A 140,690-nucleotide genomic window follows, 5' to 3' on the forward strand; every position below is an offset into this window, starting at 1 on the left:
ACGGCTGCTGCTTTTGCGGGCGGCGTTCCGCCACCTTGTCGGACGCTGTCCTGCGGTTCTTTCAGGCGGCTGTCCACTATTTGTTTAGGCCGCGATTTGCCGTTCCCGAGCGGCGTTCGGCTGCTTCCTCAGCTCGGATTGTTCGCCTGCCTTAAGGGCTGAGCCGCCTCCGATGTTCCGTTACCAATAAATGTCTAGTTTCGTTCTTTACAACTCTATGTACTTTCGTTCTTTACAACTCTATGTACTGTCCATTAATACTCACGTATTTTGTGTTAAGACTTATAAAAGAAAATGATTTGTTTATTTTGTTTCCTTGTTTTGTGAATATTATTTTTGTGTTATGAGGGTTTGACTGATTTTATTCTCACCACCAGGGTTTTGTATTGTGTTTTTTTTTGGCAATGTGTTAATCTTTTCTTTCTCCTTCTTGACAGGTGCTGTGGGCTCCGGCAGCAGTACACTCCCCAGGTGGTGGGCTTTCTTCGCACTTATTTGTTTGGTTTGCAGTGTCACAGGTGATTTTAGTGGTGGACCCCTTCCCCTGTTTTGTTTCCTGCTGCTGTGGTAAGCCTCAGCCCTGTCTGTATTCCCTTTTTAGTTAGGTTAGTTTTGTATAAGCTCTGGTGGTTGCTATTTTACTGTTGTGCATTTTCGTGTATTTTGCTTTAAATAAATTTGCCAAACCAACACGTTCTCTAGCCAGTGGAATTTTCTTGAACCTGTGTTTTTGAGATTTGTATACAACTTTAATCAAACTAATTTCCTGGGGGCGAAATTCCCCTGGGTGGTGTTGTCACAACCAATCCTCTCACCGCTCTGCCACAGATACATTTAGAATAAGTATATATTTGGAGTTATTTTGGTGAAAGTAACTTAAAAGTAATGCAGTAGTAGTGAAATGCTTTACAATTCAGAGACAGTAATATTATAATGTAACAAATTATTTAGAAATGACAGTAACAAGTAATACATAATGTATTACATTTTTAAAGTAACTTGCCCAACACTGTCTGGCAGTGAAGTGCAGACCGTTTAAACTGGTTAGAGAACTCAGCTCTGTTATGATCGTAGCAGCCTACATACCACCATGAGCTAATGCTAAGTTAGCGCTGGAGGAGCTGTACTGCCTGATTAGCAGCCAAATGAACGCTAATCCAGAGGTGGCTGTGATTGTGGCTGGGGACTTTAACCATGTGGAATTAAAATCTGTTCTCCCCAAATTCCACAAATTCGTAAACTTTCCGACCAGAGAGAACAACATACTAGACCAGGTTTACTGCAACATCCCAGGAGCATACAAGGCTGCAGCAGCTCCTCACTTTTGTCAGATCACATCTCTGTGGAACTGATCCCTGCATACAGACCTCTGATCTGCAGGACCAAACCCACCATCAGAACCATCCAGGTTTGGACTGGGGAGGCTTCCTCAGCCTTACAGGACTGCTTTGAGCACACAGACTGGGGAGTGTAGACGCCAATCTAGAGGAATACACGTCATCTGTGCTGTCCTATATTCATTTCTGTACTGATGCTGTCCTACCCACAAAGACAATCATGGTCTTTCCTAACCAGAAGCCATGGGTGGACGGCACAGTGAGGCCCCTGCTAAAAGCCCGGGATGCAGCCTATAGATCAGGATACAGGCTGGCTTACAGCAGCGCCTGGAAAGAACCGAAAAAGGGCATCCAGCTGGCAAAACACCGGTACAAGCAGCGCATTGAGGGGTACTTCAACGACAACAACCCACGTAATATGTGGAAAGGCATCAGGACCATCACCAACTACAAGTGCAGCGACCAGCAGGTTAGCCATGATCCCACTCTGCCTGACACCTTAAACAGCTTCTTCGCACGCTTCGACTCTCCGAGCAGCAGAAGGACTGTACACCTTCCTGAGCCAGAGGAGCAACATCAGCCTCTTGTCCTGCAGCGGCACCAAGTGACCTCCACTTTGAGGAGGATCAACACCAACAAGGCTGCAGGTCCAGATAAGGTGTCGGGTCGGACCCTGAAATCATGTGCTGACCACCTGGCAGAAGTTTTTCTGGACAACTTCAACCTGTCCATGCAGCTTTCCTTGGTCCCTGTCTGCCTGAAGTCCTCCATCATTGTGCCTGTGCCATAAAATACCACCACCACCTGCCTCAATGACTACCGTCCCGTCGCTCTGACCCCAAACATCATGAAGTGCTTCGAGAGGATCCTCCTAAAGTACATCAAGGACGCCATCCTTGCCGGCCTGGACAGCCTTTAGTTCGCCTACAGGGAGAACAGTTCTACGGAGGATGCTGTCTCGCTAGGCTAGCAATTCACACGGCCCTGACTCACCTGCAGCATCCTAACGCCTATGTCAGGATGCTATTTGTGGACTTCAGTTCAGCCTTCAACACTGTGGACGTGTTGGCCCTGAAGCTCCACAATCTGGGTTTGTCAGCATCGCTTTGCTCCTGGATCAGGGATTTCCTCAATGATGTCGAGCGCCTGAAAGAGTGGCAGCAGGTCACAGTAGCTCCATGATTCTTACAATTTTTGTGTGTTCCTTCGATCTTTTTTTTCTAACTTATTCTTGAATCCTATGCCAAAAAACAATCACCATGTTTTTTGGCCGCTTTTGTCTTTTTAAGCTGCTTTTTTTCGTTTTTTCTGGACTTTCAGTGTTGAGCTGTAGCGCTTAGCAGAGTGGCCGTCCTTTCGTATATACACGAGAGCAACTGCTAGCGCTGTCCATACCCCCTACGCTGTCCGGAGTGAGGCCTGAGATTCCCGAGGAACTTAGGAAGAAGCGCCGGAGATGCCGTGCTGGAGCGAAAGTGAAAGAGCGGAGACGGAAATTCAAACCAGCGGTACCATCTATCCTTATGGGGAACGTGAGGTCTCTGGTTAATAAGATGGACGAACTGTGTGCGCTTGTTAGGACCCAGAGGGAGTACGCCGTGAGCAGTATTTTGTGTTTTATGGAGACCTGGCTGCACTCGAACTTCCCGGACCACAGTGCGTCTATACCCGGCTTCAAGACTCTACGGGCGGATAGAGACACGGTTCTGAGCGGTAAGAAGAACGGCGGCGGGATTGCTGTTTTTGCGAATGAGAGATGGTACAACCCCGCTCATTTGACTGTGAAGGAGCGTGTCTGTACACCTGACATTGAACTTTTAGCTGTGGGAATGCGTCCATATTATTTACCGAGGGAATTCACGTCTGTCATCTTTGTGGGAGTTTACATCCCTCCCTCAGCAGACAAGGCAGCAGCGAGTGACACCATCCATGCCACTGTTGCCAGGCAACAGTCCAAACACCTGGAGGCTCTCGTTGTCATTTCTGGGGATTTTAACCACATCACCTTGGACACTGTTTTACCCACTTTCCACCAGTTTGTTCATTGTGCAACCCGGGAAAATAGAACTCTGGACCTACTGTATGCTAATTCAAAGGATGCATACAGTGCCACTGCCCTTCCCCCACTGGGACGGTCTGATCACAACTTGGTGTTGTTAACACCTGAGTATGTCCCTGCAGCGAAGAGACAGCCTGTCTCCACGAGGACAGTTAGGAGGTGGAGTGAGGAGGCTAGCGATGCTCTGCAGGACTGCTTTGATACCACCAACTGGGACGTGCTCTGCCAGCCCCATGGGAATGACATTGACAGCATGACAGACTGCATCACGAACTATATAAACTTCTGTGAGGATACAGTAATCCCTACAAGGACTGTCCGCTGTTATCCAAACAACAAGCCCTGGATCACCAGCCAGCTGAAGGATCTGCTGAACAAGAAGAGGCAGGCCTTCAGATCTGGAGATAAGGACGAGTTGAAGAAGATACAGTGGCAACTCAAGGTCCAGCTGAAGGAGTGTAAGGACGCCTACAGGAGGAAGTTGGAGGCCAAGCTCCAGCAGAACAACACCCGGGACGTGTGGAGGGGCATGAAGCTGATCACTGGCTTCAACATCAAAGCCAAACAACAGGACGGTGGCCCAGACAGAGCCAACGAGCTCAATGTCTTCTTCAATAGATTCACCACTGGACCCCCTGCTGGCCCTCCAACCCCCACCACTCCAGTCTTTACACCCCCCCAGACGGCCAATCAACAACTGACCGCTGATCCCTTCCTGCCTATCACCTCTGCTCTCCCCCCTACTCCCACCCCCACTGAGAAGACCAGCCCTATGACTGTGACGCCTGGCCAGGTGAGAAGACAGCTGGAGAGAGTCAAACAAGGCAAGACAGCAGGCCCCGATCGTGTCAACCCCCGGGTCCTGAGGACTTGCGCTTCACAGCTGTCTGGCATCCTGCACTTCATCTTCAACCTGAGTCTGAAGCTGGAAAGGATACCGGTGCTATGGAAAACATCCTGTGTAGTGCCGGTGCCCAAGAAGCCCATCCCATCTGGCCTCAACAACTTCAGACCGGTTGCACTGACGTCACGTCATGAAGGTCCTGGAGAGACTCGTCCTGGCTCAGCTGAGACCCCTGGTGACCCCTGTCTTGGACCCTCTTCAGTTTGCGTATCAGCCTCATGTTGGTGTGGATGATGCTGTCATCTACCTGCTGAATCGTGCTCACTCTCACCTGGATGTTGGGAAGGGCTCTGTGAGGATCATGTTCTTTGATTTCTCCAGTGCTTTTAACACCATTCAGCCCTTTCTGATGAGTGAGAAGCTGCTCAGGATGGGTGTCAGCTCTTCCATTGTCTCCTGGATTATTGATTACTTGTCTGACAGGCCCCAGTTTGTGCGGCTGGGGGGCTCCCTGTCTGATACTGTTGTCAGTAATGTGGGGGCACCACAGGGGACTGTCCTTTCTCCATTTCTGTTCACTCTCTACACCTCTGATTTCCAGTACAGCTCTGGGTCCTGCCACCTGCAGAAGTTCTCTGATGACTCTGCAGTGGTTGGGTGTATTAGAGATGGACGGGAGGTGGAGTACAGGACACTGATCGCGGCCTTTGTGGAGTGGTCCCAGACAAACCACCTACTCCTGAATGTGGACAAGACCAAGGAGCTGGTCATTGACTTCAGGAAGAAGAGGACACCAGTGGAGCCCATCACCATCCAGGGTCTGGAGGTGGAAGTTGTGGACCATTATAAGTACCTGGGAGTCCACATGAACAGCAGACTGGACTGGAGGGACAACAGTGAGGCTGTGTACAAGAAGGGACTGAGTAGACTCTACTTCCTGAGGAAGCTCAGGTCTTTTAACGTATGCAGCAAGTTGCTGGAGATTTTCTACCAGTCTGTTGTTGCAAGTGCCCTGTACTTTGCTGTGGTTTGTTGGGGGAGCAGCACCAGCAAAAAGGACATAAGTAGGATCGACAAATTGATCCGAAAGGCTGGTCATGTGATTGGCAGTAAGTTGGAGACGTTTGTCTCAGTGAGGGACAGAAGGACACTGGACAAACTGCTCTCCATCATGGACAATCCGTCACATCCACTACACCAGACTATAGAGGGGCAGCGGAGCTCATTCTCCAACAGGCTGATCCAGCTCCGCTTCCACACTGAACGCTTCAGGACTACTTTCATACCATTCTCTGTCCAGCTGTACAACAACTCACCTTTCTGTGACAGATAACTCAATGCTATTAATGTTAATGGACACTATTGCACCTTACACCTTACCCTGTATATATAATTTATATTCTTATCCTTCTCTGTTTCTTGTACATTTGTTCATTCCTTCTGTTTCTTGTACATTTGTTCATATGCTAATATGATAATTTGTACATTTTGGCCTATACTATTTCTATTTTATCTTACTAGATTTTATTCTACTTATTTTTTATTTCTATTTTATTTAATTTAATCTTTTCTTTTTACCTGAGGTTCTTAAGAGTGTGTTTTTTATGTACAACTAAGCTACTGTAACCAAGCAATTTCCCTTGTGGATCAATAAAGTTTATCTAAGTCTAAGTCTAAGTTCCTCACCAACAGACCCCAAGTGGTGAGGATGGGGGAGTCCACATCTGCCTCACTGATCCTCAACACAGGCACGCCACAAGGTTGTGTGCTCAGCCCTGCCCTCTTCACCCACCCAACAAATATGGTTGTGAAGTTTGCGGATGACACCACCGTGGTGGGTCTCATATCCAACAATGATTAGACCCACTACAGAGGAGAGGTCCAGAATCTGACTCAGTGGTGCTCCAGGAATAATCTCATCCTGAACATCAGCAAGGAGGTCATAGTGGACTACAGGAGGACCAGAAAGACTGAACACGCTCCTCTCTGCTTACATGGGGAGGCAGTGGAGCTTGTGGACAGCATCAAGTTCCTGGGCATCCACATTTCCTCCGACGTCTCCTGGACCATGAACACTTCACAGCTGGTGAAGAATGCTCAGCAACGGCTCTTCTTTCTCAGGAAGTTGAAGCAGAGTGGACGCTCTTCACAGCTGCTCATTAACTTCTACAGAGCAACCATCGAAAGCATCCTGTGCCTCAGTGTGAGAGTGTGGTATGGCAGCTGCACAGCACAGAACAGGAAGGACCTAGCTCGGGTGGTGAGAACAGCATAGGAGATTGTGTGCTGTCGTCTACCAGATCTGGAGTCTGTGTATGCTGCCCGAGTCCAGAAGAGGGCCAGACCCATCACAACAGACCCCATCCACCTGGGCCATGGACTGTTTGTACCTCTTCCTTCCAGTGTTAATTTCGTTGACGGAAATTTTTTGTCATAGTTTTAGTCAACAACCTTTTTTTCTCTGACGAAAACAAGACGATAACTAAATAAATAAATATGGTCAAAGACTAAAACTATGACGAAAGTTATTGACATTTTCGTCAACGAATAAAAACGAGACTAAAATATTTGACAAGGACAAAATCCAATCAGAACGACTTTAGATGGTGAAGCTGGACGACTTGGAAAGACAACCAATCAGAACAAACTCCAGAGACCGGTAAGACGGTGATTGATGGTCGGTAGACCATGCTACAAGGGTCATCTATGCATGCACTCGCAGTTTTACATGAACACTGCGACATGTCACAGCCGGGAAGAAAACGGAGGCAAGATATATGGACACATTTCCAGTTTACCATTACTGAAAACAAGACGCTTTGCAAACCGTGTGGAGCTACTATCGCCGGTAAAAACACAACAAACATGAAGCGACACTTGCAAGCGAGTCATCCTGAAATCCATGCAAAGATAAGCTAGTTAGCTCGTTAAACTAAAATTAGCAATCTGATTGACAGACATTATGAAGGTGAAATACAAAAATTCAGGAAGACAGTGGCTGCTGCCCGGAAGGTATCTATTGGCATTGACTTGTGGACAAAAAAAGGATTGACTGCTTCTTTCCTAGCTATAAGTGCATGTTACTTTTGTGTTGAACAAACTAAACCAAAACACATATTAGGGATGTGCGATATTTCATCGTTTACGATATATCGTCAAAAACATTCCCCATGGTAAGAATATGTCATCCCGCGATAAAAACGATAAATTCCCATAGATGACGTATATATGTGCGCGACACACTCGCAGCCCAACACGTATGGAATATTGACAAATTGACAATGGCAGAAGGCGGAGCAGATACGCCGGGCAGCGAGGAGCTCGTTCCTAAACGAGGCTCCACCTCCATTATCTGGTTTGGTTTTAACCCCTTAACACCTGAATTGATTTTTCAATTATATAAAGAAATGAAATATTTGTATTTTTGCTTACCACTCCGGCCGGTCCTACGAGAAACTAGTGCAAACCGACATTGGAGTAATGCGTTATTTCGGCTGCAGTCTGAACGGAAACAGTGCATCACGCATTCGCGACACTAGGCATGAAGGGGTTAAAAAGTCTGATGCGGAGCAGCAAATTTTAATTTTTAGTCCATATCCCCCATCCCTAACACATATTGTTGGCCCTATAACAAGTAGCCCACCCACACACTGCACAGTCAATTGAAGCTTGTGTGGATACATGCATGCAAGACTGAGGCATACCAAAGGAGAAGATAATGACAGTAATAACTGACAACGGGAGTAACATGGTGGCAGCATTCAAAACCTCCACGCCAGAAGGAGAGGACACCATCTCTGAAGATTCAGAGGACTTCCCTATGATTGAAAGTGACTCTGAGGGAGGAAGTCTGGGGGTTGATTAAAGAAGAGATTGACCTGCAGCCTAACAAAGAAACAAGAGATCAAGAACCACCAAAAAAGAAGATGAACCTCTTGTTCGTTGCATCAGATTCAGAAGATGAAGTGGAGGCAGCAGATAATGCTTGTGTAGATCGGTACAGAGCAGAGCCCTGCACCTCTATGGAAACCTGTCCATTGAAATGGTGGTCTGAACATGCAGGGGCCTACAAAAGCTTGGCACCTCTCGCACAGAAGTACTCGGCTACACCTGCAACGACAGTACCATGCGAAAGACTATTCTCACTGTCTGGTCACATTGTGCAAAAGAAAAGAGCAGCACTGTCCACTGAAAATGTTACCAGACTGGTCTGCCTTAGCGATTGGCTTAATAAATAGTAGAAAAGTTAGCGCTAAGAGTTCAGAGTTCTGAATCTGATGTGTCTAATGACTGCAGTTTTTCATTCATTTAACTGTCATTAGGCCCTGTTCTGTTTGTCGTTTGTTACTACCTCTTCAGTTTTCAGATCACATTGTTTTTATGTGCTGTGTTTTTGATATAGACACGTCAAGTGGGTCTACAATGCACTTTTTTATTTGAAAGAAGAAATAAAAGATAAAAGACATTTTTTCTTTGTGTTTATTTGATTCTAACAATATATTTTTAATATAGAGATTAATCGCAAGTTAACTATCGAAAAAATGCGATTAATCACGATTAAAAAAAATTAATCGTTTGACAGCCCTACTCTGAACCTGAAAGGTGGTCTGATTGCTCTACCAGCCAAGATCCTCCTCGGAGTAGACCTGGGGCTGAGAGGCACAGCAGGAGTCACAGTGACAGGGGCACTAGGAGGAACTGAGGCCTGGCCCATGTCACAAGAAGAGTTCACTCTTAAGTCGCGAGTCTCTACTGCTGTAGATGGCACCAGTGACCCTGCTACCACCTGAATGTGTCTCCTGTTTCTCCAGGCAAGCAAGCCCTGTTCTGTCTGCACATAATAAGACCTGGGCTCTGGTGCCTTAGCAATGACCTTTGCAGGAGTTTTCCAGCCTTTTTTTCCATCAGGCTTGATGTTGACACTCTGACCTGGCTGTAGTGCAGGTAATGGTTGTGTAGAGTGTGCATCTAGTATAGAAGAAGTGATATGCAGCTTTAGTCTGCTGGGGCCTCATGTACATAGACTTGCGTGGATTTCCTTCTAAAACGTGGCGCACGCTCAGATCCAGAAGCACATTTCCTTTGTACATCCCAATTGAGTGCATATGTTGTACCCAACCCCTCCCTGTCCAAGCCCCCTTTTAAATCTGCAAATTGTATTTAAATTGGCCCTGCACTTGAGATTCTCCTCTCTGCACAATCAGAAAATGAAAACATAAGAATGAGTAAGACGGGAAAAAGAAAGAACTTCACAGAAAGCGAACTGGAGACGCTACTCACTGGAGTGGAGGTGCGCAAAAATTTACTCTTTGGCATGCTGTCCTCCACGCGCCACAATGTTGGTTAATTGCATTTGCACATCACATATGGTCTGTACATTGATTGAATGAAAATGTTAACATCTACAAATTCATCATGTGATGGCGCTTTTACAGCAATGTGTGTGGGGTCGGGAATTTGATATACCTGGCTGACATACGGATGATTCTGTCCCACACGGCTGGCATGGCTCTGCTCAGGGTCGACCGGTACAGTCCCGATCGGTGGGACTAATATTTTTCACATTTATGACAGTTTCTCAGCATCACCTCTAAGTGTCACTAAAAGATCAACATCTGTAGAAGCCAGCGTACGCCAGCCATGGCATTGCAGAAGGCACGTACTAGTTCGCGGACATTTCACTCTTGATACATCTGAACTTTTCCGTGAGCGAGAAACCCCCCCACCCCACGGACTTACACCTCATCTGAGAGACCAATACTGTATTATACTGTATTGATCAGTCCATTCCTTTTGCACCTGCCCAACTCAGGGGTTGCACCAGCCACTTTATGACTTATGTCATTAGCCTTAGATTGTAGTTTGCAGCTATTCATTCATTCATCTTCTATACCCGTTTAGTCCTGTTAAGGGTCACGGGGGTCTGCTGGAGCCTATCCCTAGTTTGCAGCTATTCTATTTTTATTCTATTTTTTGCTGATACCCACTTTAGGTATGCATGCGTGTAGTATATGTGTATATGTATATGGGTGTGTATATGTATGTGTTGCACATGTCAGAATTGACAATAAAGCTGACTTTGACTTTGACTTTGATTGATGTTAGGTTAATCTAGCCAGCAGTATTTGGTTAGCTTATATTTCACAAGGTTTGGATTTATCCTTTGCTGCCCTGTGGGCCTACAAGCCAGCAGCATTTACTCAGTTCATTTAGGTTTTAGGTTAATCTGTCCAGCAGTATTTAGTTAGCTTATATTTCACAAGGTTTGAAGTATCCTCTGCTGCTCTGTGGGCCTACAAGCCAGCAGCACTTAGTTCATGTAGATTGTAGGTTAATCGTCATATCACATGACTGAAGGTTTGTTAGAGTTTCTCAGTTGGACAGGGCCTCTAATTGTGTTTTGCCTGGGATCTTGGCATAAGGGATTGTAACATCTAATCCTGTGTATTAATGAATGCCAAATTGAAAGGCCTCTGCCAATGACCTATGCCTCTGTGTCAGGGATCTGTTGGGGCCAAGGGGCGGGGGATTTTTCTCCTCCTCTCTCTGGTTCTGTAGTTATGCATTTTCTTTTCCATGATTCTTCATATCAAGTTTGTTACCACTGTATCTTACATCCTTTTCACAAATAGTACTTGCTGTCGCTTCATTTTCGGCCTGCAAAGATAACCAAACAGTGCTACTTTTTATCTCTGCCATTCTCCAGCTCTGTCTCTGTGCTGTGTGTAATGCACTGCCTACCAGGCCTGGCTGGTAGAGGTGAGCGGTGCTTGGTTGCCTGGCGCCGCTGAGTCACATGACAGTACAACAAATACACGAGAGGGAGAGGAGGAGCAAAGTGAGCCTGCTCTGCTCTGTGACATCTGCAGCGTTTGACAAACACAGTCAGGTCGTCTCTTTAATGAAACCACTGCAGTTGTACAAGAGAGAGACACTGAATCTTAAATATTGATCTCATTACATTGGTAACAACATTGATACCAACGTTGGTACCGATATTTGATCAGTTCGCCCACCACTACTGTCTACTGCTATCAGAATCGCTAAGCCAACCAACTCGCTGATGGGGCATAGTACGGCTAGATGACGGCGACCAAAGATATAATGACTGTAGCATTTTCTCTCTATATATGCTAATGTTTGTCATTTTTGTTGTATTGTTGATAAGAGCAGAACTCCATCTATCAAATGCTGTTTACTTGATTGAGTTCTTTATTTCCCCAGAAATAAACCATGAGCAGAACCCAGCTATTGTGAAGGGACACATCTGCCCAAGGCCAGATGGGTAGCGGCAGAAATTTTCATTTTGGAGACTGTAGTACTACTGAATTATCTTGTATTGGACTAATACATCGTTCTATTATTATTATTTTAATTCAACCCTGTCTTACAGCACCATATACTGCATCCTGTAGGGTATTCTACACTTTTTAAATGTCTCGTTAGGGCATCACCTCCTTTTATCGTAGGAAGAACACGGTTTAAATCAATTCATGTCTGTCCAGCATCTGGACATGGCACATTTATGGCTACGGTATAAAAGGTTGATCAGTTAGAAGAGTTCTTCTTCAAAACAACTCCGTAAATTTAAATTCCAGAGAGGGGGAGAATAGAGAGGATGACAGGATCCCCTACAATCCTCCAAAATGATCATACAATTGAATAACCACCTTTGTTTTGATGTATCGACAAGAACTGAAAATTCTAACAGTGATGAAGGGGGATTTAGTGCAAGACTGCATTCATTTTCATTAGTGTTTGGAAAGTAAGCATATGTCATGTGAGGAACTAAACTTTTCAATTCAATTCAATTTTATTTATATAGCATCAATAACAATACAAATCGTCTCAAGATGCTTTACAAAAACCCGGCCTGAAACCCCCAGAGCAAGGCTGAAGGCAACGGTGGCAAGGAAAAACTCCCTTTTAACAGGAAGAAACCTTGAGCAGAACCCAGCTCATATGGAGGGACCCATCTGCCTAAGGCCAGCCGGGTACAGACAGAAGAAAGAGAGAAGAGAACAGCACTAAATGTTTCAATCTCACCTGAAGTGGAAGTGTTGCATGAAAACTGTAAAACCACTCCAAGAACTGAGCAGTATAACAAGAGACATGAAAAAATGTCAAGAGCAATAATAATGTCAGTTTGACCTGGTGAGTTGTTATTTGAGTGTTTGCAACAACATACACACCTTAGAATACCTTAACATGCTTTACATGCAATGATTTTTGTTTTTCACAAGTGTAAATGACAGTGTAATGACACTGTTTTTTTTTTCTACTAGTGTAAAGTTGCCTTATGAAAACAGGCTAAAACAGGCCCTCTAATGTAAGAGAAATATAAATGGAGTCATGCCAGCTGAACACAGATAGGCATGGTCCATTGCTGAGAGCAGGCCAAATGCTCCAGGGAAACTGCTAAAAATGCCTCCTTTGCTGTTGGCTTGGTGTGTGACTAAACATGACCACAATCAGCACTAAACTCAATCAACAAGAGTTTAGTGGTTGGAGCTCTTTTTTATTTTGTTAACCAACTAAATAATCCCTTCTTCAGTTCTTTTGTTCCTGTGTTGGCTGCAACCACAAAGTTTTAGCTCTTTGTTGATGTCCAGCTGCTTTTTTGTCCCAGTTGGCAACTACTGTATCTGCCACTCATGGAGAAGAATAGACACTATGGCTACTGCAGTAAACAAGCTTTAAGTAGCTCTGTGTACAATCTTACACACATACAGTGCAGAGAATAGACAGTATAGGGAAACACTGCAGATGTATGTTTTTTTTCTCCACATATAAGGTAAGAAATGAAATAAAAGTTTTCTTTTATGTTGGATGTTATTTGAAATATAATAATTTGTGATGTTTTTGTTTTCCTGCCTTCAATGACAACTGAATAAATTCAGCTTGGAGTCATTTCCACTGTATTTGTACTACCAGACACCAGAGATTAGAGCTTCTGTTGATGCCAGTGACCCTGGAGCCAATAGATAAAATGTTCTTTGAAAAGGCCAAGCTACAACACCCCCGTCGCCCCTATGAATTCTTTCTGCGCAGTCGACCCTACAGGGGAGAACCGCCAACAGTGGCAGGTAAAACTTTGCTTCTTCTTTGTCCCAGCATGGCAATGTTTTCATTCTCAACTTCAATAACCTAATTATTCTTCATGAGATTTTGTGGTTGAAATACACAGTGGAAAAGTAATCCTTGTAGTGTTTGAATTCTGATGTTTTGGTCACATGCTCAGTGATCAGAAAAAATCAACCACAACAATCATAAGACTGAGTAAATATGGGATTAAGTAAAAACAACAAAAACATAAAATTATCATCATTATTTCTGAGCTCAAACTTGTCTGAACTCTGACTCAGGACATTTTTAATGTATACACAAATATATCCATTTTTTTAATCACAACAAATCTGTGGGAATAATTGAGCATCACTGTTATTACAGCTGTATTCAAAGTAAATGAGCCATACTGAGCTGTAACATAATTTACAGGTCCAATTCTCATGATTTATATAAAGTTAGCCTGTATGTTTCAGAGCCTGTCAGCTCAACAACACAATGAAAATTGGAAAGGTTTCAGCAAATGCTAAGTGAGGATTAGTTCAAAGAAACGATTATGAAAACAACAATTAAACCTCTGGAAAAGGGCTCATTTAAAACCACACAGTCTTTTGATTACATAGTACCACGGACGTAATATTTTTTTTTCAAAAGGCCGTTTTGGTCCCCTGCACTTTTTACGGCCGCTCAAGGTGAAGCCTGTTTCTTTTAGTTTAGACCCGCCCACAAGCTCCTCGATTGGCTCTGCCGTTTCTTGTGTGATTGGCCGTCCCCGCTGTCACTCCACCTTGCTGTCACACAGACATACATGTATATATGTCTATGGTCACACCGGTCTGCTAGTCTGCGGTCAGGAGTCCTTGTTAATCTGCTACTGTAAATTGTTCGTTTGTTCTGCCTGGGTCACGTCAGCTAGAAGGATTGAAGTATCAGAGGTTTCATTTACATTAACGTTTGAATCGGTGTCCATGTGCGTATGTGCGTGCCGACATTTTATTCAATTTCTCTCCACCTGTGATGCCAGTTTGCCCTGCCCACCACTGGGTGGTGCTATGTAAATGAGGTCTGTTTACCATATATTCCATAAATAAGTGTAAAATTGGTGGTACTGAGTTGGAGTGAAGTTGACTAACAAGGTCAAACACAGAATTGGGTGATAATGTTTTGCTACATGCTTTACAACCAGTCAAACCAAAAAAGGGAACATTAAACTTAAAAGTAGCAATAGAAAACTAGAACTACTAGAAAACACAGAGAACTGAAAGATTCCCCCCCACTTCTGAAATCAAAATTTCGTCCTTGCATCGTACAGATACAAAAAAATGTATCCTATAATGAAACACGTTTTACCATCTCTGGTACTTCTTCAGGATTACTCCTATATCCAGACACTCCTGCCAGGATGGAGACCACATCACGGGAGGCTTTCTGCTTCAGGCCAGTCACACAACAACACAGAGGCAAAGGTCTTATGTTATATTTCAACACAGACAGTAAACTCATCATATCCATTTTAAGTTACACTGTGAGCTATATTTGTAAGGACGTTGGGGTTAACAGCAAAGATATGTATTACTTTTTTCTTTAATTTAAAGATTTAATCAATCACACTACAATATACAGCACTTACACTGCCATTATGCTGAAACAATAATAATGCAGTAATTACCAATCCAAATTGTAATTGTGAAAATACTGCAACTGCAACATTTTCGAGAAAGTACTTAGGAGAGTGTAGCCTTTAGTCTTAATATAATAAAAAAGTCTGAAAGTGCTTTTAATACGTAAAATTATTCATTACAATTAAAAGTTTATATATGATTAAAAGGAGTATTAGAATTTAGTATATAGATAGAATTGAAAAATGATTATCTGAATGATACTGAGAGGATAATTCTCTCCAGGCTTTATTATACAGTTAAGTTGCATGAAATAATTAGTACATGCTTTTAGCATTGAAAAATAATTTAGTCCAAAGTCCAAACATTTGATTAAGAAAAAGAGGTGGAAATGTCAAGTTTGTTTTCCGTCATCCTTCCTCGATTGACATAAAATGTATTCTTTATGTATTTTTTGTTAATGTGCATAAGTTGAAAACCTTAACAAAGTTGTGATAACCCTTCAGGCGACCGTGTTTCTCAGAACACACATCTGGAGTCCAACCATCCCACACGAACAGGAACAGGAAATGGCCACAAAGACGGGGAACTGGGAGAGGATGAGCAAGAGCATAACCAAGATCACACAAAGCCAGCGGCAGTGAAAAATTATGTAACAGGGATGCAGTCTCAATATCAGAAAGATTTCCCTCCTCTAACCTTCTGCCACAGGAGGCGAACGCCTGCTCTCCCACAACCTGACAACATTGCCATCAACCCTGCCTTCAGGTGAGGGCAAGTTTGTCAAAATGTCCTACAGCCTTCATGTAGAGATTATCTAACCCGTATCTTTCATGTTTCGATACACAGGTTCGAGTTCAGCACAGTCCAAAGAGAGACTTACTCCGGCTGGCCCATCATGAGTCCCAGCAGGCAGGCAGGCACAACCAAACATGACATCTGAGTGGTCTGTTTACCTACAGTACACAAGAAACAAGCCTAAATCATGTTTTTTTGACAAGACAGCTGCTCCATTTCACATCAGACTCTCATGTCACATTACTCTGGATATTACTGTCATTTACTAGGGCAGACTTCCATCATATTGCTTTTTGTACAGCTTGTTCTTGTGGTTATATAATAATCGTTCCAACAATAAAAAATATTTTATAAACCAGTGAAAAATATACCCATTTTATGGGCTGTGTGCAGGTTTGTATATATTTTATTGTTTCATGAATCAGACTATAGTCCATGGTCTATAACTCTAAATTAAGTCTTTGCTACTTAGAATATGTGCTAAAGTGACATCTTGATCATTACTAATTCACTAATAGTTGAATACTTATTAACCAACACATGTTCCCTAATCTAAAGTTGCCTCCTTTTCACACTTAGTTAATATATTATAGCATGTAACTACTGCAATGAACAAATGATGGGTTACACCTTTGAAAAAAATGGATCAATCTATAGGTTCCCTCTCATTCAGTGGTAGAATAACAAAGACAGCACAAGAACAAATACCTCATTTATTAAACCACTGGTTCAGGTTTTCCCAAGGCTGACAACAAACCTGTGGAACTTGCTGTGTAGTTTAACTTACAGGTAATGGGATCTGCCTGAAAATTCAAACACTGACAAATATCGGTGTATATAAACATGTCATACAATATGGTATCAAATGTATAAGCAGGTCATACTGTATGATAATACAGGTACTCTTGTTGAAAATCTGTTGGATCCTTTAACCAAAATCTGCCTGCTTAAAAAGAAAAAAAAAAAACAGGAAAATATAAAATACTGCACAATATTAAGTACAAAAATACAAAATATTGCACAATCTAAAAAATATAAGAAGACTTAATTTAGAGTTATTTGGATTTATTGCTTACTACTAATAAACAATAATTCTGAGGTTATTGAGGGAAAACTCTTAGTTAATGGCTTACTGGTTGTATAATAAGGCCATGCAGAATAAGGCATTAATAAGTTTTTAATAATGACTATTTAAGAGCCAATATGTTACTAATTTGCATGCTAATAAGCAACTAGTTAATGGTGAATAGGTGTTCCCTAATATGAAGTGTTACCTCAACAAAATATTGAAAAGTAACATTTTACTTAGGGTTATGTTTATTTGTCCAATTACTTTTGAGCCCCTGAAATGAGGAGCGTTTGTATAAAAATAGCTACAATTCCTACATGTTTAATCATATATTTTTGTTCAACCCCTTGAATTAAACCTTAAAGTCTGCACTTCAATTCCGTTGTAGTTGTTTCATTTCAAACCCAATGTGGTGGCATGCAGAGCCCAAATCATGAAGATTGTGTCACTGTCCAAATATTTCTGGGCCTAACTGTAGCTGATGATGTTACATGGCAGATCCAATGCTGCACAAACTTTCATGAGTAACTTTTCACCAGGTATGATGTATGGTAGATTTAGGGATGCAAAGTTACCCAGAGAATATCTTGAAGTGAACTTCATGTGTGTGGACATGTTCTGAAACCACGACTTTCTGAGAATCGTTTTAAGTGTCTCAGAAGTGTTAAGATATCTGGCTTGATCTCTGGTAAAGAAGACAATGTGTCGCATTGATAATATCACTGTTTATGTCAATATACATCGATAGGGACTATATATGTGGCATAAACCATTCGTTACAATAAATTGATTTCACAACCCTCTGCAATGTCTGTAACTTTCACTGACAGAAGCCTCAAAAATATTCCTTAAAAAATAAAATAAAAGAAGGAAACCAAATCAATCTGATCTGCTTTAAAGGTGACTTGAAAATAAGGTCCATTACTTCTTCCATTTAGCTTTAGCTTCACTTGAGCAACATCAGGAGAGTAAGAAACGAGTCTGTTTTTTTTAATCTGGTGGATTATAATAGTCACTTCTCAGTCTTAATAACTGCTCAGTTCAAACCACAGGCACGGATTAAAAGTGACATTTCCCCGAGAGATAATGAGATGGCTTAGTATGAACTGAAAAAAGGCAACTAAAGGCTGACATCCCATTACCACAATTTCAAGTACATAAACCAATGGTCCAGAAATCGAATATTATTAAAATGATCAGTGAATCAAATGATGGTTATTTCCACAGTCTGCTCCAATAGGTGCACATCAGGAACAGTGACAGTCCCACTGTCTGTCCACTTTGCTAACATTTTTTCATTTGATGAACACATCTGGACTGTTCAAACATCTGTCACAAACATTGACTGGTTCGGTGATTCATCTTCTTTCCCGGTGTCTGCTCTTGTCTCCGTGTCTGCGGTCACCCCTGTCTCTGCCACGGTCTCGATAATCTCTCCTCTCTCTGCTGCCCCACTCGGTCTCGCTGTGTCGATCCCGATCCTCCCTGTCTCTCAACCCTGACCTGTCTCTGTCCCACTCCCTCCCTCCACGTTCCTGCACCGGGCCGATTCCAACGTTAATGGGTTTACGGAAAGGCCGGTCCCTGCCTCCGAACCGCAGCTGTCCGGACTCCTTTTTCCCTCCCTGTCCGCCACCGAGTCGCCGTGGCACCCAACCTGTAAGAGTCCTCTCCTGCTCAAAGTCCACGAAGACTTCGTGTTGGTCCACCACCAGTTTGCTGGCGTCCCGACGAGCCCGAACAATGGACCGCTCTTCTTTGTATTCAATGAACGCGTATCCTTTGGAGAATCCCGTGACGATGTCCCGGACTAGCCGGAGCCGCTGGATGTCTCCATACTGAGAGAATATTTGGCGCAGTTTATTCTCGGTTGTATGAGGGTTCAAGCGGGCTACAAACAGTGTGAGCAAGGGGTCTCCAACGACGCCTTTGTTGGGTTTGTAGCGGGCACACATAGCCCTCCACACTGCCCGATCATGGGGCTCCACATCCGTGCCGTCGATGCTTCCTGCTTTCAGCGGGTCATACACCTTCGCTATCGGACTCCAGTCAGCCATTTTAGCCTGAACTTCAGACCCTGAAGTCACAGGATGGGTTTTTAGTAATAAGTTTCAATGCTGCAATTTCCCTGAATTAAAAAAGTTGCTTTGAGATCATTGAGATCTTCTTCTTCTTCTTCTTCTTCTTCTTCTGTTTCTTGGCAGATGACTATTTTGTAGTATACCGCCACCAACTGTACAGGAGTGTGTAATACCATGAACGTCATGGAGTCTAGGCTTATACTAAATCAAAACAAACCAAAAAATAAATAAATAAATAAGTAAAATTATATTATTTTCATTAAACCAGTATTATTAAGGTAAATAAATAAAGCTTTCAGTCTCTCACTTGTCATGCCCTTTTCTTCCAGAATTTCATTAATTGAATTCTCCCCTTCCATTTCTTGCCAGATTAATCTATTATTTATCATTATACTTCTCACACTTAAAAAGTACATGATCAACATCTTCTCTGACTTGGCACACTATGCATAAACCATTACCCTTTCCTACTATATGTAAGGTAGAGTTTAGTCCTGTATGCCCTACTCTCAGTCTAGTATAGACCACTTCTTCTCTTCTGCTTAGACTCAGCGAATTAACCCTTTTCCCTGTCACACACCAGTCTGTGCAATATGTCTATTATCTGTTCTATCTCTGTCATGTCTGTATGCTGTTGCAAACTGCAATTTCCCCATTGTGGGACAAATAAAGGTTTTCTTATTCTTATTATATCGGTCTCAGGATCAATAAAAAAAAAATAATATAAAGGTTAGTGGAATGAAAAACTATACAATATGATACAGATCATTATATAATTTCATTCAACCACCCCAACTTAAGGCTCACAGAAACCACGGTCCTCATCAACAGATGGACTTTACTCAGCTTTCATGGAGTTCAGTGGGTGTTTCAGGCTCACACATAGGACTTTTTGAACCTCTGGTCCATACTGGATTCAAAGTTAGGCATAAAAAAAATTGATCTTGACATTGGAAAAAGCAGTTGATCATCGAGATACCTACCAAGGTGTACGGCATTGGTGTACTCAGGGTGAAAGCAATCTATCTACAACAAAATCAAGAATACTATTGTAATTATGTAATTGTGATATATTTGATTGCTATGCATGCTCACTCACTGACATCATCAATCTGGAGTCATTCTGGAGACTTTCCTGGCCATGAGTCCAAGTCAAATACTCACTGTATAGCCTTAACCATTTCCTGGGGGAAACACTTTTAGAATCTAAAGTGTGGCATTTAGCATCTAAACTTTAGATGCTAAATGCCCCACTATGCTCAATAACAATGAAGGCACACCAGTGAATCTGCACACTACTGTTTATTTAGTACGCTTCAGCTCAGTAATATGCCATTAATATCTGAATGTCAAACCCTATTCCTGCCAATCTGAAATACCACTGAAGAACACCAACATTCTTGACACAAAATTATACAAAATAGTTTTTTTTTTTAATGAAACAGTGAAAACAAACCACATATGTTTGTCTCCACATTGAACAATTTCTTACAAAATCCTTAAGCTTCACGACTTCACTGCTATGTACAGTTACATCTGATATCTGTTCTACAGTACCAAACTGTTCTGGAAAGTTTTATCATTCATTCAGTTAATTTTTAAAATATAAGTGATATGTCTAACCTGAAGTTGGCTTAACAGTTTAGAAATTCTAGGTAACTAGTCATGCTCTTTAGCTCTGCTCCTGATTCATTAATTACATGTCCTCCACACTCCATTTATAAGCTGCCTCCTGGCTGGCTTTCTTATCTGCAATTCGACTGTAGCGTTTCTGTTCAAAACCATTTGACCTGTGGAACAGACAAATAAAATATTGTTATTCATTTTGCAATCAACCCCATTTTAACCGCAGCAAAAATAAAGCATTTAATAAAAAGACAAATGATTGTACACATAAGCTGGTTACCTGTCAACTCCATCCCAGCGATAACCTGGTTGAATGTTGAAGCGGTTTGGAGGTGGTGCAGGGCCTTTATATTGAGGTTTTTCTACAGTTAAAGACAAAGGCAGGTGCTTTACAATGTATACTGTATGCACCAAACATTATTTCACTGAAATCATGGACAAAGTATGAATCTTACAATATTGCCATTCTGGCCTTTTCTCTATTGAGAGTTTGTCAATCTCAAAAGGTTGAATAAAATAAAATAAAAATGTAATGTTTAAAACCTTGTGTTTTTGTACTGCGGTCCTTTTTCCGCCTTAGCATTGCAGCCATAGGATCCCCTTCTCTTTCCTGCTCTCTCAACATGCGGTCAAGATCCTCGTCATCACGATGACGTGCCAGTGGCTTGTGGGCTTCACGCACTGCATCTTCAATTCTCTGCTGTTGCATCTGGCTCTGGGCCAACCTAAACACACATTTTGGCTTTAGTTGTGAAAGAATGTAAGTCACGGGGTGTATGTAGATAACTACTACATTCTGTAAAATGATCATGCAGATTTACCCTTTTCCCCACTGAACATATTTCTCATCCTTTGCTGCTTTTTCTACAGCTTTCTTCTTCCGTTCCTCTCTCTCTGAATCCAAGTCCCTCCTTTTACCACTTTTGTCTCGGAATACCGTCTGTGCATTACGGGATTCATCTAGTCAAGCAGATAAATGGACATACATGTAATCTAAGCAGAGACAACATTTCATGACTATACAAGAACTAATCAAGACATGGCAAAAGAAATCTGCTATGTAAATCATGCATTAGTCGTACACAGTGCATCCACAGCATTTCACTTTTTACACATTTTGTTATGTTACAGCCTTATTCCAAAATGGATTAAACACCCCATGACAATGTGAAACAAAAAAATAGATTTTTGAGAAATGTATTAAAAATAAAAAACTAAGATATCACATGTACATAAGTATTCGCAGCCTTTGCCACGAAGCTCAAAATTGAGATCAGGTGTATCCTGTTTCCACGGATCATCCTTGAGATGTTGCTACTGCTTAATTGGAGTCCACCTGTGGTAAATTCAGTTGATTGTACATTTGGAAAGGCACACACCTGTCTATATAAGGTCCCACAGTTGACAGTACATGTCAGAGCACAAACCAAGCATGAAGTCAAAGGAATTGTCTGTCGACCTCTGACACATGATTGTCTTGAGGCACAAATATGGGGAAGGGTACAGAAAGATTTCTGCTTATTTTAAAGGTCCCACTGAGCACAGTGGCCTCTATCATCTGTAAATAGAACAAGTTTGGAAACACCTTTTTTTTTTTTTTTTGAGATTTTTGCAAATTCAATAAAAATCAAAACTAAGAAATCACATGTACATAAGTGGTCACAGCATAACATCCTTTGCTCACTACTTTGTTGATGCAACTTTGGCAGAAATTACAGCCTCAACTGTTTTAGAATATAATGCCACAAACTTGGCAGACCTCTCTTTGGGCAGTTTTGTCCATTCCTCTTAGCAGCACCTCTCAAGCCCTTTAAGGTTGAATGGGAAGCATCAGTGCACAACAATTTTTAGCTCCCTCCAGAGATGTTCAATCGGATTCAAGTATGTGCTCTGGCTGGGCCACTCAAGGACATTTATAGAGTTGTCCTGAAGCCATTCCTTTGATATCTTCGCTGTGTGCTTAGGGTCATTGTCCTATTGAAAGATTAACATTCGCCCCAGTCTGAGGTCAAGAGTGCCCTGGAACAGGTTTTCATCAAGGATGTCTCTGTACATTGCTGCACTCATCTTTCCCTCTATCCTGACTTGTCTCCCAGTTCCATTCTCCCCCGACGGCCGGCCAGCCAGCTCTAGGGAGAGTCCTGGTGTTTCCGAACTTCTTCCATTTATGGATGCCACTGTGCTCATTGGGACCTTTAAAATAAGCAGAAATCTTTCTGTACCCTTCCCCATATTTGTGCCTCAAGACAATCATGTGTCAGAGGTCTACAGACAATTCCTTTGACTTCATGCTTGGTTTGTGCTCTGACATGTACTGTCAACTGTGGGACATTATATAGACAGGTGTGTGCCTTTCCAAATCATGTACAATCACTGAATTTACCACAGGTGGACTCAAACTAAGCTGTAGAAACATCTCAAGGATGATCAGTGGAAACAGGATGCACATGATCTCAATTTTGAGCTTCATGTCAAAGGCTGCGAATACTTATGTACATGTGTCTGTGAAGGTTCTCAGTCATCCAGGTCATGGTATATCCAAAAAAGGTTCAAAAAAGGCAACTGGACTTGTAGATTTTTTTAGAGAAGACGTTTCACCACTCATCCGAGTAGCTTCTTCAGTTCTAGGGGACTGGTGGAAAGTCTGAGGGTTATGTACATGTGATATCTTAGTTTTTTATTTTTAATAAAGATTTTTTTTCTCATTGTCATTATGGGGTGTTGTGTGTAGATTTTTGGGAAAAAAACAAAACAATTTAATCCATTTTGGGATAAGGCTGTAACATAACAAAATGTGGAAAAAGTGAAGCGCTGTAAATACTTTCCAGATGCACTGTAGATGATGTGAAATGCAATATCCTTGAAAGCTGAGCCAACCTTCTAGAGGTTGATTGTTTATTTCTCTGACTCGGTTTTCCTCCTGCTCTTCCCTTAAAACTTCTACAGAAACCAGACCTGCCTTGCCACCAGAAAGCATCCTCGGTCCCTGGAGAAAAATAAGAAATCGAGAAATATATAGCAATTTAAGGCAAATGAGATTTCATCTTTGAACGAACAACAGTTTCCCCACCTGGGATTGGCCAGGTCTACGAGGAGGAGACAGATCTCCATCTGCGTCTTTTACACTCTGTGGCCGCCTCCTGGGTGGAGACTGGTCAGAATCAGAGCCTTGTCTTGTTTTCAAGTGCCTCTTTGGAGGAGATAGGTCGGACTTAGAAGCTTCTCCCTTCAGTGGCTTTTTCCGTGGGGGTGACTGATTAGAGTCGGAGTCACGCCTATTTTGGGCCCTACTCGGCGGTGGAGATGACCGTTGAGGATCAGGTGAACGTTTTTTATTTGATAATGAAGAGCTGGGTTTTCTTCTGGTGGGGGATGAATCTGATGAAAACATAGTAAAGCAAAGTAACAGTGATGTAAAGTGTTTGTTAAACTACTCTCTTAAAACAAATAGACTTTGTGACACTAAGCTAGTAGGATGTGAGATCATTGCAGTAGCATGTAGTTTTTATACAGAAAATCATGACATCATGACATATTATTATCATGACCCCTTCCAAGATGACATTTGAAAAAATATGGCAAAACATAGATGTTTAAATTTGACATTTCATTATCCTATCAAGGCAATTGTCATAGACTTCCATTAACAGACAGTGATGTATGTTGGAAGGTCTTCTGACAGATGTGGTCTTTTTAGCTTCTGTTTACATTTTCAGTACATTATTTACATTCCCATTTGCACATCGATATTTGCGCTAGTTATCTTATATTTTTGCATTATATGTAACTTTTATATTCTATTTCTAAGATTTTTTTATATTAGGCATCTGGGTGGACAGCAAAAGAAGAATTTCATTGTACAGGAAAACATGTTTCTACACTGTGTACATGACAATAAACTCTTTGAATTTTTAAATCTTGAATCTTTTCAGTTTTGTTCACGCGACTTAGTCCTATGTAGAAAAAGAGATAATAGATGACATCTTCAATGTCATCTATTATTTTCATCACTCACTTTTACTTTGCATTTTCCCCGACTTCCTTGAATGTTGCCTCGGGGGTGACAAGTCTGGAGAGTCACGGCTGCCTCTCCTCGGAGGAGATATGTCTGGAGAGTCGTGACGACTCTTCCTAGGAGGAGATATGTCTGGAGAATCATGTCTCCTCCTCTCCGACAACAGCTCTGGTGAGTCATGACAGCTTTTGCTTGAAGCCACGGGGTCTGTATGTTCAGGCCGTCTTCCGTTGCCCTCCTCTGTGTTTTCATCTTCATCAGCTATCAGGAGAGGACAGTTAGTAGTAGTCATAGCAAATAATGTTGTTTTAAACAGGCACAAATGCTCCCTGCTTCTTTGACATTTACCTCCAATTACTTTCCATCTGTTGCTGGTTCTGAAGGCTTCCAATCGTTTAACCTGCTCTGGGCGATCATCAATCACCTCTGCAATCTGAGCAGACAGCAAAAGATGAAGTGTTAAACCAGGGTCAAGTAATATAACAAAATTAATTTGGCATTCATTAAGGCTTATGCCACACTATTGACTTTAATTTATTTTCCTGTCCTTTGTCTAAATGTACTTGCTCTTTACCAAAGCTGTTCATTTTTTAAATTATCAAAGTTTCCACCACAAACTGCTCGTTTTTAAAGTGTACATGGTGAAGCTTTAAGTACCTAGGGGTTCACATCACTGAAGACCCCACCTAGACACTAAACACCACACAGCTGGTCAAGAAGGCTCAACAGCGGCTGTACTTCCTGTGGAGGTAGCTCCCTGTGCAACTTCTACAGCTACACCATTCAGAGCATCTTGAGCAACTGCATCACTGTGTGGTACAACAGCACTACAGCTATGGACCGAAAATGCCTGCAGAGAGTGGGGAAGACTGTTCATTGGATTACCAGGACTTCACTGCCATCTCTGCAGAGCATCTACATGCATTGAGTCCACAGGAGAGCTGCCTCCATCACCAAGGACCTCACCCTCCCCCAACACACTGTTCACACTCCTACCCTCAGGCCAGAGGTACAGAAGTGTGAAATGCAGGACCTTGAGACTGAAGAAGTCCTTTTTCCCCACTGCCATCAGACTCATTAACAGCTGACGGGAGTCTAGATTTAATTAAATTCAATTTTATTTATATAAGGTCAATAACAACACAAATTGTCTCAAGACGCTTTACAAAATCCGGTCTGACACATGGACTAAAGTTTAGTCCATGTGTAGTCGATGGTTTAGTCACTAAACCATCGACTACTCATGCTATACAATGCACTGTTCACTTTTCCGGTTTCCGTTTAAATTTCAGTTCATTGTTTATATTAATACCATTTGCACATTGATATGTGCACTAGATATTTTATATTACATGTATGTTTTTATATTCTATTTCTAAGATTTTCTATATTGTTAGCATTCGGGTGGACGGCAAAAGAAGAATTTCATTGTACAGAGAAATATGTTTCTACACTGTGCATGTGACAATAAACTCTTTGAATATTGCATCTTGAAGAAGAAAGGGGACTCTTAAAGTGATTTAATTGAAACAGGCTAGCTAGTGTTAGCTAAGGGCTTACCACTGGAGCTTCTTCTTCATCCTCTTCGATTTCTGTCTGCTCTTTGACCATCTGTTTCCATCCTATATCATCGTCTACTATTTTAAGTCTTAAACAAGAGAAACAAAGGTTAGTTATTTAGGTAATAATCGTTTCGCTTACGAGGAGATTAAAACAGTGCGCAGCGCTGAACGGCAACAGAGATGTAATTAGCTTAACGGCTAGCACATAATGCCTTGCCAGGAAACATCTTGACTAGTCTACTCACCCCTTCTCGGGGACCTTACGTCGTTTCTTTTTTATTTTTCCTTTTGATTTCTTGGGATCTTCTTCGGCTGATAGATAACGTTTTAGGTACTCGGCTTTGGAAAGCTCTGGTCCCTTGCTTGTACCAGTGGAAGCAGCCATCTTTGTATTTTCGGGAACTACGGAAGTCGCTGAGGGTCAAGAATGTCAACTTGGCCAAATCTAGGATCAAATCTCTAACAGTGACTCTAAACAGAAAACAAAGCTGGGGGTAGGTTAATGACAAAATAGCTTGCTTAAGAATAAATTATAGGTGTCGCGTTTGAGTGGGACTGTGAACAAGAAATGTACTGTATGTGCAAGGAGAGTTTATAGATTTTTATTAAATCTAAGGTTTTATTTTTATTTTGAGTTTTCATTTTTGTGTTCCCTTCAGTTTAGTTTGTTAGTTTCCAGAATATATTTCACAATATATTGTTTCCATTTAGTATTTATCAGTTTGGGTATTTTTAATTTAATTTATGCTTTTTATAAACAATTAATATGAAGAGTATTATGCATGCTCAATATTTAATAAGCTCAGAATAGGTATTACAATAGAAACACAAAATAGACATGTAGACATCCCAGTGTTAATAAACATAACCACCAATGTATCTTCATGCTTGTTGTGTTTTTGATCAAATGGCAAAATATATATAGGTTTTATGTTTTGTTACATCTACTATCATAAACATGTGCATCCTGAGCCTACACAGAGAAACCGAGTGTGATTTATGAGCCGAACAGTAAGAGGTGTCAATCATCACTTTGGGGCTCCTTAAAATCAAACATTAACCGCACAATCTAATTAGATGACAGTTTATTAATAGTAAGATCTCTTAAGTGCAGTTGTAATTAACAAGAATTGAATCTGTACGCCCCCACCTCCCAGCCCGATGACAGCTGGGACAGGCTCCAGCAGACCCCCACGACCCATAACAGGAATAAGCGGGTACAGAAGATGAATGAATGAATGAATCTGTACGTATTGTTGAAGAAAAAAACAATACAAGTCTAGTTCCAAGTTTGCTAAAGTGGTCCAAGTTTATTGGAGTTCCAGGTCATGGTGAGCCTACCGACACAGAGCGGGTCCGAGACCGGAGACTGACCCTGAATGCAGGGCCAGAGCACACATATACCCTGTCCCCAGGTGTGGTTGGAGACAGTTCCTGAATAGATCGTATAGTGGTCAGTCGAGGGCAACTTTACACAGGAGGGTGAACTCAGTAGGGGGGCAGAGGTGGCTCCCAGATGTGGAGGAGCCACGGAGTGACACTCAGGTAGTATGATCAGGAAACTCTGATCGGCAGGGGAGCAGAGACAGGAGGGTTGTATATTATTTGCAGAACATACACAAAGACAAAGCTATAAAAAAATGGATAGAACCCATCAGTTCCTTAGGCACACATTAGTGTCAGATTTTAATAGCATCCCTTTATTGAAAACAACTGCTGCATCTTTCAAAGTAATAATTGCATGTTTACTACAGCATGTGCAGCTCAGCAGCAAAAAAGTACATCTCTAAAGCTTTCTGTTGCATCATCTTCATAAATAAACACACTGTTAATATGGCTTCAGCACTTCTGGGTGGGCAACAAAAGAAAGCCACATGTGATGTTATTGTGGGGATGTTTGTGGATATTGACAGTAGAGGAGGTGTGGTTAGATGCATAGCACAAGCCTGTCTGCATGTTTTATTTATTTTAGCTGAGTATATGACAGACGTAGAGCAGCAGACAAACCATCCAGGACCAGGAGTTCTTCAGAAACATGCTTCTAGCTGAACATGGGACGAGTTGATCTGCAGAGGAAGAAAAGTGCAAACAGTTTACAAAAATATTTTGATTTTGTGTCCTTCTCACTTACTCATGTGCTTCCTCACATTCTCCCAGGTAAACACACATCACTTACCTTTCTCCACAGTAATACTGGCAGACGACCCAGATATTTTACACATGTAGGTGGTGTTGTGTGGGAGGTTGTGCCTGAAGTCGGTAACGGTCATTCTGTAGCCGTGAGGTTCCAGCTCCTCCACTGTGCTTTTGTCTTTGAACTGCACCTCTGCTGAAGAACCAGACACATTGGTGTTAATGAGTAACTCCTTGGTCCCATAGGACCAGGAGAACTCATAGCTGTTGATTTGGCTGGGCTTGGGATCGATCCGACAGTCTACTCGCAGGTCATCATCATCCTCAACACACACGGAGATTGGTTCACATTTGACTGAGATCAGCAGAACTGGGGCAAACACAAAAGAACATATGAGATGAAAGCATAGGCAGAGATATATTTAATTTTAACCCTAATAATATGCTTTTTAAAATTACGTCTATGAAGTATTTCTTAAAATGATTCTCACCTGTCAACAATTCAAATGCAAATAGAGACTTGAGCATGATGGAAAAGCACCTATCCAACTCTGCAACAAAAAGAAAGAAAGAGGGGAAGCAAATCCAATTTGAAAGAGCATCATATAAAATGTAAACAGGGGAGTGATACACCAAATTGAATAAAGCGGGTTGAGCTCTCCAGGCAGTTGTAAGGTCATTTTGGGAGAGGTCATAATATTATGCTAGTACAGAGATGGAAAAAAGGTATGTCAACTAAAATGACAACATCATTATTTTGGTACAGCACACATGACGCTGTTATTTGGATAACAAGTCGAAAAAAATGCAGATGTTCTCATCTAAATGGATGTTAATCACCTCCACCAAACCTAATGACAGGACAGAAGGTGACACAGTTGTTTTTTTTCTTTTCTATTTGTCGTAACATTCCTCTCAGTTTCCACTGACACAACCTCTCTTTATTAGTATCCCATGCCAAATATTGTACTTTTTAATGTTAAGTTGTACTTATGTTTGCCTATCTCTGCTCATACATATTTCCTGATTTCATGCACTGCTCCTTGTTCTAGCATATTCCATGTCATCTCGATATGATCTTAGTCATCATATCTTGTCCAGGGCTGCAGCAGAACATTGCTAAAGAGTCTTACCCCGTCTTGACTGAATGATGAAGCAAGCTCCTTCCTGCGTGCTCTGGTATCTTTGGGGAGTTGAACAGCTGGTTGGAGTCGCCTCAGCGTGCACCACTGCGGATCACTTCTGAGACAATGTGGGGACAATACAATGAGGTGGAGAGAGAGAGTGGGAGGGATGAGGGTGGACCAGAGAGTGCTGATTCGTCTTTCTCCTCTGCAGTGCCTGACGGATCAGCTGGGCAGGCAACGCTTTTGACAGCAGAGTGTGTCGATCTTGTCCAGTTTTGTTTTTAGACCTCGGTAATGTCTCAGTTGCTGATTCTGATAACTGATTTTATTTGCTCTCACCTATATATTAGAAATGACTTCAAAATACATAAGAGTTATCCTTCTAATGTGTTCTACATAACTAGCAGATAACGGCACCATCTGCCCAGTAAAATGACAACACAAAATTGTGAGAATAAATGTAGACATCATTAGTGACATCATGTTTGCACAGTATGAATGCATACCACCACAGTGTGGAAATAAATGTGGCCTCCTAGAAATTTCTAGCGCCATCATACCAAATGACCCAGTTACAGTGGCTCAGTGTCTCCACCCTGAGGTCATTAAAAAAATGTTTTACCAAGGAAGCTGGATGATTTAGTCTGCATGGCAAGGTGTCAGTTTGGCTGTGTGAAGTTTAATGGTCTGTGGATCAATATGACCTAAATTACTGAAATTCACAACATCCTCTTTCAACTCTGTGATCTCAGTTTAGCTTCATAAGCTGTTTCGCCATTACAAAAATATATAATATTTTACTATATATACTTAATATATTAATATAATGTGCAGGGGCGGACTGGGAAAAAAAAAATCAGTCCTGGCATTTTGGACCAGACCAGCCGACCACATTCAATAGCACACTTGAGTGTCTCTTGTCTCTTGAATGTGTGCACCTACTGTGCAACTCTTTAAAACCTTAAGCCATGCAGTGAGTTAATGGGAATCAGTGAGAGCGGACACATTAAATACTTCCAAAAAGTGTCATTTATTAACACTACAAAAATATATACTCCACCACTCCATCACAGTAATGACTCTTGCAGCATTCATCCATTTTTACTGGTCAGTAACATTTCCACTACTGGCAGAGGTGGGAAGTAACAAAGTACAAATACTTCATTACTGTACTTACTGTAAGTAGATTTTTCAGGTATCTGTACTTTACTTGAGTATTTCTTTTTTTGACGACTTTTTTTCTTTTAATCCCTACATTTGTACACAAATATCTGTACTTTCTACTCCTTACGTTGGAAAAACAGGCTCGTTATTTTTTTAACCTCCACGGATGACAAGACGTAAAAGATGTGACCTTATCAGACCGGACATGACTAGAGCGTCGGACTACAGTTGTTTTGATAAAAATGCTATCAATGTCAATATCCTCCCTACTCCTTTAACAGACCACAAAGCAATCTCGATACAAATCTCTGAATCCTAATATTCATCATAGAAGCTCCTACTGGAAACTGAACAGCTCCATTCTTAAACATGAAACGGTGTCTAAAACTGTCCAGTCATTAATTGAATGTTACTGACAAAAATCCTTATCAGAAAATAAGTTTTGCAATAACTGGGAACTTTTAAAATTTGAGTTATAAATATTCTTGAGAACATACTGTAGTTCAATTGTCAAGGCAAAAAAAGCTGAAGAAGAAAACCTTATCTCAGAAATAACATCTTTAACACAAAAAGCTCAAGGAAACTTCAATTAATCAACTTACAAAACAAATTAGATGACATTTATAGGTTGAAGGCTGAGGGGACCTTTGTAAGAAGTATAAGGAGATGGCTAGAGGAAGGAGAGCAGAATACTGCCTATTTTTTTCGACATGAAAAATTGCAGGCTAAAAATAATACCATACAAAAATTAAATATTGATGGTAATATTACAAATGACCCTCGAAAAATAGCTAAATATTGTTCAGATTTTTATACTAAACTATATGATTCAAAATACTGTGAAGAATTTACCTGTCAATTTATGGGTTCTCTCAGAAATAAAATCAATTGACAGTGATTTAAAAGAATCTTGTGATTAACCACTAACACTACAGGAAGTTATATCTGCTATTGAACACCTCAAGCTCAATAAATCTCCAGGTAATGACGGTATTACCTCCGAATTTTACAAAACCTTTTCCAAACAGCTAGCACCCTTCCTCCTTGGTCTTTTTTCAGAATGCATAAACAACGAATCCCTTCCTCCTACTCTAACCCAAGGCCTTATAACTCTAATACCCAAACCAAAGAAGGATTTACTCCTTATCGACAACTGGCGCCCAATTTCTTTACTTAATAATGACTACAAAATTTTTGTATAATGTATAAAAACAGAAATTCCTCAATCAAATTGCATGCTAGTACTTCTAATCGTTTTTTCCTTGGCTGATGGCCAACTGGCTGATGATAAAACTTTGTTTCTAAAAGATAGCTCTCAGGTACCTTTAGCTATTAACGTGATAAATACTTTGTCCCTTGCATCTGGACTTTGCTTGAACATTAAGAAATGTGAATTGCTTGCTCTTAAATCTTGCAATATCCCTTCTATATGTAGTATGCCTATAAAAGACTCTGTTACTTACCTAGGAATAGTCATTAATAAAGATAGGGAAGCCAGATGCAGTTTGAATTTTAACTTAATTATTGATAAAACCCAGAAAAAAACTGAATCAATGGCTTCAGAGAGATTTATCGTTGAGAGGCAGAATCTTATTAACCAAAGCCGAGGGAATATCCCGCCTCCAATATACTGCTTTATCTCTTGACATTAATAAAAAGGTTTTAAAAGCTATCGACAAAATGCTATTTAACTTTGTATGGAAAAACAAAACTCATTACATTAAAAAATCAGTAATAATGAACAAATATGATAAGGGCGGCCTTAACTTTTTAGACTTTCACACCTTAAATAATACTTTCAAAATCAACTGGCTTAAACAATTTATCAAGAACCCATCTTCACTTTAGAATTTCATACCAAACTTTATTTTTTCTAAAGTAGGAGGCTTAAATTTCCTTTTATTTTGTATACAGTATTGAAAAAGTCCCATTAAAATTATCCTATTTTCATAGATGCTTCTCTCCTGGTCATTAATTTATAAACACAACTTTTCCCCGCATAGATATTACATATGGAATAATAAAGACATCATACATCCTTATTTTACGCTTTCTGGTTTATTCACAATATATTTCTGGTCCATCAGTTATTTAACTCCAATGATTCACTACTTACATATCAAGAATTCACTTTAAAATATAATTAGTGAATTTAATGTTGTTATAAATGCAATCCCTGCTGGTGTCTCTATGTTATTTAAAAGCACAATAGGACAGAGCCCAACATTATTGGCTATAAATCCTACCAAACTTGCAACTGGCCAGATTTGTTTCTCATCAACACACAACAGTCACCGGTCTACACGTGCTTTATTTCAGACCGAAGCTGTATCAATTCCATATGTAATCACTTATTGGAATAACTTAATAAACAACCTTGACTGGTAAAAGATCTGGAACTTACCTGCTAGATACATGATAAATAATAAAGTAAAAGAAGTATCCTTCAAAATAATCCACAGAATTTACCCTTCTAAAAGTCTTTTTTTCACAATGTATTAAAAATGTCTTGCCCTTTTTCCACCCGTTTCTGGGTAGATGTCTGTAATTTGATTTCCCTTTCTATTGACCAAGATTTTTCCCTTTGTTTTGAAAATGTACTGTTTGGCTTCACTGTCTTTCCATTTACCAAAATTTGACAATATTACATCATTAATTTTATTATCCTTGTAGCCAAATGACATATTCATAAATGTCGATACAAATCAAAACCCTTTTTTTCTTACATTTAAGAATGAAGTCAAACAGTATATTAAATTTTATAATGCAATCTGTTAAAAATGCCTTTAAGTATGTAACCCCCTGGCGGTAGTCTTTGTGGCTGTTTCGAAATGTATTGTTTTGCACAATTATTAATAAAGTTTTGTTCAAAAAAAAAAAAAAAAAAAGAGCGTCGGACTCACTCTGGAGAAGGAAAGTCCATAGACATATATACATAGACGCCTCATTGAGCGCTGCCGCCTAGTGGAGCGGCGTGCCTACAGGGAGGCCATCTTGGAACAGGGCCACTCGCTCCTACAGTGCATTACATCTATGGAGGAATGTCTCTACACAATAAAAGTGATCATAAATCGCTCAGTTGAAGTCCGGCATCTTTTCTTACAATCTTCTGTCAGAAGCTAGTCTGCTGATAACATTAAGTAGAATATGTATTTGGGTAGTAAAACCATATTTTTTATCATAGCCACATGTGTGACGAGGAAACTTTTTATTTTTTTGCTGAATGCATTATGCAGGCAGGACTAAAGCGAAATTAGTTGGTGTTTTACAATGTGATTGGGCAAGCCCAGTGTCAACCAGGCCGCTGATCTACTGGTTTTATGGGGCGGTCAGTCCAATATATATATTAAAAAAAAAAGTGTCGGGACTGTCAGCCCAAATAGCAAGTCGGCCCACCGGGAAAATGCCCGGTATGCCAGATGGCCAGTTCGTCCCTGATACTGTGGATGCCATCCAGTTCATAAAAACAAACTGAAAATGCCAAGAAGGTACAAAGCAAAATTAATAACATGTAAAGAGGCACATGTGCAAATGTTTAAAATAACAATTTGAAGGATAGTCCCTACAGGTTGTTTTTGAATCTGACCCTACCATAATGTTAATTGGTTGTGCTGTTAAATTCATCCTAAAGTTTTCTTTGTAATTACCAAACACTCATACTGGAAAAGAAGCCTACCTTGTGTGAATGTAACCATTGTAACAAGTTTTTGTTGGTGTTGAACAGCAAAGGGATATACCTGCCCAGGTCTAATCCCTCTCTCGGGTCTTGGCAGTTGCTTAAGTTGAAGCTTTCTGAAACATAACTTCATCCTCCTTCTCTGCATTTATCCCATCTCATTCCTCCATCCGTTTCAGCAAAATTCCTGACTTTAAAACGGGATTCAAATAACAAGATAGCGACAAGTCAAATCACCACAACCTGCAGTGAAAACTGCATAGTCTGTCCAAAGACCAAACCAGATGCACCCATGTTGCCAAAACTGATGGATTAAATTTTACAGCTGCCCATGCCTTGAAAACAGGTCAATTTGACACCTGAAGTGAACCTTCTACCTCGTCAAAACTTCCACCTGCTACAGAGTCCTCACAGCAGCCTGCATCTGAAGAACCCAACTGCTGTGTGCCAACAAAGCACAGAAACTTCAGGCTTCTGTAGAGACAACAGTGTAGGGAAAACAGCAGTGGTGGAACTGGTAACCACCTTCATCAAACCCACTGTGGGCTCAGATCTCTGAGCTGGAAGACATCTGCACTGAAGCAAGAAAAATCTGCTCTACCGTATGAGGAAAATGTGGGTAGCTACAGTGTACATGGAAATAATTTAGGCAGCAGACATCCGATTTCCACTATACTTTCCCTATTAGGATTTCCAGGCCATCTAAGCTTCATTAAACTTCATAGTCAAAAAGACTGATAGTGGGATCACCTGTGGGCATCACCTGTGGGCATGTAAAATGTCAAAATACTGTTTTACAACATACATTTGAGCAAAAAATCATGTAGATGAAAATTTGTCCTTCTTTCAGAGCAAAATTACAACATTGTGAAGACGACGTTGAGAACACACAACAGACATGACCTAACAGAGTATGGAATTCTTTCACACCATCGCTAGAAGAAAATCTATTTTTAAATCCAACCGCAATTATCGTGTGCAGGAATGTTTATACTGTGCAGCAGATTGATTGATTGATGAGACTGGAGGAGGCGAGATAGATTTTAGACAGTAGCTCAGGGTGTGTGTACAAGACATAGATTGTACGTGTAACTTTTTTTCCTTCCGATTGTTCGCGGCAACCTGCTCTCGCTTTGCTCAGCTCAGCCCTCACACAATGACAGATATCAGTCAGTCAGGACCGGGGGCAGGCTATCTCGGAAATAATCTGCCCACGCGTTAAGCTGCTTTATCCCCGCCAAGCCTTAGCCGAATAGAGACTGTTGCAACTCTGCTATCAGTCACGGGAGGGGGACACAAAATATGACTCAAGACTCAACTTTGAGAGGATCTTTGCCGGTTGACATTTTGTGAAGAAGGGGGTGCGCTCGGTGAGGAGAGAGGCAGTAAAACAAATTCACTCTGGGAATTTAACCACAGCGAGAAGCTGGCAGCGCTGGTTTGGATATGGAAAAGACTGGACTTTGGATATTCCTGATAACAACTTGTGTTGTTCCAGGTAAGCTGGCTTGCTTTTATCAGCGATGGTGTGAAACTAGAGCTTATGAATCCAGGTGAATAGACGTGACGGACTTTTCAGTATCAAATTTTCAGAAATTAATTATATCAGGTACTCACTGTTCGTATCTCTGTATTCCCTGTTGCTAAAAGCATCTCAGTTTAAACAGTTACACTATTATTTATTGAAAGACATTTGACTATAATCGTGTTTATATTTAGTGTTACATATCTTATAAAAGACTCCTCATCCTCATTGTAGCACCATAACTTTGTAATTTCTTACAGGTCAAACCATTAGTAATGTTTTATGTGTTCTTGCGCTTGTATATGTACTTTATCTCTTTGTGATAAATAACTTATGTAGCCTACTGTTGTTTTATTTATCTGCTATAAACTATTAATGAGGACAGGTTGTGAAAAATCATTTTGGATTATAAAATTCTTCTGGGCGACTATCAAAGAGCTTTTATTAATGGCCAGGGTCTGTAAAGCATGATTATTATTAAAAAGAGAACTTATACAGTTTTAAAGATTAGGATGTTTAGGTTTACCAAACAATGTTATGGTTCATTTAATTTCTGTAAAACTTGTACTTTTTCACTTTTGTAGTTTTGCTTTAATATATACATTACGACAAAAGTGATTGTGGCAGCATACGGATGTGCTGAGCTGTTGTGACATCTGCTGTGATTGCTTTTTTCACTCAGTCAGTGACAAGCAGTGCGAGTCGTTAAGTAATTTGCTGTTGAGTACATATGAGTGCATGTGTTATTGGTGAGTGTGAAACCATGTGTGTAGGGCTGTTGAAGGACAGAGCAGTGGATTAGAACTGCACAGGGAGCATTAGGGTGTAACTGCCAAGTCGCAGCCTACTGACTGTTTGCTGCGGTGTATCTGTCTTCTCCTCGCATAATGCCTCCACAGCTCCTGTTGGGTGTCAATAGGCTGATGTGATGGCTGTCACAAGCTGTTACAGATTTGTTTTCCCCATATAAATTTGAAATCCTCCTCCGCAGCGAGACACAGAAAAGGCTGACTAAAACCGAGAGACACGAATTTTAGCATAATCCACTGTCCACAGCTGGAACACACAGACACTACCCGACGGACATAATCCAGCACAAACATACAGGCCTTCTGTTCTCTCCAGCTTTTGTTTGCCTCTTTCTACAGCATCTGGAAATCGGAAGCCTTTTCATTTTCATTGTCTCTCAATCAGTTGATCTTCCTTCACTATATTTCTCTTCTTTCTCCCTCTTGGCTTTTTTGTATTTTGTCTCAAACAGAGATATGGCCATAATCATAATCCTGTGAGCTGCCTGCTGAACACTGGCCAAGTGCACACTCCACGTTCCTGCAGTGCCACAGAGATTACACGGCCACATGCATGTTTGTATTCTGTACGTGCACGCAGATCTCAATCAGAAACAATGGGAGATTATAATAAATTTAGGTGAAAGACAGTTGCATCCGGAAATAACAGCCCAATCACAGGTAGTTCCATACAGTAGTCAAATGACCAGCTGTGCATCTGTCACTTTCAAACTACCAGTAGCTTGGCACAGGGAAGGTTTCAGTTTTAGTGTTGGGTGTGTGTGTGTGTTTGTGCATGGTCAGTTTTCACTTCAGGTTTTCCTGCATTCTAAGTCACAAGGTTTCGACGCACGGACTGGAGTATGTTTGCTTCTCAGGCCACCTGTGGCTCACACTTGGACATTGACAACTATGCCGCCTCTGTTATGGACTACATCACCTCCATCATCGATGACGTCACGACAGAGAAGCAGATCATCACGTACCCCAACCAGAAGCCATGGATGAACAAGGAGGTGCGGCTCCTGCTGAAGGCCCGTAACACTGCCTTCAGATCAGGGGATACACAGGCCTACAGCACATTCAGGGAAAACCTGAGGAGGGGCATCAAAAAGGCCAAGCAATGCTACAAGCTGAGGATAGAGGGTCACTTCTCCAACTCCGACCCTAGACGCATGTGGCAAGGCATACAGGCCATCACTGACTAAAATCCCAGCAACCCCACCCCCTCAGCCACGGACATCTCCTTCCTGAACGAGCTCAACAACTTCTACGCTCGCTTTGAGAGGAACAACGAAGACACCGCTCCCTGCAGACCACCAGCTCCTCACACTCTCTTCCACTGATGTCCACGCGGCACTGAGCAGCTCACTGGGATCTTCACGGACATTTTCAACCTGTCCCTCGCCAACATGTTTCAAAGCGACATCCGTCGTGCCAGTGCCAAAACACTTCAACCCGACGTGCCTCAACAACTACTGCCCCGTAGCACTCACACCCATCATCATGAAGTCCCTTGATCGACTGGTCCTGGCACACCTGAAGGACTCCCTCCCTTCCACACTGGACCCACACCAGTTCATCTACCGCAGCAACAGGAGCATAGACGATGCAGTCTTCATAGCACTGCACTCTGTGCTCTCACACCTGGACAGCAATTACACCTATGCACGATTGCTGTTGGCTGACTTCAGCTCAGCATTCAACACTGTCACCCCCTCCAAGTTAATCACCAAACTTGGAGCAACTTGGAACACCTCCCTCTGCAACTGGATCATGGACTTTCTGACCAACAGACCACAACACGTGAGATCAGGCCACATCTGCTCCACCACTGTCACACTCAACACCAGTGTGCCACAAGGCTGTGTGCTGAGCCCCTTTCTGTACTCCCTCTTCACCCACGACTGCAGACCTGTGCATGGATCCAACTCCATCATCAAGTTCGCAGACGACACCACTGTGATTGGTCTCATCACCAACAACGATGAGACAGCCTACAGGGAAGAGGTACAGCACCTGGCCACATGGTGCGCCGACAATAACCTGCTCCTTAACACCAGTAAGACCAAGGAGCTCATTGTGGATTTCAGGAAGGAGAGAAGAAGCACGCATGATCCTATTTACATCAACAGAATGACCGTCGATCGTGTCTCCAGCTTCAAGTTCCTGGGGGCCCACATCTCGGAGGACCTGTCCTGGACCATTAACACCTCCAGCCTGGTCAAGAAAGCTCACCAGCACCTCTTCTTCCTGAGGACACTGAAGAAGAACCATCTGTCTTCAGCCATCCTGAATATTGCACTAGTTTAGTAATGTTAGGTAGCTACTGCTTATTGTTTATGCACTGTAAATTGCTCACTTTATCGGTTTTTGTATCGCCTATTTTATCATCTGCCCATCTCCTTTATTGTAAATTATGTTATAGTTCCTGTTTATAGTCTACCCACATTTAACGAACAAATCCATCTGTATAATATGTTCATAGTACTTCATTCAATCATTATGTATATCCTGCTCATTCACCTGTATATATGGTCTCACCTGTACATAGGTTTGATCTGTAAATATTGTCAATATGCTGTAAAAGAACCTGTACAATACTACTTATATACCATAATATTTATGCCACGTGCACTTACTGCGTATTGCACTTCTGTTTCGATGCTAAACTGCATTTTGTTGCTCTGTACTTGTACATGTGTAATGACAATAAAGTTGAATTTAATCTAATCTAAAACAAGGCCAAAGACAAAAACAGGGTGTGTTCCCAGATCAGTCACAGATTGATGGCCTAAAGATTAAACTGTTAATCTGTCCTCTTCATTTTCTCTTTTTTCTCTGTTTTTCCTTTTCTCATCTGTTGTCAGTCATTTCTTTTTTTTTCCTGGTGGCAGAGTGAGTGAAGCTGGAGGAAGATGTACTGTAGACAGATTTCAGCCCTACATGGAAACTGCGGTCTTTATCAGCGGCACCTCTGCAGAGAGTGACATCAGTCTGATATTTTTAATGTTAGACACATACTGTACTTGTAAATACTTAAAATAACATTTATGGCAGAACATTCAGCTCTTTTTGCATATTGTACGTGCATTAGTCCAAGACAGCAGCTCAAGAATTCACTGTAGATTTCCTCTATTTGTGTTTATTGACCCTTTATAGGGAACTTATTGAAATACTTGGAAATTCAAAATTTCAACCTTATAGTGTTACTGGAGGGGATACCAAGACTTTCTTACTTTTGTGACGTTTTTCAGAAGTTTTCATGTAGAAAATCAAGGTCAATGAAGTTACTATATATGGTTCCTTGCCCTTAAGTGGTAAAAAGTGTAAACAGGTATTTCAGACCATTAGAACATAAGTGCTGATTCAGTTGTTTTAATAAGAGATGCAATGATTATGGTTGTTAGTTGTGACAAAATGGCACAGTTACGGTTCCCTCATAGTTCACTGTCTTATTTGACAGTAAACCAAATATCTTTGGCCTTTTAGCTGTTAGACAAAGAAGACATTCTATTAGATTTCTGGAATCTGTGAAAGGCAATTCCCAATACTATCTGAAATTGTGTGCTAAACCAGTGGTTCCCAAACTTTCTCTGGTGGGCTCCCCTTTGGGGGACTCCCGAGGGAATACCGTGTCCCGAAAAAATTGTCACCCTCTAATTCCATCCGCGCCCTGCGCCCCCCCCTGCAATGGCTCTGCGCCCCCCACTTTGGGAACCACTGTGCTAAACAATTGAAAAAGTAAATAGATAAACAGAAAAAGACAGAGAGGAAAGCAGCAAGAGGAATGAGATAGACATCTGTCAGATACATACATCTGAGTAAAGCATACATGTAAAATCTAAGGGAAATGGAGATGGGGACACGCAAATATTAGCATGTTATACAATGGGAGCACACAAATGCATGTGTAGTAATTAGAGGATAGGAGCTCGGTGCCAGAGAAAAGAAATTAGAGGCCAGATATCATGGCATCATCTCCCAGCAGGCTTATAGCAACATAACTAAGAGTGTACAAATGGAGGATATCCGCTTAGCATATAAACAAAGAGCCTGGCACCATGCACAGTTGCCACAATGGATTTGAAATGAAATGAAAAAGATATGCTTTAACTGCAGACTTTCAGCTTTAATTTGAGGGTATGTACATCCAAATCAGGTGAACGGTGTATGAATTACAACAGTTTGTATATGTGCCTCTTTTAAGGGAACAAAAGTAATGGGACAATTGGCTGCTCAGCTGTTCCATGGCCAGGTGTGTGTTATTCCCTCATTATCCCATTTACAAGGAGCAGATAAAAGGTCTAGAGTTCATTTCAAGTGAAAGCAACCAAAGAGTTTTTTTAAGGCAAAGACGTGGAATGTTATGCAGTGGCCAAGTCAATCACCTGACCTGAATCTGATTGAGCATGCATTTCACTTGCCCCAAGAACAAGCAGGAACTGAAGACAGTTGCAGTAGAGGCCTGGCAGAGCATCACCAGGGATGAAACCCAGCGTCTGGTGATGTCTATGCGTTCCAGACTGCAGGCTGTAATTGACTGCAAAGGATTTGCAACCAAGTATTAAAAAGTGAAAGTTTGATTTATGATTGTTCATTTGTCCCATTACTTTTGGTCCCTTAAAAAGTGTGAGGCACATATACAAACTGTTGTAATTCCTACACCGTTCACCTGATTTGGATGTTAATACCCTTAAAGCTGAAAGTCTGCAGTTAAAGCACATCTTGTTTGTTTCATTTCAAATCCATTGTGGTGGTGTATAGAGCCAAAAAGATGGACCTGACTGTAGTTTGTGGTGCTGTTAAAGTGTATTAAACACAAAGGAGATTATTGAGATATTTGCTGAATACCTTAACTTTCATTAAGCTAAGATTTGGAGCAGGACTATTATATTACAATGCATTTGTTTTTACTATATGAACTGGCAAGTGAGTACTTGGTGTCAACTTCTAAACAAATACATATGCACAGGGATGCCAAATAGCCATTAATGTACCACAGATTTTCCTCCATAAGACATCCTTTTGAAGGAATGTTTTGTGACCCTGGAAGGATTTATTATTATACATTTTCAGTGACATGTAAGCAAGACTTGCCTAGCATAAAGACTAGAAACAAGGGAAAGAGTTAGCCTGGCTTTGTACAACAGTAACTAAATCTTCTCCATGTACTTCTAAAATATATCATACAAACAAGTTATCAGTCTTCTTGTGAATTTCCCAAAATGTCAGCACTGTATCCTAACCAGGTTTCATCTTATTACATTAGAGTTGCAATAAATCATTTTCATACTGTATGCTTTTGCATACTGATCAAATGTTCACGAGCAAAGACACTGCAGTTTTAATAATGAAAGCGTTACATTTCAAATGCTCCAGAGTCACATAATAGAGTTACAGATGTGTCAGTCTCCATTAGAGCAGCCTCTTTGATTTACTGCCAACGCAGAATTAAAAAGGAAGCGATGTCATCAGACTGAGAAAAATGTGCAAAAAAAAAACAAATTCTATGCATCACATGAGACATATTCATACATATACATATATTTGAATTGAGAAAATAGTATTATTTACTTGATCAACATGCATTCTTATATAAAATTAATAAAAGTCGTTCTTTATAGGTGTGAACGTTTAAAAACACATACGCACCAAGACAATTTTTATGGGTTAAATGTACAGTATTTCAGGAAAAACATTTTGTTATGGGGAGCTGTCCACATACACGGCATACTATATACATATCTCTGACGCAGATGCACTTTAATATCCAAAATGCTGTAATCTACTTCCACTGCTGGCCTGCTTCCCTCTGAATGACCCACACAGACATACAAAAATCCTTCATGAAAGTGAGCATATAAGGCATAGTGACCACCTGCTCGAATACAAAACTATTAAATTTATTTATAGTTTTTTTATTATTATTTAATGTAATGCATATGGCTCAGGTTATCTGTCATTTTTTTAGATGATTGTGACCACAAACAAATCTATTAATTTACTGACTTCATACACTTTTTGCAGTATAACATACTATGCATTTTCTCTGTGAATTTGTTCATGCTTAGATCTCATAATTTGATGGTCAAAGTTAAACTAAGTCCGAGATCAGCTGAGTTTGAGTTTCTGTCAAAAGTGATGTGAAGACAAATAACTTGAAAGGACCAAGATCGGATCCCTGGGGCACATCGCATGTTCAGCTTTGTACAAGTATCTGTATGATGTACAGACAGTTGTTGACAGACTGGGGAAACATAGGCTGTTAAAATAATTTATTGGCCTTTCTTTGTAATAGCCTTCATTAAAAAAAAAAAACAAAAAAAACATGCAACCCTTTTTATCAGATTTTTCTTTGTCTTCTAAACTTGAGCTGTACTTCGCCTATTTGTCATAGCACTTCTGTGAGATTGGTAGGCTCACAATGGGTGTTCTGACTCCTGTCAGTGACTGGAAAAACAAGTTAAGTTTCCCCCTGGTAATGGTTTTGAGTTATTGCACCTTTAATTATCAGGCCCTTCCTGTGTCCATGCGTTACAAGTGCTCCACCACAGAGAGTTGGTTGTCTGAGCCTTGGAGTGGAACCAACAGTGAAAATGGATGCACTTGGTTTATTTTAGTTGTTGTTTCATGGCACTGTGATCTTGAGGCATTTATTTTAAGTTACGAAAACCGTGCTAACTATGCTAATGTTAATCGCAAAGCTAATCATTAACAAGAGGCTACTTAAGCTGCTATGGCTAATTAGGTGTTTTGCTGATCTGTCAGACTGTGATGTTAAATAAGGATTATTTTTAGTGTTGTTTTGTTTTCATTGTTGCACTTTAAAATAGATGTTGGTTTGTTGTATTTTTTTATCTGAAGTAAACATTTTTATAAACACTCAAAATCTTTTTTTTTTTTATTGACAAATAGAGGATTGTTGTTTTCCTTGTATTATAGTTTTTTATCAGTTTAACTTTCCTGAATGGCTCAACTTAAGATATTTAATTTTAACTGTAGCCTGTTTTGCTCATCTATGGGTTAGGAATCTCTTCATCACAGTTTGACAAACTAGGGGCCCCCAAACAGCATCTTGCATAGCGCCCCCACGAAGCTAGAAACGGCCCTGATTTGTGGTGAAGAAGAGGACATGGTGAGAGTAATGAGTAGCATAAGGTTTGATGTCTAGCGCTGGCTTCCCAGGGTGTGTTTGACTGCGGTAAAGCAAGCATCCACTTCGGAGAACACGGTCAAGCCAGCCCCCACGTTCTTTTGCGCTTTGTCCTTAGTCGAAGCATTACGGTACTCGTGCAAAAACAGCCCTTCAAAATAAAAACTTCATTTGCCACACTCAACACTGAAAAAAGGGGAAAAGGGGGATTGTTCAATTTACATGTATACATTTCGTATAGAAGACATGATTGAGTTATGTTCTCATCTGAACATGCTTCAATCATGTATAATCCCTTAAATCTTGGTGGATGCCAAGTCTACAAGTCTCAGTCATGTTAACAAAACAGAAAATAGTTATGTTTCCTCTGGAAACTCCGCCCCCTCGGAAAACTTCTGCAGGAATTTTGGCAGCCATCTTTTCACCCTCACTGCACAAATTGAAGTCGACTTGGAGAGTTATGGACAAGGTAAGGACAATTAAAACTTATCAGATGTTTGTCAGGGTTCAAAGTAGTCACTTTAGACGTATAGTTTTCATAAAGCCGATGTTTTTATCAGCCAGGAACATTGAGCAACATGAATAAGACGATGTTAGCTAACATTTACTGTTTACGTTTATTGGTGAGGGTCAACCGCCCTGTTAGCCTGCGGAGTCATATCCGCGGTCGCGAGGTGTGGAAAGTCAAAGTCGCCCTGAAAAGTTTTGGGGAAACAGCTACGGCTACCTTTAGTTTACTGCAGATATTTACAGTGGACGCCCCTACTCGGCCGAAGTCCATCCACATTATCCGATGAGAGAAAATTGTTACCATTATGAGTTATATCAGCCTTAAGGAGAAAAAAAAACTTTCACAGTAAAGACTTCATGCTGTGGCTCAGTAGGTAGAGCGGGTTGTCCACGAACCAGAGGGTTAGCGGTTCGATCCCCGGAATGTGCCACATGCCGAAGTGTCCTTGAGCAAGACACTGAACCCCCAGTTGCTCCCAGTGCGTGGCACTGGTGTGTGAATGTGTGTGAGCGAATGGGTAGATGTGTCTATGACTGTAAAGTGCTTTGAGTACCAATAGGTAGAAAAGCCATTTACCATTTACCATATTCAGCACATGAGGAAACTGTACACTGCTCTAATAACTGACGATAGTTATATTCATCCCATGATACCTGTCTTCTACATCCAGTTAGTACGGTGGCCCTGAAGGTCAAAACACAACATTTCACAAGACACAACAACATTTGGAAATGGCTGGAACAATCAACACTGTTTATACTTCACTGTGTCCGTGCACGAGTTTTAAACCGCGCTGGAATAAATGGAGGACGAAATGGCATTAATAGATTATTATAAAATATTCAGAGGGATTCAGAGATTTGTATATTATTTGTGCAGACATTCAGTATAATGTTTCAAGTGTATATGTTTAATGTGTTTTGTTTGATCTCACTTTGTTACTTTTGTGACTGTGCGCTCTGCAGGCAGAAGATGAAGCCCTCGTTCCAAGGATCCATTGAGGAGACCATGGTGGGGGAATATATGTCGTTAGACATGATGCCACCAGTAAACCAGTTTGAACCTCAGCTACCCTCCTGAACTGAAGTATTTTTTGAAGTGCTTCAGGAAGTTGTGATGAAGCTGGGCTAAGAAAGCCCAAGTCCTCAAAAACAGACTCTGTGAGTGAGCTGTTGCCATAGACCATGGTTGGTCTTTTGTTGCTGTTGTACTGGAGTTTGGACAAATACTTGCACTGCCTTTTATTTATACTTTCTTTATCTGTGGCATATATGCTGTTTTCATTTTCTTCCAAAATGTACCTTGCAGTGTTCTTTGACAAAATAAAATCACTAGTAAAAAGTAAAAGTTTTTCTTTATGTGTTATTTGTTTTTGGAAATTTCATGGTAAATGCTGTAAATAAGAGCTTAGGTTGGATCAGACAGAAGGATGTACAAAATGGATTTATTTAAGTAACAGAAATTAGTGCACAGAAAAAAAATTATCATGCAATGGATGAGCAACGTATGCAAAAGCTTTATAACTTAATAGTGTAATATTTACTTGTCCAGGTCAGGTAGATTTAATAGAACAACAGTGTGTGTAATTTATGTAAAAAACTTATGTTGCTTTAACAGATAATAATTGAATATAACAAGCATAAAAAAGCTTTAAAGTAACATTTAAAAAAATTATGTTGGTTTAACATAGAGTAATTGAATACACTTAACATTAAATAAAATTGTTGAATTAACATACAAAAGTCATGTTTCTTTAACAAAAAGTAATTCAGTATATTTAACATAAATAAATCATTTTAAGGAAACATAACTTTAATATGTGCAACCGATGTACATACTTTTTTCATGTAGATCCAACAGCCTTTTTTTTTTCAGTGAACAATGTTATAATGAATTACAATGAAAAGGTAACTAACTATATAAATATGGGTCTGTGTCAAATTAATCAATAATATTTAAGTAAAATAAAACATTTAAAGGAAACTCCATGTTTCACACAAACCAATTCCACTTCACCCTCAAGTTGCCACCCAGGAAATATCATTCTGATGTGGAATTTCAAAATCAAGGCACATTAAATTTATTTATTTAATAACGAATCCCAATCAAACGCTCTTTTCCTGTTTTTCAATAAGAAATACTGTTTTATAATACTGTTTTACAGTGAATTTACAACAACAGCTGCAAGAATGATTTTCAAAACAAAATTTTGATGAAAAAAATAAATTAAGAATAATAATGAAAAGTGTTTGTGAATGTGCAGCAAATGACAAATCTAGACATGAAACAAAAAGTAAGACAGTTCAAAAACTTACAACAGACAGACAACAAAGATGACATGGTAATTTAAGGACACATTCCAGGTGTCTGCCCACACATGTCATAGATGATCATGAACATTATGTTAGTAGTGGTATCTAAAAAATAATATGTGTAACTACGCAATCTGTGCTCATGTTTAATGACTGTTAAGACTGAAGGAAACACGTTTTGCCACAAAACTCTTACATCCCAACATCAACAGAAGCTAATGAAAAGTGTGTATAATCTGACCAAGGGTCGCGTTAACCGCATATTTTCCGTCATTGACCGTTTTTTTAAAAATGTGACGGAAAAATCTGAAGGCCATCCGTCATTTTCACAGATTGCAATTCACACCGCTGATCACTGGTGGCGAGTGACCTCATTAATTGGCTCTTGTCTCTCATCGCAGTTTGTGTTCCAAACATCACGGAACTAACCACTGACCATAGACATATACAATATTATATATATTTATATATATGTTAAAATTTTTCCCGTAAAATAACAGTAAAGAACTGGCAGCAGGGTTGCCATTATGTTACTGTAAAATTAACATTTTTTTACTGTCAATAAAATGTACAGTTTTGTACTGTTATTGAAAAATACAGCGTTTACTGTTTGTTAAGATTAGGTTTGCATGAATGATTAGCAGTAAAATGCTGTATTTTAGGAAAACAGTATAGTTTTGTTAAAAGAACAGTAAATCACCAAAATTTCAGTTTTTTGTTTGTATTAACAGTAGAGTGATGTATTCAAAAATAACAGGTTAATACTGTTGGAATTCTGCTGTAAATTAACAGGAATTTCTAACAGTGTATGTCTATGTCTATGCAGCTAACGGCTACCAAAATGGAATTTGCATACCACAGAAGCACTTCAACCCTACGGTACGGTAAAGAGCTGTTTACGCCTAGCAGTCCCGTTCCTAGTACGGACAAGACGTGTCGGCAGCCGATTTTTAAAAAAATATATATATATATTTTTAATTTTTTAACCATTTAAAGTCAATAAGTTAATGAAAACTTTAATGAAAATTAAATGTTATTGAATATGTCATTATTATCATTTAAAAAATTAAAGTGACGGGTGAAAATAGATTATGACGGGATTTGTATGACCTTGTCAGTCAAAATGGCCGACAACGAAAAAGTCTAGCGCAACCTCTGAATCTGACATCAATCCTTTATCCAAATTGTAACAGTGTTTAACACCAGCAAGTATAGAAATTAGAAAGGAGGCCCAGATCCAGGAGACTTGGAGCACATCAGTCAGTGAGCACATGGCACACAATTACTGTCCAAATCAAACAAACACTAAAATACAAGTACACGAAGACAACAAAATTGGTCAGCAAACTCAGCACATGTTTTGTATTACTTTGACAACAACCTCCCATCTCTTTTCTAAATAACATAATATTGATAATTAATAAAGACCCAGACAATTTCTGTTAACCTGTACCAACCAAAATCTATAAATATAATTCTATAAATCTATAAATTCAGTTAACATCCTGCTATGTTTATGACCTTGCAGATCCACCATGCCTCAGGATGCTGTAATGTCCTGCTTTGCCTCATCGTGTTGTTATTTTACTATTCCTTCGTCCATCCAACCTTCCACATTCACCTGTTGAGCTGACACACTCTGTCACTAAGTTTTTACAGTATGCACTGATTCTTGTATCCTGTGTTTAACTGCATGCTTTTTGACCAGCATTGCTGTGGACTTGTGATCCTGTCATTCTCTTTGGATGGTTTTTCATTTGTGTCAAGCCTGTTTTAGGAATAATTTATTTGTCTATTTAAATAATAATAATTTTTAAATAACAAAAAAAAATTCTTGCAAACATGAAGTTTTCAGTATCTCCAGACCCATATTTCTTCTTTCCTTTGCCATTTTTCTTTCTGGATGTCCCAAAGTTGATGACAGGAATTGTTGGAAGGGCATTCATCACTGACCTTGCCATTTAAATAAACACAAATATTGACAGCATCATATGTACTACAGTCTAATAGTGAAGCTATTGAAAGGTGATCTCTGTTTATTTTTAGCCACTCATTTACACGGGTAATTTCATGTTATTATTGGAATAAAGCAAAATACTAACGCATACGTGAACCTTAATGCAAGGAAGACAATTGTGACAATTTTGAGCTAAGCCCTAAAATTACACTTTATTACATTCCATCTGGAAAATATTGGACAATTTAAGGGGCTTTTATTTTGAAATTCCACATCAGAATGGCATGATATTTCCTGGGTGGCATCTTGAGGTTGTTGTTTGGTTTCCATGTTGGCAATTGTTGAATGCTTTTCTAAATTAAGTGATTTAGTTTTTTGTCACATGTGAACATATTTTCCTAGATCCACTGTCTTAGATGTCCTGTTGTGAACCTTTTCTCTCCAAAAAAATGGCTTGGCAGCAGCCACAGTAAGAGACAGTCGAGATTTTTGATGGATTGACTATATAAATAAATCAATGTCTTTATAAAAAATGAGTGAAGAAAAGAAAACGATTGATGGTAAGATGGCTATGGTTTTAACCCTGTGTGTGAGAATCAGAGCAGCTATTTTTATGGTTTGTTTAGTTTACAATGCCATCACTGTTTTCTCTTTTGCATTGTTAATACGTAAACACACGTGAGTCATGTAAACTCGTGAAGTGTGTGTGACTCTGCCGTGGATTTGTTAAAGGGGATCAGTAAGTCAGTGCAAACACTTACCAAACAAATTGTGCTATATATAACACTCCCTAATCCGCAACCTTTGACCTCAGCTCACCTCTCACACTGCTAAAATGTATCACCTTGCGCAGCTCAGATGACTTTATGAGCTCAGCCCGCTGTGCTGACTGAACAACTTAAAGCATGCCAGTCTGATGCTGCCAGCACGTGTGTATTGCTAGAGGCTGTGTGCCTAGGACAAGTGTTCATATGTCTTTAACTGTTGTCTTTCTCTTCCAGGAATAAATGGACAGTCTGTACAAATGGATGATGGGAAGTCAGGGTATGTTGGCTCAAAGGTGGATCTCCACTGTCGCTTCATCAACAGCTCACCACCTGTCAAAATCTCCCAGGTATTATCCAGCTGTATATAACACATCATAAATCACAAGAACAAATAACACCATTCACAGATAAATTAGCACAAACACAGACAGTGCATTTCCCTGCAATTAAGTAGAAGTTTATATTCAGCTTTTTGAAGAGACTGATTTCTTAAAGATGCTGTGATGAATTCACTTTGTTTAATTTTGCAATGTAATTCAGAGAAACACGGCAATCATAAAAATATATCAAGTGATGATAGTTCACAGGACAGAAGTTTAATAAAGGTATTAATGATGGAAGTGTGGATGCATGTGGAGGATGTCTTATCAGACTAGTCTGGGCTCCTTGGCATTGATGCCAGAGAGGAAGAGACTCAGGTGATGGCACGCTGAGTAACCTATGGTCACCAAAATAGGAGAAAACAAAACGAGCAAGTAGAGGATAAATGGATGTAGAGAGGGGGAAAAGGAGGATTGGGCTTAACAAAACAGAGATAAACAGTTCTTAAAGGTAGTCCAGAGGGTTCGAATCCAGTATAATCTTGCTGATGATTCACATATTCATGTGAACCTTTTTGAAATTATAAGCAATAAATATTTATGATGGTGACTTCATAAAGATTTAGACAGCTCACTGAAAGGTCATGACAATCTAGTAACACCAGATATGAGTTTGTGGACCACTGCACTAGAAAGGTTAGCAGGATGATGCACAGACATGTATTTATTTTTTTATTTTTCACCAAACAAGTCAGTGCAACATATGCACAGTAGATATATTTACATTGGAGTGAACTAAAATATGCTCACTTGCTGAAAAATACAATTGCAGAAAAAATGTGCAGAAAAAATAAAAAAATTTAAAAAAATAAAGAGGAAAGCAAAATAATTAGACAGCATCCTGCCGGACAGCTGGGTCTGGCCACAACGCCTCGTCCACATCACAGGCAATATCTTCTCCTGCCAGACATCGAGGGAAGAAGCACCTTGAGTGCCTTATCCATCCCTGAATCATACCCAAATCAATTTCATCACATGCCTCTTCATGCGCACAAAGGGCTGCTGGTCGTATACCTTCCACCGCCATGCTGAAAAGAACTCTTCTATAGGGTTCAGAAATGGTGAGTGTTGGTGGGAGGTATTGCACAAGAAATGGTGGGTGGTTAGCAAAACAGTTTTGGACTGGGGCTGCACGATGAAAGCTCACGTTGTCCCATACTACAACGTGCCGGTTTCTTTGATGGTCTGCACCATTCATAAGCTCTGGTGGAATGAGAATGTTGTGAAGTCTGTCCAGAAATGTGAGCATATGGGCTGTGTTGTATGGTCCAAGGTTGGCATGACGGTGGAGGACATCATGCGTATTGGAGATGGCGGCGCACACTGTGATGTTCCCACCACGTTGGCCAGGAACATCTATAATGGTTCTGTGGCCAATGACGTTTCTTTCCCTTCTCCTGGGGCCCCATGTACGAACGTTGCGTGCGTACAGAAAACGTTACCTACTCGCTCACGTAAAAGTTCAGATGTATCAAGAGTGAAATGTCCGGGAACTTTGTACGTGCCAACGCCAACGACGTGGCTGGCGTACGTTGGATTCTACAGATGTCGATCCTTTGGCGACACTTAGAGGTGATGCCGGGAAACTGTCATCATAAAACTGTTAAAACTATTGTGATGTGCACATCAGAGACACGCAAAAAATTAACACTGATGAACAATTAACACACCCAGGTGTCTGTAATTATATGAGTGGATATAAAAGCAGTGGTAAAAAAAAGTGGTGCAGAAAATGTCGTTAACAATAGTGCTTTAGCGTTATTAGAAGATATCGCAAATGGTGCAATAAGAAGAGAGCGTGTATTCAGAGACAGAGATGGTTTACTGGCAAATAATGACAACTGGCTCATCAGCCGCTTTAGGTTCCTGAGGGCAATCCTTCTGGAACTGTGCGCAGAGCTGCGGCCGGCACTGGAGCGCGACACAGCGAGGAGCAATGCGTTGCCTGTGTCCGTACAGGTAGTGACCACACTGGGGTTCCTCGTAACCGGGGCATTCCAGAGGGAGCTGGCCGACCGATCAGGACTGAGCCAGTCGACCCTGAGCAGAGCCATGCCAGCAACGTGGGACGGAGCTATCCGCATGTCAGCCAGGTATATCAGATTCCCATACAATGCATCTGAACAGGTCAACATTAAAGAGCAATTTGCAGCGAGAGACTGTTTTCTGAATGTAATCAGAGCTATCGACTGCACACACATTGATATAAAAGCGCCATCGCATGAATTTGTAAATGTCAACAGGAAACATTTTCATTCGATCAATGTACAGATCATACGTGATGCGCAAATGCAAGTAACCAACATTGTGGCAGCGTGCCAAAGAGGACATTTTTGCGCATCTCCACTCCAGTGAGTAGCGTCTCCAATTCGCTTTCTGTGAAGTTCTTCTTTTTTCCCGTCTTACTCATTCTTATGTTTTCGTTTTCTGATCGTGCAGAGAGGGAAATCTCAGGTGCAGGGTCAATTTAAATATAATTTGCATATTTAAAAGGGGCGTAGACGGCCCCTGGAGCATCATGTACGAAGAGTTGCTTAGATTTCCTTCTTAATCGTGACGTAAGCTCAGATTTAGAAGCATTTCGAAGCACATTTCCTTTGTACATCCCAATCGAGCATACCAGACTCCTTCCTGTCCACTCCCCTTAATATGCAACTCCCCGTCCACGCCCTTTTAAATATGCAAATTATATTTAAATTGACCCTGCACCTGAGATTCCCCTCTCTGCGCGATCAGAAAACGAAAACATAAGAATGAATAAGACGGGAAAGAAGAAGAACTTCACAGAAAGCGAATTGGAGACGCTACTCACTGGAGTGGAGATGCGTAAAATGTGTTCTTTGGCACGCTGCCACAATGTTTACTTGCATTTGCGCATCACGTATGATCTGTTCACTGATCGAATGAAAATGTTTCCTGTTGACATTTACAAATTCATGCGATGGCGCTTTTATATCAATGTGTGTGCAGTCGATAGCTCTGATTACATTCAAAACCGTCTCTCGCTGCAAATTGCTCTTTAATGTTGACCTGTTCAGATGCATTGTATGGGAATCTGATATACCTGGCTGACATGCGGATAGCTCCGTCCCACGTTGCTGGCATGGCTCTGCTCAGGGTCGACTGGCTCAGTCCTGATCGGTCGGCCAGCTCCCTCTGGAATGCCCCGGTTACGAGGAACCCCAGTGTGGTCACTACCTGTACGGACACAGGCAACGCATTGCTCCTCGCTGTGTCGCGCTCCAGTGCCGGCCGCAGCTCTGCGCACAGTTCCAGAAGGATTGCCCTCAGGAACCTAAAGCGGCTGATGAGCCAGTTGTCATTATTTGCCAGTAAACCATCTCTGTCTCTGAATACACGCTCTCTTCTTATTGCACCATTTGCGATATCTTCTAATAACGCTAAAGCACTATTGTTAACGACATTTTCTGCACCACTTTTTTTTACCACTGCTTTTATATCCACTCATATAATTACAGACACCTGGGTGTGTTAATTGTTCATCAGTGTTAATTTTTTGCGTGTCTCTGATGTGCACATCACAATAGTTTTAACAGTTTTATGATGACAGTTTCCCGGCATCACCTCTAAGTGTCGCCAAAGGATCGACATCTGTAGAATCCTACTTACGCCAGCCACGTCGATGGCGTTGGCACGTACAAAGTTCCCGGACATTTCACTCTTGATACATCTGAACTTTTACGTGAGCGAGTACTTACGTAACGTTTTTGTACTCACGCAACGTTCGTACATGAGGCCCCTGGTCTTTGCCAGGTTGAACCCAGCCTCATCTATAAAGATGAACTCATGTGGTATTGCATGAGCATCCATTTCCAGTACTCTCTGAAAACAAAGAACAAAAACTAGTCAAAACGGATGAGAAACAATGTTGCGTGTAGTGTACTGCACTCAGTATTGTACTTACATCCACATATGCTCGTCTGAGGTCTTTGTTTCTTTGAGAGTTTCTCTAAAAAAGGCAACTTATAAAGTTGTTTCATTCTGATGTGGTTTCGCTTGAGAATGCGACCCAATGTGGACAGACTGACTCGTTGAATGTTGTTGAATATGATGTTGTCTTGGATGATGTGGCTTTGAATCTCTCGTAATCTGATTTCATTATTTGCCAAAACCAATTTTACAATGGCAGCTTCCTGTACCCCAGTGAACATTTGGCCCCTTCCTCCACCATGGTTGAGTCTCTCAGTCCTTTAGAGAAACAAAAAAAAAAATAAAAAATATATGGCTTGGACAATGCAGCCTAAAGATACTTCCCCCACAGTAGAGTAAATTGTACAGGAAACTTGTACAGTTAGTGTATGACAACAGCCATTCATGAAGTAAACAGGTCTCACCCAACTTATACATTATGACATGCGGTGTACTACATAGTGTGAAAGAAATGTTGGTTACATACCTGTGCTCCAGTCTAAATGTCCGGATTACAGAGGCGACAGTGAAACGGCTCAAGTTGGGCTGCACTCTCTGTCCAGCCTCTCGTATTGTCAGTCCATGGTTGATTGCATGATCAACTAATGTTGCTCTTATTTCATTTGAAAGTTGCATTCTTGGGCCACGAGCTCCTCTACCTGCTCTACCCCTACCTCTCACTCTTCCTCCCCCTCTCATTCTCACCCTCCCTCTTCCTCTTCGTCTCTCAGCAATGTCTTCCATTGTTGTTGTAAAAGAAAAAAATATGCTCACCTGTGGTCTTTTACAGTTTTTTTCAATTGCTTACACACAAATCCTTTATGTAGCACACACTTTCTAAAACCTTTGACTCAAACTTCACAACTCTACATCAATTCAGCAAAACCATACACTAATTCTCAGCCTTGACACAGTTTTCAATTTAGCTTTTAACTTTTTGCAATTCAATACACACAATTCTCTACCTAACACACAAAAATCTATCAGGAAGTAACTTGATTTCCTATTTCAAACACAACCAATGAAAATGCCACACTTAGTCATCAGTGCCTCAGACTCCATCCTCATGTGTGCAAACAATAATTGCTTTACTGAACACCAACCAATCACTGCCTGATATAGGCCTATAAATAGGCCAAAGGTCAAGTAACCTGTCTTGAACAATGGATAACGTCAATGCAGAGAGAGACAGGGGAGTCAGAGGAGGACACAGAGGACGGCGAGGAGTTCGAGTTCGTGGAGGACACTTTGGAAGAGGAGCAGTAAGAGGAAGAGGACACTTTGGAAGAGGAGCAGGAAGAGGAAGAGGGAGAGGAAGAGGAGGACTTGGAGGAGTAAGGGAAAGGGAGGAACCAAGGAGAGTAGTCCCTGATGAGATTAGGGCTACTCTCATTGATCATGTCATCAATCATGGGTTGACCATGAGAGAGGCTGGACTCAGAGTCCAACCCAACTTGAGTCGATTTACAGTGGCAGCCATAATTCGAACATTTCGAAATGAGAACAGGTATGCAACAATTATTGTAACAGTAATGTAGAGTACAGTAATAGCCATTTCTGCATACATAGTACTATAAAATACATGTATTCTATTGTAGCTCAAAACATCCAATGTATATACTGCATACTGTATGAATGGTCACAGGGCATTACAGCCTTGACTTACTGCGCATACACTCATACAGCTATTTCTGAATTTTCCAGAATTGAAAGACAACAGTATCATGGAGGACGAGGTCGTATATTCTCACAAGAGCAAGAGACCGCGATTGTGAATATGGTTTTAGCAAACAATGCAATTAGAATCCGTGAGATCCAAAGTCGTATTTTGCAAGATGAAGACATATTCAACAATATTGATGCTGTGAGTCTTGCAACAATACACCGTGTCCTGCAGAGGAATCAGTTTCGAATGAAACAGCTGTACAAGGTCCCATTTGAAAGGAATTGTGACAGAATCAAGAATCTGCGGCATGAGTATGTGGAGGTATGTACATAGCAATGCCAGTACATCACACTTTCATTACTGTAAATCTCTATTTTTTTGGTTGATGTACCACCATATGTGGTGGTTGGTGTACATGCTTTGTTTTTTCCTATGTGCTGTACAAAACTGAATTCACTACAGCAACTGATTTATTCAGAAAAGTTTTAGAGAGTTTTAGATTTAGAGTAACAGTGTGTACATGATAGACATAAGTTTATAATACTATGGAAAATGTGTTTATGATGTGAGACAAATGCTTGCTTTTGAGATATGTGTACAATATTTTGAACGCTGTGTTTGATTTTGCAAGATAGGGGTCACTTTTTGCATTTCATTTGAGCAATTATTGAATTTGTGTGTAGAGCTTTGAAAAAAACAGATAGAGCTTTGAAAATGTGTGTAAGCAATTGAAAAAAACTGTATTGCTTACTTCCTGATTGAAGTGTTAACAATTGCATAACACCTGTTTGGCCAGGTGGCACATATAGTGGCCAATGAGCTCATGTAGTGTCATTTTAAATGGCAGTGTTTTGAAATCGCAAACATGTGACTTTATGTCAGATTGTTGTGTCTTATGCAGAGAACCGCGTTCAGTACACTTAAAAAGTGCCATTTCGAATTGCAAAATGTGTGTAAAGCAGAAAATGTGTTTAAAGTTTTGGAGATTTGAGATGAGGTTTTGCTCCCTGTGTGTCAGTTTAAATATCTGTGCTATCCATGTCATTTTAGTGTGTTAGCAACTGGAAAAAACTGTAATCAAAATGCATTTTTCAGAGCCCAGTGATCTGTACGGTGGCAGAGAGGTGCAAACCAACATTACAAAATGTGAAACACTTTCACAAAGCTTGAGACAATTTTACATTTTAGATAACATTTTTACGTATCATAAAACAATATTACATTGCCATAAAACATTTACAAGTCCCGAAATAAAAATTTACAAACCTCAACCATCAACCGGAAAGCGAATGTACCAACTCCGGGGTTGAACAGGAAGTGATAACAGGAGTGGCCAATAGGAGTTGTTGTTGCCGTTGATGGAGTTCGGGTGTAATGTGCAGGGAAAAAACAGTCCTTAGGCGATTCTTTCGTTTCTCAAACTGTGGTCTGTTTATGAATCATGAAAAAACAAACAAGTATTTCATGAGGTTTTGCGCTCTATAAATACAAATATGTAATAATTACTCGTTACTTTGCTTTGTTCTTTGTTCATATATTTCCCACTTTGAAATAATGAAGCTGTGGGTGACAAGTTCAGCGTTGGGTGCACTGAATTGCGGTCAAGGTCCCGTTCTCCGTGCCGCAGTCAGTCCTCAGTCTCATGGGAATGAGCATACATGACAGAAAATAGTGAGCGATCACGAAAAACAAAACCGCGTTTTGTGGCTCATGTGTTTGCCACAAAACAGGCAAAACATCAGTCGATCACTGCCCATCAACGACAACAACAACTCGTACTGGCCGCTCCCGTCACTTCCTGTTCAACCCCGAAGTTGGTACATTCCCGTTCTGGTTGATGGTTGAGGTTTGTAGATTTGTTTCTGCGTTTGTAAAAGTGTTTCGCCCCTTGTAAATGTGTTTCGCCACTTGTAAATTTGTTTTGGGGTTTGTAAAAGTGTTTCGCGTCTTGTAATTTTTTTTTTTCTGTGTTTGTAAAAGTGTTTCGCGTCTTGTTAATTTGTTTTCTAAATTGTAAATTTGTCTCAAGCTTTGTAAAAGTGATTCACATTTTGTAATGTTGGTTTGCACCTCTCGGCCAACATAGAGACTGTGTGACTGCAAAACCAGCTGTATTGAATGAATAAATCTCTTTCAAGTTCTGTGCATTAATGAAAATCAATTCCCCCAATGACTGTACAACAGACACATTCTTAAAACATGACAGCCATAGAAACTGAGTCAACTCCACCCCTTGTCCTTGTTTCTTAGTGAGTCTATCACTCAGCAGTATTTCCTCAAAGGGAACTTTTACTGTTTGTTTTATTGCAGACGCTTTGTGTGTACCGCTCTTAATTTCTAGCCCATATTTGTACTTTTTTAGTATTTTTTTCCATAGTGAGGTGGAATGTAAGGAACTATCTAAGGGCAGCGATATGTCTTCAGCGAACTGAACTGTTGGACTGTTCTAACAATAGTCCTATTTATCAAGATTTTTTCTCACATTGTCACCTTTGGAATGTGTAATAGAGTGTTTACAATTTGCATCTGACAAACGTCTTCAATGTTCAAGCTTATTTTCCCGCTTTTTTAATTAGCAACACTGACTTGATATAACATTTCAAGAACCTTAATTCAGAACTACAAACAGGTTAAACTTCATAAGCACTGAAAATTCTTGCTATTTTAGAAACAGAATAGAAATCTTTGTGTTTAAGTTGAATGTGCAGACGTCAGGTCAGGTGACAATTTTGCATTAGAAATTCTTCCCCCCACCATGTCAGATTTTCCTTTCCTCATCATTAACTTTTTCTTCCGCTAGGTAACGTGGCAGAAACTAGTGAATGGCACTAAGCAGAACGTTGCAATTGCAAACCCCTCCCTGGGTGTGTCCGTGGCCCCGCCCTACAGGGACCGCATCACCTTTAAGAATGCAGTGGTGAGGCGGCGAACTCCGAATCTTGAAGACACCACCATCGTGTTCTCCTCTCTCCGCCTCTCTGATGAGGCTACCTACATCTGCGAATACACCACATTCCCTGCAGGGAACCGGGAGAACACTGTAAATCTCACTGTCTACGGTAAGGCCTAATAAGGCTAGTTTAATAAAACTAAATTGGAAGATTTTACAAAAAAACAAGGGTTTTATATGATTAGAATTTGTATTTGTTGTGGTTATGGAGGTTTGAAACTACAATTGTAAATCAAGTTCTGCTAATTTTTCTGTTGTAGGCCATTCAGCTGCTGTTATGCAGTTATCCCATTTATAATAAATAAAAAGACCTCCAGGATGTTACTGCACCCAGGGAAAAATACAGGGATGAATTTATTCTTGATATTTGATTTTATCGTGAAACAAATTTGTGAAACAAAAACTCTGGCCAACAGGATGACATATTATCATCATTCTTTAACTGGAACAGTGCTGATGTTGAAGATAAATAGTGATTTAATTCAGTTCAATACAATTAAATTCTATTTATATAGTGTAAATAACAATACAAATTGTCTCAAGAGGACGGCTTTACAAAACCTGGCCTGAAAACCCCCAGAACAAGCACGAAGTCAACAGTGGCAAGGAAGAAACCTTGAGCAAAACCGAGGTCATATGGTCATATGGAGGGACCCATCTGCTTGAGTGTAGAGACAGAAAAAGATAGAGAAGACAGCAGCAGGAGAAACAAGATAAACATACATCTTAACATAACTTAACATAAAACAGCAATGCATATCATAAGAATAAAACATCCAATGCAGATTTAAAAAGTATTACAGAAATGACATAAAAGGGAGAGTGGGTTAAATGGAGTAAGCTATTTTTAAAAGATTTTGAGTCTCGATTTGAAGAGGATTTCAGGGTGGTGCAATAAGTTGGGTGGCTGATGAGGAACTGACACTACGTGGGGGTGTGTATAATTGAAGAAGTTCATACAGATATGATGGAGCTCGCTTATGAAGAACCTTGAAGATAAGTAGCAGGATACTGTACTCAACATGGGGATTTATTGGAAGTGGAGCTGCTGAAGAACTGGGGTGATGTGTGTTGAGGAAAAATAATTATTTAAAGTGTTGATTGAATTAACGCCATATCTATGAGGTTTAATCATGTAAAGATAAGATAAGACATGTTTATTAATCCCACGTATGGGAAATTTCCTTGTCACAGTAGCACAGAATTTGGCAAATATATATACAGAAGACAATGACGACTTCGACATGGTTAAAAAAAGAGTTACCAAAAAGAAACACAATACAAATTTGAAAAATATATACAAAATAACAATGCTCTGAAAAATATATAGAGAAAAAACTAGAAATATAAAGACATTCTGTATATACAGTAACCAAACTGTAGTTGGATAGAGGGAAAAAGGGCACAGCCATATGACCATGACCAATGACCGGCATGGAACTGCACACACAGAAAGCACCCACGAGTGCAGGCAGCATACGGAGGACAGGACTAAGTATTATCAGACCATATATGGAGAAATTAATAATGCTAACTCAGCAGATAAGGGGAAAAAAAGGCCTCCGATCAGATCATGCATGGATGTAGGGTACTGCCTTTTTAAAAAAAAAAAAAAAAAAAAAGACGCCTGGCAGATGAGGTGAAAACAACTGTGGCACATGGAGGATGTAGATTGTAAACCTAATATGGTATGAAAAGACATGGGTATTTCCAAGAGAGAACAATTATATGTTTTTTGGAAAGGGGCTGGGCACAGGCCCTTTCCAAAAATGTTAATGAAGCACAAAGGTATAAAAACAGGTGCACAACACCACAAAAGCAGTCAGATACTTTGCATGGTATCCTGAACTGACTCAGGTTTATGCTTGCATTTAGCTTTGCTGCTTGCATCAAACTTTAATTGTCTTCAGTGATTCTTGTTGACTTTTTGAGACTCCAGACTTCTAAGAACCCAGATTATATGTTGATTTAAAAAGGTATAGGCTACTGTCTGGCCCTATCCTGCACCTCAAATTGCTATCCGACATGTGGTCCATGAGGTCAGGTGATGATATAAGGTGCAGTGTTTTGGACAACTTGAAGTTTAAATGCATGAGTAGTAATAGAGAAAAACATAGTGCCATAGTAACAAATTAGAGTATAGGAGCTTGGTGCGAGAGAGAATTCAGGGAGTGGCTGCGGCTCAGTAGGTAGAGCCAGAGAGCGGGTTGTCCACGAACCAGAGGGCTAGCGGTTCGATCTCCGGAATGTGCCACATGCTGAAGTGTCTTTGAGCAAGACACTGAACCCCCAGTTGCTCCCAGTGCGTGGCATTGGTGTGTGAATGAGTGTGTGCTTGTGTGAGCAAATGTGTAGATGCATCTGTCACTATAAAGCGCTTTGAGTACCAATAGGTAGAAAAGCGCTATATAAAAACAAGGCCATTTATCATAACTAAGGGATGGTTCAGTGTCACCTGAGCTAGCCCTAACTATAAGCTTAATCAAAAAGGAAAGTCTTAACCTTTCCTTTTTAACCTAACCTTAAAGCTAGAGAGGGTGTCTGCCTCCTGAACCCAAACTGGGAGCTGGTTCCAGAGGAAAGGGGCCTGGTAGCTGAAGGCTCTACCTCCCTTTTTGAATGGGTGTTTTTGAATCTTTTAAGATGTGATGGAGCTATGTCTTTAAGGGTGTTGTATTTTCTTTACTTGTAGTTTTTCAGCATCACATTTTGATGATATTACGCAGATAAAGGAAGGCAATTCTGGTCACTTGCTTTATGTGACAATCAAAGGACATATCCTCATCAAATACACCAAGGTTTCTCACAGTAGTACTGGAGGACAAGGTAATGCATCCAGAGAAACACAGTGGCATGGTGTTTAGCACCGATGCCACACAGCAAGAAGTTTCCGGGTTCTAATCCAGACCAACTGGGCCTTTCTGTGTGGAGTTTGCATGTTCTCCCTGTGTCTGCGTGGGTTCTCTCCAGGTACTCCAGCTTCCTCCCACCAACTAAAGACATGCTCATTAGGTTACTTGGTGATTCTAAATTGGCCGTAGGTGTGAGTGTGAGTGTGAATAGTTGTCTGTCTCTCTGTGTTAGCCCTGCGATAGACTGCCGACCTGTCCAGGGTGTACCCGCTTCTCACCCGATGACAGTTGGGATAGGCTCCAGCAGACCCAGCGACCCTTAACAGGAACAAGCTGTTACAGAAGATTAATGAATGAATATCAATAATGTTCTGAGATTATTGAGTTTTTTTTTTTTTTTTTTTTCATAATTTGTTAAACTTCTTTCCAGGCTTCTTCAGAATTTGTGCGCAGTGAAATGGGATCAAAGAGATTTAGTAAAAACAAAACAACAATACAACTAAAATAGTGTAATTTTACCCTAACCTTGAAAAGGCTTTGTTGGCATGTTAAAAGTTTGTGTACAGTCCACAATTTCATATTCCCTCAGTTCGCCCAACAACTCAGATGAGTCTGTCCACGCCGACACTGGTGGCTCATTCATCCAATCTGAAGACACCAGTGGCTACCTGCATCTCTGCCAATGGAAAGCCACCTGGTACCATCAGGTTTGTGTGTAATTTTTTTTCCCTGTATCTTCCTCAAGACGTCTATATATGTCTGTCAAGGCACTACTACCTCATTGTTGTAAGCAGGTGGGAGACGAGGGTTCCTGGAGAAGTGACCACCAGAGAGTACAAAAACTCAGACGGGACATTTACTGTTCAGAGTGACTACATTCTGGTGCCCAGCAGAGAAACGCACAAGGAAACGCTCACCTGCGTCACCACCTACAACGAGGAGGTCTTCACTGACAGTGTCACCCTCGATATTCAGTGTAAGCCTCTCTCACACTTAACAAGCACATAAACCTGAATATAGGTCAAAATAAAGCACCGCGTTAGTGAGTTGTAATGCTATTACCAGCTATAATTTTGTGTTTATGTGTGCAACAGATGAGCCAGATGTTTTGGTGGATGGCTTTGATGGCAACTGGTATCTGAACAGGGAGAACGTCCAACTGAGCTGCCAAGCTGATGCTAACCCAGCCGTCTCTCTGTATCAGTGGAGACTGTGAGTACGGCTGTTTGAGTTTTACAAGGATTTACTATGTCCCACTTTGAGAACTCACACAGCAAAGTGCAGACTATTTTCATTTCTTTCATCAGAATAGTGTATCAAACAGTTTCCCATTTCGCTATAATGCATTGGTCAGTCATGTGATAAATACCCATAGATAACATGTGTACAATCCTTTTCTATATCTATCTATAACAAAGTGAACAAATAGTTTTCTTGAGATTGACCACACTGTGGGTGGTGCACACTAAAAACTCACTGTTAACGACCTAATGCTCACCTGACTGTGCATGGATTCATACAAGGCCAGCTATTTTAGTTGTTTTTAAATACACTATTCCATGACCTGGTTATCTGAGAATCTTCAAAGACAGAAATCCTTTTCTTCAAATGCGCTTTTCACAAAATACAATTACTATTTTTTTCTTTTCCCACCAATTAACAGTGAGCTCAGATGTTATAGACCACCGCTATTTCTTATCATTTACAAATATCCACACTATGCTGGTGTTCAAACAAGTGCACCATCCCTTAAAGGGGAACTACTGTTTTGTACAACCTGGACCTTATTTCTGGCATAAACATACACTATACAATCGTTAACTCACCCATATAACTTTGGTGTTATTTGAAGTCGTTCATCAGATATTTGGATCTGTGTATATCCATGTAGTGGGAGGGACTAGGGCACCACAAGGAGCAGCTGGTCAAAGAACAACAAACCGCTGCACATCCGCGAATAGATAACGGGTAACTCCGGACTCAACGGGGAATAGCACTAGGGTATCATAACAAAATATTGGTGAAATGAACAAGTTTCGAGGCTGCTTTGCGGTGCCCCAGTCAGTCCCACTATATGGATATACGCAAAACTAATTATCTGATGGACAAGATAACACCAAAGTTATATGGGTCAGTAAATGATAGTATTTTATGCCAGAAATAAGGTCCGGGTTGTAAAATGGGTCTAATGCTTCCTGAACCACTCTTCACAATTGGAGCCTGATGAATCCTGGCATCATCATCTTGGAATATGCCCGTGTCATCAGGGAAGAAAAGAATCCATTGATGGAATAACCTGGTCATTCAGTATATTCAGGTAGTCAGCTGACCTCATTCTTTGGGCACATGATGTTGCTGAACCTAGACCTGACCAACTGCAGCAGTGGTGATGGATCACTTCATCTGCCTCTCTTCTTACCCTGATGCGCCCATCACTCTGGAACAGGCTCATCAGACCACATGACCTTCTTCCATTGCTCCAGAGTCCAATCTTTATGCCCCCTAGCAAATTGAAGCCTTATTTTCCAGTTAGCCTCACTGATTAGTGGTTTTCTTAAGGCTACACAGCTGTTCAGTCCCAACCCCTTGAGTTCCCTTCACATTGTACTTTCACTATTAAACAAAGTCCTGAGTTCTACTGTTGTTTTTCTTCCATTTGATTTCACCAAATGTTTGAGCAATCACCGATCACGATCAATCAGGATTTTTTTCTGACCACATTTCTTCCTCGAAGATGATGGTACCCCACTATCCTTCCCGTTTTTAATAATGCATAGGACAGTCCTTAACCCAATTTTTGTCGTTTCTGCAATCTCATTAGGTGTTTTCTCTGCTTGATGCATGCCAATAATTTGACCCTACTCAAACAGACTAACATGTTTAGCACGACCACGGGATGCGTCTTTTGACATGGTTGTTGAAATGAGAAGCTACTTATTCCATCAGTTGGGGTTAAATAACCCCAGGTGGCAACTTTCTTCATGTTAGCATGTAGGCGGATGGATATACCCCACCACCGTGAGTTCAGTAAAAGTTCTTAACTGCGCGTCTGACTCTTTTTATTGACTCACCTCAGTAGCGGTTTTAGGCACGGGCGAACTGGGCAGCCGCCCGGGGCGGCATTTTTTCATGACACAAGGGGGGCGGCACGAGGACTTGAAAAAAAAATAAAAATCTTCGCCGCTACATCGTTTTCTATTATCTGTCATATCACTGTGTGGGGAATAGGTGTTATCAACATGTAAACATTCAAAATTAGAACAGCCCTACTCTTTCTCTCTGCCATTCTCCTGCTGGTAGCAGTGGGCAGTGTTCGGTCTCCTGGTGCCGCGGAGTCACGTGACGTGACGGTACAAAAAACACACGAGGGGGGAGGAGGAGCAAAATGAGCCTGCTCATTTTCAGGTCGCCTCTTTAATGAAACAAAAGAAACTGAAACTTAAGTATCGATCTCATTACATTGGTATGATTAATCTTAATACCAACGTTGGTATCGATATTATCGATATTTGGATCGATCCGCCCACCACTACTCATTAGACCTCTGAGAATGGTTGACCTGGAAACATTAGGTAGAAACCAGTTAGCTACAGTTAGCCAGCTAGCTTGTAGCCTGATGCCAGTGGTGCATTCATGTAACGTTACATTAAAGTTGAAACAGCAATGTAAAGAGAGTGAATTACATTTACTCACCCGGGCAAAAATAAGAGAGGAGTCATTCAGTGCTGCTTTGGATCCGAGGCCGCTGACCCAACCACTTGTATACCTTCATTTGGCTAGCGGTGTAGTAGGACGAGGTAATTTGTGATGTCGATGGCCTCGATACCTGCTACGTGCAGGCCCGCTCAAAGATCTTGCGTACTCGACTTTCCATCATTTTTAATTACCGTTCTCCACTTCCTGCCCCCCATCTGAATTTTGCGCATCATCGGAATCACGTGACTGCAAACCACCTATGGGGAGGAGGAACAAAGTGAGCAGCAGCATTTAGACCAAGTATAAGAATATATAAGAGTATGAAAGCCTTTATTTGTCCCACAATGGGGAAATTGCAGTTTGCAACAGCATGCAGAAATGACAGATATATTGCACAGACTGGTGTTATTACACCATAAGGTGTAATAATATTGCACATATATGTATATATGTATACATATGTGTACATATATATGTATATATACATATATGTACATGTATGTATATATACATATACATGTATATGTACATATGTGTGTATATATGTATATGTATATATACATATATATGTGTGTGTGTTTATTGAAGCAAACATTAAATAACCACTTACTGTAATTTCTTTTTTTTTTTCAGTGCAAAGGGCTCATGAAAATAAAACACACAAATCACCATCCATCCAAGAACTAATTTGAGCATTTTTACACTAAGAAAGAGTTTAACATTTTCCCTGTATTACCCACGCTACTTCACCACTATCAGCAGTGAGCACTGGTAAAAAGCCACTATTGTTTGCATACTTTTGATTTAAGGTCCAATACGATAGCAGCCCTTGCAGCTTCAGTATACTTCTCGTATTTAGCTTTGTGCAACGTGTTGTAGCGGCAACTTGAATTAAAATCCTTCATGGAAGATAACATCTCTAAGCTGTCATGACCTGGCTCGTAAGCCATGACAAAAAACAGAAAAATGTGGTTTAAACATAAAGGTTACCAGGTTTATTTAAACAAAACCAAAAAACCCATAAGAATTAATTAGGTTTGAGTGTGAGTATCAGTGTGTCTGTTGATGGGTGCATGATAGTGTATGTGTGTTGTTGAGAGGTGCTAACATAAAGCAAATAGGCCGAAGCCAACAGAACAAAAACTCATGCCGGAGGAGTCCAGGTCGAAGATCAGAGAGAGACTGAGGATCGTGACTGCCAGATCTTATAGGCTCAGGGAGATTGGCCAGGTGCTCACAACTGCCCAAAATGATCCGCCCACTAAAGTACCTGCAGAAACAGACAAGACAAGACAAAGGGAAAACACAAAACAGGCCCTAGTAGCAGGTGGCCGTCACAAAGCAGACTAAGCACATAGGTTTGCTTTTAAATTCTGTGAACAGATAATCTTCGTCCCATTTCACCTGAAACACACACACACGATTTTCTCCATCAGGTTTTCTCTTTCCTCCGCTCTTAGTCATGGCTGAACGTCTCTTCCTCACTGGTGGAAGCGTGCATAAGGCCGCGTCTGCATTAGAGGCGCTATCTAGTGGCCAATTGTGTCATTACAACTTATTCAGTGCCGCAGAGGATACATTTTTATAATTTTCAAAAATTTATCTAAGGGCCACTTCGAGTGAGGTCGCGGGCCGTCAGTTGCCCATCCCTGATTTAGACCTACACGGTCAGGTCGCTTCTTTAATGAAACCACTGCAGTTGCACAAGAGAGACGCTGAACTTTAAGTGTCGATCTCATTAGATTGGTATCGATCAATATCGATACCGACGTTGGTGTCGATATTATCGATATTTGGATGGATCCACCCACCACTGGTGTCAGAATAGTCAGTTACGTTTCGCTGATGCTATGAAGAAAGAGAGCTTTATATTTGAAATAAGAAACTGAAACAACTTGAATGGCTTCTGAAAACATTTCATCCATAAATGTTTTAAAAAGCTGTTGTGTTCAGATTACTAATGCTCATCATGAAAACTTTTGAGAGCATCGTTCCGATATTATTTAGCTTTGCCTCAACTATTAATAATTATATGTTATATATTTCTACTTGTACAGTGGTGAGGTGGTTAGCACTGATGCCTCACAGCGAGAAGGTCCCGGGTTCGAATCCATGGGCTGACTGGGCCTTTCTGTGTGGAGTTTGCATGTTCTCCCTGTGTCTGCGTGGGTTCTCTCCAAGTACTCCAGCTTCCTCCCACTGTCCAAAGACATGCTCGTTAGGTTAATTAAGGTTAAAAGTGAGTGTGAGTGTGAATGTTTGTCTGTCTCTCTGTGTTAGCCCTGCGATAGACTGGCCACCTGTCCAGGGCGTACCCCGCCTCTCGCCCAATGACAGCTGGGATAGGCTCCAGCAGACCCCGCGACCCTTAACAGGAATAAGCGGTTACAGAAGATCAATGAATGAATTAATGAATATTTCTATTTGTTAACACCTACTGTATGTAATTTTAAGGTTTAAACATGTATTCAAGAATTACATTTCCAATAGTTTGCAAAGAAATCCTGTAACTAACAGATCATTATATTTTAGGTATGAAACCCTGAGCAGGCTCAGACAGACAAACATTTTTGGTTAAATCTGTTTCATGTTCCATAATTATGTGAAGAGCCTATCCTTCACACCAACATCTTTTTTTGTACAGTACTGTGTGTTTTTGCAGCGTGCACCTAGATCTTTGTACCTTTTTAGAATAGTCCTACTTACATGCTAAAGTTGATTGAAAACACAAGTGTATTTCTTATTTAACTTGTAATGTTCTTATACTGTTTGTTTTACTGCAGTATTAATGGCTCCTTACCAAGCAATGCTGAGGTCCGAGACAACGTTCTTACATTTAAAGGGCCAGTCACCTATGATCTGCAAGGAATTTATGTGTGTGACGCAACCAACAGCATCGGAACACGATCAGGCTCTTTGGAGGTCAGCATTATAGGTATGGTTACCAGATTTTATCTGACATTCAATAATGCTACTTCTGATACTGCTAATGCTACTAATAATATATTTGAATTCATTTTTTTAATCCAACCCGGAGATCCATATCTTACTTACTTCGTACCTTTGGTGTTTGGGTTTTTTTCTCTGTAGAAAAACCACTTCCCCAGATTGCAACAGGTGATATTATCAGTGTCATTGCCTTATTATTGGCTGCTGGAGTGCTCATGGGCATCACTATCACAGTGCTGGTGCTCAAAATAAGAAGTAAAAAAGACAACACCTCGTACGTAAACAGTCCAAGATCACTCAGTCACTTTGCTTCATATTCTTGTTTTTCCCAGAGTGGTCCATTACATTTTTTATTCTCTTCTGTTTTATTAGAAGTGACTCTCCGTCCAAAAAATTCTCCCAGCCAATAAGAAAAAGACCAGGAGATGATATCCAGGTAATCAGTGGGTTGTTGGGAATTTACATACTGTATCTTATAGTCTTATTGTTAGAGATCTTGCTGAATTAGAAGCAGGCATTTTGTTTGGCAGAAAAAAATAATACAAAGTGCTGTTACCATAGAAACAACAGAGAGTGTCCAGAGTCCTGAGGACTAACTATAACTTCTGTCAGACTTAAGAGCTACTTTTAGTGCTAAAATGTTAGTGAAGACTAATATGTCTCATATTTTAAGGAACTCCTCCTTATTGTGCAAGTTTGGAACTTCTTTCAAGGTCAGATTATTTATGAATATGGCATTAATGTTGTGCTGATTCTAATAGCATTTTGAAATGTTTGCATTATATAATTAAGTAATCTGAAAAGGGTCCACATATTTCTAAAACTCACATTTGTACAAATTATTATTTTTTTGAATAAATAAATGCTCAAATATATTTATTTCTGTTTATGTGTTTTACTGGGTTCTCTATTTCAATATATCACTGTATATCTGTTACATTTCTGGATACATCATTAACACCAGTTTCTCCTTTCTCCACAGCATTCAGGACGCCTTTATGAAGAGCTTCCAAACACAGCTGACTATGTGAGCTACAGACTGGCCTGTAACAAAGAGGACTATCCAGAGCCCTACTCTCCTCCAATCAACCCTCCGCTGACATTTCTGCCCCAACACCCCTACCAGTCCTCACAAACAACCCCTGCAACAAGCAGCAGCAGCACCGCCACATCAAAGAACACCTTCTCTCCTCCTTCACACACCACTGCCATCTTTAAATACCCCTCCGTAACAGGTCTGTCTTCTCCTCCCCCTGGGGTGGCTGCATACACTTTTCCAAAAGAGCAGTACGTGTGAAACAACATCTTGCTACACATTCTCCAATGAGCTCAGTGAATCAACACTATTCAAATTTGGACATTTCTTAAGAAGAGGGAAAGCCACATTTAACCCCAGACTATAAGGCAGTGTACCTGCACTCTCTGAACCGTTATGGACAACTCTTGAGGTCCAAGCACAATCCAGCTTCTGTTGTTGGACGTGGAATTAAGTCTCTCTGTTGTCCTGTCTTTTTTTATGTTATGTGTTATGTATTCTTTGAAAGGGGGGGTTATATTTGCATTTTAGATTAGAGGGAGGTCAAGTTAAAGAGCATCAGACTTTTGTAAAAAAGAAGAAAACAAAGCAAAAAAAAAGATTTTAATTTCTCTGATACCCACTCACTTAACGTCATCTTGTACACTCACAATCCCTGTCCCGATAAACAGCAGACCTTGTGGTTTTATCTCCTGGTTTAATGTTAATACTTTATACCGCTGTGTTCATATTTTGTATTAATTACCCGTATTTTTCTTTGTAAAGAAAAAACAATTTTTATTTACTGAAGGCATTTTGTTTAAATTTGTTGTTTTTATTCGTGTTTTCTGTGGATTTTAGAATTCATTGATACTGGTTGTTGGATGAACTTTCTATTTTTAGAATTTAAATAAAATTATTGAGTAAACTTGTATCAGCAGTGTACCACTAGACTAAAGAGTAATTTTCTTTCTTTACCATGAAGTAAAATTATTTCAGGACTGGCATGTTCACTATATAGTAGAACACGTTGACAGACAGGCTAATAGATCAGTCCACCAATCTGGTCATTCTGGCTAGTGGATCTGGCTAGTGGATGCAGATATGGGATGGATTACTGTGCAATTCTGTACAGACAATCAGATGATCCCCTTGATTTTTAATTTAGCGTCACCATCAGGTTGACGGTTCCATTTATCCCATGTGTTATGTAAACAACTATTAGAGAGATGATTTATTAACCAAAGGTATTATAATATCAAGATAACGCATTACAAACCACTAATGGTATTAAATTTCATACAGTTAATTTCTCCTAGGGGCGGCACGGCAAGTTTCCAGGTTTGAATCCAGACCGACTGGGCCTTTCTGTGTGGAGTTTGCATATTCTCCCTGTGTCTGCGTGGGTTCTCTCCGGGTGCTACAGCTTCCTCCCACTGTCCAAAGACATGCTCATTAGGTTAATTGGTGATTGTAAATTGGCTGTAGGTGTGAATGTGAGTGTGAATGGTTGTCTGTCTCTCTGTGTTAGCCCTGCGATAGACTGGCGACCTGTCCAGGGTGTACCCCGCCTCTAGCCCGCTGACTGCCGATGACCCCTCCGCGACCCTTCACAGGACAAGCGGTTACAGAAGATGAATGAATAATTTCTCGTATGGCTGAATCTTTTTTCCACCACTAGTCACAGGGTAACTGCTGCCATTGGAATGAACAGACTCAGGGATTATTGCTAAGACTCCTAAAACAACAAGGCGTTAGCGAAAGCAACATTCAGAAATGTTTCCTCGAATGGTTAATGGAAGCTGCCTCAAAAAGCATCTGAAGTAATTCCTTCCATGTTAAAATTATCAAAATGACAGCAGAAATGTCTTTAGAATACAACCATTTAGATTATGTTATTGCTTAAAGGTTTGTATAATGCAGGACATAAGAGCTTTCAGTGACAGGTGCCTTTAAAACCACTCTTCAGGAAACCATTGGGTAACATCATAGAGTTTGTCCTACTTTTTATGTAGTAACAAACTTGTTTCTGAACGTCTTAGTTATTCCACAGGAGCCGTCAAGTCAAAATGATCTTTTAAGCATTAATTAGCATAATTTACCATACCAAAATAGTAAACTATCATCCATTTGGACAAAATCGTCTCTTGCAAATGAATATATTTCAAATTTTGAATTTCTTTTTATGAAATAACTACATATACACTTCACAACCTTAGGTAGCCAAACACTAAATGAAAAAACTCCAGGTCCAAGATTAATATGAGAGATTCAAATTAAAAATGGATTGCATGACTCTTATGTTTAATCCAGTCACCACCTTCACAAATATCCACAAATAGAAATCCATCATAATATCTTTCCTGCTGTATTCATTTATAGTTTCTTACAGAGTCCTGGGCATTTCTATTATAAAGCTGCCTTTTGTATGCCGATGAAATCTCTGACAATAAAATCCCAACTCTTTCAACAAAACAGTAGCTCCAAATCCATTGCATCGAGCTTTCATGGAGAATTCATGGACTTTCAAGCCTTGAAGTTTTGTTAGAGCATCAGCAGCCAACTCAGCGTGCCTGAGCCTCCCTCTTTTTTCTGCCTCATTCCATTACATTACAGTGATCTTTTGCATTCAATGTGTTGAATAACTAGCGGCCTGGAGACTTGAAAAACATTGTGTTCTACTCTTGCTTTCATCTACTACTACTGGACAAAGCAGCGCATACATGCATGTCTCACACTTTGTCCTGATGTCCAGAAACACAAAACTTGTACTTGTTTGGACCTGCTTTCCAGGAAGGAAACTCAAAGAGTCATTCAAGACTTGAAATGTGACAAGCTTGTCATGACGTTAAAGCAAATTACATTAGACTAACCACCAGATTCAAGGGTGATGAACCACCAACATTTTTGACTGTATGTTGCCTCAGAAGCTGCTGTGTTTCAGCCTGCCAAGTGAGGTAAACTGATCTCTGTCTTGCATTAATTTATGACAAACATCTCGCATTACACACTCACGGTTCAGGTTAACAATCGCTCCTCCTCTTTCACTCATATGAACATATAAACCAGTCACTCAGAGATGTTATAAAGTGTTATAAAGAACACTGAATACTTATAATTCACCCAGGACACTATATGTTTACATATTTGAATGTTGGCATGTGGAGGAAACACAAGGCATCGCTGTGATATACCAGATTTCTGAATCTATTTTTATCCTAATCCCATCAGTAGAGTTTACTCTAGAATCTCTGCCTTCAATTTTATGTCTCGAGACATATATTGTATATGTAACACCTTCCACCTCGTACATTATTTCTAAACTCTTGTTTTTGTTCTTTAGTCTATAAGAACTGTTGTCCTTAAACTGTCAGTTAAACAAACACATGACAAAGAACACTTCAGAAGACAGAAATCCCCTTTAATCTCCCCTTTTCATCCATCTGTTTTGAATGCATCTTCTGTGCAGCTGCCTGGAAAGAAGACATGTTGATATCTGTATGAAACATTCACTTCATTATTATAGTACAATACCACAGTTTTAACTGTGTGAAAATGTAATTATACACGTGATTATAAAGAAAGACGTCCATTACAGCAACACCCTTGAAAGACTCTCATTGGAAGTTATTTTCAGTACAGAATTATAAGATTTAGGTGGGGATTAATGTGAACGACCTGTATGGGGAAAGGTCCATGTTAAGATGGGTGTATTAGTTAAGGTGTGCAGGTGTATGCACAGGTCCATGTGGAAGGCCAACCCATCCACTGATGCGTCTCTCTTGAATAATAGATGAGGTCAGTATCACAATGTTATTCTAACCCACCATGAGAAAGAAAGAGGGACCGAGAGAAAGGAAAACGCATGAATAATTGAGTCTAAATCAGTTTAGTAACCCTCCGTTCCTTCCCACTCTCGGTCTGATGAAGTCAGTGACTGCAGCTGGATTACCCAAGAAACTCGCAGATCAGAAGGAAAGAACCTCTGGTGTCTGAGGGGAAGCTATAAGTAGTTGTTTTTGGAGTTGAAAAGGGTTACCTTTTAAGAGCTGCCACATTTTTTCGGAGTTAAGAAGTTGTTGGACTCAGGATCATCATGATACCATGGTGGCCCAACTGCTAGGGCTGGCCTTTCTATATCTAACCACCAGTCTGGTCAATTTGGCAGCATATGGTAAGGGTCTTCCTCTGTCTTTGGTAACTGCATACTAAATGAAATGAACACAAGTTAAGAAAAAAAAAATCTTTATAATTTGTAATACCATTAGATAAATTTAAGATTTGAATTAAAGAATTACATATACTTGATGCATGAGGCTAATGTCAGTGTTTACACTGTGTCACATCCCAGATTATTTAAGCTTTTTGATGGACTAAACATATATTTGGGGTTTCTGTGCTGTATTCTCTTTTAGCATACATTCACTGATAGCAGTCCCATGGCCAACAGTCATTTGTTGTCCCCAGCACTCATTCTATGCACATTTTTAATTAGTAAAATTGCGCCATGCTTTCCCACTAATGAAGATGATGAGAAGTGGGACGTAGTTCATTGCAGGTAACAGGGAAAAGGAATAGTAAGAAGAAAGGACGAAATGGTCACAAGAATTAAATGTTGGAATGGATGATGGAAAAGTGACTTTTAGAGGTTTTAGAGTCCCTTATTAAAATATTTAATCCTGTCTGAAAATTACAGCGTAATCTATCTTGCAACTGAACACTGGCAGGGCACATGACACCAACATCTCCTTTGCATGTCAGTCTATCCTCTCTCTCCTCCAGCCGTACAGATCAATCACAATGGGGAGGTGGTGTACCGGGACACCAGTGTGTTTGGAGTGGTGGGCAAAGCAGTGATCCTGGAGTGCGGTTCCACCATACCTGACATGTACATTTGGAGCTTCACCAAGCCTGGCACTGAAGCAATAAAAGCTGTGGTGTATAATTTGGGCCAAGGTCCGAGGATCCAGACGTTCGCCGAGACTTTAGGACAACTAACTATCATATCAAATAGTGCAGCTGTGAGCATTGAGAAACTGCCTCTGGCTGCACATGGCTTGTTCACCTGCCAGGCCTTCTATGATATAGATACGGAGCCCATAGTTTACTACTACTACGTGCACCTCTCTGTCCGAGGTAAGACTTCCTGTACACAGATATAGAAGTGAGTGAGACAGAGAAGCACAGAAGTGTACTCAATACTTCTCTTATACCCCAAAACCACCACTGTCAGTTTGTAGTATCAGTATCAGTATGTATTCAAACACATCCCTTGACTAGAGCTCAACTTATACTGAACATGTAAAGCAAAACTGAGTATCTTCTGCTGAGCAGTGACGTAAAAGTTTGCCAAAACTGACGTATTAGGTAAAATAGGTTAATAGTTTTTACAATCTGCAGTGTTGGCTCTGACACTGAAACTTTGATTGACATCTCTAGCATAACAAAACTGCACTCACATTTCTTTAAGTGCATAAAGAAATGTGAAAAGAAAAGGTACAAATGAAATAAGTTTAGAAACAAATGCGTTTGAAAATGAATCAACTATAAACCGTTCAGGCATAACATTATTACCACTGACAGGAGAAGTGAATAACATTGTTCATCTTCTGACAATGTAATGTTCTGCTGGGAGACTTTTGGACCTGCTGTGCGTGTGGATGTTACTTAGACATGTAGCACCCACCTATACCAGACCACGCGCCCCGATCCCATAGCAATGACACTCCTTGATGGCAGCAGCCATCCCCAGGATGCAGCCTGACACAGGCACACACACAAACGGTTTAGAAACAACTCAAAAAACATGAAAAACAGCACAAGGTGTTGATCTAGCCTCCAAATTCCCTAGATCCCAAACTGATCAAGTATCTGTGGGATGCACTGGAACAAGCCTGATCCGCAGAGGCCCCTCCCCTCAACCCATAGGACCCAAAGGCCACCACTAAAAACATTCTGTTGCCAGACACCACAGGACATCCGCAGAAGGCCCATGTCCATTCTGAGTCATAACTATCCAATCCAATCCAATCCACTTTATTTATATAGCACAATTTAAACAAACACAAGGTTTCCAAAGTGCTTTACAACATAAAACACAATAAAACAAAATAAATAAATAACACAATAGAAACAATAAAAACACAATGAAAGATTAAGTAGTAAAAATATGCACGTATACCCATAAAATAAAATCACATAAAATCAACACTCTACATGGTGTTAAAAGCCAAAGAAAAGAGGTGGGTTTTAAGAAGGGTTTTAAAATGAGACAGTGAGGAGGCCTGCCTGATGTGCAGCGGCAATTCGTTCCAAAGTTTTGGCACTGCAACCGCAAACGCTCGATCCCCTCTGAGCTTAAGCCTAGCTTTAGGCACGGTCAGGAGCAGCTGGTCAGCTGACCTGAGAGATCGGCTAGGGGTATAGGAATGGAGCAGCTCAGAGAGGTAAGGTGGGGCGAGGCCGTTCAAGGCTTTAAAAGCAAATAAAATAATTTTAAAATGTATCCTAAAATGGACGGGCAGCCAGTGGAGTGAAGCTAAAATGCGTGAAATGTGCTCATACTTGCGTGTGCCAGTTAAAAGACATGCAGCAGCATTTTGTACCAAGTAGCACAAGGGAGACCTCCAAAATATTAGGAAGGTGGTCATAATGTTATGCCTGATTGGTGTATATAAAATGGGCTCATATTTAAAAAAATGGTTTATTTGATGGTCTGTTAAGTAGTTAATGGGGGTTGAGCTCTCAATACTAGAGCTGGTGAAAAACAATCATTAGTCTGAGTAGTTGCTGCAAACACAACAGGCCTGACCATATTTCACTTCAAATAAGTCTAAACACATCAAAGTGCAGGGTAGCATGGCTGCGGCACTGTACATCTGTCTTTTTCAAGGAGCAGTTAGTTTAGTATTAAGTTAACTGCTTACTTTAGCATTAAGATAAGGTAAGATAAAATAACTATATTGAAATTTGCAGTGTTACAGAAGCATATGGTTAAGGACAGTGCACAAGACAAGGAAAAATAAACATTAAAAAAATACAAAAATAGCAAATTAAATACAGTAGTTCTGTATATATATATATAAAAAAAGTGTATATTCTATATCAGTTACATAAACAAAGTTTCAACATTAACTGCTTTAAAGACTATAAAACAACATGGCTGGTTTAGTTTGCACATGATGAAAAACTTGAAAGCTGAATGTTATGGCTGCTAACTCCATTTTGTGGGCACAGAACAGCATCCATGTATTTGGTTAGTGTTTGTCAGCCATTTTGTAAGGTCCATGTATAAGCCTGTGTCAAAACCGAAGCAGAATTGTATCCATTATGAAATAATCTTGAATACACACCTAACTTTTTGGCCTTCTCTCAGCTTGGCGGCACATGTGAACCAACACTTAACACACTACAAGTTAAATTGTTATAGAGAATAGTCATTAGAGAAAATAAATATACCTGCAAATGACTTTGTTGTGACTGCAGTTCCCGTCAGTAAGCCTTACCTCCTCTTGAGTGATGCATCTCCAGTGGAAGGGTCAACAATGTGGATGCGTTGTAATCTGGAAAATGGGACTGGGCCCATCCAGTACATGTGGCAGCACGAAACCCGCAGTGGCAATGTCACAGCTTTTGCACAGGGCAACAGCGACGTCGTCAACGTGACCAACGTCAACCGAAACCACACAGGTTGGTACCGCTGTGTGGCCAGAAATGCCGTGAACAGCGAAAGCTCCAACCGGTTATGGCTGGACACCATCTGTGAGTATAATTTTTTTTTCTGTTTCAAGTTTTTGCAATTTTTGGCCATTAGCTTACAACTATTTAAGTCTGTGAAGGTTCTCAGTCATTCCGTTGATGGTATACCACAAATATTTAAGGTCATAATTCTCAAGAAGCAGGAATTAAATGTGACTTAATGCTTTATGCTTTTAAATATTTAATATATGTGTAAGTAGTACATTGCTTTAGGATTTGTCACACTCTCACATGGAAAATGTTACTTTGTCACTTGAATCATAATATTGATAAATGATCACTCACCATGTTTAATACAGTTTTGTAGTTAAAGGTCATCTTTAGTAGACCACCAGTTTGAATTGTAGTTTTCAAACCCAAAGGAGCCTGCTCTCCTGCCTACAATACATGTCTATTATCCTTCATCTCATCTTTACCCTCAGATGGCCCAGATATTCCTCAGATAGACGTGACTCCGTACAGTATAACAGAACGTGGCTACTCAGCTCTGGAGAGAGAGACTGTATCTTTGCTGTGTCAAGCCCAGTCCAACCCAGCCAGTCAGTATGTCTGGTTCTACAACAATTCCCAGGTTTACACTGGGCCGCAGTTCACCATCACCAAGATCCTACGCATGCACACTGGCGACTACGCCTGCTTGGCACAGAACACTTACCTCAACACCCGCTCCAAGAAGACCATCAGCCTGACTGTCTACTGTGAGTTTGACCTCTGACCTCGGACCACCAACCATCCTGCTCCTCTGTCAACCCCATCACTCATCCCAAACTTGTTTTCCTCAGTCTTTGTACTGCAAATGGCAAGGAGAATCAGATGCGAGGAAATTATTCAAATTTGACATTTTCAGTACAAGACTTAATTGCACTTTTCATCTTTATTGACTCTGACTCTCTTTCCTTATGTACAGCTCTGTGATCATTTCACTTTTAATGAAGCCACCCTGTTTGCAGTGTTACACAAAAACCTCTTTTGCTTCTTCTATTTTCTTCTCACTCTGTTCAGTCAGACATCAAGTCCACATAATCAGAACGACTCCACATAAGGTTCAAAAAGTTGTACACTGACACTACCTACACACACGCACACACAGCCGAGTATGGAGGTGCTGCAGACGTATTCTCCTGTTTGGATCGTTGGGGAAGTTGATGGGACTCTCTGGCAGGTACCTTGCTGTGATGTCACAGCTATGACAAGCATTGGTTGGCAGAATGCCAGTGCTTGTCATTTACTTTCCTGTTTGCTTGCTAAGTTTTAATAAAGGGTCTGACTCGACTACCATTTGTGTTATCTAGCTCTATCACAAGGTCAGATGTGTAATGATTAAAAGACAAAATTCTTTCTCTGTATATCCTTTATACCTAACATCGAGAATAATTCAGCCACACAGGACATTTTACTGGTCCTGATGCCTCATGAAACGCAGACCGTGCATGTCACTCTCATGTTTGTCTGTACTGTATCTTATCCCTGCAGATCCACCAAATGACTCCCCGTCCTGTTCGGTGGAGTCAGCTCTGAATCACTCCTCTGTGAGGCTGCTCTGTTTCTGGACCGGCGGATTTCCCCCCGCTTCCCTCCACTGGACTGGAGACCTGACACATGCAGAACAAGAAAAAATCAACACAAGCAATACATCAAATCACCTCACCAGCACTGTCATCTTGCTGCCCTCTGGAGGCCAGCAATTTAATAACAGCATGTTTACATGCACAGGCTCCCATCTTGCCCTGAAACAACAAAGGGAGTGCAGGGCACATACATGTGAGTGCAGAAATTACATGAAAAGCCACACTCAATAATACAATTATATCTGTACCTCTTACATTTTACTTCTCCTCCATCAGATATTCCCCCTGCAGAGCCAGTGTGTTTTGCATATGTGACAAACAGCCAAGAGTATCTGATGCTCTCCTGCTCCTGGGATGGAGGGGCCCCGAAAGGCTTGGTGTGGTGGGAGGGCCCCGGAGGCCAAGGCAGAGGTGGAGAAGAAAACTCCAACATCCTGATCCTCCGCTACGGCACCGCTCGTAGCGGGAAACCCTACATTTGCCATGCTAAGCACCCACTTCTGGCCGAAACCAAGACCTGCAAGCTCACACTGGGTCGGTGCATTCTCACTATAAAACAACAAGAGATATGATTTTTTTTCATAAACTAATTTTTACATTGTCACCATGTAGAGGCCCCTGTGTTGCTGACTCAGCGGAGAGTTGTGTCTGTGTACGAGGGGGGTGACGTACAGCTCACCTGCAATCTAAGAGCCAACTATCTTCCTGTAAATGATATCACCTGGTTTAACAATCAGGGTGTCGGCATCCAAGACACCTCCAAGTACACGCTGCTGCGAACATCTGCATGGGCCAATCTGACAGTGAGAGATACAGACCAGACTCAAGACAGTGGCGAGTACAGGTGCTCCACTTCCAATGCAGTGGGAGGAACTGAAATCAATGTCACTCTAGTTGTCAAGAGTAAGAAGGTGTTTTGATTTTTAATCTATATATCTGTTATCCTGAGCCAGAGGTTTGGTAAAGAAGGCTCTGAGATTTTAAATTTGAGAGAATATTGTTGGTTTTCTTTCACACAATTAGCTTAGTTATTACTATTTATTGGCTGCAATGAGTGACTTCCTGCCACTCAACAAGAAAGTCAAGCAAACAATAAATAGCCCAAGACACCTGTAAAAACAAATTTTGTTGTTTGTGCAATCAGGTTTTTTTTTTTTTTTTTTGAATGGTTCAAACTAATAAGATATAGCATGTTCATTAGTTAGTTAAATGTTGTTTGATGGATTTTGTTATCTTTGGAGACAGCTAATCCAAGCTAAGTGGCTGCAAGCTCCAGATACATAAATTATTATGAACTTGCTAGAATTCATCCTCTGGTGAACTGTTTGCACAATTTTGGCAATGATAATCCATCCAATAGTTGGTGAGATATTTCTGTCTGAACTAAGTGATCTGACATTTAAGAATCATACAGAAGTGCATATTTTGTTTGTTGTTGTTTGTTTTGTCTCTACATCAGGACACCCCATGCCACCCAACGCAACCCTGGTGAGAGCTACGTACACTGGCCACCGGCGTAATGAGGTGGAACTGGAGTGGCAGGTAGAGAATGAAGAACAGGGAGGTTGGACAAGTTTCTTCCTGGAGCACAGGTCTGTGTTGGAGAGACCAGGAAGGAGAGGAGGCAGAAATTATTCAAAGCAGCAGAACGAGGAGAGGATTGGTCCCATTGTCTGGTACCGTAACATCATCGAAGATCCAGATGTCAGGATTCAAACAGTAGGGAGACTGACACCAACCGTTACCTACCAGTTCCGCATCACACCTGTTAACCACCGCACTGTTGGACACCCTTCTGCAGCAAAGACTCCAGGTATAGTAAGTGAGCAGAGTGAGGAAAGTTATGTCAAACATAAAGCAAAGAACTGAATGTTTAAGTTAGTAATGTCTGAAGGTGGTGAGAAAAATGGGAAACGACAGAAAGAACAAGCAATGCAACATTTTAAAAACCTTGATGACAGTATCATGCTGTGATGACAGTTACAATGTCTTTGATGAGAATCTAACTTTTTTGTTCTTCTTTTTGTTATCCACTTAGGTGAAAGATCACACATAAATCAAAATTACATGCCAGCAATGACACACACATCACAACTTCCATTCACTTCCTCTTTACCACCTTACTTTTCCTCAAATTGATCCTGTGTGCTTCTCATTGTGATAATTGTACCATTAATTATAGGATTGGACTTCTTTGATTAAGCCAGAAGATTGTTGTGTAGAGAGGTTTGTAGAGCAGGTGTCAGGTTAGCACAGTGGTTCCCAAACTTTCTCTGCCGGGCCCCCCTTTGGTACATAACAAAATCCCCCCCCCCAAAAAAAAAACCAAAAAAACAGGACACACATACAAATATTTTGTTTTCAGACTCCATTGTAGGTTATTTCACACATTGTAAATACAAACCTCAACCATTTTTGAACAAATAAAAGTAAACTTTAATGTGTAATTAAGTTCATTGTAACAGATTTGCATTTGCGTGGAAGCCCGTCAAAAACTTGTCCATCTCATCGCAGTGTCCTTTATTGATTCATTCATTTCATCTAGAGGGTGATTGTCGCTCCCATCCCACCCCGAGCCCAAAAAATACTCCCGTCATATCCCGATCACGTGACTCCTCCCCCCAAAAGAAAAATCCTGTCCCGCAAAATCCGGAGAGAAAGACTCCCGAATACCATCCCGCTCCCTATGTTGTTGTCTAAAGTTGGGCGCACTCACCGCACTGCGGCGTCATTTTTTAATTAATCTCCGTCTCAGTCCCGCTCCCGTTGATTATTTGCTCTATCCCATCCCTATCACGTTACCAACAGTGAAATTGACCCCCCTGCAATGGCTCTGCGCCCCCCACTTTGGGAACCACTGGGTTAGCATCAAAGTGGTTTTCAACCCATACACTCAATGATTCAATTAATCCGTCTAAATGCACGGTTGAACCAGGTTTATCAGTCTTTTACCATTACAGAATGGTTGAGCGAGGACCACATTTGCTAACAGTCATGACTTTGATACAGATCTTGCTACAAGAGGTGCACTGACATGGTTTGAGAACCACTTGAGATACATGAGTATAATGGCTGTGCTTTTTCAGAAGCGTACTATTTTGCAATGTTAACTGTGATCTGTTGCAGCGGAACCACGCTACAACGTGTACCCTGCTGTGATTGGTGCAGCTATAGGTGGGATGCTCTTTGCAGCCATTCTTACGGTGCTGCTGCTCATGTATATAATCCGCAACCGCAACAACAACCCTCGTGAGTTTCACACGTGAATATCCTGCTGACTTGAATAATAAATCATTTTAATGCTTTGCAGAATTAATGTTCTGTGTTTCCTCCTCCAGGACTACATGACGTGCTGTTTGGCATGTGAGTATTAGAGTATTTGTCTCATTGTAATGGCAACAATAAAACATTTCTAATTTGTGATGTTGTAAACAGATAAATACCCATAAAGATGTGCCATTTCTTAATGTGGTGTTCCTAGGCAGCACAGCCAGTCAAGGGAAAACATCAACTTTCCAGAGGATGAAATGGTTGCCGGGTCAGAGGGAGGAATAGAGGAGATTGGTGGATCATCCAGTTCAGGCAAGCCGAATCCACATCAAACACTCATTCTTAAAAACCGAAGGACTATATATGTCAGGTTTCTCTTGTCATATGGTCCTAACCACATATGCATTAATCCACCACTCTTAGTCATCACCAGGCCTAGTATTAACATGTGACCTGGACAATCGGCACCTAGCATTAAAATGCGTCTCTCTCTAACATGCATCCTAAGTCAGTACTTGAGATCCAATCTCAGTTTCTCTCTCTGTATGCAAATAAACATTTGAGGCAGTGACAGAAAAATCCCAGATTAATTTATTGTTTAGTTGGTAAATGGCAACAAGGTCATAATATTGAAATGGTTCTTGCTAATGAACAGACATCACTAACAATGCTTTTTCCTTTGTAGATGATAATTTATAGATTAATTTTTTTTCCCCCAATGAATGAAGCAAAACTCAAGTAAGTGGTCCAAAGGAATGTAGTCAAATGTGATCCAGATCATCTAAAATATGGTTTGAGATCAGATCACATGTGTCATGGATGTATTGTAGTTCTCTGTGTAGTTACATTGAAATTTTAATTTAAGAAAGCCAAATATTTGTGTAAAGCAGTGACTTCATTGCTCTTTCACAAGTGGAACAGATGGTCACACTGACTCGAGCAGAACTGTTCTGAACCAAATTTCAGTCCAACACGATCAGTCACAACATTAAAACCACTGATACTGACGGGAGAAGTAAATAACATTGACCATCTTGTGACAATACAATGTTTTGCTGGGAAACTTTTGGACCTGGTATTTGTGTGGATATTACTAAGACATGTACCACCCACCTAGACCAGGCCAGGCACCCACACCCCATAGGACACCCTCAGAAGGCCCATGCCCATTCTCTGACTCACAGCTGTTCTGGAGGCACAAAGGAGGCCTACATAATATTAGGAACGTGGTCTTTATACGCTGCCTGGCCAAAACAAAAAATCGCCACCTGGATTTAACTACGCAAATAGGCACGAGCCACCTATTGGATAATTACTGCATGGGCAATTATCTTTCAGCTGGCAACAAGTTATTTAACCCCAATTGATGCAATGAGTAGCTTCTTATTTCTTAAACAACCATGTCTAAAGACACATCCTGTGGTTGTGGAAATGATGTTAGTCTATTTGAGAAGGGTCAAATCAATGGCATGCATTAAGCTGAGAAAACATCTAAAGGAGATTGCAGAAACTACTAAAATTGTGTTAGGAACTGTCAAATGCATTATTTAAAACCGGAAGGATAGTGGAGAACCACCATCTTCGAGGAAGAAATGTCAGGAAAAAATCCTGACTGATCGTGATCAGTGATCACTTAAACGTTTACTGAAATATAATCCAAAAAAAAAAAAAAAAACAACAGTAGAACTCAGGGCTATGTTTAACAGTGAAAGTAAGAGCATTTCCACACGTACAATGAGAAGGGAACTCAAGGGACTGGGACTGAACAGCTGTGTAGCCTTAAGAAGACCACTAATCAGTGACACTAACTGGAAAAAAAAATGCATCAATTTGCTAGGGAGCATAAAGATTGGACTCTGGAGCAATGGAAGAAGGTCATGTGGTCTGATGAGTCCAGATTTACCCTGTTCCAGATTGATGGCCACTTCAGAGTCCAGACCTTAACCCCACAGAAAATCTTTGGGATGTGCTGGAGAAGGCTTTGGACAGTGGTCAGACTCTCCCATCACCAATTCAAGATCTTGGTGAAAAATGAATGCAACACTGGATGGAAATAAATCTTGTGACATTGCAGAAGCTTATCAAAACAATGCCACAGTGTATGTGTGCTGTAACGAAAGCTAAAGGCAGTCCAACGAAATATTAGATTGTGTGACTTCTTTTTTTTTGGCCAGGCAGTGTATTATGCCGATTGGAAAATTTTGCCTCGAGTCACAATAGACTCTAGCCTCTGATCAGGCAAAATAAACAACCTGAGGGTGTTCTCTTTATGGAGGTCCACTTGCACAACTTTTATGTCTGCAGACATTGCAGACATAAAAGTTACAGTCTCCTTTAAGCTGCCAAATATCAGCCGACCTAAAAATATCACCTCTCCCCTACCTGAAGCTGAAGCTCGATGTTCTTTTTTCAGGTCCGACATTGGCTTTACCCCGGGCATCTTCACCCCTCACCATTTCCTCCTCACCCCAGAGTACCAACCCCACCCCCACTGGAGACAACAATGAGCCTGTCAGTGTCACCATCACTGTAAAAGCTACAGGCTCGTAGGCACATAACCAACTCCGTTTTAATTAAAACTGGAATTGTTTTGGTCGACAGTCTTCACAATTGCTCAGTGTTGCCCGTTATTAAGATCTCAGCTACAATAGTCTCTACTGGTTCTCCATATATTTAACTACAAAACTTTCATATAGTCATTTGAAGCATAGACCTAATGGAGCCATACAGTAAATCAAATGGTGTATACATATACTGATCAGCCAACTGCAGTTGTTGTTTTTAAAAAGGAAAACCTTTTTAGATTTTAAGCTGGTTCGTTATTTTAAAATCAACTCTATGAATCTATTGCTGAGCAGTCTTCTGCAATAAATCGGTTTACTTTGTCCTCATCTTAGGGATAGTAAGTCAAAACAATCACTGAAATATAAATGTAATTCCCACATTAGTGTTATATTACCAGTTGTGTAAAGCAGACACTCTCTTTAATACAAGAGATCTAACAAGTTACTAAACATCTGTCGAAATTTTGATAGGTTGGTTTATGAGCCACAACTTTGCTAACATCAAGTGCAACAACACAAATATATAGCAGACCAGCAAATACTTACTAGCCCATCAGTAAGAAGGCCAACTTGGTGTTTGTCTTTGTCTTTCTCTCTTGACTCCATCAGTAAATGTAAACTCTTCACCCTGAGAATACAGAGCTACTTTTCTTATAGGCAAACTAAAGAGCAGTCTGGAAGCCTGACCAACTTCCCCACTCACAAATATTTTGTGCTGGAAAGCTGGTCTGGAACCTTTCTGTTGGGAACTGATTATGTACCAGGCCAATCAAATCATTTGGAGAGGTTCAATGTGGTGATGAACAGAGGAAAAACAGCAACAAAGTCATACACATCAATAACAATTGACTTTTGTCAATTTGTTTACAACTAAATTGCTAATAAATAGAGGTATTTTTTCCTCTAACAGTTAAAACACTAATAATTAAATGTCAATGGAGTGTTACCAGATTCAAATGCTGATAACAACCGAGTCTGACTATGCCAGGCTACCCAAATATCAGTTATTGGTGATGTGTGAATGAGTGCCATCAAGTACGACGCACTTCTCACAGGAGACTGTATTCAATCAGCCCAAGCTACATAGTGGCAGAACAGGATTGCGGCAGCCAGAGTGGGAAATGAAAAAGGATACATCCCTTATTACAAGTCAGTGTATTATCAAAGTAATTAAGATGTTATTTTAAGCTATAATCATTCCAAAACCTCAAACGCTTCAAAATTTGATGACACAGTATTGATGGAGATGAGGTAAACACCATCAAACCCGGTGTTTGCTTCATTTTCACTAAGTGCATTTAGCATACAATGTGGGTCTATTAATTATTTATTCAAGACATAGGTCTGTTTCATGTCAAACATAATCACAACACATGAGTCTTCTCCGCTGCAGAACATGGGTGAAAACACACACTCACTCTAATATCTTAGTGCACCTAAATTTGATCATATTAATTTTCCAATTAAAAACTAAAACAGATTAACAATTCACAAAAACAAGAGTGTACATACACACTTCAAGAAAACACCAATACAACTTAATATTTACAAGGTGTCTCTCCAATGTCCATAGCAGTGTGTTTGTAGAGGGTGGATCATGTGATGGGAAGTAAAATCTTCTGAGTGCTGATGATGTCGCCGAGCTTCTGTTTTATCTTCACAAACAGACGTTTAAACTCCAAACCATCACCCTGGAAACAAAAGGACACGTCAGCAATTCTCTGAAGAACACACATCCAAACGATGAACACGATGTAGTCTTACACAAGTGTTTCTGCTGCTGCAGTTCAGTTCTGGTCCTTTACCCAAACCCTTTTTCATATGACCCAAGAGTTGTAAACAAGAAGTCACGTAGATCAATGCAATAAAATAAAAATAAAAAAAACATTGCCACCATTTTTTGCTTCTCTCAACACAAAGCTAGTTTTCCCTTCCGTTTCTGGTTTAAACAATTTTTGTTGGTTTTAGATTATTATTATTATTTTTTTTTTTAAGTATTAAAATGCAATCTATGAGGGTGTATTGTTGCACACTTGTTCAGCTTTCCTCCGTTGTCATATTTTTTTTTAAATCCAAGTGACATTTCTAATGAGACGATACAAGTAACAACATATATTTAAAAAAATAAATAAATAAACTGACCCAAGGATTTTATGAAAAGATACTGGATCTATTAAATGAATATCATTTTTATTCGGGAATAAATATTCTTTTGAATCAAGCTCATGGTAGCCTATAACTGCTTACATATTGTCAAAATGGCGACACTAAAAGAAGCCAAAATCAGCACTTCCTGTTTCTATCATATGGTCAAACTGGTTTCTTTGAATAAAATAAATTCATAGTTAAGATGATATACATGGGAACATAAGTCATGTCTCTGTGTTCAGATTTGAATGAGGACTGCATCTATACATCTATATATATATATCTCTATATAGATAGATATATCTATATATATATCTATATATACACACACACACACACACACACACACACACATATATATATATATATATATATATATATAAAATCAAAAAGTAGTATACATCGCACACTGGAGAGTATTTTGCTGACTTTATTTGGCGTTCACGCCACGTTGCATATATAATAATAATAATAATAATTATAACTACCCATTCAAAGCTCACATATCTTATCACATGATTTTACTTAGCGTCTATGTAAAGAGTTGAGTTGGAATCTCTAATCAGACTAATTTCAATCAGGTTGTAGAAATATCGTCTATGTAAACGTAGCTAATAAGTTTTAGAGGTGGTGACACTATTGCTCACCTTGAATGTGGAAAAGCAGTTGAATCAGTAAAACCTACCATAGACAGCCTAAAGTCCAGCAGCACTCTCTGATTCATTTCTAGCAAATGAACTTTGAAGATGAGCTTGTTGTTGCGTTTGTCAAGTGTGCTCACCGTCACCTAAAGGGCAGAGAGAGCTTCAATCAGCTAAAGGGCAGTGAAGGTAGAGGAGACTTGTGTTAATCTTGGCTTGTATGCAAGCTGAAACAGGTGTTTTCTTACTAACTTTTTTCTTATCACAAAAACACATTTAATCTCTAGAATTGTTTGAACATTGTATACTTTGAGCATGGGATGTACCTGTTTGGTGCAGGTGAGCTTGAACCCAAGGGCCAGGCTGCCACAGGCATCTTTCAGAGCAGCTAAGGAGGCATCCGTATTCACAGTAGTAAAGAAACGCGTCATTCTGCGCACTAATCTCTGCCACGGCGACTATGCACAGAAAACAATTTTTAAAAAAAATAAACAGATGTATTACTGTAAGAAAGCTGCAGGTAAGGCACAGAAAAAATGTGGATATCCTTGAGATGCATTTCAGTCTGAATAAGGATAGAAACAAAATAACAAGCATGGCTGTTCCTCACCTGCCAAAATACAAACACAATGGTAAATATTTAAAACAAAAAAACATGGATGCGATGAAGCCAATGTTGCTCTGAGTATGGTATTTACCTGACTGGCTCCCGGTGTGCCAAGTAACTGACTTCCCAGTAACATGTGCTCAGGCTTGGTCGGTTGAGAGAAGCTGACCTGACCTTGGGTTTGACCAGTGATCAACACGGCTTCCCAACTTCCTGCTACAAGATCAGGCTGAGAGCTGGAAAACTGCATCCTGTCATCACTACAGACAGAGGAAATGGTTTACAGAGCACATAATAATAGAATAACTACACATTTTGGTTAAAATAAAAAAGAATCAAAACTCTGACCTGTTGGCTCGGGATATGAGTCCTGTATCAGATTTAAGATGTTTCTTTCCTTCTGAGCTCAGAGTATCTGCTGGTTGCTGTACACCTACAGAGAAGGACAGAAAGACACTCATTTTCAGCCCAGAAAACATCAGGGTTAAAGAACTTGTTAAAGTGAATGTTATATGAAATCAGGACTTGCCTTTAGTAAACCAGCGGTCTTTCTTAATGTCTGCGATGGTGATACGTGAATCTGGGTTGGCCAGCAGTAATTTGGTCAACAAACCTGAAGTGAGACGTTGAATATGAATTGAACAGATAATTTTGAGTATTCTGTACTTAAACATAAATCATTTTGGACGTACTAAGAGGCAGTGGTTGTATTTTCTTCCAAGGAGGTAGGTACGTTTTCTTTTGAATCCAGTCTGAGTACTCTTGACAGCTTTCAGTTGGCTGGTCCCAGGGCAACTCTAAATATAGAGCATATAGAACAATGACAATGACTAATGTTGTGTTAACACTGTGTGACAGCTTGTCACAATCACCCACTTAAAAGGAGCGTACTTAGACACATTATGGGACGTCAGTCATGTGACTGATCCCATGTTATTTTTTTTAAGTGAAACATATTCTTTGCACTTTATTAAATAGCAACAGTGTTAATCCTTTACAAGATATAGGCTGGTATAGAAGTGGTACACTGGTGAATAACATTTGCAGACTAAGGTTTTCATATTCAGAAAACTTTATTTGTCCCCGGGGGGCAATTTGAGAAAGGTATACACATACAGTTAGTTGAAATGGTTTCAATGATACAGTCCAATACAATGAGACAAGAATCAATAGTCTCTGATAACATTATCACCATCACAATGCCAAAGCTATTACATTGGACTTCATGGATGTGGTATTGTGATCTTACCTCCAGCCAGCATGGCAGTGAGGACTATCCCACAAGCCCAGACATCGGCAGGCTGAGCTCTGTACTCTGTTTGGCTGAGAAGCTCTGGAGCCACATAGGGAAGAGTCCCACAGAGTCGACTCAAGAGCCGTTCTCGTCCCTTAAATCGAAACATGGTGGCCAGACCAAAATCTGTCAGCTTCAGGTTATCTAAAAGTAAGAACAACAGCAGACAATAGTGATAATGCATATAAGATATTCTCCAACACCTGGATGGACACTGTGTTTCCTCACCTTTGTCATCCAGCAAAATGTTCTCTGGCTTTATGTCTCTGTGGGTAATGCCAACGCTGTGAAGGTACTCCTGTATAGGTAAAATTAAGAACTTAATAAAAGCAGGTGGAAGAAACAGGTGGAAGAAACCACTTTTAATTCACTCACCACAGCTGCTACTAGCTGCTGGAAAAATCTATGAGCGTCTTTCTCTTCCATCCCCACATCAGGCTCTGAAATTAAAGAGAGAAATTTAATAATCTAAATGCATAACAGCCAGATATAGATGTACAAGAGTGTTCGTAAAAATCATCAACTGCATACTATTTCAGAGCTTTTTATTACATTCAGAGCCGAATAATAACCTTTGTACTGCCTATCAATCATGGTTACTTCTGTGTGGTGCAACACTAAAAACTACAGACCTTAAAGAGATATATTTCATGTATTTGTATGCATTAATACAGTGGGGAAAATAAGTATTTGATACACCGCCGATTTTGCAAGTTTCCCCCCTTATAAAGAATGGAGAGGTCTGTCATTTTCATCATACGTACACTTCAACTGTGAGAGACAGAATCTAAAATAAAAATCCAGAAAATCACATTGTATGATTTTTAAATAATTAATTTGCATTATATTGCATTAAATAAGTATTTGATACACTAGAAAAACAGAACTTAATATTTAGTACAGATCCAATTACAGCGATCAAATGTTTCCTATAGTTCTTGACCAGGTTTGCCCACTCCTCCATACAGATCTCCTTCAGATCTTTCAGGTTTCGAGGCTGTAGCGTGGCAACACAGAGTTTCATCTCTCTTAAAAGATTTTCTATTGGGTTCACGTCTAGAGACCACTCCAGGACCTTGAAATGCTTCTTACAGAGCCACTCCTTAGTTGCCCTGGCTGTGTGTTTTGGGTCACTGACCCAGCCACAACCCATCTTCAATGCTCTTACTGAGGGAAGGAGGTTGATGCCCAAAATCTCGCAATACATGCCCCCATCCATCCTCTCCTTGATACGGTGCAGTCGTCCTGTCCCCTTTGCAGAAAAGAATCCCCCAAGCATTATGTTTCCACCCCCATGCTTCACTGCTGGGATGGTGTTCTTGGGATTGTACTCATCCTTCTTTTTCCTCCAAACACGGCGAGTGGAGTTTATACCAAAAAGTTCACTTTTGGTCTTGTCTGACCACATGAGCTTCTTCCATGCCTCCTCTGGATCATCCAGATGGTCTCTGGCAAACTCCAGATGGGCCTGGACATGTGCTGGTTTAAGCAGGGGGACTTTGCGTGGGCTGCAGGATTTTAATCCATGACTGCGTAGTGTGTTACTAATGGTAACCACTGAGACTGTAGTCCCAGCTCTCTTCAGGTCATTGACCAGGTCTTTCTGTGTAGTTCTGGGCTGATCCCTGACCTTTCTCATGATAACTGACAATCCACAAGGCGAGGTCTTCCATGGAGCCCCAGTCTGAGGGAGATTGACAGTCATCTTGAGTCTCTTCCATTTTCTAATAATTGCGCCATGTAGCGTATTCTGCACTTTTCACATGTCTCGTTAGGCCACCACCTCCTTTTATCGTAGGAAGATCACGGTTTAAATCAATTTATCAGTCTCAATTAAATAATTTGCATGTCTGAAGAAGTGAATCCTTTTCCATAATTTGTACCATTCATTCTCTGCTGTAAAACAACGTCACAAACAACTTCTTAAGTGTGAATATTTATTTAATGAAGTGACAACTATGAATGAATGAGGGACTAATAGAATATATGCATATAGGTGTGTAATCAAATAAAACGGATAGGATAAGACCTGAAATAACTAATTTGCAGAGTGATGGTGAGAGATGGAGATGTCTTATGATTTAAACTAGCAGGAATTGATTTGATACCTAATCTAATCAATCTTCTCTAAAAGATGTCAATAGGGAGTTTCAAAACAGTGACACCAACTCTTTGTCTTAATGAACGACTGAGCCTACTTTTGTAGAGTCTTCTCAGCACAGTGAGGGCGAAGCGTCGGCGTGACGAGGTGGTGACGAAACGGCGCAGCTGATGCAGGTCTCTCTTGGACCGGTAGATAGGACTTGTTGCTTGGTCTGCAACTCCAACACCCAGCTTCGCTTGAGAGCGTTGTAGGTGTTCAATCGAAGGCAGTAGATAACACTTTGCAATGTCTTTGTGTTCGAAGAAGGAAGCTGGATTGTTACGTCTTCTCCGTAGAAGAGATTGGGTCTTTCTCTGATATCCCAGCTGACTACGCTGGCTAACTTAAACGATGTTGATCTTCTTAATTAGTACTTCGGTGTGTAGAGTATGAAAATGAATAAAGCTAGAAAATACAAACATTGTACGTCGGGAAAAAGGTCCGACAACGACGAGAAACAAACAGAGCTTGAAATGGCCGCGGAACAATATTCAAGTTGTTCTTAAAACAAAGTTACTAAGTATAAACGTGACTAAGTACGTAAAAAAGAAGACTAAAAGAAGAGCAAGTAAAAGTGCAAAGTAAAAGAAAAAGTAGAAAGTGTAAAGTTAAAAGTGCGGAGAAGAGGGAGCGTCCCTCTGGTTTTATGTGTTAATTATTCAGGGCGTACTTTGGATCGGGTTTCCAAATTCTTCGCGCGGAAAGAGAAGGGAATGTCTTTTATACAGATAACGAGTTTAAACTGGTCCAATTAATACAGGTAACGAGTGGAGGATAGGAGGGCTTCTTAAAGACTAACCAACAGGTCTGTGAGAGCCAGAATCCTTGCTGGTTGGTAGGTGATCAAATATTTATTTCATGCAGTAAAATACAAATTAATTATTTAAAAATCATACAACATGATTTTCTGGAATTTTATTTTAAATTCTGTCTCTCACATTTGAAGTGTACCTATGATGAAAATTACAGACCTCTCCATTCTTTATAAGGGGGGAAACTTGCAAAATCGGCGGTGTATCAAATACTTGTTTTCCCCACTGTACATATAGCATACTTGACGTCAGTTTTACATGTAGTTAACTCTAAGTTAAGTTTACTCTGAAGGGCAAAACACAAAGGTTATAAAATCAGAAGCCATGTCTCCTTTGTTCTCTCAAAATAAAAGGTATGCAAAAAAAATGGAAATAAAAAATATCTGAATTGACAGCCCATCTGCAACCCTCCAGAGAAGCGGTTACAGAAAATGAGTGAATGAAATTATCTGAGTTTATCAAAGCGACTGGATTATATTACAATTTACTTGTCAAATGCAAGTAATGTGTCTCACCAATTTGGTCGAACAGCTCTCCTCCAGAGCAGTACTCCAGGAAGAGGTAAACAGTTGGCCCTTCCTTCCGATGGCCAAAAAAACGCACGATGTTGGAGTGGTTGAGCATCTACCAAACAAAAGTAAATGTTGAAATATACACTCACTAGCCAAAACAGAAGGTACACTAAATCTCTCTTCATGACTGTTACAATTTTCAGTTTATGTTGAAGCAGCTGATAATTCAAATTATCATTTTGGAGAACGTGGTTTGTGATGCTGGTAAACTGGACTGAATTAAACAAAACAGCGTTTCTGTTATTTACTTAATAGGTAAATGGTAAATGGCCATCCAGGTGTTAGAGAATATCTTGTGCTTTACAGTCACAGACGCATCTACCCATTTGCTCACACTCATTCACATACCAGTACCACACACTGGGAGCAACTGGGGGTTCAGTGTCTTGCTCAAGGACACTTCGCGACAGCTGCCTCACAAATAGGTTATATACTATAATAGTATACACAATGTTAAGACTAACTGTCATGGTCTCATAATGAATCGGAAATATTTTTGCACGTCTCAAACAATATTGTGCTTGTGTTGTTTTCCCGAAAGCACCTATCCTCATAGTTGGATTCGAACCTTCTTGTTGTGCTAACCACGACACCACTGTGTCGTCCCACCCCCAAGATATTTGTGTTCTTGACTAATAATGGTACATAAAAGATGGACTGATACAAAACGTTTGTTCTTATTCTGTGCAGAATGTTCAGATATTTCATATACTGTATAAATAGTTTTTTCATAGTTAGGATAAGATCATAGTAGATATGTATGAGCTTCTATTAAGACAGTGAAATTTATATTAATTGTGTTCTTATACACTGCCTGGCCAAAAAAAAAAAATGCCACCTGGATTTAACCAAGCAAATGGTATGAGCCGCCTATTGGATAATTACTGCATGGGTGATTATCTTGCAGCTGGCAACAAGTTATTTAACCCCAACTGATGCAATGAGTAGCTTCTCATTTCTTAAACAACCATGTCGAAAGACACATCCTGTGGTCGTGGAAAAGATGTTAGTCTGTGTGAGAAGGGTCAAATCATTGGCATGCATGAAGCAGAGAAAACATCTAAGGAGATTGTAGAAACTACTAAAATTGGGTTAAGGTCCATAAATATTGGGACATCGACACAATTCTAATCTTTTTGGCTCTATACACCTAGCCTGGTCGTTACCATCCTACGTTTCTGCCCGAAATTTGATTTCGGTCTGGCACGTTAGTCTGGCCCAATGTAATAGGAATCTGTCTCCGTAATGGGCGGATGCTTATTTTGAGGTTTAAAATCATTGGAGTTCCCTTAACCAATCAGCAACGTTTGGTAATGACGTATATTGTGCGCTGGAGTTCAGGCTCTTACGCTTACCACTTCCGCTTCCAGTCAAATAAATCAAACTTTTCCCAAAGCCAGTTGGAAGGAGAGCTACGACGTCCTTGCCATTTATATTGACAAGACAAGCCTCTTGTTCTGGTTTTAATTCCGTGATGCTCTCGAGAGTTGAGACAACTTCGTGGATGGCTTCTAGCTTCTCTTCCTCCGTCGCCATTGTTGCTATGCTGCTGAACTACAAGCTACGCTGGAAGCAACTCGGCATGCGAGTTCCGCGTCATCACTCAACTGTTCGCTGATTGCCGCGGTTACACGCGAACAGCAGAAGTGCAATTTGGCCAGACTCCGTGCCAGACCGAAATCAAATTTCGGGCGGAAACGTAGGATGGTAACGACCAGGCTACTATACACCACCACATTACAACAAATTACAACAGTTTGTATATGTGCCTCACACTTTTTAAGGGACCAAAAGTAATGGGACAAATTAACAATCACAAATCAAACTTTCACTTTTTAATACTTGGTTGCAAATCCTTTGCAGTCAATTACAACCTAAAGTCTGGAACGCATAAACATCACCAGACGCTGGGTTTCATCCCTGGTGATGCTCTGCCAGGCCTCTACTGCAACTGTCTTCAGTTCCTGCTTGTTCTTGGGGCATGTTCCCTTCAGTTTTGTCTTCAAGTGAAATGCATGCTCAGTCAGATTCAGGTCAGGTGATTGACTTGGCCATTGCATAACATTCCACTTCTTTGCCTTAAAAAACTCTTTGGTTGCTTTTGCAGTATGCTTCAAGTCATTGTCCATCTGCACTGTGAAGTGCCGTCCAGTGAATTCTGAAGCATTTGGCTGAATATGAGCAGATAACATTGCCCGAAACACTTCAGAATTCATCCTGCTGCTTTTGTCAGCAGTCGCATCATCAATAAATACAAGGGAACCAGTTCCATTGGCAGCCATACATCTCGTCCCGGGCCCAGGCAAGACTGTCAGCTGGCCTGCGTGTGATGCTGATGTTGCACGATGTAAATCATGCGGCGCCCGAGTTCATTTGACCGGCAAAAAATCGGCATATGTCAGACTGACCGGCCGGTCTCCGGTCATGGCCGATCACGTGAAAATCGGCCGATTCCGGTCACCAACCGATAAATCGGTGCATCTCTAATACAAACTGTTGTAATTCGTACACCGTTCACCGGATTTGGAAAGCTGAAAGTCTGCAGTCAAAGCACATCTTGTTCGTTTCATTTCAAATCCATTGTGGTGGTGTATAGAGCCAAAAAGATTAGAACTGTGTCGATGTCCCAATATTTATAGACCTGACTGTAACAGTGAAGGTCTGAAACTGTTTAAATAATATTGTGAAAGTCTGCTCCAAAATGACTAGAAACCAAATGTGCGATCGAAATTCTCTTTGGGAGAAACGTGTCCTCCAAAAAACAAAATGTCTGATAAACCAACATAATATTCCTGGAGATGAATTTGTTCTTATGCCATCAGGTCAGCGTTACTTGCAGCCTCCCAGAAAGACAAACAGATATGCAAGATAATTTATTCCTTCAGCAATTACGCTGTTAAATACTGAGTTGAGGAAATAATTATTGACTGATATGTTCTTGGCACACTGCACTTTAGGTAGTACGGATATGTGCAATTAATCTTCCATTTATTTTTTCAGTTTTTATTAGTTTTTTAATATGTGTTTCTAATAAGAACACATTACCTTTTATTCTGGGCTGCTATTTTTTATCTTACTTTATGCTCTCTCAGGACAAGCAGTTATTTGTATTCTTTTTATCACTATTTATTCTGCTTCTCATGTTTTTTACTTATTAACTGTACTTGGACCCAGGCCATATCATGCTACTCCTGCTATGTACTATTGTTGTGTGAATGGCTGTATGTCTAGATCGTGGACTGTAGAAACTGAATTGCCCTTTGGGAATTAATAAAGCTTTCTGTATTCTGTATTCTGGAGTGTGTGACCTTTTGTTTTGGTGGCGACTGTTTTTTTTAAAATGTATGTTTATTTTGCCTTTGTTTCTGTCTTTTTTATTTATACCACGACATTGAGTGAAAGCCCCTTCATTTACATAATGAAGCAAAAAGCATTCATATTGAAATTTAATAATTATTAAGTCATTTAAAAAAAAAAAAAAAAATGTTGGTTGTTTGTGAAGATAAACACTGAATCTTTTCATTCCATCTAGTATGAGGGACAAGTAAAATCAGTGTTATACTATAAGTTAGTTTTTCCAAGACTTTTTACTGACCTACCTTATGGACGCACACCTCCTTCCTGACATTTTCAGCACATTCTTTAGCACGTGAGGTATCGATCACCTTAACCGCTACTGCCTCCGCCGTTTGCCTGTTAACCAGAAGCCTCACTCTGAGACCATGCACACGAAGAGGAAAGTACAGTTAGATCATGAAAGATGAGAGAGCAAAGAGAGCAAAGAGAGCAAAGAGGATATAATCAGTTATAATCAGACAGGCAGTATGTCCGATGCGGTATTTAACATGTCACTAACTTGGAATTACGTTGTAAATCATCTTAAAGTGATTCTTGTGTCAATTGTGAATTAAGTTCATAAAACCAACAGTAAAACTGTCATTAAAAAGGAAAATACTTTGTCAGCTCTTAAAAAACATGGTAAAATATGCTGTGTAGAGCATCTCATGAACAAGGTCATTGTTTGTCTTCTAGTGCTTAAAAGTATTTGCATCCCTGTGAATTTTTTACATTTCTGCATAAAAACTACTCAAAACATCAGCAGATTTTCACACAAGTCCAAGTGACAAAGGGAACCTAATCAAACAATTGAAACAGAAATATTATGCTTTTGTATTTGTTTTTCTCTCAACTCAACTTTATTTATGGAGCACTTGGAAAAACAACCACAGCCATTATAACTGGGCTTGTCATGCCTGGATAATATCAGGCTGGTTCAAACATTTTGCCCCTTTGTCCTCCATCAGCATCATTTGTCAATTGACAAAGGTGAAATCCCAGCAGAGGTTAGAAATAATCCCATTACGCTCAAGATTTGACGTGATATTACTAAACATGTTGGCCGGAGAGGTTTTTCATTAGCACTACAATATATAATTCAAAATAAAGCATTTTCTCCTGGTGTGGAAAAAAGTATTTCCAATGACTGGTACTCAAAGGAACTAAGATTTGTAGCTGATTTATTTGAAAATGGTAATTTTATGTCATTTCAAAACAGTACAGAATATTACACAGATTACAGCGCACTCCACATTTTCGAAACAAAATTAACCCCCAAACCTCTCCCCTCTGTGGGAAGCGTAAAAAAGCAGTAGGGACCTACTACCAACATATTTGGCAATGTCCCTTAATATCCAGGTATTGGAAGAATATTTCTCAGGAGCTTAGTTCAAATTTTCACAAAACAGTAAAATCCGAACCAGTCTTGTTCCTTCTGAAATTACCTCTGGGGCAAATCTCTTTATCTGCAAAACGGCTGATATTAATAGGTAAACTTTTACTTCTAGCAAGGTGATGTGTTCTGAAGGTTTTTCCTTTGGAACACCTCAGTGCTACAATAGAGGGCAATACCAATTTTTTTTTTTTATAATATCTGGCAATCTTTTCTGGTGATCTTGCTGGCCTGCAGCAGAGAGGGTGATCACACTAATAAGTCATAAATACTTTTATTTTATTTATTTAATTACGTTTCTTTTTTTTGCATAGTACTAATGTAAACAATATGTAGGCTACGTGATGTAACTCATGTATGTGCAAACAAGAGCAGGGTCTCATGCTGGGTTGAAAGCCAAGGAATAAAAATGGGTTTTAAGACAAGTTTTAAAAATGGACGGTGAGGGGGCTTGTCTGATGTGCAGTGGTAGACCATTCTACAATTTGGGAGCAGCAACAGAAAAAGCTCTGTCCCCTCTGAGCTTCTGCTTAGACCTCGGTACCTCTAGGAGCAGATGATCAGCTGACCTGAGACATTGAGCAAAAGTGTAAGGATGGAGAAGCTCTGAGAGGTAAGGCGGGGCGAGGCCATTTAAAGATTTAAAGGCAAATAAAAAATGAACTCTAATATGCACAGGCAGCCAGTGGAGGCAGGCCAGAATGGTTTCCAAGAAAATTAATGTTTTGTACAGATCTGTGAGGTGCAAAAGTAGATGAACCCTTGTCTTCAGTATCTGGTGTGACCACCTTGTGCAACAATAACAGCAACTAAACATCTCCAGTAACTGCTGATCAGTTGTCTACAGCAGCTGGGAGGGATTTTAGTCCATCCCTCAGTTAAAAAAAAAAACTTCAGTTCTGGGATGTTGGTGGGTTTCCTCACATGAACTTAATCCAACATTTCTATTGGATTGAGGTCAGGAGGTTGTCTTGCTGCACAACCCACTTTTACAGACACAAATGTCCTGACATTTACTTTTAGCATTTGCTGGTATAAGTCAGAATTCACTCGTCCATCAATGATGAAGAGCTGCAAAACAGGCCCAAACAAGGATTAAACCCCAATGTTATGGTTCTGAGGCTGAAATGCAGTGTTGTTTAGTCTCCTGACATGAACCTCTCATTTAAACCAAACTATTTGGTTTCATCCTTCTTCAAAACATTTTCCCAGTTGTCTTCTGGCAACATACCATGGTTGTTCAGTGTTCTCCTGATAGTGGTCTAATCAATATTATCTAGGGATGCACCAAATATTTGGCCACCAAAAATTTTCGGCCAAAAATGGCCCAAAAGTGCGTTTTCAGCTGAAATACTTTTATCACCGAAACAACACGGCCGAAACAGGAAGTTGTGATGACGCAAGCAAAAACAGCAGCCAGGACGGGCTTGTCTGGAATGTCCAACATGTCTGCGGTGTGGACGTATTTCAACTTATAAAGTATTATATAAGTATAAAGACCCACTGATAGATCTAACGGTAGATCGCGAAGGCAGTGCAGGTAGATCATGTTCCATTGGAAAAATATTTTTTAGATGTCAGTCTAATTATTTATCTGCTGCACCTCCAAAACAAACAGCAAGACAAACATTCATCTTTTTGTTTAGTTTTTTCACTTTTTTTTGCGACATGCCCGTTCGGCGGCACACACGCACAGCCATGCACAACTTCAATTAAGACTACCGTCAGTGCTAGGGGCAGTGCTATTTTTCTAAAGGTGCAGTGCACCAATTTTTCTTAATAAATATAAAAACAAATATGCTCAGTCTGACTGCACAGTGGATCGATGCCGATTTCCAGCTGCAAAAGCTTGTGCTCCATTATTATTTAATGTACACATGAGTGGGGTCAAGTTAAACATTTTATTTTGAATTTTATTTTATTTTTATATTGTGCATCGTTGGAATGTGCTAAATAAATATTTTCATAATTTTGTAATTGATTTATTCTTTGAAACATTAATATTAATTTATGCAACTGCAATGCCTTGATAGGCATAAATGCAATAGTATTAATAATTGTCATAATAATTTCTTTCGGTGTTTCGGCCTTGGGTTCTTCATTTTTGGTTTTGGCCAAGAATTTTCATTTCGGTGCATCCCTAATATTAACATTAGCCAATGTGAGAGGGGTCTTTAGTTGTGTTCCTTTGTAACCTCTCAGATTATTATGGAGCGATATTATGGAGCTTTTGGAGTGATCTTTGTTGGTCGACCACTGCTGTGGAGGGTAAGAGGTGCAGAGGTGGTTTTGTAACCTTTTCCAGCCTGATTATCAACAACTCCTTCTCTGAGGTCCTCAGAAAGTTCATTTGTCACAATACAGTTGGACTGGAACAAATCACTATTTTCTTTTAAACAAAACAGGGTACTGAATGACACCTGAGTCTCATAATACTGATAGAAAACACTTCTGACACCTAGTTTTGCACCTCACTGCATATGTTGTATTGGCTAATTCTCCTGAATAAATAAATTCCAAAGCATTTTATTTCTGTTTCAATTGTTTTATTAAGTTCTTTTTTTCTACTGTCTACTGTGAGGAGTTTTTAATGCAGAAATGTAGAAAATTCTGAGGAGTACAAATACTTTTAAGCAGCATTGTAGCTGCTGCCTATATGGTCAAACTGAAAGCTGTTTTGGACTTTCCAACTTTTAAAATCATAAACAAATTCCTGTAGTAATAAGAAATATGCTACTCTAGTCTTTCTGTAATTGATCCTTGCTCATCACCATTTCTGACATTTCATCTCCTACCACGTTTACATGGCATTGACATGGGGACTGGTAAGAAAGAAATGAAAAAGAAATACATATTTTAGATGACAAATATAAGGATTCATACTCTCCGTAGGCTCCTTCTCCCAGTGTCTGGACAAGGTCCCAGTCCTGCACAAAAGGTACCGCCATGCTAAAGACAGAAACACTCAATCTCAACCAGACTGACAGACATGTTTATTATTTATACTTGACATACTGCGTCTAATGACATTTCATATGCCTATCTAAACATTATCATGGGATCGTGAAGGATTAAACAGCTCTTGTTAGATATCACGATGCGCAGAAGGAAACAGAAAACCGGAAACTTAAGTTGTTGATACGTAAATAAATAATGATCTTACCTGCACTGTCTTCTTCCACGGCAACGTTCTGCACATGAAGTTCTTCGCAAAGATTAGACGAACTTTTTAGACGTGTCTGAAGCAGTGGCTTGTTGTTAGACACAAATTTGGCGCGTTGACGTTTTACTGTCGATAACTTCCGCAATCCTCGTCATTTCCGGACTTTCTTCTTCTACTTCTCATTTGTCGGAAGCATTAGGCGCGTTCGACTTCATTAGACGTTCTCTGACTTCATGCAGACATGCAGATCTGTGCCGATCTGACTTGACGTGATGCATGCTGGGTTGTTATGCTCATAGACCTCGAATATGATTGGTTAAAGGCGAAGTCCCGCCCCCCTACTTCCGGGTTATGGGACCTATCTTTCGAAAAAATATGAACGGCAGTCTATGGAGAGATAATAATTATTTTTTGGTCCCGATCGAATTGTGGCATGAATTTCACATATGATGTGTGTGAATTTAAAAGATAATTTTTCACGTCAAGAGATAAATTATTTGACGTAAATAAGCTGAACAACATTAGGTTTTGTATGAGATCGCTTAGTGAACTACATCTCTCTAGAGATCCCTAGAGAACTATGGCTGTCTCCTTGTTGAGCTTTACCGTCTTCTTCCAGGACGAAGGCAGAAGCATCAAACGAGGTGAAAATCATTATAAATCGGGTCATGTCGAGAGCTGTAGTTATACGAAGGGAGTTTTGGTCGGTTCTGTACGCGCCAGCATGCGGGACTTGTAGTTCGTTTAATTACGTATTTTCCATAGCGTTTTACTTAACTATCTTGCGACAAACTGTGACATTCTTGACATGTAAAATCATTTTTTATTCTGAAAAACAACATATGTATAATCCAAGGCACAAGTCGATCGGGACCAGAAAATAATTTATCTTTCGCCATAGACTGCCGTTCATATTTTTTCGAAAGATAGGTCCCATAACCCGGAAGTAGAGGGGGCGGGACTTCGGCTCTCTGAACTTCCGACTTCTGAACTGGTTGCAGTTCCACTCTGGTTCCATATGAGGGCGCTCTCAGGACGAGTGCAGAATGAATGGCGGTCTATGGAGCAATACCCCTCAAAATCCACTTTTCTCAGGATATAATTTTTTGTGCAGTAATTTGAATATTGTATTTGAAAGGAGATGCAAAGAAATGACACATTGCTGGGTGTTAGATTTTTTAGAGTCACTTATTTGCTTTAAAAAGTATTTTAAAATCTCAATGACGTCATACACATTGTACGACCAGATACTGCTTTACGGCAATCCTTCAGCCACTGCTTTGGTGCTTTCGCGCTCTGCACGTTCTTTTCTCTCGAGGCGTGGACAACACAGCTGACACGGGTAAATAATCGTGCTAGAAGAGTTTCTGTTTTGTTGTTTTAAAAGACCGGGCCGAAAAAAAAAAAACTTGGGCGAAAAAGTCCGCCTTAACATTCTGGTCCCGCTTCGGATGCCACGATGCCGTCAAGCGGGATCTGGTCGTAATCAGTCCTTCACTGACCAATCAGCGTTCATTAGCACAATGCTAGCGTGTTATGGGCAACAACAACTCAACCTGTAAGAAAACGAAAGGACATAAGTTCTCGTTCATTCAACTTTTGACCTATAACCCATGATGAACTTGCAAAACCTACAATCAAATCTGAGATTTCTCAACGACAATCGGGAGAAAGAGACACATTTAGCCGTTTAGCTCCATAGAGTCCCATTCATGTTGCACTCATGGCGATCGCCCCCAGTGGAAATCTGGTGGAACTGCAACCAGAATTCGTTACAATGGGACTTAATAGAGAGTGGGAAGGCTCTCCGTAGACGGGCTCTGGTTAAAATGAACTTGTTCTACCCAGCATGCATCACGTCAAGTCAGATCTGCACAGATCTGCATGAAGTCGAACGCGCCTACTGACTGTGGTCGGAAGGCTCCTCGTTTGTGCGCTGCATAGACAGTATGGTGCGCTGCATTATCGCCGCCTGTTGCCACACATGTTGAAAACGAAAAATGCATTTACAGTATTTTATGTTTCAGCAACACACAGACAAAACAAAAATATTATAGTGTATGATTACCAAATAATTCAACACATGATGTATTTGTGACTCACGCTCTTCAGTGTAATTAGGATGTAATAACTTGTTGTTTCTACCTATTGGTACTCAATGCGATTTAAAGTCACAGACATATGTACCCAATCGCTCTGGTATTGAAATGTTCCTTAATACCAGAAAATGTATACAAATAATATTTCTGTATCACCATAGAGCTCCGGTAGCTGACGTCACCCTGCGCTCATTGACTGTATCAGCAATAGTAGTGTAAAACCCGGATCTTTTAAGGGATTCGGATCGGTCTGAGTCACTCACTTGTGTGAGCCTACAGTCAATGGTATGAGCCGGGTTTTGTGAGTCACTTGACCCAAAATGGCCCGATTGCGAAAGAAAGTGTTTCCAGTACATTCACTCGAGACATAATAAAGCATAGTTACAGTTTTTTACAATCACTTTGCTACTATTTTCAGAACCTTGATGTCATTTTTCACAACTCTAGACACAAAACTCAAAACGGTTATCACTTGTAACACAGGCTGTCTAATGTTCAAAACATTGCATTGTGCATTCACATCTTTAAATAAATCTTGCACTTGCACAATCATTGGTTCAAAAAACAAATTTACTGTGAAATACAATTGAAACAGAACTATAGATCACCCACACACAAGCAACCGATAGTTTCACTGTGTCATTGTTCGTACAATCATTAAATATTGTAGAACAAAATAGGTGATACAGGTTTCATTATGGTACCACATGTACAGTACAGTAAATACATCTCTCTAAAAGTACTGCAGTAGTAGAGAGAATACTACAGACACAGTGGAATCATTGAACAAAGTTTGTAATACAGTATATTGATGCAAAACACTAGATAGAGATAGATAGATAGATAGATAGATAGATACTTTATTGAGCCCCAAGGGGAAATTCAAGACAGTACAATCACAACATAGGTTTACAGTATTTGAATCAAAGCAAAAATACTGTAATTAGCTATGAAATACAGTAGAAAATAAAAGACAGTACTGTAAAACATCAAATGCAGTGTTCCTCAACTTGCTTGCTTCTACTACATGTAAGAAACAAAACAGGAGTGATTACTGTACTTCTACATTGTCATCAACTCTGTGTTGTGGATTTGGCCACAGGTTCTCATCTACATCACAATGGATGTTTTCATTAGCCAAACATCTTGGAAAAAACCTTCGGGCATGGCGAATCCAGGCCTGACAGTGGTCTGCTGTGATGTCATTGCAGGCGTCATCCATGGATATTGTAGTCTAATTGGTTCATGCTCCTCGCTAACTGGTGACAATGAATCTCGTTACGTAAAGTATCTTGAAGCTTTCATGATTGGACATGGAAGATTGTTTGTCTGTTTCCATACAACTATGCATTTAGAGTAATGCAACAGTTACTTATCATTTTGTATCAATTGATAGATAGATCATTGTAAAGAAATGAATAGACACTCATTTGAAATGTAATGTGTGAATTGGCTTTTGAAATAGTAGTACTTTGATGTTACAGTAAGAGTAATGCAACAGTTACTTATCATTTTGAGCAGTTGTATCAATTGATAGTTAGATCATTGTAAGGAAATGAATAGACACTCATTTTAAATGTAATGTGTGAATTGCCTTTTGAAATAGTAGTATTTTGATGTTAAGTTGTATCATATTGAACAGGTGATTTTTTTTGAATGAACAAATGATCTAAGTTTTATGTGTATTGTATTCAAGCAATTGAGAAAAGGGTTAGAGTTTTGAAAAATGTGCATTTTGATCATTGGTTGTGAGTTTTGTGTCTAGAGTTGTGAAAAATGACATCAAGGTTCTGAAAATAGTAGCAAAGTGATTGTAAAAAACTGTAATTCTCCTTAGATGAGGATGAACATGCAGCTTTGGGGCCCCCTGGTGGCTTGGGGGCCCTAGGCATTCGCCTAGTTCGCCTACCCTACAGCAAGAAACGGCTCTGCCCACAACCATCTGAGATTATAAGCATTATGAGTTTGACAATCCCAAACTTCAGAAAGATTCTTCAGTATTGGAAGATGATATTTACTCATAACTTTACTCCTGTTAAAAATATAAAGTGACCAGTAGAAGTAGAAGTTTTTTTGTTTGTTTGTTTTTTGTTTTTTATAAATATGAGAGCTACAAATGGGGAGGACTGTGTGCAATTAAATTAGTTTGTAAACAGATGAATGAAATGAATAAATGAATGAAAATCACAGTCACCACATGTAGCAAAGGTAGACAGACATGGTTATGACAGAGTGTCCAGTAAGTAGGTGCAAAAGATTTGTCCATTGTCTATTGTGTCTCCTGCCATCACTGAGAGCTGTTGTACAGCCTGATGGCCAGGGGGACGAAAGAGTTCTTCAGTCTGTTGGTGGAGCAGGATTGAGACAGCAGCCTGCCACTGAACACACTCCTCTGCCTGATGAAGGTGTTGTGCAGAGGGTGGTGGGCGTTGTCCAGTATGGACAGCAGTTTGTCCAGGGTCCTTCTCTCTGCCACTGTCACCAGAGAGTCCAGCTCTGTGCCCACCACTGAGCCAGCCCTCCTCACCAGTCTGTCCAGTCGAGCAGCGTCCCTCTTCTTGCTGCTTCCTCCCCAGCAAACCACAGCATAGAAGAGGACGCTGGCCACCACAGACTGGTAAAACATCTGCAGCAGTTTTTTGCAGACGTTGAAGGACCCCAGCCTTCTCAGGAAGTAAAGACCACCTGTCCTTTCCTGTGGAGTGTGTCCATGTTTGTAGTCCAGTCCAGTCTGTCGTCCAGCTGCAGCCCCAGATATTTGTAAGTCCTGACCACCTCTACATCGACCCCGTTGATGGACACAGGTTGGAGATGTGATTTCTTCCTTCTGAAGTCCACCACCATCTCCTTGGTCTTGGAGGTGTTCAGCTGCAGATGATTGGACATGCACCACCTCATGAACTCCGCGACCAGGCTCCTGTACTCCTCCTCCCATCCATCCTTGATACAGCCAACTATCACAGTGTCATCTGAGTATTTCTGCTTGTGGCAGAGCTCAGAGTTGTACTGGAAGTCAGATGTGTACAAGGTGAAGAGGACGGGAGAGAGCACAGTCCCCTGTGGTGCTCCGGTGCTGCTGACCACAGTGTCCGACGTGCAGTCCTTCAGTCTGACATACTGTGGTCTCTCTGTGAGGTAGTCTGTAATCCATCTCACCAGGTGTGAGTCCACCCTCATCTCTGTCAGCTTGTGTCATCCAGTGTCATCCCCCCAGGGCTGCGTCCTGAGTCCACTGCTGTTTACACTGATGACCCACGACTGCTCTGCTAGGTTCACTACTAACCACATCGTGAAGTTTGCAGATGACATGACAGTAGTGGGCCTCATCAGCAACAACAACGACCAGGCTTACAGAGAGGAGGTGAAACATCTGGTGGACTGGTGTGAGACCAACAACCTGATTCTGAATGTCTCAAAAACTCAAGAGATCATCGTGGACTTCAGGAATAACCAGTCCAGCCACACTCCTCTCACCATCAACAACTCAGCAGTGGAGGTCGTCAGCAGCGCCAGGTTCCTGGGGGTGCAGATAACGAACACTCTGAGCTGGTCTGAACACACTGGATCCGTTGTAAAGAGGGCTCATCAGCGCATGCACTTTCTGCGACAGATGAGGAGAGTCAACCTGCCCCCTCCCATTCTCACCACCTTCTACAGAGGTACTGTAGAGAGCATATTGACCAGCTGCATCTCTGTCTGGTCAGGGGCTTGTAGTGCCTCTGACTGGAAGTCCCTACAGAGGGTGGTGAGGACAGCGGAGAAAATCATCGGGACTTCACTTCCTTCCATCCAGGACATTGCTAAGAGACGCTGTCTGACAAGGGCCAAAAACGTCACCTCAGCCCCCTCACACCCCCAACATGGACTGTTCTCACTGCTGGCCTCTGGAAGGAGGTTTCACAGCCTACAGAGCAGAACAGTCAGGTTCAAAAACAGTTTCATCCCATATGCCATAAGACTGCTCAACGCACTACAAACAGTACCCCCCTCCACCCACTCCCATTACACTGTAATTAAAAACGTGCAATAATATTTATCTACATTTCAAGTTTCTTAGATATTTATATTTATTATATTCTGTATATACGTTCCTGTAAATTGTACAATACCGTTTCTGTTGTACATACCGTTTCTGTTAAATATTCCTGCTGTACTATGAGCCATTGTACCGAAATTTCTTTTTGATGAAAATCAAAATGACAAATAAAGTCTGTCTAAGTCTAAGTCTAAGTCTTGTCTCTCAGCAGGAGGGGTCGGATGGTGTTGAAGGCTCTGGAAAAATCAAAAAACATGATTCTCACAGCACCGCTCTCCTTATCCAGATGAGTGTAAGCCCTGTGTAACAGATAGAGGATGGCATCCTCCACACCCACCTTCTCCTGGTATCCAAACTGCAGTGGATCCTGTGCGTGGTGGACCTGGGGTCTGAGGAGATGGAGCAGCAGCCGTTCAAAAGTCTTCATGATGTGGGATGTTAATGCAACTGGTCTGAAGTCACCCAGCTCCCTGTGGTGTTTTGTTTTGGGAACCGGGATGAGACATGAAGTCTTCCAGACCACGGGGACCTAACAGAGTGATTATAGTAAATAGAAAATCTATGTTTAAATGTGACTGGTGTGAATAGGGCATTTTGTTTGTTACTGATTTGTTAGATAGCAATGGTAACCTGATGGATTATATGACCTTTGTAGGCTAATTTAATTTGATATGTACACAAAAGGAATATAATAAAGTTTACAGAGCAGTTCCCTTACTGCTGATTCAGATTTCAAATGTTAGTCCTGTGTTGCCGAATCTAGTGATAAATGATTGTAACTTAAATGATAAAAAGTGTACTAACAAATACATTAGTGCTGTTCTGAAATCCATTATGTTTCATGATTACAATAAGGAGCTGCAAGAGTCCAGTATGGCTAAAGCACATTCTAAATTCGTAAAATGGACTATTTCACCAAAGGTTAAAGAGACTCACTTTAAAATAATCAATAGGGTTGTTGCAGAATTTCTTAAACGAAGATTTAAGTTTGAGGTGGACCCTTGCACCTTTTGTAGTGTTAATGATGAAACATTAGAACATTAGAAATTGGATAACACTGAAGGTTGTTGACATTCCGACCTTTGATTTGTCCCATATTCTTTTCTATTTGGATGGTCTGAACCCAGCAGTTTCTGATATGATAAATGTTGTGATACTCATGGGTAAATATCACATTCATTGTTGTAAATGGAGAGATACAAAGCCCTCCTTTGTGTGTTTTATTAATGACTTTAAATTGTTTTTTTCATCTCTGAAGAAAATGCACTGTGGAAAAGCAAAAAAGCTTTATGATGATCTTGTTTTCTGTCGTTTTAATCCATGTCTCCCCCTAAGTTTTTGCTCCTTGGCTGTCGGTTTTTGTCTGTTATACATGTTAAATAAGGACCTGACCTTATGTACCCCCCTATTTTCTATTTTATTTATTTTATTATTATTTAATTATTGTTCGGTATCTGACAACATTATTTTTGTTTCTTGTTGTATGAATATTTCCTCTTTGACACGTGACACGTCGCCGATGACGGCCGATACGCGTGTGACGTAATGAAGCTTCATTTGGGGAGTCACGTGATTTTTCAACTGAAGCGAGGCACCGAATCATCTTGTCGCGATACTTCTGCTTTGAAAGCTCGTCACTGTTTCGAGCGTCTCTACCTTGAAGCATGATAGAGTTCAGTATATTTCAAAGTAACCATCCTATTAGAATGCAAAGTTGACAAGGAGGTACAGATTTAATACAGAGAGACTAAAATGTATACAAAGTGGTACAAAATAAATACAGAATACTCAAAATTAATATGAAGAGGTGTAATCCTGATGTAAAGGAACTTTATATAAATGAAGAAAAAAAAACTCGAATTAATACAAAAAAGCAAAGTTAATACAAAGAGATGCTTAATACCAAGAAATACAAACGCAATACAAAACCAAATTACTATAAACAAGAATGTTTTGAGAGGATGTTCCCTTCTGACGTTTAATTTGTACATGTTTCTTACACACTAACTCCTCACTGCGCTTTTGCAGTGACTCAACCACTCGTTTCGTTGGCTGTAAAGAGTGTTAGTACATTGGCTGCATAAATACTTCAGCAAATGAAGAGACTGTAAGAATCAGATGCAAAACCAATCTGATATGGTAGGGTATTTAATCAATACGTGAATCAATGAGTCAACAAACAGTCATCAATAGTTCCTCCAGATTTTGGGAAATGATGAAGCAAGTGCTTGTACTTTGTCTCGTTTTCACAACTTCGTTGTGTTTTTTTATGTGACACATGACTGTGTGTTTACACATTGCAAAATCCAGGACCAAAAAGGCAAAGCTTTTGCCTTCTTGAAGTCAGAATAGGATTAATATTTTCGTTATCAGAAGTGTTGAATTAATTTCTTTCAGGACCTTTTTCTCATCCTTTTCAATAACTTTAAGTTGCGTGCTTCAGTTAACATCGACTACTATAACCATTATCAACTATATCTAATATAGATAGTTCTTTGATTTAGTCTACATGAATGATTGACTTTTTTTTTTCTTTTTTTTTTTTAATTTAAATCTCACTGTTTTCAAAGTTTGAAATGCAATTGTAACATTTTTTTTTCTTTTTTTTCCATTCTTTATGGTGACACACACTCGGACACATTGATCTCCTTTTGTTGATCAAAAAGTTAATAATTCCCAGGATGGTCTTTGTCCAGTCCTACTCTTACTGAACATCACTCCCCATTTTAAAATAAAGGGTCAGCTCCTACAGTATACCCTCACTTTTACACTGCTCCTCAGTTTAATGTTCAACATGGGAATTTCTGTCCACTGGAATTGGCTTGCTGTGCTGTTATGTTTTCTCTGTATGGGTAAGGTACTTTTACATTGGATAAAAAAAAAAAAAATTATAAATTTATTTAATGGAAATGTTAGTTGTGTTTTTTTTAAGGGGTGGGACTCGATTAAAAAAAATAATCAAATTAATTAGAAGCTTTGTAATTATTCTCGATTAATCACATTTTAATCGCATAACAATATTTGCCCCAACATTTTTCAGTTTAAGACCTGTCCAGGGTGTACCCTGCCTCTCGCCCGATGACAGCTGGGATAGGCTCCAGCAGACCCCGCGATCCTTAACAGGAATCAACAGTTACAGAAAATTAATTAATTAATTTTTCAGTTTAAATGAATTTTAGTAGATGACTGAATCAAATAATAGACACAGACATGAATACCGTAAACCCGAGCCCTTTTAATTCAATTCAAAACAGTAGAAAAAGAAAGAAAATATCCCTGGCAAAACTGAACAGACCTAAAGTTAAAGTGCCATTTTAAGTACTTTTTCAAAACAGCATTGAGTTTAAATTGTAAACAAAAACAAAGTTTGGGCTGCCGACACATCTTGTCCGTAGGCTACTCCGTAGCTCTGGCGGTTTCTGTGCCCACTGCAACAAGTTTTGCATTTAGGTGGCACTGTAGGGTTGAAGTGCTTCGGTGTTATGCAAACTCTCTGACGTGTACATCAGTGTAATACCAGGAAATCGTGGCACTGTAGACAAAAGATCCGCATTGTTTGGAATGAAAACTGTGATTAAATACCTTAATTTTTTTAACGCATTATTTTTTCGTAATCGTAATTAACGCGTTAAAGTCCCACCCCTAGTTTTTTTATTTGTCAAAAAATGTCTGCTGTTTAGTGAGTCAAGCTGAGTTTTTGTAGCTAACATAGTTGGAGATTTAAAAAAGGAAATAAACATATTTTTTTAAATATTCAACTGCAGTTTTGAAAATCTGAACCCTGCTTTCTTATTTTTCTGGGTGTGACAAAATATCATATTTCTAATATGTATTGTATAATAATATACATTAATATACAGTAATATACATTACACATTTAAATATGGTGTTTGTTTGGTAAATAACAGTATTTTATGGACACAAACATTCATTTTTTGACAGTACAGCAACACATCTACCCTGGAGACCTGTGTGTCAAAAGGGGCATTTAGTGAATTTTACACATTAAAATGAGCTTAGACATGACTAGAGATTTCTAAAAACCGAATAGGGATACTAAACCCTAGCCTGCCATTTCTCTTCAGGATGTGAGGTTCATGGTAATTGTCCAGAGGGTAATATACAAATTGAAGGAGGTAATTTCACACTGACCAAAGGGCTGCAGAGAGACAGCATGCTGGTGTACAGCTGTCGTGAAGGCTACTATCCATACCCCGCTTTGTATCGTGTGTGCCAGGCTAATGACAGGTGGAATCCACCACCCAAAAGATTTTCACCTCAGAGATGCAGACGTGAGTAACAGTGTTTCTTATTTTTCCTCATGCTGCTTGCTGTGCGTGATAGGTGATGATATCTTTGTTTGTTTTCTCAGTTGTCGAATGCCCTGACCCCAGCGTGCTGGAGTATGGAAGTGTCTTACCGCCCCAGGAGAAGTACTTTGTGGACAACGAGACCACGTATGAGTGCTACTCTGGATACACATTGAGAGGCTCATCTAGACGCGTTTGCTTAAAAAACGGGAAGTGGAGCGGCTCCACTCCCATCTGCAGCCATGATTGTAAGTAATTTTTAACTTTTGATTCAATTACTTTATAAAGGTCCTTTATACTGTATATATATTTTCATCATTTCATCTTGCTTAATGTGGTACCTTTATCTTTTGGCATTTATTTGACAGCTGTTTTACTTTAGGAATGATGACTACATAAACTCATAAACACACAGTTAAGTAAAAGGTAGAATATTTGTGTTCAGGCCTTCTGTCTGTAATAATGTTTTATTGGGGGTCCATACAAACGAAGTTGCAGGATCCCTATTGATTTTGTTGCGATTTTTAGTCTTCTTCGTATAATAATGACTTATCTTTTTCTGCGTAGTTGATGTGTCTGCCCAGGACAAACTGTAAGGGCAAAAGGCATCAAACCTGGTAACTTGGTAGAAGTCCTGCCATGTCACTTTGCCAAGGTGTCAATACACATGCCTACGGCTAGGTGGTGCTATAATAAGTCAATTTACATTTTACCTCATATCTCGAGAACCGTGTGCCCTAGAAACTAAATTCTTTCTCTTTTCTTCTATAGCCCTGGTTCTAATGGAGTAGGCCGTTTTTTTACGTCATTTTGAAAAAATTGCACCTCAAAGCAAAATCAACTCCTCCTAGCCCGTTCATCTAATTCTCACCAAACTTGGCATGTATTATTTATGGGCAAAGATAATGAAAATTCTTCAAAAGAACTTTGACAGCGTTATTGATTACAAAGTTAATGGCTAATTAATTTTTACAGCGTGACGCAGTATAACTCCAAAGCAAATATTTTGTGAAGTATATACCCAACCGTAATCAAACTTCATATAATTGATAATAATATGATTCTGTACAAGCTCCCCAACTTTTGTGATCCTTGGTCTCTAGGGGGCACTACCAAAGCAAAATTTCAATATTTCAAAAACTGCAATAGCTAACTTCATGAAATTTGGCATACTCAATCTAGTAACATTGTGTAGACGCCTATCAAGTTGCGTGACATTACGTCAACAGGGGGCGCTACAGGTGACACAGAAACATTTCATATGACTTTAAGGCCTATAACTTTTGAAGTATTCACCCAGACCTTATGAAACTTAGCAGCCCTCATTATAATATCCTTGCGTACAATCATGGCAAGTTTCGTAAAATTCGGGCTACAGGGAGCTCTACAACAACTACATGTTTATATCTCACAAACCACCACAGTAAACTGCTTGAAATTTGACAATAATAATCTGTGGATGACTCCTCACTAGTCCACCAAGTTTCGTGCGATACGGTCTATAGGGGGCGCTACTGGTGACTTATGCCTCTGCGTCCTGCTCGGGACGGCTTTGCCATGGCATGGACCCCTTTATGATCGCTTGTGATCATCTAGTTCTTCTTATTATATTTCTTCACCTAAATGTCCGCCCAGGACAAACTGCAAGGGCGAAACGCATCAAACCTGGTAACTTGGTAGAAGTCCTGCCATTCCACTTTGCCAAGGTGTCAATACACATGCCTACAGCTAGGTGGCGCTATAATAAGTCAATTTACGTTTTGGCTCATATCTTGAGAACAGTGTGCCCTAGAAACAAAATTCTCAAATTTCTCCCTCTGATTCCTTACATAGCCCTGGTTCTAATGGAGTAGGCCACGCCCATTTCCGCCAGCCATTTGTTACACCATTTTGAAAAAATGGCACCTCAAATTAAAGTCAACTCCTCCTAGCCCATTCATCCAATTCTCACCAAACTTGGCATGTATCATTTATGGACAAAAACAAAACAACTTTAGCAAGGTTATTGATTACAAAGTTAATGGCTAATTAATTTTTATGCTGTGCAACGGTATAACTCAAAATCTAATGTTTTGTGAAGTATATACCCAAACTTAATCAAACTTCATATCACTGATGATAATATGATTCTGTACAAGCACCCCAACTTTTGTCTCCCTTGGTCTCTGGGGAGCGCTACATAGGCAACATTTCAATATCTCAAAAACTGCAATAGCTACCGTCATGAAATTTGGCATACACAACCTGTAACATATTGTGTAGATGCCCATCAAGTTGCGTGACATTACGTCTTCAGGGGGTGCTACACGTGACATGCAAATATTTTCTTATAATTTTTGAAGCATTCACCCAATCCTTATGAAACTTTGCAACCGTTATTATAATATGCTTGCGTACAATCATGCCAAGTTTCATGAAATCCGGCCTGTAGGGGGCGCTACAACGACTACATGTTTATAGCTCACAAACCAACACAATAAACTGCTTGTCATTTGGCAATAATAATCTGTGGATGACTCCTTGCAAGCCCACCAAATTTCGTGCAATATACTCTATAGGGGGCGCTACTGGTGACTTATGCCTCTGCGTCCCGCCCAGGGACAACTTCGTCATGGCATGGACCCCTTTACGATCACTTGCAATCATCCAGTTATAGTTGTACTGGTACTTAAGGATCCATTTTCAAAATTAGTAGATTTGGGGTACATCCTCTTTTGTGTTTTGACAAATCTTTTACGCCTTATCTATTGTTTTTTTGCATTTCTTATGACAGCTGGGGCTGATTGTGCTGATCCTGGTATTCCAGCTGGAGGCTCAAGAGTAGGAAACATGTTTGGTGTTGATGACACAGTGCAATACACCTGCAGCGGCAACCTGTTTTTGGTGGGCTCCAAGGAAAGAGTGTGTCAAGAGAATGGCCAGTGGACTGGCACAGAGCCCTTGTGCTACTGTAAGTCAGAAAGTACACATGCAATTTCAGTACCTGCAAGTGCAAATATGTTCTTGTATGTATTTGATAATTCCAGTGTTTTTTCTTTGACAATGAGTCAGTAGATGTCACTTGGTCAGCCACGTGAAGCAAACTGTCTGCTTATATAAACCAGGTGACATCCTGAAATATCATGACCTAAAGCATAAAAACAAGGAATAACTGTGTCAGAAAGTTTTACTGAAGCTGGGTCTGTGCATTTCATTTGCGTGGCTCCCTTATTGCAAACTGGGTTTTTGGGCAAGCGTCTTTTTTTTTTTTTACCCTGCCAGCAAGGGTTAGGGTCAAGGTTGGGGAGAGGGGGTCACATTTCACTGGAATGCTAACACACTGATGTAAAGATGTTTACTTTGTTTTTGAGATCCATCAGACAGCTTGCTAGCTCATGAGGTGTTAGTGTTGATATAGTCACTTGACAGTTGTCAGAAACCCCCTTCTCGAGAACCATTTTGATGTCAGAACATTTTTATAATGTCTAAGTAGGGACACCCTACACCAATCAGCCACAACATTATATCCCCTGATGGAGTTATAATGTTATGCCTGATGCAACACATGAGATCGCCAATTAAAATATTTCTCCTGATGTCATTTGCTCCCTCTATTTGTGAGGGATCACCTTCTATCAATTCTTACTGGTTGGTCTGCATGCGTCTGTGCCTGACCAACCAGCAGGAGTCACTGCTCCACTAACAATTATCCCTCACGTAGTTGCCTGCTGCTGAGAGTTGAAGTTCCTTCTCTGGTGTGCTAAATGCTTTTGATCACTATTTTCTGTCTGCAGGGTTTTAACTTTAACATCACTTTAGAAGAAAAGTCAATAACTGCAAACCTTCTGTTTTTGTGTCTTTTACTTCTTGCAGACAAACACACCTATGACACGCCACAGGAGGTTTCCATAGCATTTGGCAGTGCCATCAGAGAAAGCCTCACCACATTAGAGTCCACTGGTAAATTACTGAACCTAATCTAATGATTACCTTTTTTGTTTGGCAATACAATGTAAAAGTTTTAGCAACACACTCAGTTAGACTTAGTTAACTCAGGCACTCCTGTGTATAATGACATAATACATTTATTTCTAATCCAACAAACCACTGCTTTATTTTTCATCCTCCTTTCTCAATATTAAGAAAATAAACGAATGTGACACATAATCTGTATTGTAACATAACAGTATTTGTTGTTCAGATGACACACAGGAGGGGAGAAAAATCAGGCTTACAAAAAATGGGACACTTAACATCTATATCGCTGTGGATATTTCTGAGAGCATCGATGAGGAATCATTCAATCTTGCAAGAGGTGCTATCACAAAACTTATAAAAAAGGTGAGGTGCAATCAGCTTTTCTCTTGATTTATTTATTTATTTTTTTAAATTTACTTTTTATTGACATTCAGTAACCAATATACCATATATATCTATTTTCGATTATCAGTTATTATATTTGTGCTTGAATGTACTTGTCTTTTTTTCTGGAACACAAAAAAAGCAAAGAAACAACCAAAAAAAAAAAAAAAACATCAAGAACATTAACATATAGAGAGTAGGATGTTGTTGTCATATGCACACTGGGTGTATTATCTAAAGTATACAAGATCCAAGTCCGGCCTGCGTGGTCCATCCTGTAAATGTCCATTATGATGTCCGTCCACATATTCAAAGTTGGGCTCTCCTGTGATTGTTTTCATGAGGGCCATTTTGCTTGCCACTAACAAGATACTTAACAGGTATTTGTCTCTCTTAGGCCATCCTTCGGGCACGAGTCCAAAAAACAATATTTTACTTTCCAAAGACTTCCAAAAATGTCTTGTATTGCATTATGTATTCCCTTCCAATAAATTTCAATAACATTATAGTCTCAAAAAATACGATAATAATTTGCATTTGTATTCCCACAATTTCTCCAGCAAGTCTTCATAGTGAGATTTTTGGTAAGGCGTGATAAAATATCTTATCAGGCTTTTCCAGCCAAACTCCCTCCAGCTCTGTGAGCTGCTACATTTCCATTGATATGTCCATATTGTTGTCAATTTTTCCTCCATTATATCTATTCCTCCCTCAATTTCCCATTTTGTTTTAATATATAGGGTCGATTGTATTTTCATAGGGGGCGGCACAGTGGCGAGGTGGTTAGCACTGGTGCCTCACAGCAAGAAGGTCACCGGTTCGAATCCATGGGCCGGCTGGCCTTTCTGTGTGGAGTTTGCATGTTCTCCCTGTGTCTGCGTGGGTTCTCTCCAGGTTCTCCAGCTTCCTCCCACCATCCAAAGACATGCTCATTAGGTTAATTGGTGATTCTAAATTGGCCGTAGGTGTGACTGTGAGTGTGAATGGTTGTCTGTCTCTATGTTAGCCCTGCGATGGACTGGCGACCTGTCTGGGATAGGCTCCAGCAGACCCCCGTGACCCTTAACAGGACTAAACGGGTATAGAAGATGAATGAATGAATGAATGTATTTTCATATTTATAAGCCCTTTATATATACCTGAGATAATGCCTCCATCTTTGTTTGAGCTATACGCCCTTTTAAAAAGGTCTAACAACTGTTTGCTTGATTCTGTTACACATTTTATCTTGTCACTGACAAAATGTCTCATTTGTAAGTAACGATAAAAATCCTGTGCTTCTAGTGAATATTTCTCTTTAATCTTTTCAAAGCTAAGTAGTGTATCTTCCTTCATTATCGTACATAAAGCTGTTATTCCTTCATATGTCCAATTTTTGAATCTAATGTCTAATTTGTTCGGATAGTAAGAGTCTGCTTGAGTTTTCCATATTTTTTATAAAGTCTTGCAGGCTACTATCGGCTATAATTGCTTGTATGGGACTGTAGGTCAATGCCGCTTCAATACTCTTCCACTGAGCATCATATGCGGGATTACACCAGCATATCATAGGTCTTAATTGTGCTGCCCAGTAATAATCTCTGAAAACAGGAAGCCCCCCCCGCCCAGGTGCCAACTGTAAAGTTTGAAATCGGATTCAAGGCCTTTTACCTTGCCATATGTATCTGAACAGGATTCTGTCCCATTCATTAAATAGTTTTTGGCTTATTTCTATTGGGAGGGTTTGAAATAGATATAATAATCTGGGTAGTATATTAATTTTAATTGAATCTATTCTTGCGTTGAAATTTAGGTATGAGATTAGGTTCCACCTTGCTATTTTTCTTTGTATTGCTGAGTAATTGCATTCTAATAGTTCTGTGAGATCTTTTGGTATTACAACTATTTAAAACACTCTGTTTGCCATGCTAGATGGTATTTACTTTTGATTTCGTCTGGGGGGGGGGGGGGTAATTGTAGTTAATCACTTGTGTTCTACTTACATTCATTTTGTATCCTGATAGTTGTCCAAAGTATTCAAATTATTGCATTAGCTTAGGTAGAGAATTCGTTGGTTGACCAAGAAAGATCAAAATGTCGTCTGTACAGCAAGCTAATTTATGCTCCTTCCCTTGAATATGAATGACATTTATTTCCTTGTTTTGTCTTATATATTGAGTAAATGGTTCTAAATATAATGCAAATAATATTGGTGAACATGCACAACTCTGTCTTGTTCCTCTTCTAAAATAAAACAGTTTGATAAGCAGCCATTAACTTTAATTCTAGCAGTGGGTTTATTGTATAATGCCTGTATAGCCTTAATTATTGCTTCATGCAGACCAACTCTATATAGAACTCGATAAAGAAAGCTCCAATCCACTGAGTCAAATGCTTTCTCCGCATCGATACTAATTACCATTGCTGATATTTAATTTTTTTGAACGTGATTAATAATTTGTAATGTCCGTTGTATGTTTGGCGCTCTTGGATGAAGCCTGTCTGGTCTTAATGTATCAGATAGGGAAAGAACTTTTCCAATCGTCTAGGCATGATATAGGCAAATAGTCTATAATCTATTAAGAACTGATATTGGTCTATATGATGCACATTCTAGTTTATCTTTGTTTTCTTTTGGTATGGCAGAGATTATTGCTTCTTTCCAACTGGGCGGTGTTTTTGCCTTCTTTAGAACCCAATTCAGTGTAGGGAGCATCACTGGCAGAGGTGTAGCACCAAATTCTGGGCCCTGTACACTCTTAATGTCAGTGGGCCCCTATCTATGCCAGTGCACGAAGCGGGTGAGGAAAAAAAAAATTGGGGTATGATGGCATGATGGCAGCCAGCCTCCATAAACAAGCATAAATAGGGTTTTAAGCTAAAATCAGATCAGATTATACTGATGACTGGTTCTTTCATTCACCACCTGAACTGATGCATTTGGCCTACTTGTGCTAAAAAACACCTATAAACATTAGGCTACATCTGGTTAGTGTACTAACGTTTTGATCCATGACACATTTTGATTTAAAAACATTTATTCTTGAACAGGAACCAACAACTGTACACAGAGAATCAAATCAAATAAACTATCTAATTTTTCAATAAAATTGTTCTTAAGCTTGTAGAAAAAGAAATAAAGCCTTTTGTAAGGATGTAATTTAAATTAAATTAAATTTAACCCAGTAAATGCACACTGACACTGGACCTCGACAACATTAACGTTAATTGGATGCAGTTACACAACAAGTAAACTCGGTTCACCTTTCGGAAAGAAAGCGGTTAACAGTTGCTTCCCCTCATTCTGCCTTATTTACCCCAATTTGTGTTTTTTGGGCAGCATGATGGCAGCTAGCCTCCAGGTCATTCAACCCATAGACATATATACATAGACGCCTCATTGAGCGGGTTGGCCCGTTGTTGCGATACGTCAACATCGTCGCCATATTGGAGGAGGCAGCTCTGTCCCGCGAACCAATACGAGTCAATGGAGTGAACTTTTGGGCGGACTAAACCATTTTGCGTCTGCAAGATTGGGCCCCCAGAATGTCCAATATGTTGAGAGGGCTGTGACACAAAGTTCATTCACTCAGTTGATGTTATCAGTATATTTGAATTTTGACACCAATTAATTGGAGGGCCCAATTCATTCATTCATTCCAAAAAAAAAAATCAAGATTTTCATGGGCCCTCTCCCTACTCGGGCCCTGGGTAGTCAGGTCCTCTTTTCCCCCTACTACCGCGCCCATGTAAAAGCGAATACAAAATTTCTTACAATAAAATGAATAACCCCGCCCAAAGTCTCCCCCGAGGGTCCCACAGTCGCCAGGTAATCCCACGCTCAAACCAGGCTGGACTGACCGGTCTCGACTCTCGGCGATGGTGGCCAAGGCCCTCAGCCGCTCCAGAGCACATACACCGGAAAAAGATAAAACACCGGGATAAACCGTCGGGCAAAAATCTCTAAAATCCTGATAAAAACTCTAATAAAAATATTACAAATGGTCAGAGAGGGTACTTAGCTGCAAGCAGCGCCGTCGTATAGGGAGGAAAGGTGATGACAATTCTAAGGGCCCACAGCCCATCAGGACCCACACACAGCCCCCATTAGCCTCTACAACTAAATTATTATGCATAGGCTTAACTAATATATATTCATAGTAACGAATCCGAACTAAAATAAAGCCACAAAGTCACGCAATATTATAATTTTAATAATTTCAAAAAGCCTCTTGGCCCCTTCTTAAAAAATGGTTTGGTACACACCGCAGGTTCGAATTGAGCACGAGCGAACTCCAGCAGGGAGTGAGGGAGATCAAGATGATGGCACACAAAAACACAAATCTGGACACCAGAAAAGGCTAGAGAGGGAGGCCAGGGCTAGGAGCAACAGAGCAATGAATGGGGTAGAGGGGCCCACGCCGATATTCTTTCAGGGGGCCCAGAATTCCTAGCAACTGCCCTGGCTGCAAGAGGGCTGCATCGCAAAAACACCCCTCTACAAGTCCACAGCGCTTCCCCTCCGATCCCGTTTGTCTGCCGTCCACTCAGTAGTGGTTTTACGCACGGGTGAACCGGGCAGCCGCCCAGAGCGGCATTTTTTCATGACACGAGGGGGCGGCACGAGCACTTGCAAAAAAAATAAATAAATAAATCTGCACCGCTACATGGTTTTCTGTTATCCGTCATATCTGTGTGAGGATACTGGCAAATTGTCGCCCCCTGCAACTGCAGGCGCCCCTGCTTGCTGAGAAGGTGGCGTGCACAGAAGCTGTGTGTGAGAAAGAGAAAGAGAAAGGGAAAGGGGAGGGGGGCGTGGGGGACAGTTCACCTCTGGGTCTCTCCCAAATTGAACGGACGGGGTCCACTGTATAAAAGGGCTAAAGTCAGTCACACCTTGACTTTCTTCCATATAATGCACATTTCATTCATAATATTATAAATACAGGCCTATAATGGCCAAATAAAAATAGATAATACAAAACGATTATGTGGTCACCAAGGTGAATTGGTTTAGTCTTGACTTCTGGTCGTGAGTGACAGCATTGGAGGATGGAAATCTGTTGACTGTCAAATAAACGCAGAGATGGACAGAAAAAGGTCAAAGCCATCAGGTGACAAATTTAGGAAAAGAAGAAAAGATGCTATGTTCTCTCTGTTTGATGCATGTCATGAATGAAGGGCTAATGGCTCTCGGAGGGGGTCTCGCCCGGGGCATAATTCAATGTAGAACCGTCACTGTTCTTGGTTGTCTTTTTGTTTTTTTATTTTGCCATTTAAATAGGCAGTCACCTCTCAAAATAATTTCATGACTAATGCTTTGCCTAGCCACACAAAATTAATTTTGTCCTGTATTATTAACGCTACTCCTTTGGTAAAGTGACTCAAAAGAGACACCCTGGCATAGTTACTTCTTTTTTTTTTTTTCTTTTTCTTATAATTTTCTTAAGTTTGGTTTCGTTTCTAACCTTATGCTCCACTTAGGAGCCTACAACAAGTCACAGTAAAGAGCTTTTTTTTGCCATAACTAGAACATTTTTAACATTTTTTGTATAAACGGTTTTAACTTTACAAAATTAACAATCTATTTGTCTAAGTTATTTGAAGAAACAGTGAAGAAACATTTACATCCCGCTCCCGATCAGCGGCAGCTTTGCACATGCGCCATTCAATGGGAGTGGCGTGGGTCTCCCTCTCTGCTCTGACTGCTGCTGCTGCACGGGGATACTGTGAGATTGACCGCCGGTGACTGGGGGAGGGGCTCACGGCAGCACCTGCTGCTTGTTGAGGACAATAACTGAAAACCGATATGTGCTTTCATGTCAGTCTCCAAGACACTAGAAAAGTCTCCAATAAAACCAGAAAAAGTCGCTAGATTTGTCAATAGTCGCTTTTGACAAAAAAAGTTGCCAAGAGGATTCGCTGGATTTAGCGAGAAAGTCGCCAAGTTGGCAACACTGACCGGAAGCCCCCAGCTTTTCTCTTGATAAAAAAAAAAGAAAAGAAAAGAAAATGCTTGAGACATGATGGTTTTATCAAAAAAAAATAAAAATAAAAATAAATCGGAATCTGGTAACAGTCAGCAGCATTCTGCTTGGACTGGAGTTATGTTAAGATTCCTTTACTCAGTTTAGGGGCTTATGGGTGCACATGGGGTGAAACACAAACTGTTGTTGATGGAAGCTGGTAATGCATTTGCTGAGTTATTAAAACATGGTAGAAATATAGCAGTTAGTGTGATTTGCCTGGACATTTAATCACTCACTTGATCTTATAAGGAAACCATTGACAAGTTAGACTTTGAAACCAGCTACGCTTTTTTTGGTCAGAAATGTAAAGAACATAACTGAAAACATGTTCAGAAATGTTTTCACCCCCACACATACCCTGAATGTGGACCAACTGACATGGCAGTCTGAATAATGCATGGCTTTTTACGTTGTCCAACACACAAGAAGTACATTTGGCAGGCTGTACACATAACATGTACAAACAGAATCTCATCCAATTTGGCTGCCAGCACAACAGCCCATCAGAAGTAAATTTTATTATGAATTGCTAATCATAATCTTGACTGATGCTTCTTGGCCTGAGTCCTTTGGCTTGCTGTCAGTGCACACTGTGGGATACGCTTTGTGCTGATAAAACGATCAATTACTCAACGAAAAAACAACCAGCACTTGGAAACATGAGGTGTTGCATTAACGAAGTATTTCATGGCAACTCCACAAATTTGCACGCATTTACAAAGATGTGTCACATGTTCATAAAAGACATAACTGATTTGCATCATGTGTCCACAGATTGCCTCCTTTAGCGTGACTCCAAACTATGAAATCGTCTTTTTCTCTTCTGACGTATATGAAGTAGTCAACATTCTTGATTTTTTCGATGGCACAGTGAGTCTTAGTACCGTCAACAGTGACTTGGAAAAATTTAAGATAGATGGTAAGTCAAAAAACAAAAATGACACAAATACTTGTATTGCACAATTTCAATACACATTTTGATCCTAATGTTAAGTTTTACAATGTGTGTGTGTTTTGACTCAAAGACAAAAACACTGGAACAGATCTAAACAGTGTCTTCAAGACCTTCTTGGAGCGAATGGCTGTCATAAAACGCCGAGTTGGAGAAAAGAGTTTTAAGGAACATCATCATGTCATTATCCTTTTTTCAGACGGTAATTTAATCCTTTAGATATATTTAATGGTCTATTTCAGTAATGCCACTTGATGAATGCCAAATGATGAATGTATAGGAAGCAGTTGACTGGAATTTTGAAAAATGCGCCTATTTACATTCCAGCTGAGTTAGGTGAAAAAAACTCAAACCACTCGCAGCTTTGAAGATACAGCTGGCAGCCAGTCTACTTGGCTTCAGAACTGGAATAAATGAACAGTTTATATGACATAGATAACATAGTTATTTTCAAGTAAACGTACTTTCAAAGTAAAGCTCTCCTTTTGTCAGAGGTGTTTATTATTTAAATACACTGCCTTCTTTCACTGTAGGTGCTTACAACATGGGTGGTACTCCTGCACCCACCGTGGAACAAATAAAGAACATGGTATACATGAACCACACTACTGAGCAGCAGGCCACATCCAGAGAAGAATATCTTGGTCAGCTTTATTTTTGATTTCTGCAGATTTTCAACTGTAACACAACATGCAGTTGCAGATTCTTGCTGGCAGCTTTAAAGTAGAATGTGCTTTTACTCAAAAACATAAATGTCTTTATGTTACAGACATTTATGTTTTTGCCATTGGAGACCTGGTCTTTGATGATGACCTGCAGCCCCTCACAACTCAGCATGGAGGCCAGCATTACTTCAGACTGACAAGTCTTGATAAATTGCAAGACACGTTTGATGAAATAATTGGTAAGTCATGTTTGAAACTGAAGGAAGAAGGGCATCTGAATCTTCTGTTTGCATTTAAGCCATATGTGCATTTGTTTCATATCCACTCTAGCCTTCATCAGCCAGCACTAATACGACACAAGGGATATATGTATATGATGATAACTGGACGCCTGCCTGGTTCTCTTGTTTCCTAAAGTGCTTGAGACCAACCAGACCAATCATTAGTCTTGATCTAAACTAATTACTGTAGGAACAGGATTGGCCAGATATGATGATGTAGCACAGTGAACCAGTATATTGTAATTGAATGTAATGCGTTCCAGACACTCAGCAGAAGGTCACACAGATTCGTTATAGCTACAGCAGGCTACAGCAGGATAGAGAACAGGCCAACTGTTAGCATAAGGCTAACAAATCTAGCAGAAGTTAAAAGAGTAAGCCTACCCGGGTGAAGGGAGCTCAACACACGACCCAACGCACCACTGTGCAATCGTTCCCAGGTGTTACTAACTGAGGGTGGAGGTGGAACAGCGCTCCACCTGCCACATTTTCATTTAACATCAACCCTTTTTACATATTGTACATATATTTACATATTATGATATTTATGATGTTTTTTTCTTGCAGATGAAGAACATGTTCAGGGTCTATGTGGTCTTTACAGGGAACCTAATTCAAAAGACGATGAGGAAACGAGCCAGAGGAAGAAGTACCCATGGTCTGCATTTGTTCATGTCCAGGTGAGGGTTGATTTGACTCCTCTGTGTCATTATTGAGTTATTGTTGTTGCCAGATGTTGTGCTGAAAACAAATTGGAATCCATCATACGTTAAACAGTCCACCTATCAAACTATATTATGTTTGTATTTTTCCTTTAAAATTTAAGAATGGAGGAAGGTCAAAGAAATGTATTGGTTCTCTGGTGACACCAAAGTTTGTCTTGACTGCTGCTCATTGCTTCACTTTCGGTGATTTGCCTGAAATGGTCAGTGTTGAAATTGATGATGGACAGGGCAAAGGTAAAATCTTTTCTTATGTGAATATATTATTTCCCAAAATACGTGTCACAATATTAATTTATTGGCTTTGGTAAAGTATATTTGTACATAATATTTTCGTATTGCCTTGGTTGTCTATGTTGACGTTAAAATGTTTTGACTACACTGTTATGCTTTTGTCTATCATGTTCTTCATGACAATGATAATACTAAGATATTTTTTACAGAGAAAAAAGTAAAAACTTTCACATTACACCCAAATTACAATATTCATGCTAAAAGAAGTCTCGGCATTAAGGAGTTTTATGATTATGATGTGGCTCTCATTCAACTGAAGAATGATGTTCAGATCTCCTCTATTGCGAGGTAAGACCTACAAACTCCACAGTTTGCACAATTTGATGTGTCACTCACAGTCCTGGTTGGCCAGTTATTATTATTAATTTGTATTAAACATTATCTTCTATGTTTTTTTTTTCCTTTCTTTTTTTAATTAATGCTCTTTGTTTTAGACCCATTTGCATACCTTGTACACAGGAGACGAGTGATGCTCTAAAACTGGTTGGAAAATCCACCTGCAAGCAGCAAGGTGTAGTACCTCTGCCAACATCACAACAGCATCACACAGCTTAGCCCTTATGAAGACTAAAATAAAAATCAGATTTTTATATAAAGCTGACAGATGTTGTGTAAACCTAGTGTTTCACATGTATGTTCACACAACAAAGCAACACTGTTGAGAAGTTGAATTGTTGCTCAGGCACTTGATGTTGTCACCCTTTTAATAGAAAAGTGGACGCCATGACAGTTCCTCAAAAGTATGTTGAGCTGACTGGAGTATAGGTCATAAGCGCCACCTCTTCCGTGTTAGTGGATGGGACTAAAACACTAAAATACAAGTCAAGAATTTTTTTCAAGGATGGTTTCTGTCACTATAGGTACTGCTGATGTATGTTCAAGTGTTCATTTTAGAATGTGACATCATGATGATTGACAGTTGCCATTGACAAGCGCTCTGTGAGGTGGTCCTGTAGGTGAGAGCAGGTGAGAGTGAGAGTAGGAAAAAAGTAAATTCCCCCTGTAGACGTAATGTCACGCAACTTGATGGGCATCTACACAATATTTTACAGATTGTGTATGCCAAATTTCATGAAGTTAGCTATGGAGATATTTTGGAGATATTGAAATGCTTTTGCCCCTAGAGACCAAGGGTCACAAAAGTTGGGGTGCTTGTACAGAGTCATGTTATTATCAATGATATGACATTTGATTAGGCTTGGGTATATACTTCACAAAATATTAGCTTTGGAGTTTGTGCCATGCCGTAAAAATTAATTAGCCATTAACTTTGTTATCAATAACCCTGCTAAAGTTCTTTTGAAAGCTTTTCATTATCTTTGCTCATAAATGATACATAAATGATGCAATTTTTTTAAAATGGCAGGCGGAAATGTCCATTAGAACCAGGGCTATATAAGGAATCAGAGGGAGAAAGAATTTTGTTTCTAGGGCACATGGTTCTGGAGATATGAGCCAAAACGTAAATTGGCTTATTATTGCGCCACCTAGCTGTAGGCATGTGTATTGACACCTTGGCAAAGTGAAATGCTATCATTTATACCTTCTAGTTGATCTTGTAACGTCGTTGTATGGACCCCTAAAAATCGCAACAAAATCAATAGGTATCCTGCAACTTCGTTGCATGTACCCCAAATAAAAAAGAATAAAAATTGCAACAAAAATCAATAGGGATCCTGCAACTTCGCTGCAAAAAAGTACAGTGTATAAGCCAATGTTTCTTTGTAACTGCTGGAGGTAGAGCAGAGCACAGTATTAACCAAACACAAACACCAGTAAGTCTAGAGGGAGTGGGCGGACTCTGGCGCCCAGCTTCTCCTGTATCCCCGGGATACTAGCATCTGTTTGACCAATAGGAGGAAGGACGGACACGTCATCCACATTTTCTATGGTTGAAACTAACACATTTGATTGGTCGATACCTCACAAAGACGTCAAAGCAGTGAAAGCAAGCTAAACGATAGTGTGTAGCATATCATGCTGCATTGACACTAGCGATGATACAGCAATAAACTAGAATAGACTAGACCATATTGTAGCTTTTGTCGCTTACAGTGTGAACGCAGCATCCACTTTTCTTTTAAAAGGGTGACAACATCAAGTGCCTGAGCAACAAGTGTCTTTGTAGCTTCATATCGCCAAATGAAATGTTGCATTTTCACTGGTAGTGTGAATGTTGAAGCATTGATTAATGTTGTTAGCCTTTATCTGTTACAGAGAAGTTAGGGTTGTTGACAATAAAGACTAATAAGTGCTTAAACTCTCTTTATATCTCTGTATAATTGAATCATCATGGTTTTTTCAGTGTGTTGTAAACCATGTATTTTTTGTTTAATATGCTACTTTAAATACTCAAAAGGGAGGAGGTTACTCAGTTTTTCATTTGTCAAATCAGTGGCCTACATGTACAAGTTACTGTATTTTTGTGTTCTCAATTCACAGAACAAATTCTGTTAAAGAATTATCTAGAAAGACTCAGTTTCCTGACTAGAAAAGACAAGACAGTGGGTGAAAAAGATGTCCATGCTAAGATTGGCGCTAATGTGAGTTCTATATTGTATATATTACTAAGCTGCGCTGTGTTGCAAAACCTAAAAGAAATGTTGAGCTCTGGGTTTTCTTTCAATTCTCCTTTACAGAGAGCCGAATGCATCAAACAGGCTCTGAATGCAGAGGGAATACCAAAGAACATCACATTACCTGAGGTGCTCGTGACTGATAATTTCCTGTGCACTGGTGGTCTGGAGCCTTTCAGAGATGACGTAGCATGTCAAGGTTATATACCTTTTATTTGATACATCATTAGCAACAGTGATGTACATCAGTAACACTGTAACACTTTGTGAATTTCATGACACAGGTGACTCTGGAGGTGCTGTGTTCAAGAATTATGAGCAACGCACAATACAGGTAAACAACTGTATGAGGTAATTACAAATAAGTATCATTTGGTGGAGAATACACAGTGTTATGAGTAATCTGACTTACCATTTATTTTGCAGGTGGCATTGGTAAGCTGGGGAACCAGAAATCTCTGCCAAATCAAAAGCAATCCTGATCCAATTCCAGAATCCAGAGATTTTCATATTAATCTTTTCAAAGTTGTCCCCTTTCTCAAGTCTATCCTGGGAGATGACCAGCAGGATGACTATGCACCTCTTGCATTTTTGGAAAGTTAAATGCATCAGCATACTGTAATTTGTTTAATTTGTCATTCATAATGTGTACGCGGTTATTAAATGAATTCAGTCCGTCAAATATGTTTTATTCAGAATGTATTCAGCAAGCTTGGTAGTAATCCTGTTTGCAAGAAGTTAATGAATCAGCTTTATCCTATGTTAAGATGTTTTTAAACACAAGCTAATTCAAATGTCACATCCCGGATCAGGATTGATATTTAATAGCATCTACAGTGGGTTTATATGATATTTGCCTGTATTGTAATAAACTGCCAATCAAAAAAGCAAACATTCCAGCTGTTTTTATACAGAGTAAACTGTCTATTGATAACAATTAAAATCATACATCCCATAATAGATATATTTTGGACCATTTGCTTAGAGACAGATTTACGAAGACCTTCTCCTGATGATGAAACAGTGTTCAGCTTGTGTTGCCTTTTAATGGCAGAGAACTTCTTACTGTCACCTTCCACATCAGATGAAGCTATAGAGCTGTATCTCTTCCTAAGAGCATGCATACATAGAGACTTGTAAATTACTTCAAAATGTCTGGAGGATTTAAGTACACCTTTTTAATGCTAAGCCTTGGTTTGTTAGCCATTGTGTTTTTGTTATCATCGCCTCACCTTGGCAGAGAAAAAATGTCTAAATGGATCAACTTAATATTTTCCTTACCTTGTACATTAACTCACTTAAAACGATCAATATAAAACACCTAGAAGGGAAGTAACATTAGGATTGGGCCTGTGCTGTTTGTAATTTGTCTGAGAAGAGGTTGTGCATGAGGCTGGCCTATTATTTGCCAAGGTATTTAAAAATGTCAAAGTGTTTGTTGGTGTAGTTACATTTACAGATACCACATATTTTATGATTCAGGAGATGGAGCCAACAACAGTCAACCTTCAGGCTCTTTCTTGTATTTCTCTTTCAGGTTTTTCATCACTTTTTTTCCTCACTCCTGGGTCATTAGATATCTCTTTTGTTTTTTATGTGGACTGACTACTGACTGAATTTTATTGTCGTACTTTGAGATGAAGATAACGAAATGTCTAACTCTTACGAACAGATGTTTCTGACCAAGTGAAGTATAAAAAAGTAAAAAGAAATTTAGTAATTACAAAAACTGAAAGATCTGAAGTAACTTCTTTTTAATTATTTATCAACTATAGAACCAAAGGGAGAGGTCTTGTTTCTTGCAATTGTTACGTTGTAGTAACAGCATAACATCACAATATATAAAAAAAACATCTGTTTCATAAAAAAAACTAAAAAACTGTGTCAAACCACAGGCCACTGTTAAGGCAAGTAAAATTAACAAAAGCTTGACAAATACAAGTTAAGAAAAAAGTGCAGCACCAGCATTACCAGCATACTAATACTCACTGCTCTCTTTGGGAACTCATCAACAACTTACAGCTTTAAAAGGAACTGGTTTAACCAAACATGGCAGAAAAGAAAAAAGCTGTGTGTATTTTGTAGTTACAAACATTACATGCAACTCTTGAGCACAGAGAGGTACTATACTGCCTCAATATACTTTGTAAACATACTGTAAAAAGTAAAAATTGTAACTGTAACTTTGTGAACTGTGCAGCAGTACCCTCATCACAGCTAAATACTTGCTGTGTTAGTGATCACACATCTCACCTCACATTTGTTATGTTGTTCAAAATGTAGAGATCTCCTATTACATTCATCTCCCTAATATTATTATATAATATTGTTATCCCTCTGCCTTTGTAATTGATACATTCATTAGTGTCTTTAGTTTTTAGTGCATTGATGGTCTAAATATTTTCACCCTGAAAAAAGTTGATTTCAAAAATGACATTTGTCACGACCTGGCTCATAAGCCATGACAAAAAACAAAGAAATGTGGTTAAACATAAAGGTCAACTGATTTATTTAAACAAACCAAAGAAAACCCATAAGAATTAATGAGATTTGAGTGTGAGGATTAGTGTGTCTGTTGATGGATGCATGATAGTGTATGTGTATTGTTGGAAGGTGCTAACATAAAACAAATAGGCCGAAGCCAACAGAAACCCATGCTGGAGGACTCCAGGCTGAAGATGAGAGAACATGAGGATCATAGATTTTATAAGCTCAGGGAGACTGGCCAAGTGCTCCCAATTGCCCAAAATTAGACCCGCCCACTGAGGTACCTGCAGAAACAGACAAGACAAGGGGAAACACAAAACAGGCCCGAGGTGGCCATTCAGTAATACACAGGATAAGATGTTATAATCCCTTGTGCCAAAATCCCAGGCAAAACACATTTAGAGGCCCTGTTCAACTAAGAGACCCTACCAAACCTATGGTCATGTGATATGACAATTAACCTATAATCTACATAAACTAAGTAAAAGCTGCTGGCTTGTAAGCCCATTGAGCAGCATACTTCAGACACTGTAAACCATAAACTAACTAAACGCTGCTGGCTTGTATGGCCCGCTCAGCAGCTAACCATAGCTACCACGTAACAAGAAGACAACAGCAGTATGCAGCATATCATTGGGGTTTTCAAGTGGGCACCTCCTTTCACCGATGTTTCGTTAAGTTAGGCCCACGACACCTCGAGAAGGCTTAACAGTGACTTCCAGCGTCCTGGAGTCACCCCCCTCCACACTGCCACTGCACAACCCTGTTTTCCTCACCATTCGATGTCTATCAACAACTAATATAGCAACTAATAACCACGTAACAAACAAACAAATCTACCATGATTCGCCCCGTTGATGCGGGCCGAAACACGTAACAAACAAATCTACCATGATTCGCCCCGTTGATGCGGGCTCAAACACGTAACAAACAAACAAATCTACCATGATTCGCCCCGTTGATGCGAGCCGAAACACGTAACAAACAAATCTACCATGATTCGCCCCGTTGATGCGGGCCGAAACACGTAACAAACAAACAAATCGCGTAACAAACAAATCGATCGTGGCCTACATGCGGCCAGCCTTACCTTAGCTAGTTCCCCAGCTAGCATGCTTCCTGCGTACCCATAACCAGTCGCTGGCTCTCTCTGCTGCCCGGGACATATTGCTAACCGCAGTCCTCTGGCTCCTTCCTCGTATGCCCAGCTCATTCAGCAGAGCAATCACCGACTTTGCCACAAATCCACGGCAACCCACTTCTACCGGGCGGACATAAGCCTTCCATCCATTCTGCTCTGCATCTGCTGCTAACTCTGCATACTTAGCTCTTTTTCGCTCATTAGCCTCCTCAACTCTATCTTCCCACGGGACAGTCAGCTCTATGAAATAGACTACTTTCTCTGGCTCAGACCACAACAGCAGATCTGGCCGTAGTTGGGTGCTAGCTATCTCAGCTGGGATAACCAGCTGTCCATTTAAATCTGCTCTCATCTGCCAGGCTCCTCCTACTCTTAGCTGTCCTGTGTTATGCCTGATGCCTGATAGTCTAGCCTTTTCTCCCTCCCGTACAAACTTAATACATCTATTCTCTCTGTTAACGGCCATGGAATTTACATTCACCGGTTTTTCCTCAATTGCAGCTGCTAAACATTTCAGTACCTGATTGTGATGCCAGGTATAACGTCCTTGGGAAAGACTAACCTTACAACCTGTCAGAATATGGCTAAGCGTGCAGACACAAGTGCACAGTGGACAGGCATTATCCTCACCTACCCACTGGTTTAGGTTCTGGGGAGTTGGCAGCACATCATAAGTAGCCCCTATCATAAATCTAATCCTGCTAGCCTCCATGCTCCAAAGCTCTCTCCACTTCAACTTCCCTTTCTCCACACTCTCCTAGTTCACCCACTGACCCTGCTTAGCCTGCGACACTGCCTTAGAGCATCTAACTGCTTCCTCTTGCTTCTGTACCTCTTCCACTACCATCTTTCTCCTTTCTACTGCTGATGCCTTGCTCCACAGAGGTTTCCCTGCACACAGCCCTAGGCCTCCACGCCCTTGCTGTACATGACCTATGATATCCCTATGTTTAAGAGCTGCCTGTGCTTGCTGCACTGCCTCTTTTGCCTTCCACTTCCTCCCTGTCTTAATAGTAGGCGCTACACTCCTAACCACTGGATCCTTCGACTGAGTAAGAGTCATTTCCAGTCTAACTTTGGCGCACTTAAACTCCTCTGTTAGGCTGGTAACTGGGAGCTCCAGAATTCCTTTCCCATACAAGGCTGTGTCACTTAAGCAGCATGGGACACCAAGCCACTTTCTGATAAATGAATTAATCATTCTTTCCAACTTTTCTACCTTTGAAAGGGCAACCTCATACACCGTCAGCGGCCACATTAGCCGGGGTAGTAAACCAAATTGCCGGCACCACAATTTTAACTTCCCTGGTAGCCCTGACCGGTCTATGCTTGAAATGCCTTGAATCATTTCCTGCCTCAACCCTTCAAACTGCGCCTTTTCACTAAGACTTGCATCATACCATCTTCCCAAGCTCTTCACTGGCTTCTCCAGCACTGTGGGAACTACCTCATCATTTATAACAAACTTCTTACCTACTACCTTTCCTTTAACAATAGAAATACTCCTAGATTTAATAGGCTTCACTTTCATCCTAGCCCACTGCAGGTTGCTATTTAGCTTATCCAGCAATCTTCTGGTACAAGGAGGGGTTGATGTTGCTGTCGTCATGTCGTCCATGTAGGCCCTAATTGGGGGGAGGCGAAGCCCTCCCTGCAGCCTTTCTCCACCTACCACCCATTTGGAAGCCCTAATAATGACCTCCATTGCCATTGTAAAGGCTAGTGGAGAGACTGTACACCCTGCCATGATGCCTACCTCCAGCTGCTGACATGCTGTAGAGTACTCTGCTGTGGTAAAGCAGAGTTGAATGTCTAAAAAGTAGGCTTTGACTAAGTTTTTTATACTACCTGGAACTCTAAAGAAGTCAAATGCTTCCCATATCAAACTATGTGGCACTGACCCAAAAGCATTAGCCAGGTCTAAGAATACAACATGCAGGTCTCTCTTCTCTTGCTTTGCTAACTGAATTTGGTGCCAAATCATACTGGTGTGCTCTAAGCATCCAGAGAAGCCGGGGATCCCAGCCTTTTGCACCGACGTATCAACTAGTCTGTTTTTCACCAAGTAACTAGACAACCTCTGTGCCACAACACTGAAGAAAATCTTCCCCTCAACATTAAGCAGACTAATTGGTCTAAACTGGCTTATTTCCAACGAGTCCCTCTCTTTGGGAATAAAAATCCCCCCTGCCCTGCGCCATGCCTTGGGAATAACCTGTTTCTTCCATACTACTTTCATCAATTTCCACAGGAACCTCAGCACATCTGGTGCACTCTTATACAGCCGGTAGGGGACCCCATTAGGTCCCGGGGCTGAAGAGGCTCTTGCACGTCTTACTACTTCTTGAACCTCTTTCCACCTTGGTGGGCTGTCATCACACTGGCTAACTATTTCACCAATAGGTGGAATATCAGAGGGTAGTGCCAACTTTCTAAACCTGTCCGCATCTTTGTGCACCTCCTCCAAGTACTCCTAAAGCTTCTCTTTTGGTACCGTAAGGCTACCATTCTTTTCCTTACTAAATAGTGACTTCACAAACCTAAATGGGTCCTTATAAAATGCTAATCTAGCCCGCTCTTTCCTTTTCCTATTTTTCCTAATGTTCTCCGCCCTTCTTAATGCTGCCAATCTCTTCCTAACATCTGCCTGTAAACAATCAATACCTTCCTTCTCTTCAACTGTAGCTTTCCTCCACTGCCTCTTAAGGAGTCTCCTCTCCTGTACGAGCCTATCGATCTCTTGCTGACGCCTCGATCTAACCACCTGTCCCTCTTGCTTCTTCTGTTTCTCAGCCACACCAAATCTTTCCTTACCATAACCATAAATAAGATCTCCCATTTTCTCCAACTTACTCTCCGCCGTCCCTTTAAGTCTACCTAGTACACTAACCAAATCCCTATTGATGTCCTCCCACTGCCTAATATCTGATGCACCTGGCCATTTGATCCTTGCTTTCTGACTGCTAATTTTCTCCCTTTTTGGCTGGCTGGCCTCTCTGTCTGCCTCAGTGCTTGCACCTGCCTCAACATTAGGGGTGCTGATGTCCTGCGAACTGTGGGTTAACTCCTGTCGCTGTACTTCAACCGACTGACTTAATGCACTTCTTAAGAAGTAGCTATCAATGCTTTTTTTTAATCAAAACTTTTTCTCCCTTGGTGGATTCTGAGGCCCTTTACTGTTGTTATCTTTTGCCAGCCACACACACAAACCTGCTGCTTCTTTCCATCTCCATCTGAACTAGTAGCTTCCAATAACGTGCCTTGCCTACCCGGTGTCAAATTCATTCCTGGGTCAAAAGCCGTGTCAGTCCAAACTGAGTCATCTTCCGCCCCTGCTCTCGCTGACTCTAGGGGTATTTTATCGTTGATCGTACTTGTAGCAAGTTAGGGTGTGCCCATGGCTTATTAAAGCCTGGGCTACTGCCACAATGAGCTTCTAACTCACTGTAGCCCCGGTGGGGACTGTTCCCTCCTGTCAGCTGTCTTTCCATGCTGTCACTAGGTCTTTCCCTAGTTGTCAGCTGCACTATTCGCAACAGTCACTAGCCTAGGCTAGTGAAGAAGTAAACTTCGAAGAGACATTAGGAATTGACACGTCTGGGGCAATTCCAACCATATGTTAATCTCTCCTGTCTCTGCTCCCCTGCCGATCAGAGTTTCCTGATCAAACTCCTTTGTCTACCCTCCCCATCTCCTCTCCCCTGCTGATCAGAGCCTTGATCATGCTACCTGAGTGTCTCTCCCTTTGTCCTTTTGCCCTTTGTTCTGACCATGTCTGGGAGCCACCCCTGCCCCCTACTGAGTTCACCCTCCTGTGTAAAGTTGCCCTCAACTGACCAATATACATCCACTATACGATCTAATCAGGAACTGTCTGCAACCACATCCAGGGACAGGGTATATCTGTGCTCTGGCCCTGCATTCAGGGTCAGTCTCTGGTCTCAGAACCACTCTGTGTCGGTAGGCTCACCATGACCTGGAACTCCAATAAACCTCCACCACTTCAGCAAACTTGGAACTAAGGCTTGGACTGTTTTTTCCTTCAACACTAGCTATAGCATTCAGTAATACACAGGATAAGATGTTATAATCCCTTGTGCCAAAATCCCAGGCAAAAAACATTTAGAAGCCCTGTTCAACTAAGAGACCCTACCAAACCTATGGTCATGTGATATGACAATTAACCTATAATCTACATAAACTAAGTAAAAGCTGCTGGCTTGTAAGCCCATTGAGCAGCATACTTCAGACATTGTAAACCATAAACTAACTAAACGCTGCTGGCTTGTATGGCCCGCTCAGCAGCTAACCATAGCTACCAAGTAACATGAAGACAACAGCAGTACGCAGCATATCATTGGGGTTTTCAAGTGGGCACCTCCTTTCACCGATGTTTCGTTAAGTTAGGCCCACGACACCTCGAGAAGGCTTAACAGTGACTTCCAGCGTCCTGGAGTCACCCCCCTCCACACTGCCACTGCACAACCCTGTTTTCCTCACCATTCGATGTCTATCAACAACTAATATAGCAACTAATAACCACGAGCCAAACAAACAAATCTACCATGATTCGCCCCGTTGATGCGGGCCGAAACACGTAACAAACAAATCTACCATGATTCGCCCCGTTGATGCGGGCTCAAACACGTAACAAACAAACAAATCTACCATGATTCGCCCTGTTGATGCGGGCCGAAACACATAACAAACAAATCTACCATGATTCGCCCCGTTGATGCAGGCTCAAACAAGTAACAAGTAAAAGCTGCTGGCTTGTAAGCCCATTGAGCAGCATACTTCACATTCCAAATGACCTGTTTCCTTTTCTTGACACAGTGACAATACTACGCATCATAGTATGGATGGGGTATATGGATGGACTTCAACTAAACTAGGCCAAATTCATAGGCAGAAAAGGTCTTCAGCATATTGTAAAATATCTGCTTTTATTTTATTCTTTTGGTACATCAAGGGTCCTGGTTCCTCCACCGTGTTTCCTCACTTGTTTACCATCATGAATCCACCCCAACTCAACTTTTCTGGTCTTTTTTCTGCCCATTTGTTGTTTTTTGCATAATTCCTGCTCTGAGCAGAACTTTCATTACCATCACCATTTCTGTCAGTGTCCTCAGTTTTCAAGAAGTGAATGCTTTTTTGATTCTTTTCCAGTTGTACCTTTGTTTTCCAAACAGAAACGTCTTGCTGCTATCCGATCTCCATATGTTGGAATATAGACAGCAAGAGTGTCATCATCCATAAAGTCAATGACTGTAGCATCAATCTGTCAAGACAGAAAGACAGACACAATTAAAGACAGCTCTCTCTCTCTCTCTCTCTCTCTCTCTCTGAGTGCATGCTGGGAGTGTGTGGAGTGTGCGGAGTTTGCGGAGAGCGTGGTGAGTTCGCTGAGAGTTTGTGAGTTTTTCTAACTTTTCTATGTATTTTCTCACGGTGTGATTGTGATGTGAGGGGTTTGTGGTTGTTGTCCGGGTAGTTTACTGTAATTTGGTGTGTGTTTGGTGGAGTTTGGTGGAGTTTAAGCCGTGTTCACGGCGGGGATGGCGTCCTCGGAGACGCCTTCCCTCTCAATCCGACACGGGGTGAGGGTTCAGCCCGACCCGTCGGTGCCGGTGGAGGAGGTTCTCCTGGCTGTGGGAGACCAGGTGGGACACGCTAACCTGTCCTACGCCTCCAGGATGAATAAAGGAGTGGTGGTGTTTGTGAAAGAGGAGCGTTTGGTGGCTGATCTGTTGGCGAGCGGAGTGACTCTGAACGGTTTATACCTGCAGGTGTCCCCGCTCGCAGTACCTTTCACCCGGGTCACCGTCTCCGGTGTTCCCCCGTTCATTCCCAACGAGACGCTGGAGCAGGAGCTGCAGCGCTTCGGGAAGATGGCGAGCAAGTTTAAAACAGTGGGTTTAGGCTGCAAGAGTGATAAACTGAGACACGTCCAGTCCTTCAGGAGACAGGTACACATGTTCCTCACCTGTCCGTCACAGACGCTGGACGTGTCTTTCAGAGTCAGACACGGAGAGGGACATTACATGGTGTACGCCAGCACAGGGAATATGAAGTGCTTTGAGTGTGGGGATGTGGGGCACAAGCGGGTCGCCTGTCCTCACAGACCCGCGGATGGACGCACTCAGACCGCCGCGGTGTCCGGAGATGAGGCGGCGGAGGCCGCCGTCGCTAAACGGCGGAGCGGCCACGCCCCTCCGACAGAGTCTGATGGAGGACAGGACTCCAACAGACAGACAGAGGAGCAGCCAGCTGAGACAGTAGCTGTGGACAGCCCGGCTGCTTCAGGGGAAAGACCAGGAACAAGTGAGGAGGTGCAGACAGCAGGAGGAAGTGAGGAGGTGCAGACAGCAGGAGGAAGTGAGGAGGTGCAGACAGCAGGAGAGGAGGTCCATGGGGGACACAGCGGCGGAGGGCAGGCAGCTGAATCTGACCAAAGTCAGGCTGCTGGTGTAGAGGTGAGGAGGGGGGAGTCAGGTGTGACACAGACTGTGGGTGAGGAGGAGGACGGGATGGACTATGACTCAGACTCTGACTGTGTCTCTGTAGCAGACTCACAGTCTTTGAGTGGAGACATATACACCTTACAGGACATCAACACTTTCCTGGATGAAACTTTTGGACAGTCCGTTAAAGTGACAGATTTTTTCCCTGATTCAGATAAATTTATAAAAACTGTCACAACTTTACAGAAGACGGTCGGAGTTGACGTCTTGGATGAGAAAAAACGTTTCAGACTAAGGAAATATATGACAGCTTTAAGAAAGATAAAGAAAGGGAAAGGAAAAGGATCCAAACGTTTAAGAGCTCATGTTTAAGATGATGATGATGATGATGAGTGTGGCGCACATCTTACTGCTCTTTCTGTCCTTTCCTGTCTCTCTCTCTCTGCTTCCTATGAACAAGCTCAGAATAGGAATTTTAAACATCAACGGAGGGAGAGACCAGCATAAGAGAGCATTAGTGTCACAGATGGCCTCCTACAAAAAACTGGACATCATTTTCCTACAGGAGACCCACAGTGACACCAACAATGAGGTGGACTGGGGTCTGTGGTGGAGAGGACATTACACATTATCACATGGCACCAACCTGTCTGCAGGTGTAGCCACTCTGATCTCTCCAGGCCTGGACATTAAAGTCACCTCCACCTCTGAGATCATGGCAGGCAGAGCTGTGGCTGTTAAAGCTGAAGTTCAGAGTTTCAGTTTCTGTCTGATCAACATCTATGCTCCAAATCAGGGCCCAGACAGGCTGGACCTGTTTCAGAAGGTCTCTGCCTTCATCAAACAGTGCAGTCAGGACGAAGTTTTAGTGATGGGGGGTGACTGGAACTGTACCACTGACTTCACTCTGGACAGGATAGGACAAGAGCCCCACCTACAGTCTGCTACAGCCCTGGCGCAGCTGGGAGCGGAGGTGGGGGTGGTGGACGTATGGCGGCTCAAACATCCTAACGATAGACAGTACACATGGGTGAAGGTGGTAGATGGGGGGGTGAGTGCAGCCAGACTAGACAGGATTTACATGTCACATTCATATAGCAACAGATTATTGAACAGTCGCATTCTTCCAGTAGGGTTCACCGATCACCATTTAGTCACTTTAGATTTTCACATCACACAAACATCCAAATGCAGCTCATACTGGCACTTCAATGTGAAGCTGCTGCAGGACACAGATTTCTGTAAGAAATTTGAGGCATTTTGGGAAATTTGGAGGGGGAGGAAGAGTGAATTTGAGTTTTTGAGTCAGTGGTGGGAGGTAGGTAAGGCACACATTAGGGTTTTCTGTCAGCAGTACACTAGTCATTCCACAACACGGATCAGAAGAACCATACAACACTTAGAGCAGGATATCAGGGACATGGAGGACAGGCTTCACACACACCACAGCACAGACACACACACACTACACCAAAAGAAACAGGAACTGAGCACGTTTTTACAGGAGAGGGTAAAAGGGGTTTTGGTTAGAGCACGTTTCACCACCGTCCGGGAGATGGACGCTCCCACCTCTTTCTTCTTTAATTTAGAAAAATCAGTGTCAAGGAAAAAACAGATGGTCTGTCTCCGCCTTCCTGATGGGTCAGTAACTACAGACCAGGGTGAGATGAGGAGGCATGCAGTGGATTTTTACAGCGCCCTCTTCAGAGCGGAGGACGTCCACAGAGGGTGCCAGGACGAGCTGCTGCAGGGACTTCCTCAGCTCAGCTCCGAGGACAGAGTCCCCCTGGATGCCCACATTTCATTGGAGGAGCTTACTGCTGCAGTGGGACAGATGGCCTCTGGTCGGGCCCCGGGACTGGACGGACTACCTGCGGATTTTTATAAACGCTTCTGGAGGATTTTGGGTGCTGACCTGTGGGGGGTGCTGCAGGAGTGCTCAAGGACAGGATTGCTGCCGGCCTCCTGCCGGAGTGCCGTTCTTTCTTTAATCCCCAAAAAAGGAGACTTAGCACTTTTAAAAAACTGGAGGCCTGTGGCGTTACTATGCACAGACTATAAACTTTTATCAAAGGTGCTCGCCAACAGGCTCAAACAAGTACTGGATATAATCATCCACAGGGACCAGTCTTACTGTGTCCCGGACAGGTCCATTATGGACAACCTGTTTTTAATGAGAGACTTGGTTGATATATGTAAATTGTACAGTTTTGACATGGGGGTGTTTTCACTGGACCAGGAGAAAGCTTTTGACAGAGTGGATCATGGTTTTCTTTTTGGCACTTTAAGGGCTTTTGGTTTTGGTGGTGGTTTTTTGTCACTGCTGGGTTTGTTGTACACAGACGCGTGTTGTTTAGTGAAGGTGGGTGGAGGGTTGAGCTGTCCAGTCAAAGTTAGGAGGGGTATTAGACAAGGCTGTCCCATTTCTGGACAGCTCTACAGTCTAGCAATAGAACCTTTACTTTGTAGACTTAGGTCTAAGCTGACAGGGCTGCGTTTACCCGGTCTGCCCCCGCGGCCCCCATTAGTGTTATCGGCCTATGCTGATGATATCAGTGTGTTGATCAGAGACCAGGGGGATGTAGATAACCTGACAGAAAGCCTTACACTGTACCAGAACGCTTCCTCTGCCAAAGTAAACTGGGACAAGAGCGAAGCATTACTAATCGGGCAGTGGACAGACAGGCAGACACCTAAGCTACCAGGGGACTTAGGCTGGGGTAGACAGGGACTCAGGGTACTAGGGGTCTTTCTAGGGACTGAGGAGTATGAGAGGAAGAACTGGGAGGGTGTTCTGGAGAAGGTGTGTGCCAGACTAACCAAATGGAAATGGCTGCTCCCTCAGCTCTCTTACAGGGGCCGGGTTCTCATTGCCAATAACTTGGTCGCCTCGGCCCTTTGGCACAGACTGACCGTCCTAACTCCACCAAGAGGCCTGATTAACAGCATTCAGAAGGAGATTGTGAACTTCTTCTGGTCTGGGCAGCACTGGACACGGGCTTCTGTCCTGTACCTGCCGGTGCAGGAGGGTGGACAGGGACTGGTGGATATAGACTCTCGGATCACAGCACTCAGACTGCAGACCGCCCAGAGGCTGCTGTACAGCCTCGGTCTGCCATGGATAGACACAGCCTGTCTCTTGCTCAGGAAGGCTGGACGACTCGGCTACGACAAGCAGCTGTTCCTAGTCCAGCCTCAGTCTGTGGACACAACAGGACTAACATCGTTCTACCGGTCGGTGCTACAGGCCTGGCAGACTCTAACATCTAAACGGAAGACTGGGACCACACCAGGGATGTGGATCTTCGAAGAGCCACTCTTTGGGAACAGCATCATCACATCTCAGGTCCTGTCGTCTGCCAGCCTGAGAGTCAGACTGAGAGAGGCTGGACTAGTCAAGCTGGGTCATCTCATGAAGACATCTGTCCCTCATCTTGCAGACATGCTCAGCATCCGGTCCACCAGAGTGCTGCTCAGGCTGGTGGAGGAGGTCTGTGCTTCCCTGCCAGCAGGCCTCAGAGCGTTTGCGGAGGACCGTACTCTATCTGAACAATGGGATGACGAATGTGAATACGTCTTCCCCTCCCTGGATGTGTCTCCAGCTGTGGGACAATGGCAGCCGGAGGAAGACAACCTGCTGAGTCTGAAGACCCTAGAGTCTACAGACTTTGAGACTCTGGAGAAGAAAGACCTCTACTTCCTCAGCGTCAAGGTGTTAAACTTACGCTCCCTGGCAGGGGTGAAGGTGTCCAGGTGGACTGAGGTCTTTGGCATGGGAACCTCCCCGAAGGGCTGTTGGCGGTCCCTGTACAAACCTCCTGTCAACAAACGGACAGGAGACCTCCAGTGGAGGATCGTACACGGGGCCATAGCTACAAACAGGTATCTGGTGCACCTTGATCCTAACACAGGGGACGGCTGTCCTTTTTGCTCCCAGTCAGAGACAGTCTTCCATCTCTTTGTCCAGTGTCCCAGATTAGAGGCTTTGTTCAGGTACCTACAGAGGTGGTTTCAGGGCTTAGGTGAACTGTTTTCTTTTAGTCTTTTTATTTTTGGGCCTATTTATTGCAACAGAAAGAAGTCTGTCCACCAACTAATTAATTTTATCTCAGGGACAGCTAAGTTGGCTATCTGGAAGACTAGGAAGAACAGGGTCAGAGGTCAGGGGTCAGAGGACGTGGTGTCCATGGTGACCGGGCTGCTGGCAGCTCGACTCAAGGTAGAGTTCAGTTTTTATGAATTGACTGGACGAACACAGGAGTTTGTAAAGATGTGGGCTGTGAAAGATGTTCTGTGTTCAGTTGGAGAAAACTCTGTTACTGAACTTTTAACAAGTTTGTTTGTTTGATTTTGTTTGTTTTGTTTGTTTGTTGTTTTATTTGTTTTTTTTTGGTTTGCTTTTTGAGTTTTACAGG

The 140,690-nt window shown here is 40.7% G+C and overlaps 8 protein-coding genes across 9 annotated transcripts; 4 read left to right on the plus strand and 4 right to left on the minus strand.

Moving 5' to 3' along the window:
• The first annotated feature begins 13,233 nt into the window (after positions 1 to 13,233).
• LOC311502566 (uncharacterized protein) lies at positions 13,234 to 17,169 on the plus strand. The gene is made up of 4 exons (XM_084564845.1): positions 13,234 to 13,326; positions 14,677 to 14,772; positions 15,432 to 15,693; positions 15,775 to 17,169. The coding sequence occupies exons 2-4, from the start codon at positions 14,709 to 14,711 to the stop codon at positions 15,866 to 15,868; spliced, it is 420 nt and encodes a 139-aa protein (XP_084420971.1). The 5' UTR covers positions 13,234 to 13,326; positions 14,677 to 14,708; the 3' UTR covers positions 15,869 to 17,169.
• A 116-nt stretch (positions 17,170 to 17,285) lies between these two features.
• On the minus strand, positions 17,286 to 19,005 carry snrnp35 (small nuclear ribonucleoprotein 35 (U11/U12)). Its single transcript, XM_084564844.1, has one exon. It carries the CDS (start codon positions 18,847 to 18,849, stop codon positions 18,151 to 18,153), a length of 699 nt encoding a protein of 232 aa, XP_084420970.1. The 5' UTR covers positions 18,850 to 19,005; the 3' UTR covers positions 17,286 to 18,150.
• Positions 19,006 to 19,259: 254 nt separating this feature from the next.
• On the minus strand, positions 19,260 to 26,491 carry bud13 (BUD13 homolog). The gene is made up of 10 exons (XM_084564934.1): positions 26,322 to 26,491; positions 26,075 to 26,162; positions 24,863 to 24,947; positions 24,515 to 24,775; positions 23,570 to 23,877; positions 23,377 to 23,485; positions 21,321 to 21,459; positions 21,043 to 21,224; positions 20,780 to 20,861; positions 19,260 to 20,663 (listed from the first exon to the last, which is right to left on the minus strand). Exons 1-10 carry the CDS (start codon positions 26,459 to 26,461, stop codon positions 20,570 to 20,572), a joined length of 1,488 nt encoding a protein of 495 aa, XP_084421060.1. The 5' UTR covers positions 26,462 to 26,491; the 3' UTR covers positions 19,260 to 20,569.
• Positions 26,492 to 27,964: 1,473 nt separating this feature from the next.
• LOC311502219 (uncharacterized protein) lies at positions 27,965 to 28,916 on the minus strand. Its single transcript, XM_084564344.1, has 3 exons — positions 28,701 to 28,916; positions 28,253 to 28,579; positions 27,965 to 28,142 (listed from the first exon to the last, which is right to left on the minus strand). Exons 1-3 carry the CDS (start codon positions 28,735 to 28,737, stop codon positions 28,045 to 28,047), a joined length of 462 nt encoding a protein of 153 aa, XP_084420470.1. The 5' UTR covers positions 28,738 to 28,916; the 3' UTR covers positions 27,965 to 28,044.
• Positions 28,917 to 35,622: 6,706 nt separating this feature from the next.
• On the plus strand, positions 35,623 to 69,355 carry nectin1a (nectin cell adhesion molecule 1a; the record flags this gene model as incomplete). The annotated part of the gene is made up of 10 exons (XM_084564940.1): positions 35,623 to 35,674; positions 49,427 to 49,539; positions 57,969 to 58,227; positions 61,560 to 61,677; positions 61,765 to 61,946; positions 62,065 to 62,182; positions 67,450 to 67,601; positions 67,757 to 67,889; positions 67,988 to 68,051; positions 68,598 to 69,355. The coding sequence occupies 10 exons, from the start codon at positions 35,623 to 35,625 to the stop codon at positions 68,910 to 68,912; spliced, it is 1,506 nt and encodes a 501-aa protein (XP_084421066.1). The 3' UTR covers positions 68,913 to 69,355.
• Positions 69,356 to 72,194: 2,839 nt separating this feature from the next.
• Positions 72,195 to 83,784, plus strand: vsig10l2 (V-set and immunoglobulin domain containing 10 like 2). Its single transcript, XM_084564935.1, has 12 exons — positions 72,195 to 72,804; positions 73,413 to 73,766; positions 76,116 to 76,391; positions 76,811 to 77,086; positions 77,862 to 78,149; positions 78,233 to 78,490; positions 78,569 to 78,859; positions 79,416 to 79,769; positions 81,083 to 81,205; positions 81,295 to 81,319; positions 81,438 to 81,538; positions 83,640 to 83,784. The coding sequence occupies exons 1-12, from the start codon at positions 72,735 to 72,737 to the stop codon at positions 83,774 to 83,776; spliced, it is 2,553 nt and encodes an 850-aa protein (XP_084421061.1). The 5' UTR covers positions 72,195 to 72,734; the 3' UTR covers positions 83,777 to 83,784.
• Positions 83,785 to 85,040: 1,256 nt separating this feature from the next.
• On the minus strand, positions 85,041 to 101,086 carry chek1 (checkpoint kinase 1). 2 transcript variants are annotated; one of them, XM_084564941.1, is made up of 14 exons: positions 99,900 to 101,086; positions 99,620 to 99,685; positions 95,607 to 95,721; positions 91,951 to 92,059; positions 88,856 to 88,920; positions 88,709 to 88,778; positions 88,436 to 88,624; positions 87,879 to 87,983; positions 87,716 to 87,799; positions 87,535 to 87,619; positions 87,278 to 87,446; positions 86,906 to 87,037; positions 86,624 to 86,725; positions 85,041 to 85,481 (listed from the first exon to the last, which is right to left on the minus strand). In XM_084564941.1, exons 2-14 carry the CDS (start codon positions 99,682 to 99,684, stop codon positions 85,386 to 85,388), a joined length of 1,386 nt encoding a protein of 461 aa, XP_084421067.1. In that variant the 5' UTR covers position 99,685; positions 99,900 to 101,086; the 3' UTR covers positions 85,041 to 85,385. The 2 variants fall into 2 exon arrangements, with proteins under 2 accessions (XP_084421067.1, XP_084421068.1); XM_084564942.1 differs by lacking the exons at positions 99,620 to 99,685; positions 99,900 to 101,086 and having other exon boundaries at positions 95,603 to 95,721.
• A 7,649-nt stretch (positions 101,087 to 108,735) lies between these two features.
• On the plus strand, positions 108,736 to 127,144 carry LOC311502623 (complement factor B-like). The gene is made up of 18 exons (XM_084564936.1): positions 108,736 to 108,891; positions 110,128 to 110,326; positions 110,407 to 110,592; positions 113,118 to 113,294; positions 114,197 to 114,283; positions 114,525 to 114,664; positions 121,468 to 121,612; positions 121,719 to 121,847; positions 122,179 to 122,289; positions 122,415 to 122,549; positions 123,159 to 123,271; positions 123,418 to 123,550; positions 123,757 to 123,895; positions 124,042 to 124,118; positions 126,050 to 126,150; positions 126,247 to 126,382; positions 126,468 to 126,517; positions 126,610 to 127,144. The coding sequence occupies exons 1-18, from the start codon at positions 108,820 to 108,822 to the stop codon at positions 126,784 to 126,786; spliced, it is 2,307 nt and encodes a 768-aa protein (XP_084421062.1). The 5' UTR covers positions 108,736 to 108,819; the 3' UTR covers positions 126,787 to 127,144.
• Positions 127,145 to 140,690: the final 13,546 nt, after the last annotated feature.

This window comes from Chelon labrosus (assembly GCF_963514085.1).
Source record: "Chelon labrosus genome assembly, chromosome: 17".
Classification (NCBI taxonomy): Eukaryota; Metazoa; Chordata; class Actinopteri; order Mugiliformes; family Mugilidae; genus Chelon; species Chelon labrosus.

Coding starts and splice junctions, on each gene's coding strand:
- LOC311502566 (XM_084564845.1), top strand. CDS start 14,709: ATGGAGACCACATCACGGGAGGCTTTCTGCTTCAGGCCAGTCACACAA. Junction 14,773..15,431: donor ACAACAACACAGAGGCAAAG/GTCTTATGTTAT, acceptor ATAACCCTTCAG/GCGACCGTGTTTCTCAGAAC. Junction 15,694..15,774: donor GCCATCAACCCTGCCTTCAG/GTGAGGGCAAGT, acceptor TTCGATACACAG/GTTCGAGTTCAGCACAGTCC.
- LOC311502219 (XM_084564344.1), bottom strand. CDS start 28,737: ATGCTCAAGTCTCTATTTGCATTTGAATTGTTGACAG. Junction 28,580..28,700: donor TGCATTTGAATTGTTGACAG/GTGAGAATCATT, acceptor TGTTTGCCCCAG/TTCTGCTGATCTCAGTCAAA. Junction 28,143..28,252: donor CAGTATTACTGTGGAGAAAG/GTAAGTGATGTG, acceptor CTTCCTCTGCAG/ATCAACTCGTCCCATGTTCA.
- bud13 (XM_084564934.1), bottom strand. CDS start 26,461: ATGGCTGCTTCCACTGGTACAAGCAAGGGACCAGAGCTTTCCAAAGCC. Junction 23,878..24,514: donor GGGGAAAATGCAAAGTAAAA/GTGAGTGATGAA, acceptor TGTTTTCATCAG/ATTCATCCCCCACCAGAAGA. Junction 21,460..23,376: donor AAACAATCAACCTCTAGAAG/GTTGGCTCAGCT, acceptor CTGCTTGACTAG/ATGAATCCCGTAATGCACAG.
- snrnp35 (XM_084564844.1), bottom strand. CDS start 18,849: ATGGCTGACTGGAGTCCGATAGCGAAGGTGTATGACCCGCTGAAAGCA.
- vsig10l2 (XM_084564935.1), top strand. CDS start 72,735: ATGGTGGCCCAACTGCTAGGGCTGGCCTTTCTATATCTAACCACCAGT. Junction 72,805..73,412: donor GGTCAATTTGGCAGCATATG/GTAAGGGTCTTC, acceptor TCTCTCCTCCAG/CCGTACAGATCAATCACAAT. Junction 81,320..81,437: donor CATGACGTGCTGTTTGGCAT/GTGAGTATTAGA, acceptor TGGTGTTCCTAG/GCAGCACAGCCAGTCAAGGG.
- chek1 (XM_084564941.1), bottom strand. CDS start 99,684: ATGGCGGTACCTTTTGTGCAGGACTGGGACCTTGTCCAGACACTGGGA. Junction 87,984..88,435: donor CACTGCCATGCTGGCTGGAG/GTAAGATCACAA, acceptor CTCTATATTTAG/AGTTGCCCTGGGACCAGCCA. Junction 87,447..87,534: donor CTCATATCCCGAGCCAACAG/GTCAGAGTTTTG, acceptor CTCTGTCTGTAG/TGATGACAGGATGCAGTTTT.
- LOC311502623 (XM_084564936.1), top strand. CDS start 108,820: ATGTTCAACATGGGAATTTCTGTCCACTGGAATTGGCTTGCTGTGCTG. Junction 110,327..110,406: donor TTCACCTCAGAGATGCAGAC/GTGAGTAACAGT, acceptor TTGTTTTCTCAG/TTGTCGAATGCCCTGACCCC. Junction 114,665..121,467: donor TCACAAAACTTATAAAAAAG/GTGAGGTGCAAT, acceptor ATGTGTCCACAG/ATTGCCTCCTTTAGCGTGAC.